This window comes from Erpetoichthys calabaricus, chromosome 1 (genome assembly GCF_900747795.2).
Source record: "Erpetoichthys calabaricus chromosome 1, fErpCal1.3, whole genome shotgun sequence".
Classification (NCBI taxonomy): Eukaryota; Metazoa; Chordata; class Cladistia; order Polypteriformes; family Polypteridae; genus Erpetoichthys; species Erpetoichthys calabaricus.
This window is the reverse complement of record NC_041394.2, coordinates 40,101,526-40,245,704: the sequence shown is the minus strand read 5'-3', so window position 1 is coordinate 40,245,704 and position 144,179 is coordinate 40,101,526. Positions and strand designations below refer to the sequence as shown.

At 40.2% G+C, this 144,179-nt stretch overlaps 2 protein-coding genes and 1 long non-coding RNA gene across 10 annotated transcripts; 2 read left to right on the top strand and 1 right to left on the bottom strand.

Annotated features, from left to right (window-relative positions):
* The first annotated feature begins 68,922 nt into the window (after positions 1-68,922).
* On the top strand, positions 68,923-75,351 carry dusp2 (dual specificity phosphatase 2). The gene is made up of 4 exons (XM_028798283.2): positions 68,923-70,657; positions 72,247-72,377; positions 72,695-72,914; positions 73,807-75,351. The coding sequence occupies exons 1-4, from the start codon at positions 70,282-70,284 to the stop codon at positions 74,019-74,021; spliced, it is 942 nt and encodes a 313-aa protein (XP_028654116.1). The 5' UTR covers positions 68,923-70,281; the 3' UTR covers positions 74,022-75,351.
* Positions 75,352-85,893: 10,542 nt separating this feature from the next.
* LOC114665886 (uncharacterized) lies at positions 85,894-139,310 on the top strand. 4 transcript variants are annotated; one of them, XM_051919839.1, is made up of 19 exons: positions 85,894-85,992; positions 97,002-97,106; positions 97,495-97,547; positions 97,693-97,783; positions 104,931-105,048; positions 107,449-107,630; positions 108,102-108,183; positions 108,358-108,497; positions 120,569-120,595; positions 120,675-121,034; positions 121,629-121,728; positions 122,323-122,513; positions 122,808-123,212; positions 128,687-128,812; positions 128,923-129,059; positions 129,297-129,609; positions 133,074-133,196; positions 133,343-133,479; positions 139,196-139,310. In XM_051919839.1, the coding sequence occupies exons 1-19, from the start codon at positions 85,947-85,949 to the stop codon at positions 139,298-139,300; spliced, it is 2,841 nt and encodes a 946-aa protein (XP_051775799.1). In that variant the 5' UTR covers positions 85,894-85,946; the 3' UTR covers positions 139,301-139,310. The 4 variants fall into 4 exon arrangements, with proteins under 4 accessions (XP_051775799.1, XP_051775791.1, XP_051775797.1 ...); XM_051919831.1 differs by having other exon boundaries at positions 120,675-121,134; positions 121,333-121,728; XM_051919837.1 differs by lacking the exons at positions 121,629-121,728; positions 122,323-122,513 and adding an exon at positions 121,333-121,530 and having other exon boundaries at positions 120,675-121,134; positions 122,815-123,212.
* Positions 120,987-122,976, bottom strand: LOC127526024 (uncharacterized). Of its 5 annotated transcripts, XR_007933646.1 has the most exons (7): positions 122,841-122,976; positions 122,547-122,738; positions 121,953-122,048; positions 121,557-121,652; positions 121,359-121,454; positions 121,161-121,256; positions 120,987-121,058 (listed from the first exon to the last, which is right to left on the bottom strand). It is a non-coding gene; the product is annotated as an uncharacterized LOC127526024 (long non-coding RNA). The 5 variants fall into 5 exon arrangements; XR_007933650.1 differs by lacking the exon at positions 121,359-121,454; XR_007933647.1 differs by lacking the exon at positions 121,953-122,048.
* Positions 139,311-144,179: the final 4,869 nt, after the last annotated feature.

Below are 144,179 nucleotides of genomic sequence, written 5' to 3'. Positions count from 1 at the left end.
AAGGAGGCTCAAGGACTTATGCCTGATCTATATCCCGGAAGCACGTCATGATCATATGATCAGAAGGAACGACGTGTTTCCGGGTTGAAGAAAAGGACTTTTAATCTGACCCGGAAGTGATAAGGACTCATGGACTGCTGGGCTGGAGCCACTTCCAGGTCGGAGAGTATAAAAGGACTCTGGGAAAGCCCAGACACTGAGCTGAGCTGGGAGGTAGGGTGGCGAAGTGTCTGGGAGAGGAGGATTGGCATTGTGATTGTAGAGAAAAGTGTGTATTGATTATATGAGTAGTGTGCACTGGAGGGTGCTTAGTGCACGTTATTGTTATATAATAAATAATAATCGTACTTTTACCTGGTGTTTGGAGTGGTACCTGAGGGTTCAAGGGAGCACTAATACGCTCTACTGCTACAGTGTGTACTTAGTCTGTTATCAGCGAGCAACACTATATCACAGTAAACTGAATTGAAGATTTATGTGGGTTTTCCCAGGTACTCCGATTTCCACCCACATGTGATTGATGACTCTACTGTAGTCCAGTATGAGTCAGTGTGAGTGGGCAGTGACACTATGGTGGAGTAGTATCCCATCTACACATGGTTACTGCCTTGAGTCCAATACATCTGTGACCTTGTATTGGACTAAACAAGTTAAAAAAAACACGTTTGGATACAGAAAATATAATGTAGTTTGTCAGCTGAAAACATGGGGAAGTGCTCTCTGTTACCATATTTCATATATGAAACAGCTTTATTAACCTGTTTAATGTTTATAGTATATATAAAAATAATTGCAGCAGGCTGTTATTCTAACCAGTCCACACAGATGCTGTTCTGCTAAATTCTGGATTTAATGATTTGGTTTACTCTTGCTTCTTTCTCCAGCCCTATCTTATGATCCTAAATGAGTTATTTGAGATTCTGGTATATCCGTTGTAGAAAAATGGAAAATTGTTTAAGTTTCAGTTAATGAAATTGTCAGACAAATATTTCCATGTTTATTTAATTGGTATTTCAACTAAACTTTCAGGACCTAGACTTAAAATTAAATTTTAAAGTGAAAGGCAATTAACTGTTTTACTTGAAAGGCAACAACTTTGGTAGAACAAAATTATAAATAAGAGTTATAATATCCATAATGCTGGTAAAGCATCAAAATATCCATGTGAAAAATATAAAAAGATGTGGAATACAGAAGTTTAATTATTCTGTTCCTTGCTATCTGTTTTATTTTTGATCATTGGCTTGTAAAGATAATCCATCCATCCATCCATTATCCAACCTGCTATATCCTAACTACAGGGTCATGGGGGTCTGCTGGAGCCAATCCCAGCCAACACAGGGCGCAAGGCAGGAAACAAACTCTGGGCAGGGCGCCAACCCACCGCAGAGCATGTAAAGATAATGAATTTCAATTGTTTCTTTCACCTTTTAACTAACAGTCATTAGAACATTAGAAAGATCTATATGAGAAATTGCCATATAGCCCAACAAAGCTTGCCAGTCCTATTCACTTAATTTCTCCAAAATAACATTAAGGCGAGTTTTAAAGGTCTACTAAAGTCCTAAAGTCTACCACACTACTTGATAACTTATTGCATGTGTTTATGGTTCTCTGTGTAAAGAAAACCCTCCTAATGTTTGCCCTTAAAAGGTTTCCAACTGTGTCCTCATGTTCTTCTTGAACTCATTTTAAAGTAACAGTCTTGCTCCACTTTAACAATTCCTTTCTAAATTTTCAAAACTTTAATCGTGTCACCTCTTAAACTCCTTTTGCCTAAACTGAAAAGGCTCAGCTGTTTTAATTTTCCTCACAACTCATTCCCTGCAGTCCTGGAATCAGCCTGGTTGCTCTTCTCTGGATTTTGTCTTGTACTTCAATGTGTTATTTGTAGCCTGGAGGTCAAAACTGCACACAGTACTTCAGATGAGGCCGCACCAGTGTATTATAAAGCTTGAGCAAAACCTCCTTGGATTTGTACTTCACATATCAGGGCGCTATATAACCTGACATTTTGTTAGCCTTCTTAATGGCTTCGGAACACTGTGTGGAAGTTGATAGTGTTGAGTCCACTGTGACTCCTAAATCCTTCTCATAAGGTGTGCTTTCAGTTTTCCGACCTCCCATTGTGCATTAAAACCTAGCATATTTACTTCCTATGTGTAATACTTTACATTTACTTATATTAAATGTTATCTATCACAAATCTACACAAGCCTGTATGCTGTCCAAGTCCCTCTGTAACAATTCAACAGATTCTAGATTACCTGCCAGTCCACCTAGCTTGGTATTACAGTGATCAACTTGTGTTTTGTATTCCTGTTCAAATCATTTATATACCGTATATTAAAAATGTCACCACTCTTAACACCAGATTCTGATAAGGTTCCTCACACCATAACCCTCTGCTTCCTGTCTGAGACAATTCTGCACCCATCTACAAACATCACCCTGAACTCCTACTTCTTTTAGTTTGATGTCCAACCTCATCATTATCAAATGCTTTTTGAAAGTCAAGATAAATAATATCATATGCTCCATTTTGATTGTACCCTTTTGTTGTCACCTCATAGAATTCCAGCATGTTGGTTAAATATGACCTCCCTGTTCTGAACCCATGCTGACTGTTCAATAAAACTCCTGTTCTTGCCATGTGTTGCTCAAACTTATCCTTAATAATCCCTTCCATTAATTTACCTGTGAGGCATGTTAAGCTTACTGGCTTATAGTCACTTGAATCTGTCCGATAACCCTTTTATATAAAGGGATAATATCTCCTGTTCTTTGGCATTTCCCCAGTGTGTGGTGACATCCTAAAATTATGTATAAGTGATTTTATATATACTCACTAGCCTCCTTAAGAACGCAAGGATATATATTATCTGGTCCTGGAGATTTGTTTGATATCATCTTATTTAATCTGAGCATTATTTCTTCCTCTACGTACTTCCTTAGTAGTCCCTGACACCACTGGAAGGTTATTCACTTCCTCATATTTGAAGTCCTCAGAAAAATGTGAGTTTAGAGCATCTGCAATTTCACTGTCTGTATATTTTAATTCCCCTTTACTATTCCTGACACACTTCACCTCCTCCTTGACTGTTCATTTGCTACTAACATACTTAATCTCTTTGGGTCATCTTTTACCTTATCTGCAATATTCCTCCCTAACTGCCTTTTAGTATCTCTAATATCCTTCTTAATGGTTGCTCTCATGCACCCTAAAATTAGCATTAGAGTTATTATTCTTATAGGTCTTATAGAGCTGTTTTTGGCAGCTTCTTTTTTTATCAATTATCTACCCACATTTTTTTTAAATTCCTGCTAATTCCAATTTTTGTGATGTACCATCCTGCATTATCTGTATAACCTTTTTAAACCTGTTCCACTTAAAAGCTTATCCCAGTATATTGTTTTATACTTTGCTACAACTGTTCAAAATTTGCCCTACCAAAGTTACACTTAAGAGTTTCAGTCTTTACATCCAAGCTCCTCCAAAACACAGAGAATTGAGTTACATTACGGTCACTTGACCCTAGTATTTCCATCACCTCTACATTCTCAGTTCTACCCTGATTATTACAAAATACTAAATCTAGACAGGCTTACCCCTGCATTGGTTCTTTAACGTACTGTGTTAAAAACATTCACTGATTACGTCTATAAACTGCTGCTCTTGTATATCACTATTTGCAAAGTTAGCTCAGTTAATATTCATTTAAAGTCCCACTTGAATGTAATGTCCCCCTGTTAACTTGCCTTTTAAATATTATTAAAACAATGCATATTGAAAATACTGTCTGCATTGGTCTATAGCACACTTTTAAAATAAAGTCTCTTCCCAGGTGAATCCAGAGTCCTCACTAAAACGTGGCTCATCATTCATCTGAAGAAGACTTACATTTAAATTCTGCTGTACATAAACAGTACCCTCCTTTCTGTTCTATCTTTCTTAAATAACATGTACACTTCTATATTATACTCACCCCCATCTGTTATTTAGCCAGGTTTCTGTTTTTGCTATAATATCATAATTCTCTGGTTGGTTCTCAGGATCTCTAGATGGTTAACCAGCAGGAGACAAAAAGTACAGATAAGAGGAGAATGCTCCACATGGAGCAAGGTCATCAACAGAGTCCCTCAGGGGTCTGTCCTCGTACTATTACTTTTTTCTGATTTATATTAATGATGTTGATTCTAGTATAGTAAGTAAATTTATCAAATTCAAAGATGACACTAAAATTTGAGGGGTGGTAGTCACTGAGGAGGAAGCAAAAAGAATTCAAAAAGACCTGGAAAATGCAGTTTAATGTAGAAACCTGCAAGGTGCTACATGTGTTCAAAAGGAACATCAATTATAAATTGATGGCAGACATTGTCATACAGGATGCAACCTCTGAAAAGGATTTAGGAGTTTATCCTTCCATCCACCATCCAACCCACTACATCATAACTACAGGGTCACGGGGGTCTGCTGGAGCCAATCCCAGCCAACACAGGGTGCAAGGCATTATGTTAACACAAATTTTCATCAACTAAGCAACGCATAGAAGCAATTGAATGCAAATAAAATGTTAGGTTATATCATAAAAACTATTGAAATTAATTCAAAGGAAGTTATGCTCAAACTATACAATGCACTAGTAAGACCACATCTGGAGTACTGTGTGCAGTTCTGGTCACCATGGCACAAGAAAGACATAGCAGCACTTGAAGTACTGCAGAACAAAGCAACCAAGTGCATCCCAGAACTTACGGACATGTTCTACTCCGAGAGACTCAGAGAATTAAATCTGTTTAGTCTCGAGTAGAGGTGGCCGTGTGGGAACCTCATCCAGGTATTTTAAATCCTCAAAGGCATTGATAAAGTAGATCCAGCAGAATTCTTTTAGCTTAAGGGTAAATCACATACTCAAGGACATCAGTGGAGATTAAAGGGAAGATGCATTTAAAACTGAAGCCAGAAAACACTTCTTTACACAAAGAGTTATAGGATTCTGGAACAAACTACTGTGACATCGAGTTGAAGCAGAAACCTTGACAACCTTTAAGAAAAATCTGGACTATATATCGGGACAGCTTAGCTATGAGCTAAACAAATGGGCTTGATGAACTGTATGGTCTCCTCTTGTTTGTCAGATTTCTTGTGTTCTATTTTCTTATAATTATGCTCAGTTACATACAACTCCAACTCACTTGTTTTATTTTTGATATCTCTATTATTCAGCCAAGCTATTTTTAATGTTTTGCTTATTTTAGTTTTACACTTAAAACTTTGGCTTAGAATCTACATCATTACGCACCTTTGTTGTAACACCATAGTTCATCTTTTCATGTGCAGTTCTAAATCTGACCTGTCCTAAACTCCCCATAACCCCTCCACCCCCCCCCCCCCCCCCAAAGAGTCAATAAGTGATGGCTAGGTCTACGTGCAAAGAAATTCTCTGTTCTAATAATAATCAGCATTTTTACAAATAAATGCAAAATACTGGCAAATATACACTTCATGAAAATCTTAAAAAACAAAAAATGCAGTTCAAACTGAAACCAAGACTCTTGACCAAAGAATAAAGGTGCCTGTCAGATCTAAAATTTTACGTGTTCTGGATAACGTGAACTGTGTGACTCAAGTAACATGAAACTTTTTTCCATGGCCATTTTTCAAGTTGTTTGCTATTATACAGAACTGGCCACAAGTGGCATGTATTATGGTATATCATGGTTTTGTTTTTTTAATCTCTGTTCAGCATGAAAACATAAGATCAAAATGTTTTTCTTGATCATCACTACAAAACACATGGGTTAAGTAATATATAAAAAATACAATTTTTGGGTGAAGTGTTATAACACTTTTCCACTAAAATCAGTAACCAGAAGGGGACAAATGGAAGATTCCAGGTACATATCCTTTGCATGAAAGAGGTCTTAAAGAAATACTATAGGTACACTAAATACATTATTTGTATGCAGTGGATATTTACTATATGTACATACTGTACTTACCTACAAAGCAGACTTGGAGAAGATAATTCTCATGCTAATAACTTTTTGGTTAATTTATAACTTGGGAGTTTTTTTTCTTTTCTCTGATCACTTATCTCAGACAATACCTATAAACTGTAACCCCTCGTTGGTCTGAATTGATGAATTCTACACTTATGAGGGGAAATGTTATATCTTCCTCTCTATTTTCTTTATAATAGAATTCCTTTAAGAACCATCTCCATTTGCGCATGTATGTATGTTACTGGGAGTAAAAGTGGAGAGAATGTTCAGAAGTCATCTGAAAAAAAACAGCATATCCAGTTCTGAATAAGTGGTGCTACACTGATTGATGCCTTTATAATTTTATTTTTTCAAAAAATGTTTTTGAGATTTTAAAAAATACCTCGCTGGTCTACTTTTAAATATTATGTTAGCAAGATTATGATTCAGTAGAGTTAAAGCTGATGATCGGCACGTCTAACAAACAGCCTTATCCTTGAAGATAAAGAACAAGTCCCGTGATGTAAACCGCAATGGTACAAATGTTTAATTCGTCCCTGAGGTATAGTGCAATGGGGAATAAGTCTAAATATAACTCTTCAACATCAAATACGTGCCATCACGGGGCTAATCCATGAAACTGATCCGCGATATTTAAATCTGTTTGACTGGAAGTCATTTGTGGCGAGCACTTCTGGGTTCTTAGTTCAACACACAACCTTCAATAATGTATAACAACAACTGTGACGTGGATCGTCACCAGTCACAAAACAATAACAAACCACCGTCTGCGGACAGTTACTCGAGCCCTCAAGGATGTCGGAAACACTGAGCATTCAGCGACTTCCACCCTCCGTTCACCCGCCTGCTGCTTTCCATTGAACACAGAGAGCAGCCCTCCTCTCTTCACCGCGCAGTGAGTCACTCACCTGCGCTGCGTGCGCTTTCCTGTGACGTCACGACCACGTGGGCTGGACCCGTTGGAAAGAGGAAGTGTGTGAGTTCGTTTACGTGAGTTCGTGTCTTTCCGATCAAAGTCACTGTGACTCCTTTTACGTGATGAAAACTTTAGCAACTGGTGTTGGAAGCAGGCGAGTGTCGCAGCATTAATAGCGTGACATAGCATTCCCCAAATTGTATAATCTAATTCGGGGGTGGGGGGAACCGGAGCCTATCCTAGCAATGCCGAGGAAGTACAGTACTCGTTGATATGGGACCAGTTAACCCAACCCGCACATCATGTAAATATAAGAAGAACGTGCAGACTCCACATGGACCGATACCCTGTAACGGGTCTAATTTTTATATTAGGATGTTACGATTTTGAATGGGAAAGAAGTCTGGACTGAAAATTAGTGCCTGAAGGATTTAAAAATCACTCCCTACAGTTCAGTCAAAGTCTATGAATAGATAATCCATCCATCCATTTTCCAACCCGCTGAATCCGAACACAGGGTCACGGGGGTCTGCTGGAGCCAATCCCAGCCAACACAGGGCACAAGGCAGGAACCAATCCTGGGCAGGGTGCCAACCCACCGCAGGACACACACAAACACACCCACACACTAGGGCCAATTTAGAATCGCCAATCCACCTAACCTGCATGTCATTGGAATGTGGGAGGAAACCCACGCAGACACGGGGAGAACATGCAAACTCCACGTAGGGAGGACCCGGGAATCGAACCCAGGTCCCCCAACTGCGAGGCAGCAGCGCTACCCACTGCGCCACCGTGAATAGATAATAGTAAATTAAAATTTCCTATATTAATTGACATTAGGTAGCATAGCCAGAATGGAAAAGCCAATTATAAATCAGACAACTTAGAAAATATACGCTTTAGGTAACATTCGGTTGCATTCTCCAGGGAACTTAATGATCAGTTTCCACACTTTGCGACATTTTTATTTTAGTTATTGACTTCATCAGAAAGATATACATGCACGCATATTATGAAATAATCAATCTCAAAGTAAATTGTAACCAATAAATTACTAAATAGTCGAGGCTGCACAGAAATGTTTGTTTTAAGATAGACGGTTTCAATAATTCTCCTCTCCTAAATGAGATTCTCTTTAATTTCAAAACTGTGCATAACGATATTTATTCAAATAACTCAACGGAATTTGAACTTTCCAGACGGATTTACTTGAAGAATGACTATAACATGCTTTAATAAAATCATTTTACTGGGTGCCTAAGTGTTTCTTTGCAATTTATGCAAGCGCACAAAAAAAAAAAAAAACAGCTACTGTAGGTTTTTTAACAGAGTGGAGTATTTAGTTACATGTACAGTACTATGGTAGCTGTGTGATCCGGATTCACTGGTCAGATTTCATAAAACAATGGGCCTCATTGTAACAGAAGTACACTTTAGTGAACTAAGTGCTTTTCTGCATACAATATGTGTAATTTTTTTTTTCATTATTGGCAGGCAGTGTGTTGTAGTGGTTAAGATTTTGGGCCTAGGACTATAAACCCTAAACTTGTGGGTTCGAATCCTGCTACTGACACTGTGTGACTGTGATCAAGTTGCTTCACATGTTTGTTCACCAAGTGGTAAAACAAAAGAAATGAATCCAATTTTATCTTAACATGTTGTAAGCTTCCTTGGATAAAGGTGTCAGTCAAATAATAATTAATAATATTGTTAGGTCACTGGAGCTGCTTACTTTTGAATATGCTAAACATAACTGTTCATAAGTAAAATATCCCTGCATTAGATCAATTCCTGCTTTTTCTAGTTTCTTGACATTTGTTGATTGTCATTGCAAAACACAAGTGTATTCTTTTGAATTGAAATGGGTATTCATTAGGAATATTGTGAAACTTGAATATTATTTATTATCATTATTAGATATTTATTGTGTTAATAGTATTGTGTGTTCAGAGAATTAAGGTGATGGTTAAAGGTAATGTTTTTAAGATGGTGGTAAGATCAGTAATGATGTGTGGAGTTGAGACATGGGCGGTAAAGGGGGTGCAGGAGAAGACGTTAGCTGTGACAGAAATTAGAATGTTGAGATAGATGTGTGGGGTTACACAAAAAGACAGAATAAGAAATGTGACAATCGGAGACACAACAAAAGTGGGAGAGATATGTAAGAGAGAGGGGTTGGAAGCATGCACTGATACAGTGCACCTCAGCACCACACTCGTTTGAATGGGTACAGGAAAATAGTTTGAAGTGTTTTGGACATATGATGAGGAGAGAAAATGAATATGTTGGCAAGACAGTGATGGGAATGAATGTACAGGAGAAGAGAAACCGAGGAAGGCCAAAGCAGAGGTGGATGGATAAAGAAGAAAATCTGAAGGAAAAGGGCTTGACTGACAAGGAGGTGCAGGACCAAGCTGTATGGAGAAGGTTGATCAAGCATATCGACTTCACGTTGAAGTTTGAAAGATGAAGAGGAAGAAGAACATTAGATGTTGATGGTTTTCATTTGTTTGTGCTGTTCACCGAAGTGTCAAGTGGCTTCAAGTGTCACAATACAATTTCTATGACTTTCCTAAATTGAAGTGCTACTATCTAAAACCGATGTTTCTCCTTCGGTATTTGCAGAAACACAATCAAAGAGTGTGTTTTTGGGTTCCTTTAATATCTTAAGCACTGCAATCCAAGATCGCAGGGATGGTGGTGGCGGTGGATGGGGGAGGTGGCAACGGGTTTTTTTTTCAGCTCTACAACCAGTGGATGGAGGCATAACCAAGATGAGAGCTGAACAGCATAAACAGCACTTGTTAACTATTGAGCATTGCTTCTTTCTTGAGCCTTGCCAAACTTTCTCTTTACATTTCACAATGTGATCACATCTAGTTTTTCTGTCCATTTTTAGACATCTGTCCACCCTATAGGTTAGCGGTGCTATTTGCATGGCCTGTCAATCACTTCTGCTGTCTTTCTTTTGCATTAAAGCATGTTTTCAGCACAGTGCAGAGAATATATAATTTAGCATAATATTAATAAATATAGACAAATGCAACATATACTGACAAATAAAAAAAATACATGTGTTGGCTGTGACCTCCAGGGGACGCTGAAGCTCGCCAAACACCCGACACACAGGCTAGGACACAAGTTTGCCACAAACAAGAAGATTTTTATTCAAGTGAAACTCTTCCTTCTAAGAGTTTTCCACATTTCAAACACAGTCACAGTTATAATTACAATTCAGCACCCAGACACTGTCATTCCTTAGTTGTCTCTATTCTCCTCTCTTCAGCAGCTCCACTTCTTGCTGCTCCAGACTCTGGCTCCCTGACTGAAATGAGGCTGCTCTTTTTATGTAAGCGCCAGAAACCTTTTTGGTGTTCCAACGCTGTGGCTTGGGAGTGTTTCTGGGTACGCTGGGGACACGAAAATGTAGGGCTCACAAATCTCCTCAATACCCCCTGGCAGCACCCACGGAATCCAACAGGGATAACCCAAAGCACTACAACTCCCATGATGTACTCTGGGTACCCACAGCGGTGCCATAAGCCAGGGGGGATGCTACCTGGTGCCCTGAATGACCATGCAAGACACCATGCAGAATTCTTTCAGCTGTGTGATGTCTGAATGGTGTCTTGCATGCACAGCCTGTTTGAAATCCTCCCTCATCATTTCTGAGGGATTCCAACCTGAGATTTGACTTGGGCCATTCTAGAACCCTCAATTTCTTTCTTTTTGGCCATTCTTCAGTGGATTTACTGGTGTTTTTAGGGGTTTTGTCATATTACAAGGTCCACTTTCAATTGAGCTTGAGTCATCAAGCACCCTCTGACCCTCTAGTACAGGGGTGGGCAAAGTCGTTCCTGGAGGGTCGCAGTGGCTGCAGGTTTTTGTTCCAACCCAACTGCTTAATAAGAAGCACTTATTGCTCAAGTAACTCTTCTTCATTTCAGTTGTCTTGCCTGGATTTTAAACCCTTATTGCATATTTTTGTCTTAGACAGCTGTATTCTAGGTTTTAATTGCTCCTTATTAGTAAAAAGTTGCAAATGGCAAAAGAGAGCAACATTTCTCCATTTAGCTTGTTTCCATTTACACCTGTGTGTATTTATCATGTATTATTTGGCTTAATTAAATACTTGGAAGGAAACTGAAGAGAAAAAAGTGAAGGACTGAGCATTAGAATTCAAATCATTTGGATGATATCCTTAGAAAGAAAAAAAAGTCTAGGATATGAGAATGACCTGACATGGCAGAGTTAAAGCACTAACAAGCCATGAAATTAAATTATTGGCAAGGATTGTTTTGTGCTTAAGCAACTGGGTGGGAACAAAAACCTGCAGCCACTGTGGCCCTCCAGGATTGACTTTTCCCACCCCTGCTCTAGTAAAATGAAAAATTCATAGTGGATTCTGTGACAATGAGCTGGCCAGGCACTGATCAGAAAAGCAGACTCAAACCATTACATTTCCACCACTAAGCTTTACAAATGATATCGAGTTCTACCAGTCAAATGCTATCTTTGATTTTCACCAAACGTGCTTCCTGGTAGTGTGGACAAATAAGTCTATCCTTGCTTTCTTTGTCCAGAGTTATTATTTCAGAAGTCCTGGTCTTTGCTTAGGTGTTCATGGGCAAACTTTAGTCTTGCTCTGTTGCTCATTCTGGACAGCAAAGGTTTTCTTCTGGCACCCCTCTCATGTGTATTTAATTTGTGCAGACTTTTTCTAATGGTAGACTCATGCACTTTAAAATCAACAGGGGAAAGAACTACCTGTAGGTCCTGTGATGAAATTATGAGGTTCTTGTACACTTCTTTCGGCATCTTGCATTCTGCTCTTGGGCTGTACTTGGTGAGTAGGCCTGGCCTGGTGTAGGCAGTTGTTTGATGTATTTTCCACATGTAGATGATCTTGCAGAAGGTGGAATGAATGATTTCCAGTTGTTTGGAGAACTATATAAAAAATTATAACTATATATCTACCACTATAAGGGTGTGAGTAGCAACACTCTATCCTGGCAACCTTAAGTGCTGAGCATAAACCACGCCTTTACAGGTCACTCATCCACATTATGCCACAGTTGGCATTTTTAAGTTCATTGTACAATGAAATTCTTGTTTATCTCCCCAAAGCAAGTCACAGTATTATAATACAAACAATAGATAATTAGTGGAAAATTGGACAGTGAATACAACATCAGATGATACAGTATATGCAAGAAACACTCATGCAGTTGTCAGCATGAATGGCTATGAATTAGTAGCCTTATGACTTGTGGATAACAACTAGCCAGTGTTATTAGTCAGCAGCAAGAATATTGAGTTTGGAATATATCATATATGATATGATATATTTTTTTGAATACTAGCTAATTTGTTGCCCACCTAACATCAGAAGAGCATCTTTTTCTTAGCCTCCTAAACAACAGAATTTCTAATGTTAATATTACAAAACATTAATATTGTAAAACGTAAATTTTAAGAAGCATTGCACAAAAGTGCAATCATCAAAAATAAATGGTAAAAGTATTCCTGCTAGGAGTATTCTTACTTCGGGTAAATTTTCAGATATTTTATGTCAATATTTGGAATTGTTTCTTATTTTGGGGCACTTTTGACCATTATTTAGAGTCACATATATCTGTCATCATTCTGAACACCTGCCATTAGGACACACGTACTTCTCATGGGCGTGTCCTTGAAAGTCATGACCCTGATTTCGCTGAGACAGCATAAAAGGTCTCCTGGGGTGATCCTTCTCTATCTAAGTTGCAGATTTAAACCCTATTTGATTTGTGCTGCAGAAAATTCTTTGCGTATGTTAAATCTCTTGTGTATGGAACTTTGCAATCACTTTTGACTCTGAGATAGTCTTTTATTTTTGCTTGTCACATGGCTTTTTCTGATCTCTCTGGTTTGGATGCCTTTCTATGGTCCTCTCCTGGTCACTCTGAAATACCAGCTACTTTGCAACCATAACTCTTTCATATTTTTAACTCTTGACTATTAATTACACCTAGTATATCTAGTGTGGTATTGACGCTATATAGCGCCCGACCCGGCACAGACTCACACAGAGGCATGTATAACAGGAACACAAAACCTTTATTTTTCTTCTTCAGCTGGAGGGCACGTCTTCCCCGTGAACCCTCCAGCCACAACACAGTCCCAAAGCACCTAAGTTACAGACCACACTCTTTCTCTGGCACCACCACTCCTTCCAAGCAAACTCGTCCTCTTCCTCCCGATTCTGGCCCTGAGTGGTGGTTGCTGGTTCCTTTTATTGCCCTCCCGGAAGTGCTCCCGGTGATTGCTCACCTGTTTCCAATTGCACTTCCGGGTGGGGCCGAAGATTAGGCCAGCTGGGCTCAGTGATCCATGCCGTGCCTCCTGGCGGCCACTCCAGATCCCCACAGGGTTGTGGAGAGCTCCATCTCCCATGAAACCCTGCGGGATACTGAGGCACCATCGTCAACCAGGGAGGCTGCCACCAAGCATCCCGGGGGAGGTACTAAGGAGCCCATGGCTGCTCCCCCAGAACATAAGCAGAAGGGGCGTCCCGGCCGGGCAGGGGACCCAGCGGCCCGCCACACTAGATAGATTTAAAGTAATCTCAAGGAATTACTTGGGTCATCTATATGTGGATTAGTGAACTTCATCAAGTTAAAATAAAATAAATATGTTTAGGCCAACAAAAATGAGTCAGTTTTGATCACAAAAATTGAGTTATGTTTGAATTTAGTTCTGTCAGCAATTGCACTTTATGATGATGTAAAGCCATCTGTATGTGTTAAATCAATGCTGTTTGATTGAATGTAAATGAGTGGCATAACTGAAATAAATTCTTTTTTTTTTTAGTGTATATAGGATGAAATGTTAACGAACAAAACAGAAGAACATGAATAGCCAGCTTCTACATTTCCTCCTTACAATTACACTTAATGAATATTGGGTTGCTTGTTATAACTGTACAGCTTAATAAAAATGTATACATTTTCATCAGAAAGAAAAAGGAAAGAAAGTGGATGAATACAAGAAGCTAAATATACCTGAAATGTTAACAAACAAAACAGAAGAACACACATTGCTGGATTGTGTTCAAACATTTTATACTAACAGAAAAACATTTGGAAAGGCTATTGATTGCTCATATTAACACATAACCAAGTTAATTCCAAATGCGTAAACACTTTAAACCAACAAGTATACATTCTCAAAAAAGATCATATTATAATTACTGTTACATATAAAACATATCTCAAATAATTTAAAGTATCTTAGTTATACCCAGTATATTCAGTATATGGCACAGTGTGCTTATCTCTTCACAGTTACACTCAGTGAGTACCGGGAGGAGCTCACACTGACTTCACATAACCCAGGCAGTGCCAGTCAAAGCTCATATGGAACCCTATGTGGGCAGTGCAACCTTGGTATCCATAATGCAGACAGAGATTAGGGGATTCCAGGGAACACAGCGCTTCAGTTAAACAAAGTCAAAATTACTTGAACATGGCATCCAGTGATGATCTTGGAACATAAGGAAAAATGGAGCACATCCTGACGTTTCATGCAGTGTTGCATTATAAAAAAAAGCTATATCTGAGATCTGCTGGAGCCATGAAAGTTTCTCTCTAAGAGGAAGACTGCAAAATATGTTTCCAAGTGTGTGACTGAACCATTCTGTCCCTCTGTGTTCCCACAGTATGGCACGCACTAGTGTGAGACTTAGTTACTTCAGACAGCTGAAGCAGTTCAGCTATTAAATCACTCTCAAAATACACCATTGACTGGGTACAGTACCTTTTAGGAAAGCCATACACAATACATTATCTCAAACCTTTTTAGCAGTTTGCTTTGATGGTTGATACAGAGACCTCTGCTTGTGATCTTCCGCTGATCAGAAATCAACACACTGCACTGAAAGTCTTGATATTTTCCAGCAGTTCTCATGCAGCTGGCTCAGCAGAATTCAAAATCACATCCCTGACAACATTTGGCATAGGCTTTGATGTCTTTTTTTCATTTCAGGTAAGGAAAAATACTGCCTGGCAAGGTTCAGTGTTCAAGTTTGCCCATGATTGTGAAGGCCAGGTAGCTCTTTGTATAGAAGAGAATCAGGAAGAACATACTGAAATGTCTTCTTCCCTTGTGCAAGGTCTTTAATTACCACGCACAAGATGCCATTTCTAAACAAATCCCATTGTTTTAACAATCTAAGCACCATATCTTTCTCTTCTTGAACCTTGTCTCTTCCAATGACAAAATGCAACATTTTTGCAATAACAAGGTCTTCCTGCTGTGGAGGTTGAAGCTATTGCTCTAAGAATACATGTAAACTCTCTTGACCAATTGTGAGATGTGTTGAGCTAGACCAATAACTCAAAATTTTGCAACTATAAACTCTAAACCTATGCTCTTGGATCTCTTTGCAGCCATAAGAGAGCTGAATTAGAGTGCATTTAGTAGACACACTTTGGCAAAAAATCCAGCCTTGAGTTAATGTGCACCAGACTCTCTTTCTTTATGAGCTTTGAAAATCTCCCATTCATCTTTCCAAATCTGCTCCAGCTCTGTCAGGTTACATGGGGATCTCGAGTGAACTGCCTTTTTCAAGTCCAGCCTAAAATTCTCATTTGAATTATGATCTTGACTCTGACCAGGCCATTCTAGGAAATTAGAATTTTTTTGTTTTAAGCCTTTCCTGGTCAGGTTTGCCTTTATGCTTGGGGTTATTGTCTTGCTGGAAAACAAACCTTCTTCCAAGGCATAGGTTTGTCTGAGACTACATCAGGTTTTCCTTTGGGATTTCTTTGCATTTTGCTATCTTCATTTTCCCCTCACAAACCTTTCATGGGCTACCTCAGAGAAGCATCTCCACATCATAATGCTACCATCACCATGCTTCACAATGAAGTGGTGTCTTTTTGATAATTTGTTCAAACATAGAATTTAGTTTGAAGGCCTAAAAGCAAATTTTTGTTCTCATTAGACCAACGGACCTTCTTACAGCAGACTTCAGAGTCTACAATGTGCCTTCTGCTGAGATGTCATGTACGTGGTTTTAACAGTTGTTGTCTGCACACCTACTCCAATCTTAACTACTATATCCTGTAACATCTTCAGAATTATCATCAATTTCTTGGTGGTCTCCCTCACTGGAGCTTCTTCTTGCACAAACATTCAGTTTCCATGGATGGCCTGCTCTAGCCACATTTACATCTGTGCCATACTCTCCATTTCTTAGTGGTCGATTTAACTGGACCGCAAGGCATATTCAGTGACTTTCTCCATCCCTTAACTTTCAATCTCCTTTTCATAAAGTTGCTTGAAGTGTTCTTTTGTCGTGATTGTGTAGATTATGCCATCATACTGACTCACCACAAGCTAGACCTTCCAGATAAAGCACATGTAGACTGCAATCAATTGAAACCCCATATAGGTGACCTCCATTGAACTACTTCTATGACTTCTAATATCAATTGGCTTCACCAGTGAGGATTTAGGGGTCATATTAAATGAGGTGAATACTTAGGTCATCAATTGTTTTGTGTTTTATTTTTGTAATTAATTTAGATTATTTTGCAGAGGTCTGTTTTCACTTTGATATTAAATACTAATTTTCTGTTAATGAGTGTCAAAAAAGTCAGATTGAATCCATTTAATGCAATATTTTATAAGTATCTAAAGGGAGAATTATTTTTATAGGCACTGTACTATTATGTTTAAATAGGACACAATGAATGTTCTATCGGAAAAGTTTGCTAATGTGGCAGAGAAGAAAAAAAAGGCTTGTCTTCAATGGTAAAGCAAACAAATAGTCACTACTAGCTACATTTTATTAAATCTCCTGTCAAGATTTTTAAGGATAAAACCAATATTAAAGTTAAAATAAAATAAAAATCAGAATAAGAATTCTCTGTATTATTGTTTTTATTGATTGCTTGAGTACTAGCCTCTTATGATGTTTCCCTTTAGCAAGTTAACATATGCTTTGTGCAAGTAACCATCTTATATGTCACGGTTTCTATGATCTCATGGGTTCCATGGTACAGGAACACCACACATTATCATAGCTAGCAGACACACAAAACAGTAGTGCTCATAAGAAAACAAATCCACTTAAAGGTGTGTGTTTAATGATAAAAACATTGACAAAATAAACAAGTGGTAATAAGGAACAAAAAAAAGCAGAATACCAAAAATATGTTCTTCTCTGTGATGTGTAACACTATAGAATTTAAAAACTGTGTACTTTCTTTTTCACATCACTGTGGAAATCAAATGACAGCACTCGCATTATTTTATTAAAAATAAAGACAATTACAGAAAATATAATTATTGGCAACATTCCTAGAGAACATAAACCTCTGTAGCCGTGGTCTTCAAAGTTAGTCCGGGATGTTTCATCCTGATTGCTTAAGTAGAAACCAATCATTACCAGAATATCTTATTACCAGAGATCTTATTTAATTCTGCCATGTCAGGTCATTTCCTTCCTAAGGATATCGTTCAAATACTTTGCAGCCTAAAAGTGATGAGTAATTCTTAGTCTTTCACTTTTTTATCTTCATTTTCCTTTGAAATATTTCATTAAACCATAAATTTCATGATGAATATGCACTGGTGTAAATGGAAACAAGTTAAATGGAGAACTGCCGTTTCTTTGATATTTGCATCTTATTGCTAATAAGGCACAATTAAAATACCAATACCCATTTGGATCTCTACGAATGTCGCCACTCATTGTCTTTAGCAGGTATTTAGCATTATTTGTCTTTGACAACATGTAGGTCTCCCTCAGTGTCTGGAGTATACGTACCTTCAGTAGCACAAACAGCATCAATTTGCGTATATTCCACAGAGTTTAAGGAACATGATCCCCTTGGTGTATGGACAATGTGCACTTTTACTTCCATAAACAGCACCCAGCCGGTAACAACTCTCACTCAGTATCATCAAAGATCAAGACCTTAAATTTAATAAATGGCACCCCTCAGACTGATGGAAACCATACATGGCCACCTAGGTTGCCAAACGGATTGACCAGCTCTGAATGCAGCTGTTTTAAGACTAAAATGAAAAAAGCATTGCTTAAGCAATAAATGCTTTAACAGAAACTTTTGACTTCTCATCAAGAAACTGAGTTGGAACAAAACTCTGCAGCCAATGTGGCCTACCTCTGCTCTTGGAGTTCCATATCCATTAACAGTGGACAAGATCACTTCTATGTTTATCTAAGCTATGAGGCCACTATCTCACTTTTGGATACAACCATCTATCCATCCATCCATTCATCCATTTATCCATCTTCCTAACTTGCTTACCTAGCACAGGTTCACAAGGCTATAATCACTGGTTGCAAGCAGGAACAACACATGGACAGAGCACCAGTCTATCACACGGTGATCACACAGACACACATGCACACACACTAGGGTCAATTTAGCAACACCAGTCTTCCTAATCTGCATGTGTTTTGTCTGTGGCAGGAAACCCACACAGACATGCAAGCTCCATGTACGTTATGCACAGAACACAAAACCTGGTCTCCTTATAGCGGAGAGGCATTGCTGCTATTGTAAAACCGTGCCATCCTCATTTCCACATATCATGTCTGTGTGCATGGGTGTATAAACTAAAGTGTTGTAGTAAAATAAGATGTGCTTGTGCTGTGAATAATTACTGCTGAATGCTAAGATTCCAAATCACCCTGATGTCCTATTCCATTCAACAAAAAGATAGCTTGACAAAGACTCAGGGCACCAACTGCCACAGCAGGATTCCAGGAATAGAATTTGAAAAAAAGGATCAGTAATGTTATCAAGCTTCTATCTATGAGAAAATGTATCACCTACTTATGGGGTTCATCTTATGAGAATTTAAAAGATCACTTGAATTTTAAACAGATTTAAATTTATTTTATATAGTAAACAGTCTCATGGGATTTATTTATTTTTGATGCCATACTATTGTTATATTGATTATATATTTTTTAATATATTTTTAAATACTATTGTTTTACATACAGTATTACATATGTATATAATATCCAAAATAATATATACAGTGCATCCGGAAAGTATTCACAGCGCATCACTTTTTCCACATTTTGCTATGTTACAGCCTTATTCCAAAATGGATTAAATTCATTTTTTTCCTCAGAATTCTACACACAACACCCCATAATGACAATGTGAAAAAAGTTTACTTGAGGTTTTTGCAAATTTATTAAAAATAAAAAAATTGAGAAAGCACATGTACATAAATATTCATAGCCTTTGCCGTGAAGCTCGAAATAGAGCTCAGGTGCATCCTGTTTCCCCTGATCATCCTTGAGATGTTTCTGCAGCTTAATTGGAGTCCACCTGTGGTAAATTCAGTTGATTGGACATGATTTGGAAAGGCACACACCTGTCTATATAAGGTCCCACAGTTGACAGTTCATGTCAGAGCACAAACCAAGCATGAAGTCAAAGGAATTGTCCGTAGACCTCCGAGAAAGGATTGTCTCAAGGCACAAATCTGGGGAAGGTTACAGAAAAATTTCTGCTGCTTTGAAGGTCCCAATGAGCACAGTGGCCTCCATCATCTGTAAGTGGAAGAAGTTCGAAACCACCAGGACTCTTCCTAGAGCTGGCCGGCCATCTAAACTGAGCGATCGGGGAAGAAGGGCCTTAGTCAGGGAGGTGACCAAGAACCCGATGGTCACTCTGTCAGAGCTCCAGAGGTCCTCTGTCGAGAGAGGAGAACCTTCCAGAAGGTCAACCATCTCTGCAGCAATCCACCAATCAGGCCTGTATGATAGAGTGGCCAGACGGAAACCACTCCTTAGTAAAAGGCACATGGCAGCCCGCCTGGACTTTGCCAAAAGGCACCTAAAGGACTCTCAGAGCATGAGAAAGAAAATTCTCTGGTCTGATGAGACAAAGAATGAACTCTTTGGTGTGAATGCCAGGCGTCACATTTGGAGGAAACCTGGCACCATCCCTACAGTGAAGCATGGTGGTGGCAGCATCATGCTGTGGGGATGTCTTTCAGCGGCAGGGACAGAGAGACTAAATCAGGATAAAGGGAAAGATGACTGCAGCAATGTACAGAGACATCCTGGATGAAAACCTGCACCAGAGCGCTCTTGACCTCAGACGGGGGCGACGGTTCATCTTTCAGCAGGACAACGATCCTAAGCACACAGCCAAGATATCAAAGGAGTGGCTTCAGGACAACTCTGTGAATGTCCTTGAGTGGTCCAGCCAGAGCCCAGACTTGAATCCGATTGAACATCTCTGGAGAGATCTTAAAATGGCTGTGCACCGACGCTTCCCATCCAACCTGATGGAGCTTGAGAGGTGCTGCAAAGAGGAATGGGCAAAACTGGCCAAGGATAGGTGTGCCAAGCTTGTGGCATTATATTCATCAAGACTTGAGGCTGTAATTGCTGCCAAAGGTGCATCGACAAAGTATTGAGCAAAGGCTGTGAATACTTATGTACATGTGATTTCTCAGTTTTTTTATTTTTAATAAATTTCCAAAAACCTCAAGTAAACTTTTTTCACGTTGTCATTATGGAGTGTTGTGTGCAGAATTCTGAGGGGAAAAAATGAATTTAATCCATTTTGGAATAAGGCTGTAACATAACAAAAGGTGGAAAAAGTGATGTGCTGTGAATACTTTCTGGATGCACTGTATAACCAGTATGTTTAGTAAATTAAAAATGGCCATGGTGGAATCTTGACCAGAAACCTTCTTCTTTAAAATTCACCTCCCAGATGTAAGCTTACCTGTAGCATTTCCCAGTTCTTGAAGCGGGCAGGTATGTCATTTTTCCTTTCTATAAATGATATGTATAATATAGCATATATAATCTTTTATTATTTATGTAATACTTAAAAAAGGTTATCTTTAGAGTTCTGTGGTCAGATTATAGGAAATGATCATTGCTCCAATATGGCATAATCACAGCATTGGTTTGTTCTTCCTGTCATTGTATTTTTTACTCATTGCTCAATTCCTGTAAGTCTGATTAACAGTTCCATTTTAGAAATTGCTTTGTGTATCTATGAGTAAACATTCTGCTTAACATTAACTGCTTTCAGAAGCAAACTGAGAATTCTGCAAAATCCACATGGGCCAGTTTTCACCAATTTCTTTCTCTTTATATTTAACATGTTATACCATTCTCTCTGCTTAATCCTGTTTGGTGTGGTGGGAGTCAAAGCTTATCCTGGAGGCATCAGGTTCAAGGCAAGAATCATCTTTGGTCAGGATGCTAGCTCATTACAGGGCCCACTCACACACACATACCCACACTCCTAGTCATGCATAGTCATCAATGTAGGATGAAACTGAACCATCATTGGACTCTTCAGGGATGGTGATGAGTCGGAAGGTTGTGATGATGGCCCTTTGGTATGGTCAGGACAATTTCAAGCTAAACACACTCAGAACTGTGGAGATGACTGTGGACTTTAGGAGGGCACCCCCCACAAGATTACCTCCTCTCACCAAACTTAATAATAATGTGTCAACTGTGGAAACATTCATATTTCTGTGATCCATGTTGTCATGAGACTAAAGGAATTGTATATTATCTTATCATATCCTATCTTAAATAGAAGACCAATATCCTTTCCATTAAAAAAGACACAGCAGTAGGTATACTTGGCAATGCAATCTACCACTGGAGCTGCAGATTCAGTTCTGCACAGCAATCATCAGGTCTATTCTCAACTCATCCATTATAGTGTGGTTCAGATCAGCAGCCAGTTATGACAAGAAGAAGCTAAAACAAATAGTCAGTTCTGTGAAACAGATCATTGACATTTGTCTTCCTACTTCATAGGTGTCATGAAACAGGCAGGGAAAATCATCTCTGACTCTTCTCAATCAGGCCACAGTCTCTTTGAAGTGCTCGCATTTGCTTGATACTTTAAATTAAATTATGCCAGAAGAAGCAGATACAAGAAGTTTTTTTTTCCATCAGCCATGAACAGTAATTTGGTTGTCCGTCCCAAGGCTGGATTTCTTCCCCAGCCAAAACATTTTGCAACATTGTTACATATAATTAGTGCTTAGCTCAGTATTCATTCGGTATTTCTTACACCGCTTATGTTTACAAGTTTCTTCATCAACTTATCAATTGTGTGTATTTTTGTCATGCAACTATATATGGAGTGTCAAAACAAAAAATGGAGTCAAATTCCTTGTTTGCCAGTAAATGTGTTTCTGATTTCTGCTTCTGATTTCTCTCAGTTAATTAACAATAAAAAGAATGGAAAGTCCAACAATTTGCACAGCTTCTAACAGATTTTTACTGACTCTTTTGGGTCCGTATTGACCTACCTTTGACTTTAGTGGATTTTCTACTGCCTTTAGGGTAGTATGTTTATTCACAGCCCATAAAAGACATCTTTTTATCTCAGAATTGTAAAGGTTTTTCATAAACCACCCTGTCTTTACAAAAAACAAAAACGGTTTTCAGATGTAATATTTTTATGCAATTGCTACACAGTTGATCCAATTTTGGCCCACCATATACTTTAGTGGATTTTTCTCTTAATTTAGGGTGGCTTATTCATTTATAAACCATATAAATATCCTAAATGGCATATTTTAAGCTCAGAAATGTTATGGATTTTAGTAATGTGATCTAACTTTACAAAAAGCAAAGCATTTTCCACAGGTCATATTTCTTACAGCTGCTACACATTTAGAGCACTGTTGTGTTCTTTGGGTCAGTTTTGACCTGCTATTGATTCTATTGGGATTTCTGCTGGATTTAAGGTGCTTTTCCCTGTTCTCTCCGGCCATCTGACCATAACATCAGACTTATTATTGAAGACTTTAAAATGAATCTAAATGTATGAACTTTGCTTTTTCTATTACTTGTAATATGGACCCATGGTCCTCCTATTGAGTAGGATGTGAGTCTTTTAGTAAAAACAAGTACATTTGCTGTAAATGATCAACAGCCTCAGCTAGAGGCTATGGATAGATAAACAATCTCACTTAAAAAAAGGAGTGTGTGGGTGTTGGGAGCAGATTAAATCAGATAAGTAGAATTTAAATCCTCTCTGCATCACATGCAGTTTCTCTAATCCCCACTGAACTGACCATCATGACTCCTATGTAGCAGGCTGAAATAGAAAGTAAGGTTAGTTAAAACATTTTTAGTTGAACCTATAGAATCTCTGACAAATTCGGGGGTTGCAAAAAATATTCGTGACAGATGCACATAAGAAAACTTTCAGTTTTGTAAACCCTTTCCAACAGGTGGGTGGGCTGATCAGAAGAATCCCACCACAGATGGAGTGATGATTATTACGCAAAATAACACACCCCCTACACATAGTTGGTGTTTTTAGAAGCTGTCAGTCAAGGATATGGAAATGCGTCAAGGCAGAACCCAGCAAATCGCCAACCCTCCTGCCCCTGCACAACCCCCCCCAAACCCCCCCCCACCCGCACCACCTTTGCAAAAACAAAATGTGCAATAAGTCCACTTGGTTTGTGGTTTGAGCGCAAGTCAGCCATGCTAGGCTAATAAAAAGATGCCATTCGTGAAATACTGCATATCAAAAGCATACAGTTAACACCATTTAATACATTTGACCAAAGCATGCTAGAGATGTAATATACATTATGCAGTAAATGTGTGTGGATATTGTAGAGAGTTTTGTGGCTGCTAAGTGGTTGCTGGGAGGAAAAGGGGCATAGAACAAGGATATTTCTTAACAAGGCCAGACTCAACGAGCACAATTCCTCTTACAACATCTCTTCATGTCAGGATGGACAAAGCTGAATCTGACTATGAAACCCCATGGTGCTACAGGACTGCCAGCAAACAAAATCACAAAATCTTTAGCCTATAAATAAGAACATAATGTCCTGGGGGACTGGAAGTTGGCACGCTCAATTTCAACAGGCCAAAAGTTAGAGCTCTTCTCCTTGCTGGAGTACGTCCTTCTCTCTCTCTTTATCCAGTTGTCAGGTACATGGTCTTAGAGCACAGGTGTTGAACTCTGGTCCTGGAGGGCCGCAGTGGCTGCAGGTTTTCATTCTGTCCTTCTTCTTCATTTGTGACATGTTTTTGCTGCTGATTAACTTCTTTTGCCTTAGTTTTAATTAACTTGACTCAGACCCCTTAGTTGTCTCTTTTTCCTTAATTACCAGCCAAACAATAATGAGACACAAAACAAGCCGCCACATGACCAGCTCACCTGTGCCCAGCACATAATATCTGAAAATAACGAAAGGTAAAGTCTCAGTAAGGTTGATCTCTCAGGTAACCAAAACATTTTGACTGTGTTCTTAGAAAAAACAGAAAATCAACAGTTTTAGAAATGACTGCCATGGCAGAATGAGAGCAGCAATAAGCTGTGGAATTAAATAACGAGTTTAATTAACAGCAAGAATCAGCTTTTCATTAAGAGACTGGTTGGAGGGAAAATTGGTTGGAGTTTGAAATCCCAATTTAGCTGGTCATATGTCGGCTTGTTTCACATCTCATTTCTGTTTGGATCTCATTTAATGAAGAAAGGAATAAATTCAGAGGACTGAATCCTTAAAAACAGGGCTATTAAAATGAAGGGAAAATGAGTTAATTAGCAATGAAAACTGGTCAGTGATTAGGAAAAGGGTAAGAATGAAAACATGCAGCCACTGCGGCCCTCCAGGCCTGGAGTTCGACACCCCTGTTAGAGTCTTATTAGACCTGCCTTGGACCCTAAATTCCTATTTGAGGTTTTCAAGTCACTTTGTGACAATGGAGTACTGAGTTTAGATGTGGAAGGTGCAAATGTGAGACACAAGAGTTGGGAGAGATAAGGCTATTATTATTATTACTATTAATCTATCCAAGGTGAGTTACAAAGTAAATTGTAATACATACAAGAATGATTTGAAGGTTTAAGCGTCAAAAGCAAAACAGAAAAGGATGAAAAAACAAGCAGGAGGGAATAGTGCTACTAATGTATAATCAGACCTTCAGCTACACAATGACAGACATCAGCATCCTAAACTTGTTGTCAGTTCAATGGCAGCTGTCCTGTAGGAGAGACACTAAATAGTTCCAAAATATTCATTTAAAATGTGTGCTATCAGAAAACACCTAAATTGGGTGCAGTTCGAATAGACCTAGGGAGATTAATCCACAGCTTTGAAGCAAGAACAGAGAAGCATTCTCCAGCCATGGCACATCTGGCAAGAAGAAGGACAGTCAGCAGACAGTTAAAGGCAGAACTCAAACTTCTTGAAGGGACATATGGAGAGACTAAAGACTGAAGATATTGAGGCACAGAACAAGTCAGTTAACTGCAGGTCAAACAAAGAGTTTTAAACTGTGTCCTTGCAGCAACAGGAGGTCAGTGAAGCAGAAGAGTAGTAGGAGTGAAACAAGGAACAGAGGACACCAGTTGAGCAACTATGTTCTGGAGGAGCAAGGAAGATTAAATAGCAGTTGTGAGAGTTGGAATAGCCTGACCAATAGAGAGCCAGTCCCTGAAAAAGGAGTTGTGAGGCGTAATTAGTGAGGAAAACTTGAATCCTATGAATATAGAAATAACATTAAATAAATATATTCAGTGCATGAAAAACAGAGGAATCAGAGTGACTAGATTTCTGACAGTGACTGATGGAGAAAGGGTGAGATCTTCAAGAGCAATGCTTACAGACAAATCTGAGGAAGGAGAATCAGAAGACAAGTACAGGATATCTGACTTTGAAAGGTTAAGGTTAAAGTGATGAGCATTCATCTATGATGAAATGGCAGAGAGACAGCTGGAGTTCTGGGCTGAAACTTGTGGGTTGTTAGAGGATGATTTGTGCACCATCAACAAAGAGATGATTGGAGAAGCCATGAGAAGAAATAGCACTGCCTAACGAATGAATGTAGAGAGAAAAGTGAAGTGGACCCAACACAGATTCATATGGAGAGCTTTTATGGAAAATACAAGGTGTTAGAGCAGAAGACACAGAAGGATTGGACAAAAAGGTAGGACTTGAACCAGTCCAAAGCAGAGCCATGAATTCTGAGGTTATCAAGGGAAGACTGAAGCAAGGAGTGGTTAAAAGTATTGAAAGCTCATGAAAGGTCAAGTAAGAACTTTTAATGGAATTAAGAGTACGGAATTCAATCTAACTGACAAACAGGAAAATATTTTAAAGGCAGGCCACAGGAAAACATGGGGGTTTTGTCCAGTTGTCTGTTTATTTAAATATTTTGCATTCTTCCATTGTTCATCTATCCTGAATAAAACACTATTTTTGTTTTATTTTTAGTCTCTTTGTGGTTTTTTTTTCCAGGAGTGCCACACGCTCTCACTTACTAGAAATGACGAGAATCATATATGTCCTATACCTTATGTGTAGGGGAAGGACACATCAGGCAACCCCACCAATTCATCAAACATAAATCAGTCAGCAAAGAATGTAAAATGTGCTTTCCTCTCTGTCTCTGTCTATATACTACTGGTCACACATTTTAGAACGCCCCCTTTTTCCAGCTGAAGTCCAGTGAATAACCTGAAATGATACAAATGTAAGTAGTAAACTTACCGCTATGTAAGGATGTATTAAATAAACAAAAAAAAACATCATTATAAGGAAGGGATATATGAAAAAAGAGGAGAACACCACATAAAACATAAGCACAGCAACAAATCCTATTCCATCTCTGGGACCTTCTGGAGTCAGAAAAGTCATCATGTCTAACTCCTCTTCCTCACCTCCTAGACCTCTGTATACACAGTCTGACATACTTGTTGTCCTCAATTCAAACTCACTGGGTTCTGAGCCTGAGGTGCTTTATGTTCCAACCTGGTATCCTGTGTGGAATTACTGTTATACCTGTAATAGTATCACATTCACCAAGTTAGATCTCTGTTGAGCAGCTCATAGCATTCTTAAAGCTCTAGAATGTATGTCCATAAGCCCTCATGAGTCAATAGCTTAAACTGGAGCTCAGTCATAAAAGAGCACAGGTTAGGGAGTAACTTTGCTATTTTTCTCCAGCATCTACTCCTGACAACCAAAAGGGAGTCAGATGGACAACTGAGGTAACTACTACACTTTTCTCCTGGTGTCATGGAGAAATACCATACTACTCCTTCCAGGTTGCTTTTTCTTGTCATTAATGCCAGGATTTGCACCACATATTGTATACCAATGCATCCCTTGTGAGGTCTTATTTATTGTCCTATTTCCTGGGCACTACTCCTTGTCTATGGTGCCTCCTGTCACATGCACACTCTTGGTCTAACCTGTCACCCCCCCCCCCCCCCCCCCCCCCCCCCCCCCCCCCCCCCCCCCCCCCCCCCCCCCCCCCCCCCCCCCCCCCCACATTAGGAATAAAAATGTGAGGTCAATTAATAGAGTGTTGGACTTAAGTCATCTTGTACACACAATCATTAAACCAATGTGAGTTCTACAGAGCAGGGGAAAAATCATTCATCCATGTACTTTCTGAATAGCTGCTTTGCCCACTTCATGGTTTCCAGGAGCTGGAACATGCTGTTTTAGATGTTATCTCAGGATCCCACATAAATGAGTTTAGACCTAATGACTGAGAAGTCTGTAATGTTATATGAATAACTTTGTTGTCATGCTCATGAGATTCCTGGGTGAGTCCACAAAGTGTTTAGCATTTGGCAATGATATTCTACATACGCAGAAAATAAATTAAAATAATCCCTCTGAATCAATAAACAGTGGTTGTCATTGACTTTGCATTCTATGAGCCTAAGTGCAGTGCATGTCAAGAAAATTTGGCCCATAGCATTTGTGAGTGTTGTGGGGGGGTGGATGGATGTCCCAGCTGGAACTGAGGTTGGCTTCCAGCCAGAAAAGGAACCCACGATGGAAGGACAAGTGGCATCTTCTGCCCAAAGTTATATTCTCCCTCTGTACACAAGGTGGTAGCATCCCACTGGTGGGACGCCCGTCGGAATATCTGCAGGGCAGGCTGGGAGTTGTAGCCCTATTGGACAGCTCTGTTGGGGTTCTTGGGTGCCACCAGGGGGAGTCTTAAGGGATTGATATGACCTCTTTAATAGATTTCTGCCTGACCCAAAAGTGCTTCCAGTGTGCAATGCTGTAGCACCTGATGTACGCCCAGGTCTGGCCTTAAAGAAGCTGAATTTCCCCTACGAGTAGTCAGAGTCTGGAGGAGTGTGGACGAGGCTTCAAGGGAGGTGTGGAATACAGTAAAAGTGTTGTTTTTGATAATTGTGTTATTAAGGAAGATGATTGGGGGACTGATAGAAGTAAAGATAATAATAATAATAATAATAATAATTCATTACATTTATATAGCGCTTTTCTCAGTACTCAAAGCGCTATCCACACATAATAAAGAAGATCTTGTATTTGAACCCTGGACTGTGTTGTGTAGTTGTGTCTGGGTGTACTGCTACACCTCCTACTGGTCACTCATTAAAGAACTACCTCAACACCTCACTCCTACAAGGAACCACCAAGACTCTTTTGGTAAACGTCACACAAATGCTAATCTGATGCCAGTTGATTTATGCTGTTGATGTGCCCTTGTCTCCATTCACACATGACCTCAAGCAATGCACGTTATGAAATACAGTGTCTTCTAAAAGTAATTTTTTCACATTTTTTTTATGGTGGAGCCTTATGCTAAAATTGCTTAAATTCATTTTCCCTCATCAAGCAACACTAAATATGCCAGAATGACAAAGTGGCACTCATATCACATTGACACAATTATTCCGATCCTTTACTCTGACCCTTGAAATTTGGCTCAGGTACATCCCATTATATTGATCATCGTTGAGATGCTTCTATACCCTGATCTGAGTCCATCTGTGGTCAATTCATCTGATTGGACATGGATAGGAAAGGCACACACCTGTCTACAGAAGGTCCCACAGATGACAATGTGTATCAGAGCAAAAACCAAACCATGAGGTTGAAGGAATTGCCTGTAAAATGTAGAGACAAGACTGTTGAAGCACAGATCTAGGGAAGGCTACAGTAAAATTCCTGCAACATTGAAGGTTCCCAAGAACACAGTGTACTCCATAATTCTTAAATGAAATAAGTGTGGAACATCTACAACTCTTTCTAGGGCTGTCTGTCCAGCGAGACTGAGCAATAGGGGAGAAGGACTTTGGTAAAGAGAGGAGACCAAACTGAGATGCAGAGAACCTATGTGGAGATGGGAGAAACTTCCAGAAAGACAACCACCACTTCAACACTCCACTAATCTGGGCTTTATGACAGAGTGGCCAGATGACACATAAGGGCCCACTCGGAGTTTATAAAATGGCATCTAAAGGATTCCCTGACCATAAGAAACAAGGCTCTCTAGTCTGATGAAACCAAATTTTTAATTGTTTGGCCTCAGTTTTAAGCATCACATCTTTAAGAAACCTGGCACTGCTCATTGGCTGCGCAATACCAATCCCAGTGGTGAAGCACGGTGGTTGCAGCATCATGCTGTGGGGTTGTTTTTAAGCAATAGATAGGGGCTGCACCCAACTCCAATTCCCATGGAGCCCTGTGGGAAACCGAGGTACCGCTCCAGCCCAGGGGGGCAACGTCAAGGGGGAGGTATTGCACAGTCCATGGCTGCTCCCCCTGAACATATAGCGAAGGTGCATCCCGGGCGAGCATGGACCCCAGCCATCCGCCACATAGTACATCAACACACACATCAGGAAGACAAAGCCCTGACAGGACTAGGCTTGAATCACTAAATCAGGCCAATGTGGTAGCGACCACTGCTGCATTTTCCTAACAAACCACTTTGGCTATAAAGGTGGTCAGTTCACCAAAAGACATTGAGAGCAAGCAGCAAAAAAGGGCAGCTCTGTCCATAGAGGAAAAGGCCACTACAAGGAAAATGGATCAGGTGTGTGTTACTAAATCAGGCCAAATTTACAATGTTTAGTTATATTGGATCTTATAGGATGAGACCCTATTTTCCCTTTTTTTACTCTTTATTATGTAGACTTTACCAAAATGCCTCAGATCCCATACACTTAGCACTCTGTGGTCAGCTTTAGCACTTCTACCCCCCAATCCCTTCTTTATCTATAAACTCAAGCAATTAGAAAGAATAAAAGAACAGGCAGGAGAAGGTGCTACACATTTAATTAATTATGTGTTATAGGTAATATGCCCAAATTATAAACAAAATAAAACAAGTGTGACAAAAAATACAATTACAGCTTAAGTAGCACTGCATCTTGTGTTCTTTGGATGCTTTCAGTCTTATTTTCTGTCTGGTTTGTTCTTTGCTAACACATGGCCTTCATAGGGAGTATTGAAGCAGTCCATATGCCTGTCTTATTATGGCTGCTGAGACAGAGTTGTCTTCATCATCCAGAAATGACAAGAGAGAGAGAGAGGTCTTCTCTTCATGGCCAGCTGATGAGTTGCATGGAGTGATCAATTTACACTATTCCTATCACTAATCCTGAACCAATTGCTGCAGGCATCTTCCTTGGTTCATCAAATCTTGTTCTGGCATGACTAGACTAATGGGGAGTTGTGGAATAGAACGTCCAATGACAAAACAGCCACATTTCAGTCATCCAGACCAGCTAGGAAGTTTATGGCATTCCTACATAGGATGGCTTATTGAATGTCCTTCATAGAGGTATAACGAACAATTAAGCATTAAACCCTGGCCCAGGCAGTGCCCTCCTCATCAATACAACTCACTTTCTGGCTCTTTAACATTGCAAATAAAGATGTACAAAATATTGATAAAGTTAGGATTAGGGTTAGGGTTAGTTACTTTACACTCCATTACAGACAACCCATGTACCAAATAAAACCGTCTACGTTGTGTGATGGATGATGTGCATAGGCGGGCACCCTGAACTGGGATGGGGTGAAGTCCCTTACCTGGATAGGATGCAAGACCATTGCAGACTATTGTGCCTTGGCCAGGATACAGGCAGGAGATGCCCTTGCAGAAGTGCATTTTCTGGCCTCCCACCTGGGATGAACTAAGGATCCTTATCCGGCCAGGAGGCTAGTATAATGGAAAGATTGGCTCAGACTATCTGCTCCCCCATGCATTAGATGATAGTATCCCTGGGTTTCAACACCCATACTGACACCTGCAGGGCATGCTGGGAGCTGAAGTGCTGTGGCGCAGCTCTGTTGGGGTCCATGGGTGCCACCAGCATGTGCTACAGGGATTAATGGTCCCCATTCTCTTTTAGATTTCCACTTGACTCTGAAGTGTTTTGAACAGGCTATGCCCTGGCACTGAAACTACTCCTTGGTCTGATTTAAAGGGGAGTCGCTCTGCCTTACCCGAGAGAGGAGGAACTGTACGTCTGCGTTTGTCCAACCTTGACTGCACTTATCTGTTTGTTAAGGTATCGTGAATAACAAAAATGGATAATATTTAAATCTTTAACTGTCTTGGGGGTGATTGTATCTGGGGTTTGGGGCTTGGTAGTGCCCCTTACTAGTTACAGTTGATTACATAGATTTTAACCCACCTTAGATGGGGAAGCATAGCTAGTTTATACATAAGGTTCTGTTATTTCTGTTTCTGAATATAATGTGATTTTTCTTCGACAGTTGCATTAAGAAATTCTCTAAAACTGAATTTTTTTACATTTAAAAATAACATGATAGAAGACGGCACAGCTTCACCCATTTATTGATTTTAATGGGTCATGGAGACGGGCAGACAGGTGTTGCTGCTTAAGTGCATTTTCATGTTGAACACTTAAAGTATAAAAGCTTGTGAACTTCCTTTAAAAGCGTTTTTTGCAAAAGGTTTTCTTAAACTATTTTTTTTTAAATTGATGTAGTAATTTTTATTAACATTTCATTAACCACAGAATGGGGACTTGGAAAGGTGGTGGGCATTCCATTTTGGTAGAGAAATAACCCATTTCTAATGTGATTAGTATGGTTTTTCCCTAAGGCCCAACTTAAAAATGCAGTTTTTTACTCTTCTCTAGAGAAGTAAAACTAATCATATGTGGACTACTTCTGCTTTTAAACCTGACTCTATAATAAATCATTGTAACACTTTAATACAAGACTTATACTGATTGGAGGTTTTGTGGTCTATATTTTGTGACATTACACGGCTGTCTCTGTTCCTCCTATACAAATGGCATACATTGCTTAGTTTCGGTCACATTTGTATATATCATCAGGTAAAACTGCATTAGAAAATTTAGAAAGGGGAAGACAATGGTACGTAAGTCAGCTCTTCATCAGTTTAATATAACTAGTAGTCCATAGGGAGAAGGCTGAGTTAGACGATAATGCAGTTAATACTATTTAAAATCGTATCGATCAAGATAGATCACACTAAAATTCCACTGCTATATATAAAAGTAAACATTTACATGTACTTGTAACACCAACATGATTACCTATTAGCAGGAGTATCCAGCGCTGCCTGGTGTATAATAAAGGTGCAGTCACTAAATAAATTCCCAGGGGGAAGAATTTTGGCCTCAGACTAAAGTTTTATGTAACTCATCCTGAAAGTCTCAAAAATGCCTTCTACGGCCACTTCCCTAATAAAAGTGACTGTGCAGTCATTAAATTAAGTTTGATATCTTTGACCATCGATCTAGACTCAGTTGGTTATATCAATAAAGTGAAAACATGTTTCACAAAATATTTGCAAATGTATTAATAATAAAAAACTGAAATCTCATTTTTTGCATAAGTATTCAGACCCTTAACTCAGCACTTTTTAGACATACCTTTGGCAGCAGTTAAAACTTCCACTCTTTTTGAGGTATGCTCTACAAGTTTTGCACACCTGGATTTGAGCAGTTTATTCCATTCTGGCTGGCAGGTCCTTTCAAGCTGAGTTAGATTGGAGGGGAAGTGTCTGTGAAATAGTGGAACCTAACATACACAGGTCTGTGTCTTTCTAAACGATGCTACCATCAATTCAGTTTGCCACAGGTGGACTTCAGTCATCTTGTACAAGCATCTCGACGGTAATTAAAGTGACCATAATGCAACTTAACCATAATTTGGAGTGCCACAGCAAAGGATTGTATGGGAATGAAATGTCAAATTTATCCATTTTAAATTAAATATATAACACTATAAAGTGTGCAGAAAGTAAAGTTGTTGGAATACTTTCTGAATCTACCATATGTACTGGATAGGAAACCATTAATGAGACTTACTTACTTAGACTTAATTCCTTGTGCGCGGGGGTAGCGCACTGGGCGCCAGGTGTTTGCCATCGATCTCGGTCAGCAGTAGCAGCCCTGATTTTGTCCCATGCTAAATTGACTGCATGAAAGTCTTTGAAAAAGGTGTACTGCCAGGTTTGCCTCAGTTACACTTGCTTGAATTTCCCATGCATTGGCGTCCACAGCATGGTCACTTTTGGTAGGTGTTCTGAGGGCATGCAGAGTGAAAAATTCTAACAGGGGCTTACAAATCTCACTAAACAGACATTTTAGCAAGAGCATTGTTATAGCATCAAGGTTTGTTGCCCTGGCTCAAGTTTATTTCTTCTTTATTTAGTCTTTCTGTTGTTATTTAAATGTAAACTTTCATATTGAGTTATTCTGATTTTAGCCTAGTTATTACTTTCTGTGTGTTATTTATTTGATTTTGTGGTGTTTATTAATTATTGTGAGATTTTGTTTTATCTTAACATTGACTGCAGTTTGTGAGGCTCAACGTGTGTGTGAGCACCATTGGAGCACCATAAGGAACAGTCCTGTCTCCAATGCACTTCAGTCTGTACAGCTTCGACTACAAATGTGTCACTTGCAGAAATTCTCAAATGATTATGCTCTTGTGGGTGTGGATAGATAGATAGATAGATAGATAGATAGATAGATAGATAGATAGATAGATAGATAGATAGATAGATAGATAGATAGATAGATAGATAGATACTCCATTGATTCCAAGGGAAATTTAAGTGCCAGTAGCCAAGAATTATACCAAGTTAGATACAAACATTTAAGTACACACTATACAAATAACATTAAGTAAGGACAATGGGGTTGTAATCTTACAGTCCAATACAAGTAATGGAGATGGTGCATACAATAATGCCAATACAAAGGGAAATGTGCAAATAATATTACTATCAAAGTGACAGGTGGCACATAATAATAAAGTGACATAATATTATAAAGTAAAAATAACAAATAAAGTGACATGGCATATGCTGATAGGATAACATGTTTAAAGTGACACATTATTTAGAAAAGGTTGTACAGTAGTGATCAACTAGTGAGATGTAGTGCACAGCTAACATAGCTAATAAGTGGAGCATCAGGCCCAGAACTCAGCCATCCCCAATTCAGGAAGAGTTAACGAGTCTAATGGCTATGGGGATAAAAGATCTTTTGTATCTGTCAATATTGCAGTTCTGTGATAGCGTCATACCACTAAACAAAATCCGTGTTCACTGTCCATAATAGACAGCAGCTTGCATAGTGTCCTCCTCTCTGCCACTGTCACTAGAGAGTCCATTTCCATGCCAACCACAGATCCTGCTCACCTGATTAGCTTGTCAATACAATCAACATCTCTCTACTTCAACACACCACAGCATAGAAGAGAGTACTGGCAACCACCAACTGATAGAACATCCACAGGAGTTTCTTACATATGCTAAATGAGCCCAGCCTCCTCAGAAAATAGAGATATATTAATATTGATATTGATAAGGGGGTTGAGACATAGTTGAGACATAGTATTGGAGTCAAGTGGAGAGGTTTGTTTCTTGGTGCAAAGAGACTTGTCTGCATCTTAACCAAGGATTTTGTTATTGACTTTTGCCACACCAAAGAGCCTCTATGTGCAGTCACTATTCAAGGAGTGGATGAGAGGTGGTCCACTACAACAAGTACTTCAGGGTCCACATTAATGACAAGTTGGTCTGGTCTCAGAACACAGAAAGGACAGTGCAGACTGTGTTCCTTTAATGTGAGTAGTGACATCTTTTACGTCTTCTACAGTTGTGTGATCACCAGTGTGATTTTCTGAGCTGTGGTGTATAGGCTGGTAACATCACTTCAAGAGGGGTTTAGCAAATTAACAAGCTAATTAAAAGGACAGGCTCAGTTATGGGACACACCGTTGACTTGCTGGAGGTAGTAGCAGAGAAGAAAATTAAGTCAGAGCAATGAACAATGCTGCACATCCTGTCTCTGACACACAAACACTGAAGACCTTCAGCCGACAAATCATTCAGCAGAAGTGTATCAAGAGACGTTACTGGTGGGGCTCCATCATGGCTGTGGCAACACACATCCCTAATAAAATACACTGTAACTGTAACTTCCAAGTCAGAAGTGTTCCTTGTTTTGGTTTTCTTTCTTTTAACTCATCCTTGTGGAAATCACAGCAAACATGATGTCTAGTGATGAGCGAACCTCGTCTTAATTATGGGAAAATCACGGAAATGTCTGCCAACTTCGCAGAACTCCAAAATATGCATTGAAGTCAAAGAGGAAGAGGAAATGAATTCGTTTTGAGCATATTATAATGGCAAAATTGACATTTAATTATCCTTGAGGGCTATGGAAAAGTTTTTCAAAATTTTGGACTGATTAATGTTGCCAAATATGTGATCTGAGCTGTGAGGTAGCAGTGCTAACCACTGCGCCACATTGCCTCAAAAAACAAAAGATGCACACGGAATGAATAACACAAATAAAATATAATAGTCACAAACTAGCAATAAGCAAATTAAAAATGGATAATTGTGCAGATGGAATGTCAGTTTTGAGGCACATATAAGCCATGATGTGAAGTTGCTGCTTGAGACTGGCTCAGCAGGGCACAGTGCAGGGACCGTCTTTTTCATTTCCCATCTGCACAGATGCTTCTTATTTTCTCCTGAAGAATAAAGAAACAACCTTTAAATAGCAATAGCAAATAGCAATAAATGTTTTGTTTTTATTTCTTCACAGTGTGTCCTATTTTTTCTGATGGGCAGGGGCTTTAAGGCTTGTTTAAAGATTATTGCTAAGGACATGGCTAATTTGCATGTATAATTAGCCACGTGGTGCTATATGTTGCTAGCCCAATGTGATCACTTTTATTTATCCATTGGTAGTACTGGTAAATTTTGGAATTTATTTATTTATTTATTTATATATTATTTATTTATTTATTATTTATTTTTAAGCATGCTAGATGGATATCTGGCAATGTTTCTCAAACTTTGTGGCATCGGGATTCATAAACAGTTGAAAAGCCCAGCTGTGTTGAAACTACCGTGAACTAAAGAAACAATTGTGGATAAAGATGGCTAGTGGAAGGGGAGGAGGAGGTTTCAGCTCATCTCAGTAGCTGAAACAACATTTTTTTTAAATTGTGTACTTGCAATCAGTGTCGGTGTTAGGTTATTTTGTGACCTAGAGGTTTGGAACATGTGCTGATTACACCGTGTTGCTTCACCCACCATACAGCAAACCACCCAGATTAGGGTCCAAGTGCTAGGCCAAGCTTATTAGTGTGGCAATCAACTGTGTGATTTTCCAACAATCCCCCCTCCCCTTAAGATCTACCCCCTAGGCAAATGCCTAATTCACTTTAGTGGTGGCGCAAGCCCTGTTTGTGATACAGTGATTGTCAAGTCACCAACAATCACACAGTAGACTTGTGCAAAATTTCAAGCAGGTTTGTGAATCAAAGATGAAAAAATAAGAATCAAACCATTTTATAAGCATAAGGCTACTACTGTATTCTTTTGTTTTTTTTTCCGTCCTCCCAGCCACCTGATCTTACCATTATACTCATCTGCAGAGATTTACATTATGATATTGTATATAAGGATGCCACTTTTTTAATAATTATGTATCTTTCTTATGCAAGCTCATATGAATTTATTATTTGTTACTTATTAATTACTAACCACAGTATCAATGGAAAACACATAACAGAATAATTAAAAAATATTTGCTATCTGTTGTTCTATGTGTATCTTCAGTCCCTTTCCTTGGTATTCACTTGTATGCGAATGTCCCTTCATCAGCTCTCTCCCTCTCGAGTGTGTTCCCGTAAAGCCTGCTTCTCAGACTCTGTTGTTATTTTTGAGGTGCCCTTCTCTCATCCTATCTGGTTCTATACTTGCCATCTTTTAAGGCAGTGCTCTCGATCAAATCACCAAGGCCAGACTGACCAATCAGATTGCACAGAGGGGCTGGACACACATACCTTAGTGTTTTATTATATAGTAGATTATTCTTACCTAATTTAATTTGCTTTTCATTTCTTGTAAGTATCTCATTGACATCTTGTATAGCAATCTGAGATTCATTGCTTATATGAAAATGTGCTATAGAAGTAAAGTGTTGTGTTAAGTCCATAGCCCAGAGTTCAGAGTCCAAAAAATGGCTTGAAAATTACCCATCAGCAGTTTGCATATTTTTTCTTTGTCTTCAGGGGTTTTTCTCCTAGTAATGTGCATTCCAGAGACATGTATGGTATATTTATTGAAAACCATAAATAGTTCTTTCATGTGTGTGATTGTCTCTTGAGGTGGACTGACACCCTATCCAGAGTTGGCTTCTGCCTGGTGCTGTCAAGATAGGTGAGGGCTCCTCGTGCCCTGAACTGCATATTTTTTTTGGAGAATGAATGGACTGTTTGTTTAGACTCTGGCCATATGCGGTGGCATTGTAAGTGCAGTTTACTGTAACTGTAACTCATATGCCCACTTTTAGATCAGTGAATGCTATTTATTGTATACTTGTCTATTAATAACATTATTTACTGGTGTTGGTGAACATTCATTTTTATTTGACTGTTTTCAGTATCCCAGAATGGAGTGTACCCTTGGTGTTAATGCAGTCCTTCCATGGGTCAATATATTTAACCAATTTTAGTAATTTCTTTCCAGTTAGTGTCTCCATTGAGGATGCTGAAGGCCTGTGTTAGTGTTTTTGATTGCTCTCCATTCCACCCACCTCATAGATGCCATATGTACCTAAGAATGTAACATGTGCTCATATACTACTGTATATGCATTTTGAGTAGGTTGGGTAGGAAAAGTTCCTCTCAGATGGCCTATTCAGAAAGCATATTTTCCAACTCGAGGAAAGTGTTACAAATTATTCCATGTGTGACTTATTAGATTATTAAATTCTGATGAAAAAATCTAAAAATGCATACTGCATATTGAAGAATAGTGCTACAGTGGTGAGGTATCGACTCCTGAGTACAAATCCTGCCTTGGCCAATGTCAGTGTGGAAAGCTGTGTGTTCTTCTTTTAGATGTGCGATTAGCACCTTGCCATTAGCCTGGTGTGATTGAGTGTGCCCTGTGATAGACTGGTACCCTGTCCATTGTTAGTTCCTGCCCTGTCTTCAGTACTGTTATGATAGATAGATAGATAGATAGATAGATAGATAGATAGATAGATAGATAGATAGATAGATAGATAGATAGATAGATAGATAGATAGATAGATAGATAGATAGATAGATAGATAGATAGATAGAACTGTATTTGTCCTCAATACAAATAAATACATAGATAAATAAACAAATATTTATTGTATATACTCACACTCTGGTCTGAACATGCATCATAATGATTAAAAAGGAAGAAAATTTTGAAAAGAAAGAAAACCTTTGACTTGGCAGTCCTAGTCACAATGAGTCATTATGCAGGCGTATTGCTGTTGGTATAAAGAATCCCCATTGCGTTTCTCGACCCACTACTGCTGAATAATTCATTGCCTGAAAGTCCTCAATGCTGGTGTTTCAGAGAGAGGACATGCAGCATTGTTCATAATGGCACTTTGTTTTCTTTTAATTCTCTTTTGCTACGACCTCTAAAGGGGTCCAGAGTGCGTCCCATAACTGAGCCTGCCCTTATAACTAGCCTGTTGATTTGGTAGGCCTCTCTTGAAGTGATGTTGCCAGCCCAGCACAGCACAGCACAGCATAGAAAATCCCACTAGTCATCACAGAGTTAAAGAAGATGTGAAGGATGTCACTTTCCATATTAAATGAAGACACTCTCCTAAGAAAAAAATAGCCTGCTCTGCCCTTTCATATACAGTTCCTCTGTGTTACAAGACCAGCCCAACCTGTCATTGATGTGGACCCCTTGTAGGAGTGCACCACCTCTACATCCACTCTCTGACTAGGGAGAGGTAGTAGAAAGTTTTTGTGTGGCAAAAGTTAATAACCATTTCCTTGGTTTTGCTGAGTTAATAAGAAAATTCTCTTTGCATGAACAAACAAAGTCCTCCACCTGACTCCTATACTCTGTCTCATCCCCCTTATCATTTTACCCCATAAGTGCAGAAACATCTGAGAATTTCTACAAGTGACATGACCTTGCCTTATTTTTATAGCTTGAGGTGTACAGATTAAAGAGAGAAGGTCACAGGACTATTCCTCGTGGTGCTCAATTTTTGCTCACATCTGTATCAAAGTCACAATCCTTGAGCCTCACAAACTGTGATCTAGCAGACAGATAGTTCATTATCCAGGACACCACAGGCTCATCCACCTGCATCTTAACAGGGATGGATGGCAGGTATTGAAATAACTGGAGAGATCAAAAACATAATCTACATAGTGCTGCCAGCTTTGTCCATGTGAGAATAAGTTTGTGGAGCAGGTGGATAATTGTATTCTGTACTCCAACTACTATGGATCCAGGTGGTCTACGACAAGAGGACTCATATAGTCCAGGACCAGTCTGTCAAAGGACTTCATGATGTGAGACATAAGTGTCACTGGTCTGTAGTCTTCTTTGGAGCTGGAACATTTTCCAAAGCAGCTGCACTTTCTGAAGCCTTAGAGACAGATACAGATGGAACATATAGACTCTGGCTTCCAAAATTATATTTAAAGCTTGTTCAGAAAATAAATGAGTATGTAAATACTCAAATGCACTCTACATATATAACATTTATGAACTAATTAAGGGAGAGCAAAAAGAATTCCAAATTTCAAATGGACAATCATTTCAGACCCTGCTCCTGGTCACATTTTAGCACACACTGATGATTGTGTTCTATTAATGTAAAAATAAGCATTTGCAGAACAACACATGGTGATGGATGACGAGGTGACATGTGGTGAATAACTGGCGGAAGTATTGTTTAAGGGAAGTATAAAGCAGATGATCTCATATTAGCAGAAATGTGTCATTGTTGCCAGATAATGCAGAAAAATAGGGGAGACTTTTAATTATAAATCTTGGAACAGTTCTTTCTGTTTCCTATTTTTAGCTGCTACAAGACGATTTTTGAATCTGCATTGTTTAGAAATCCACTATGTCATGAATGTAATAGATAGCCTACTCATGTAGGGACTTACTTTGTGAGGACATAAAAAGTAGCTACCCTATGATGGGACAGTGTCCATCCTGGGTTGATTCTGGCAGGGTAGCCACTGGCTTACCACTACCCAGACCTGGAGTAACAATTTAGAAAATAAATGAATGGACAAAACGGAATGTAAGGAATGCTGGATATTGTTTCCCCAGATCAAGGAAACCTCTGCTTCGTGAGACGTCAATTACTAAAACCCAACTTGGCTAAAGAAAAGGCCTCCCCTTCTTGAGTAGCCTGGCATCAGGAAAGTGGAAGGGACAGGATAACAAGAGAGTCAAAGAGCTAAAGAGTCAAGAATCCAGCAGAGGACTCCCAAGAGCCCACTGAGAATTATTTCCAACAGTACTGACTGGTAACTCTCAGAAATGTGTCAAAGTAACAAAATTAAAGATCTAAATAATTCAACTAACATAAATACATCATCTGTTTATATCTCTCCCTGTTTTCCCACTCCGTCCAGCTCCTTTTCTAAGTTCTCACCAGTCATCTCTGCGTTTGTTAATAACCTGCTTTGTAAGATGAGACTACTTGTGTACTGGACCCCATCCTCAGCACGCTACTTAAATCCTGCTTTCATGCCATAATCCCGACTGTTACAACAATAATAAACTCATCCCTTGATGCAGGCTCTGTGCCAATTTAAAATCGCTTCTGTAACTCCAATGTTAAAAAAGTCTGGTCTTGATGCTGACAATCTTAACAATTTTCGGCCTAGTTCCCACTTACCTTTTCTGTCAAACTGTCAAAAGTTCTTGAGCGTGTTGTAGCCTCCCAACTCACCAACTACTTAATTTCTAATAATTTGATGGAACCCTTTCAGTCTGGTTTCAGGGCACAGCACAGCTCTGATACTGCTTTGCTACGGGTAACCAATGATTTGCTTATGGCAGCAGACTCTGGACAAACCAGCATATTAATTCTATTAGACCTCAGTGCAGCATTTGACACTCAGGTCAGACATGACATTCTACTGTCCAGAATTGAGAACATGCTGGGTATCTCCGGCACTGCCCTCCAGTGGTTCAAGTCCTATCTGACTGATAGGCAAGAGTTTGTTAGTCTTGGCAACAGCAGATTGAGCTCAGCGCCAGTCACACAAGGAGTTCCTTAGGGCTCTGTCCTCGGCCCTCTTCTCTTCTGTATTTATATGCTTCCCCTTGGCCATATTATTCGTGGTTTTGGACTGGGTTATCATTTTTATGCAGATGATACTCAACTTTATTTCAATGTTAAAAGTGGAACTTCATCAGAGCTTTCTTGGCTCACAGCCTGCCTCAGTGAAATTAAAACCTGGATGGAACAGAACTCTTTAAATTTAAATTGCAACAAAACTGAACTCCTGCAAATTGGGACTAAAGTGCAACTTAATAAAATGAGCTCCTTCCCAGTCCATCTTGGCGGTGATCTCATCAGACCTGCCTCTACTGCAAAGAATCGTGGTGTCATTTTTGATTCCTCCCTCTCTTATTCCGCCCACATAAATCACATTAAGAAACTTTCTTACTTTCACCTCCATAACATATCCTGTGTTCACTCCTTCCACTCCTTTTCTAACGCTGAGAAACTTGTCCATGCTTTTATCACATCCCGCATCAATTATTGTAATTCCCTACTGGCAGGTGCCCCTTCTAATCTTATATCACAGCTCCAGCTTATTCAAAACTCGGCTGCAAGAGTCCTTACTCGAACCATCAGCAGCTAGCACATCACACCCATCCTGCTCCGCCTTCACTGGCTCCCTGTGTCTTACAGAATCGAATATAAAATCCTACTAATAACCTACAAAGCCTTAAATAACCTCACGCCAAACTACATCAGTGACCTTTTCCATATGTGCCTGTCCGCCCACTAAGGTCCTCTTATTCTGGCAATCTTGTTGTGTCCCACACTAATCTACACTCCATGGCTGTATAGCGCCCAGACTCTGGAATGACCTACCAAAATTAATTAGATCAGCTGACTCCATGAATTCTTTTAAAAAACAACTCAAAACTCATCTGTTCAGGAAGGCTTTTAGCTCTACCTGACTTTATTACCCTTCTCTCAGTGAACCTCTATGTCAAGTTGCTCATGTAACCTGTGTGTGTGTGCTAGACCATCAATTATGTTGTCTGTTAGGCTTTTTCACTGAATTTACTGTCTTAATCTTCTTTATTTATTTATCTGGTTTGTACAATGCTTTATACTGTATGTCCTGCCGTTCTATCTTAAACTCTGTGAAGTGCCTTGAGCATGGGAAAGGTACTATATAAATAAAATGTATTATTATTATTATTATATTGAGTTTTATTTCAGATTAATATACTGTTATAAAAACAGAAGAAAGCATAAAAAATAAATGTGACTTTTCAGTTCACATTTGTTAGAATGAGGTTTGTTTTGCAACCAGAAAGAAATGGGAGAAAAGTCATAAAAACAAAAGTTAAGGAAAACTTCTGCACACTGCACACATATTTTTCATGTGTCACAAAAAAAACCCAACATGACGCCCACACTGTCGGGTTCTTTTAACACAACAGACTGAATGCTGAAACACACCATAATATTTTCAGCCCACTCAATCCAATCCATGATTGTGGGTTTCTGATACTTATCATAGCGGCACTGCTCAAAAGGCAGGAACCAACCCTGGATTGCTACATAGATGGCAACCGGGTGTGTTAATTTGAACAAAGGATGGCAGATCTGTGAGCTCTGCAGGTGCATCTTCCAGGGCTGAAAGATCCTATTACACTATGATGAATGAAAGGCTCTCATAACGAACTCTGGAAATGAGTCCGAAATGCAAGTAGGTGTCAGACTATCTGGTCTTGTGACTACAGATTCAAAATGGAAGCCGCAGGTCTCACTTCCTATATCTCTCTTGCTGTATAACCCTGATCAAGTCATTTAGCCTTTTCTCCAAAAGTTATAAATCTGAATTTTGCTTTATGTGGAAGACAGTGAATGGCGATGTTCATCTTAAATGGTCCATCCATTAATCCATTAATTAAGAAAATAAAGATTTTGTTTAACAGAACAGAATGGTGAGAAAGTGGTTCATGCTGCTACCTCATAGCTCTTCGTTCCTGGGTTCAAACCCTGGTCAGTGACTATGTGGACTTTGTACGTACTTCTTTTGTTCAAGTGGTCTCTTGCTCACATCCTAAAGACTCAAAGGTTAGTTTAACTACTGACTCCAAATAGGTGTATAGAGTTATTATTGTCATGAGTACGGAGACAATGCAATTCTTACTTGCATGTGCTAATCAACATTGTCACTTTCTAGCACCATGATTAGTGAGTACTAATTACCTCACCTCAAAACTTCTGTCCTTCCTTACCTGGCAAATTGTGGAGAATTAACATTAAAATGCTATGATTTCCTTAAAGCTCTCTCACATTAGAAAATGCAGACGATACTAAGCATACACATGACTAAACTCGACTGCTATGAGTAAGGGCTCCATGTGATAAATTAATGTCACTTCCTAAATTAATTTCTCTCTTGTCAATCTTGTACTGGAATGAAAACATTTGGAAAACAGATATGTTCAGTTTATATGGTATCTGCAAGGACTTAAAATTCGCTAGTTGGAATAATGTGACATTTAAGCCCCAGAAAATCTCACAAGTGAAAGATAAAGAAATACACCTCAGGCCTGGTGAAAGTTAACCCTCTTTTCCTTTCCTAATTGAATTATGGAAACTAAAGGAGGATCAAGCACAAAATCAAAAAGTGGAAAGAGGAAGCCACACTAGTGAACCGACATGTGACACCATGATGCTACTTAACATGACATGCACCACTCTGCTTAATCTGATTCACAGTTACAGGAGAAAGTAGCCTGCTCTGGCAGTGCTGGGTTCAAGGCAGGAACCAATCCAGCGTGGGATGCCAGTCAATCATAAGGGCCACTCTTACACAAAGCAACACACAAGTTTAAGTTTATTGTCATTGTACATACAGTGCCTTTAGAAAATATTCAAACCCCTTCATTTTCTTACACATTTTGTTATATTGCAGCCTTTTTCTAAAATCACTTAATCTGATTAAAAATAAAAACTGAAATATCACACTGTCACAAGTATTCAGCCCCTTTGATATGACACCTGAAATTTGGCTCTGGTACCTCATCGTTGAGATATTTCTACACCCTGCACCTTTGAATTCTGCCTGTGATCAATTCAACTAATTTAACAAGATTAGGAAAGGCACAGACCTGTCTGTTAAGGTCCCATAGTTGAGAATGTGTATCAGACCAAAAACCAGGCCATGAGGTTGAATGGTTTGCCTCATTGTGTCTGTGCACAAACCTGAGAAGGGCTACAAAACAATTTCTGCATCATTGAAGGTTCCCAAGAGCATTGTGGTCTCTATAATTCTTAAATGGACTAGTTAGGAGTAACTCTAAACTGTCCAGTCAAGCAATTGGGGGAAATTAGCCTTAATAGAAGAGGTGACCAATAATGCAATAGTCACTCTGAGCTCCAGAGAACCTGTAGGAGGAACATCCAGAAGGATACAGCAACACTTTACTAATCTCTATCTATCTATCTATCTATCTATCTATCTATCTATCTATCTATCTATCTATCTATCTATCTATCTATCTATCTATCTGTCTGTCTGTCTGTCTGTCTGTCTGTCTGTCTGTCTGTCTGTCTGTCTGTCTGTCTGTCTGTCTACCTACCTACCTACCTACCTACCTACCTACCTACCTACTCAGGAGACCAGTCACCACTCATCACCTGTGCAATGCAATTCCATTGGTAAAACATGGTGATGACAGTCAATATTGTGGGGTTTTTCTTCAGTGGTAAGCACTGTTCGACTAGTTAGGGTTGAGGGAAAGCTAAATGGAGTAAAGTACAGAGATATCCTTGATGAAACCCTGGTCCAGAGTGCTCTGGACCTCAGACTGAGCGAGAGGTTCACCTTCCAACAGGAGAATGACAAGTAAGCACAAAAAAAGACAATACTGGAGTGGATTAGGGTCAACTCTTTGATGCTTCCAGTAGCCCAACAAGAGAATTAAACCCAATCAAACATCTCTAAGGAGACCTAAAAATAGTTGTCCACTGATGATCTCCATCCAACAAGACATATCCTGAGAGGATCTGCAAAGAAGAATGACAGATAATCCCCAAATCCAGATGTGTGAAGCTTGTCACATGAAACCCAAGAAGAAATCCAGGGTATAATCATTGCCAAAAGGGCTTTGGTGAATACTCAGTAAAGGACCTGAATACTTGTGTCAATGTGATATTTCAGATTTTTTTTATCTTTAATAAATTTACAAAAATTGCCAAAATTCTGTCTTCACTAAGTATTGAGTGTTGTTTGATGAGGAAAAACCTGGATTTCAATCATTTTAGCATAAGGCTGGGACATAACAAAATGTGTCAGTAGTGAAGCAGTCTGCTTAATTCTTTCAACTTAATGCTCAATCATGTACTTCAGGACATCAGTGTAAATTCCATTTACCTTGAAAGTTGGATGTCAGAGCTGGGAATGACATCACACCTAGTTGACTGCCTTTCAGTAAAACATTTGGAAAACCAATACAGATGCCTCCAAGAAAATCTTTTTTGTTCTTGGTCCACCGGAATTAATAGCAGTCAATAATAACACATTATGCGGTATTTTGTATATCCAAATACGACAGCAACATGACCATGGATAGATGTTGGACAGTGTTGTGTGTACAACTGATTTAATCAGATGCAAACAGACAGAAGTGCTAATAAACAGTATAATACTACAGCTCTCACTAATGTTTGTGGTGTACATCACCATCTTGGATTGACGTCATGATCTGACATTGGACAAACCCAGACTTGACAGACCAGGCCTGAGTTTCTGAGTTGGAAATCCGACTTAAGGGGGTGTTCCAGTTGAAAACTATGAACTTCAAAATTACGACTTTCCAATTCAAATGAAACACAACATTAGCTATTAGTTAAACAAATGAGCTGGATGGACTGAATGGTCCCCTTTCATTTGTCAAATTTCTTATGTTCTTATGTTCTAATACAACGTTGTACTTTCTGAAGGCAGTGTAGGGCAATGAGATTGTTACTTGCATGTCTCCCAAAGATTAGTCACTATGGTATAACATTAACAATAGACAACAAATATAATACTAGACATTAAATAAAATATCAGATGACAGTTACAGGAAACACTTGTGTGGTTACCAATACGATCAGCAGTTAAGTAACTTTATGACCTAACAGTAAAACTATCCTTGAACCTGGCGGCAAACATTGAAGTGCTCCTGGATGGCGGAGTGAGAAAGTGACTATACTGGATGGCTTGGGTCTTTAATTATACTTCTTGCCTGTCTAAGGCAGCGTGACAGATACAGTATATACTGCATACATGTCCTCACAAAGGGCCAATGTGGATCCAACAGTTCTCCTAACAAACAAAAGGTTTTTTTTGGGATCTCTGAAGCAAAAGCCAGAAAAATCCCCTCACAGATACAGGGAGAGTGTGCACATTTCACCCGCTTAATGACTGAGTACAGGAATTAAACACAGGATGCTGGACGACAGGGTTAACCTCTGTGGCCCCAAACTGCTCACCATAACAAAATGTACAAAGGAAATGATTAAAAATGTTCTTTCTTCATCATTTCACACTGTCTAAAGTTTGTGCCCTGAACAGCAAAGGTCAACCCTTCGCCTGGATATTATTGTTGTCAGCACACAGCATTGTGCAAAAGCTGAGGACTGAGTCGAGGCATTAGAAGGTCAGTGCTGTACTTGAGAAAGCTTACGCAAATGTACAGCCAACTCACTGGTGTCTGAAGAAGGGTCATATGTTTGTCACATCAGTCTTCTGTTTTAAGTTGCTTAGTGGCTATCATTACGTTTGCAAGGTGATGTCAGATCAAGTCAGCCAAACTATAATGGCCGACAGCCAGATGCCGAGGTCAGCACAATGGGTTATGAGCTACAAAGTTCATCCTTTCTTATATTAGATACCAAATGAATTAACAAACAGATTACGTAGCGCCTTCTTAAAAGAGAACACTATCCCAGATAGTTTACAAATAAAATAGATTTTTTGCTTTTACAAATTAGAAAACAGGCAGGTTAAGTGACTTGCTCAGAGTGAGTCATTGTGATGGAAATGGGGACTGAACAGGCTACATTGTACACTGCTCATAAAAATTAGGGGAAGCCTAAACGATTGTGAATCAACTTCACCTGCTTTGGCACAAAAAAAAGTAACAACAGGTGCCCTGGAGAGGCAACAGCAAGACAACCTCTGGAAAGGGAATGGTTTTGCACGTGATGGTCATAGACAATTACTCTCTCCTGATTCTCCCTGAATGATTTTTCTGTAGTTTTGTGTTTTGCTAGTGTTCTACTGGTAACATGAGGCAGTACCTGTAGCCGATTCAGGTTGCACAGGTAGTCCAGCTTCTCCAGGATAGCACAAGAAGGTGTCTCCCAACACACAGTCTCAAGAGCATGGAGGAGATACTCAAGGATAGTTGGATAGGGCCGCAGAAGGGCATCAACCCAGCAGCAGGTCTGGTATCTGCTCCTTTGTGTGAGGAGGAACAGGAGGAGCACAGCTAGAACCCTACAAAAAGACCTCCAGCTGGCTACTGGTGTGTATGTTTCTGACAAAACTGTTAGAATCAGACTACATGAGGATGGCATAAGGGCCTGGCATCCTTTTGTGGGACCTGAGCTCACAGCCCATCACTGTGCAGATCGACACACAAAAAAACACACAATTGGTAGCTCCACCATTAAGCTTCTCTTCACAGATGAGAGCAGGTTCACACTGAGAACATGTGACAGATGTGAAAGAGACACAGTGGTGAACATTATACAGCCTGCAACATCATCCAGCATGACCGGTTTGGCAGTGGGTCAGTGATGGTCTGGGGAGGCATATCCTTGGAGTGTCACACAGACCTCCATGTGCTAGGCAACTATACCTTGACTGCTGTTAGGTACCAGGATGAAATGTTACGCTGGTGCAGTGGGCCCTGTGGTCCTCCTGGTACAGGACAATGCCTGGCTTCAAGTGGCCAGAGTGTACAGGCAGTTCCTGGATGACAAAGGCATTGATGCCATTGATTAGCCTGCATGTTCTCTAGACCTGAATCTAATTGAGAACCTCTGGGACGTTATGTATCAGTGCATCCAATGCCATCAAGTAGCACCACAGATTGTAGAGGAGCCCACTGATTCCTTGATCCAGGTCTGGGAGGTCTCTCAGGACACCTTCCGCGGTCTAATCAGCAGCATGCCTAGCCATTGTCTGGAGTGTATACAGGCTCGTGGGGACTTCATGTACAGTAAGTTGGATCAGCCTGTCATTTCAATTTTTGTCTTTGATTTTCAGTGTGATTTTCAATCCAACCATCAATGGGCTGATGATTTTGGTTTCCATTGACTGTTGTTACATCATTTTGTTCTCAATAAATTACACAGCATTACTCAGCGAAGATTTTCCACTTGAATATTTCATTCATTAAAATCCAATGTGTAATTTAAGTGTTCCCTTAGTTTTTCTGAGCAGTGCAGTTTTAAACCTAAATCCTTCTTAGCTAATAAGCTGCACTAGGCCATACTGCTGCACTATCAATGCAATAACATCCTGCTCAGTGAGACAATGGAAATGGCTGAAAAACAAAGCTTTGTTTACAAAGAATCTGTCACCTGAGGTGGTGCCTGCACAAAGCAAATGACGAGTGGAATGCTTTGGCTGCCTGTGCAGAGCAGGATGTGACAGAAGGCAGCTGCCGGCAGAGGAAATCTCAAACCGCATCCATTCGAAGTGAAGGGAGGATGGGCCTTTGTACATGTCAGCATGCTTCAACCCCCACCCTGCCACCTGCTCACCACCACAATTATTTTGTCATTTCTTTTTATCTCTGTAGATTTTAGATAGTTAATGAGCACCAGTAATGTTTAAACACCTCATTGAGCTTTTCACATTCTGTCATGGTTCTGTAAAAGGAGCTTTCATCCTCACTAGGGAATTGAATCTGAAAAGATGTCAGCATGAAAGAGAATGAGACATAGTGAGAAATACAAGAAGGAGAACAAGAGAAAGAAATAGTGAGAAGAGACTGGCTAATGAGCAATAAAAGCGAAGAAGACTGAGAGAAAGAAAATAAAAGGTTATTCCTCTTTACTCTGATCCTAGAGTGAATAGTAAAGGGGTGCACAGAATGAGTTAAAGAGTAGATCATCTCCATCTGTCCATTTTCTATACCCACTTAATCCAATTCTTAGGTCTTGTGAGTAAAAAGCCTACGCCAGCGGCATTCAAACCAACAAGGTCAGAACTAACCCTGAACAGGACAGGACACAGGTCCACCATCAGGCACATTCACAAATACTGGATCAATTCAGAGCTAACAGTTAACCTGACACTTAAAGTGCTATATTTCAGTAATATGGCAGGTTGATCTGAGAGGTCAATGTCAGTTTATCTCCTTTTGGTGGCACAAGTTGCCCTTTTGTGTTCAGATTACATAAATATAAGAGCAGTTCTTGATGAAAGGAAATCTGTAACCAAATGTCTGTTGTCAGACAAAAACAACTTAATGAAATGGCTCGAACAAATCTCTGGCTCCTTTTTCAGTAATGAGCAAAAGCCTCACAAATGTAGTAAGAATATGAATAGAAAATTCAGTTCACCTCAAACACGTTTCTAATAAGTGTATTTTTTGATGCTCATTGTACATTGTCAGCGCTTTTAATTGTGGCACAGATGTTATACGAGGGACATTCAAAAAGTTACAGCACATTCGTAATTTCGTTGGAAACAGTGAAGGTGGGAGGAGTAGTAATTGGGCATTAAAAAAGTTAGTACGATGCTGGGAAAATTGCATCACAAAGGAAGGTGACTGCATAGAAAAGTGATGTAATTTGTTTTTGAAAATCCTAATAAATGGAGTTAAATAAAGTGCGGTAACTTCTTGAATGTCCCTTGTATCTATCCCTTTAAAAGCAATTGATCTAAAATGTCCCATTGACAAAGAACAATTTCAATATATGAATGACTCACTGGGTATTAAATTGGTTCTTTAGGCTTTGAAAAGGTGTGAACAAAATAGAAATCTTTAATGTACAGAAGGCAACCAAGCAGGGTGCTAAAACATCTGCTACCATCTATTTATGGTTTATGGATCTAAATAAATATAAGGCTCTTCATGTGGAGGGATCTTTTAGAAACCAAATCTGTTCAGCATCATTATGAAGAACCACTTGGCACTTTATTTTTATCTATCTATCTATCTATCTATCTATCTATCTATCTATCTATCTATCTATCTATCTATCTATCTATCTATCTATCTATCTATCTATCTATCTATCTATCTATCTATCTATCTATCTATCTATCTATCTATCTATCTATCTACTGTGATATGTGGCCGGCTTTTCATTCCGGCCAATACCCCCAGGCCGCCAGGTGGAGCTTTCCCTGCAGCATGGACGTGCCCCGAGTTCCAGCAGGGACTCATGGACTATGTAGTTTTTATGCACAGCCCTGCTGGATGCCTTGGGGACCACCAGGAGTCGCTGTAGGGAAGCCCGTGGACTCTTATATGCCCTATAACCCGGAAGTACGTCATAATCCCAGGACAGGAGAAAACGGTGTACTTCCGGGTTGAAGAAAAGGACTGTTTACCCTGACCCGGGAGGAATAAGGACTTGTGGGTTGTGCCAGGAACCACTTCCGGGTCAGGGAGTATAAAGGACTATGGGAAAGCCCAGTACACCGAGCTGAGCTGGGAGGTAGGGTGGCGACGTGTCTGGGAGTGGTCGTTAGTGTATTGATTATTGATTTGTTATATATGAGTGTTGTAGAGTATAGGGTGCTTGGTGCACATATTTGTCTAAATAAAAGTAATATTTGGACTTTTATATGGTGTCTGACGTCTGCTCAGAGGGTTCAAGGGGTCACGGAAACCTCAAACATTCACACTACCTACCTACCTACCTACCTACCTACCTACCTACCTACCTACCTACCTACCTACTTACTCAGGAGACCAGTCACCACTCATCACCTGTGCAATGCAATTCCATTGGTAAAACATGGTGATGACAGTCAATATTGTGGGGTTGTTCTTCAGTGGTAGGCACTGTTCGACTAGTTAGGGTTGAGGGAAAGCTACATGGAGTAAAGTACAGAGGTATCCTTGATGAAACCCTGGTCCAGAGTGCTCTGGACCTCAGACTGAGCGCGAGGTTCACCTTCCAACAGGAGAATGACCCTAAGCACAACAAAAGACAATACTGGAGTGGGTTAGGATCAACTCTTTGATACTTCCAGTAGCCCAACAAGAGAATTAAACCCAATCAAACACTTTACTAATCTATCTATCTATCTATCTATCTATCTATCTATCTATCTATCTATCTATCTATCTATCTATCTATCTATCTATCTATCTATCTATCTATCTATCTATCTATCTATCTATCTATCTATCTATCTATCTATCTATCTATCTATCTATCTATCTATCTATCTACAAGGGACATTAAAAAAGGCATTAAAATGTTAGTTTGACTCTGAGAAAATTGCATCACAAACGAAGGTGACTATGAAGAAATATGATACAATTTGTTTTGAAATTCTTAATAAATAGAGTTAAAAAAAGTGCAGAAGCTTTTTGAATGTTCCTTGTAACTGCCGTCTTCCAGCTCTTGGCACCTGGACTTGATTCTTGGGTTACTCACTGCCTACATGGAGTTGGTATGCTTTACGTGACTCTGTCTACGTGATGTTTCTAGATTTATGTAGTGTCACAGGGGATATACCTGTTGCCTCACACTTGTAATAATCTGGGTTCAACTCGTGATCATTGTCTACATGGAGTATGCACACTCTGTCTATGTCTGTTTGTATTTATATTTACATTTATTTGCTTTCATCCAAAGCAATTTATAAAAGCAGTCAGCAGGCGGACTGTTTGGGAGCAAGTTTTACAAGACAAGGTTACACAATTGATCATCACAAGTGAAACATTTCTAGTTTACAAAAACTATCAGTTAGACAGAAATTCATGAAGCAAGAGAGTCTCCAAACCCTTCTTAAACACATACAGCAGGAGTTCCCAACCTGGGCCACTTGCACCTGACTTGGCATTTCAGGAGGTGTGGCAAAGAGAAAGGCTGCATCATGGTTCGGCAGAATTGAGTGAGGTGCTTTTTCCAACCTTATCGTGGTGCAATCAGTGCCTCGCAGTGCATTGTCATTGGTAGGTCATTTATTACTTAGTGCACCTATTTTATGATGTGAAAAGAATCAGGCATTGCAAGTTCAGTGGTCACCTGTGAATAAGCCACAGAAATGTGCTTCCTCGCAGGCATCTTGCTGCTGGGTGAGCATTCATAAAGGCAAAAAACCTTTTGTAAGGGAATGGAATTTGGACCTGGAAATGATCCATAGAGAAGGGTAAGGTCTAGTATTGATTTCTGTGCAATCCCTGATGCTGAAATGTCACTGATTTCAAGGTTTGATTGACATTTTTGTCAGGGCGAAGACAAAAGGGGCTGAACTGGGTGCAATACCTGCTGCTTACACACTCAGCCCATCTCTCCAGCTGGTGGTCCTGGCAGCAGCGCAGCAATTTTAACTGTGCAGCACATCTCCTTTTGAAGTGCAGTGCAAGTGTTACTGGGGGACAAAGCTCATCGATGGCATTTCATTGCTAAGCAGTGCACCTGGTGCCCGTTACTTCACAGGGGACTCCAATCCCCCGAACCCCTCAATTGTTAATCGCGTGTCACTTCCTTACAGTGCTTGATGCTTCATGGGATACCCCAACCTCTGGATAATCAATCGAGTGTCTGAGCTTCAGGGGATACACATTTAAGGTAAATTGCTCAATTTACGTATATTTAAATTTTATGCACTGACTTAAAATCCTTATTATTATTCAGTTGGTTTTATTTACCCACAGTGCTGTATATAGTTCTGTTTGTGGTTGAAAAATTTAAAATTTGACTTCTTCATTTTTAAATGTGATATTATGTTTGTAGGGAGTGCAAAAATAAACCAAACAGTTTCTAGGGGTGTGGAGCATAGAAGAGGTTGGGAACCACTGACATAGAAGGAGTCAGAATTTCGAATGAAGATGGTTAGATCATTGCACCTTCTGGGAGTGACACATGAAAAGAGTCTAGACTGAGATTTGATGTCACGCAGAGGTGACATTACCAGATGCCTTTCATCAGAAGGTCTGAGTGGTTAAGAAGGAGCATGAGCTCTCATGAGTGTCTCCACATGTTAGAGGTGCTGACCCAGTGACTACTCTCTAGGCATGCAAACTAAGGAACAGCCACGTCATTTATCAAACTTTTTTGTTAGCATTACGTACTACAAGTTCACATATACACAACTTCCACTTCTAAAATATGACTTATTTATTAAAGTACAAATGCTTTAAACATTATTACTCAAGCACAAATGCTTCCAACATTATAACTTGACAAAGAAGACTTCTAAAATAATAAACATTTTTCAAAATATAGCTAGGTTAGACAACAACCTTAATTATATATTGTAAATAACAAAGTCCAGAGGATCAAAATAGCCATAATATCCAGCTTCTAAAATTCTGTCAATTAATATACACACCATTGTCCATCAGGTTGACGTGTTTCAGGACTCTACCCCTTCATCAGGGCCAGACAAGCTGGAAAATAAAAATAAAAAAAATTCCACATCTCGCTAAGACTTACATAATTCATATAAATGGATACTCTAAACAGGGTATTCACATTAAAACCTTACCAAAATGTACAAGGTTTTGGAATACTTCTCGGGCAAAGTGTCTGCAATTTTGATCATTATCGGACCTCTCCTATATTAAGAGAGCACAATATAGGCAATAGGTTCTGGTGTTCCCAATATTAAATAAATTAAATTAAATTATATTAGAAGCTTGTTAAGACCTCTGTAGGCAAGTGTCAAGGTTTTCAATTTAATACATGCTGCTGCACAGAGACAATCTTGTTATCAGAAAAAAAAAGTGAACAGGTGCCCACATTGGCTGATTGCAGAATGCTGCAGTAGTCCAGACATGCCAAGACCAAAGCCTGGACTAGAAGTTGTGCTGTGTACTCTGCCACATAAGGTCTGATCTTGTGGATATTGTATAGAGTGAATCTACAAGACGGAGAGATCACTGCAACATGGTCAGTGAAGGACTACTTTTCATTGATTACCAGCCCACAGTTCCGAACAAACTTGGTGGTTGTTAGCGATAATGATCTGAGCTAGACAGTAATGGGGTGCTGAAAAGACAGACAAACTGGGATAACTAAAATGTCTATTTTTGCCAGGTTTCACTGGAAATGGTGTTTCTTCATCCAAGTTGCAATATCAATAAGACATGCAGAGATTCCAGCTGATACCATGTAGTCGTCTGGAGGGAATGACAGGTACAACTGTGTATAATTGGCACCGCACTGAGAGCAGAAACCATGTAAGAGGAAGATAGGGCCTAGTGAGGAGGTGTAAAGTGAGGGCCTAGTGAAGAGGCCTAGTAAAGAGAGAATGCAGCCCTGAACTTTGGGACACAACTGGGTTTGCCTGGTGCACGCTTGACATCTCTCCTCACCAAGACACATGGTAAGGATCTGTCTAAGAGGTAGGACTCAAACCACTTGAGGTTAGTCCCAGTGATGCCAAGATCAGAGAGGGTGGCAAGAAAAATCTGGTGGTTATCTGTGTCAAAGGCGGAGGAGTTGAAATGTTGGCAGCTCTAGCAAACTGTAATATTTTCTACAACAGTCAGTAGAGTCATCTCAGTGGAATCTAACTGATTAGGATCAAGCAGTCTGTTCTGTAGAAGAAAGGAGAGAGAAGCTTGCTTAGAGGATCCAGTGTTTAGGATAGAAAAGAGAGAAGGAAGTTCTCCAGGGACTCCAATTTTTCTCACACAGTCCAGAGACGTATTTTAAGCCAGCTAGAGACGCTAAACAGGTACCTCTTGAAGATCCATCTCTGCATATGATTCCTCATCTCTATTTTGGATTTCTAAAAGTTTTTCCAGCCCTCTCTCCCCTTTTTAATGCAGTGGATCAAGCTTGTGAATGCTGAAGGTATTTATGTGTGTCCCTTTCGCTCATCTTGCCGTGAGTGATATTTCAGGAGAGTGCTGTCTGTTTTTGTCTATGAATGCTTCTGAGTATTATTTTTGTATAATGTCCTCTTTTTCTCATATAGTTTGAGGCATTTACTTAAGTTGTAATATGCTTCTGCACATTTTCATGATCTTAAACCTTAATGCTCCACCCAGTTACACTATGTTTTACTTAACAGCATATTTTAAAAGTATTACATCAATACAGAAGTAATCTCTGGAAGACAATTACATACAAATTTTAAATTTAAACTAGAAGTTAGTAAATAATCAGTTCTGATAGATACAAATCTGTCAATGATACTGTCAGATAAATTCCAGAAGATGTGCTACATGAAAGTTCAAAATAACAAGTATAATATTGCCTGCAAAAAGAATATTTACATTATAAATCACCTTATTGAATGAAGATTCATCAGGAAATATGTATGTATGCATGAATGTCTGTATGAGTATTACCTGTTTATTTTCAAAAGCATATCCTCTTGGCATAGCTATACAAGATTGTGACAGGTTCAGGCCAATAAAGTTTTTCTTTATTATTACTAGACTGTGCTGTTCCTTGCTCAGAATAGTAGACCTTAGATTTCTAAATCAATTAAGGCCTGAAACTTTAATATACAACATCTATGAAAAGTTTTTATCCCTTTGAAGTTTTCACATTTTATACTATACTAGCTATCCCCCGTGGTTCCACCTGCATAGAAATGAAACAGGACAGCGAGGAGGGCCCTGCCTGGCTCCCTACTCCTGATGTCACATTTCCCCCTCCCCTCGGCCTGCAGCCTCTGTCTCGGATTAGCGTGTTCCTGTAAGTGAACTATGATTCTTAGCACAATGAGAAAAGTCACAAAATCAACCGGAATGTTCAAGCAAATTATGGCAAAAAAATACAATCTAAATCTGTTAAGTAGTTCTCTCATTCTCTAGCTAAGCAGAGGTAAGGTATGCCCCGAGGCTGGCGCATGACTGAGGAGGTCCCTGCCCCCCTCCCCTTGACCCACTGTGTCTCTCGGATTCACACAAATAAATCAGTACTGCAAGCGAACTGTGATACTTAGCACAATGAGAGAAGTCACAAAATCAACCGGAATATTCAAGCAAGTTATAAATCCGTTAAGTAGTTCTCTTGTGAAAGTGGACAGGTATATAGACAGATAGACAGACAGATGTTGGATTTATGTATATAGAGATTCAATCACAGTGTACGTCATTTGGTGTTTTTTGACACTGATCAACATAAAAAGACTCTTTAATGTCAAAGTGAAAACAAATCACTGCAAAGTGGTCTCAATGAGTTACAAATATTAAACACAAAATAACTACTTGCTTAAGTATTCACCCCATTTAATATGGCACCATCAAATCATCATTGGTGCGACCGATTGATTTTAGACATCACAGAATTAGTTCAATGGAGATCACCTGTCTGGAGTTTCAATTGATTATAGTCTGAATGCCTCTTTACTGAAGTTCCAGCTTGTGACGAGTCAGTATGTTGGCCTAACCTACACAATGAAGACAAAAGAACACTCCAAATGACTACATGAAAAGGTGATTGGAAAACACAGGTCAGGGGATGGAAACAAGAAAATATCCAAGTCACGGAACATCCCCTGCAGTCCAGTTAAAACAAAACTTAAGAGATGGAAAGAGTATGGCACAGCTGAAAATCTGTGAGAGCAGGTAATCTAAAAATGTCGAGTGATACAAGAAGAAGATGAGCGAGGGAAGCCACAAAGAGACCTCTGAGAACTCTGAAGGAGTCACAAACTACAGTGACTAAGACTGGAAAGCCTGTGCAGACAATAACTGTTGTTCAGGTGCTTTACAAGTCACATCTTTATGTGAGAGTGGAAAAGAGAAAGCCAATGTTAAAAAACACAGATGACATGTCAGGTAGAGTTTTCCAAAAGGCACATAGGAGTTTCTAAGGTCAGCAGGAAAAAGGGTCTATGGTATGATGAGACCAAAATGAAGATTTCTGGCCATCAGATAAAAAGCGATTATACTTAATGCTACACATTATCAAAAACATACCATGGTAGTTATTGATTCATGCTGTGAAGATGCCTTTCTGCAGCAAGTCATTGAAGGCTAGAAGGGAAAATGACAGCAGGAAAAGACCAGGACATTCTGAAGGAAAACCTAGTACAGACTTGCAAGGAACCTGCAACTTGTGAGAAGATGTATTTTCCAGTAAGATAACAACCTCAAGCCTGAAGCCAAACTGACTTAGGAATGGCTTTCAACACAACAATGTTAATGTCTTTGAGTGGCCAAGGCAGAGTACAGATTTTTTTTAAATTTGATATACTTTATTAATCCCCAAGGGGCAACTGTCTTTCACATGACCTTTGGAGGTCAGATTACATGGTCAGGAATTGTATAACACCCCTGGAGCAATTTTCAGGTTAAGGGCATTGCTTAAGGGCCTAAAGGAGTAGGATCCCTTCTGACAGTAACCAGCAAACCTTACGGAAACCAGTACAGATCCTTCACCTCAGAGCAACCACTCCCAGATCTCAATCCAACTCAAAATTTGTGGCTAGATTTGACAAGGGCTGTTCACTCACAATCCCTATTCAGTCTGACAGAGCTTGAGCAGTTTTGGAAAGAAGGAGAGAGAGACCTGTGCACAAAGACTCAAAGCTGTCATGGCCACCACAGGTGCATCTACTGTATACCGACTTGAAGGGATTGATCACTTAGATGTTCTGTCATTTTGTGCTTTATATTTTAAATTGAATAAAACATTTTGCAGAGATATGTTTTCATTTTAACTTCATTTTCTGTAGATCAGCACCCCGTGATTCAAAGCTGTATAACAATAAAATGTGAAAACTTCCAAGAGGATGAATACTTTTTATAGACAGTGTATCTACATTTTTACAGGAAAAATAAACTCTGGAAGAGGATGAGCAGATGGCACAATTTATACTATTAAGGGTGATATTTACATTGTGATAGAACCGGGGCGCCAGTGAGCCCCAAACCCCTACACAATCACACAATACAGTCCTGGGTTCAAATAAAGGATGGTTTATTAACCACAATACCTCCACCAAGTAACAAAACCACAAGTTTCTCTGCACAATCACCTCTCCTCTCTTCGCAGCACTGCCCCTCTCCAGTCGATTGAAGCTCGTCTTTCTCCCAGCTCCAAAGCTCCTGAACAAGGGAGTGTGGGCCCTTTAATTGAGGTCCAGGTTCCAGTGCCAGGAGTGCTGCCTATTGAAAGTACTTCTGTGCCTTAGGAAGTCCCATGGAACCCAGCTGGGCTGTGCTGCGGGACTACAACTCCTAACATTCCCTGCTGGTTCCTGAATGGCCGCCAATATGGAAAGCGGCTGCTATCTAGCCTGGTGGTAATAAACACCCCTCATGACAGTCCTTCCCTGTCCTCTTTTTTTCTCCTGTCCAGGGAAGGTACTGGAACCATGTTCCTGTCGGGATGTCTGTCCATTTGCTTCCCGTCCAGATAAGGAACATTCTTCTCTGTCCAGGCTCTCCATCCATCCCCTTAGGAAGTCCCATTTGGGTATGGTCCCTTTCCTTTCTTTGGCCGGGATGCCTGATTGACCTCTTGAAGCTTTCCATCTGGGCAAGGAACAATCCCTCTTCCTGGTCGGGATGCCGCTCCAACCCGTGTGGCACTTATAACATGTATCAGCTGACTATATGAGCTCCTCTGACATCTTTGACTGTAAGCTTTATGTTACTTTGTAGTTGGGACCGAATGCACACAAAGTTCCTCTTAAGGCCACCCCAGGTTTAAAGCAGTCCCTGCTCTTACGTTACACTCCTGCTTATGAAATACAAATCACCTTCATTGTTCACTCATTTCTTTTCAAATAGCAGAAAGAATCTTGAACGATGAATTGAATTAACTGTGAGAGCATGTGTTTATTCTTAGGATGAAAGATACATAGATATTCAAACCACTGAAATTGTACTATTTGTCATGTGTACATTGTATATACATAACATAACAAAATTTTCTCTATTCTGCTGAATCAAGATATGAGTCACAGGGGTCTGAGGGCTTCTGTCAGGAAGCAGCCTGGACAGGACACCAGCCCATCACAGTGCCCACTCATTCACACACCCACACACACACACTGGACATGATTTAAAGTCTTAAAGTCTCCAGTTAATCTGACCTGCATGTCTTTGGGATGTGGGAGGAAAACAAAAGCAAACATTACGGGAATGCGCAGTCTCAACACAGTTGTGGCCAAAAGTTTTGAGAATGACACATGTATTGGTTTTCACAAAGTTTGCTGCTTCCGTGTTTTTAGATCTTTTGTCAGATGTTTCTATAGTATACTGAAGTATAATTACAAGCATTTCATAAGTTTCAAAAGCTTTTATTGACAATTACATTAAGTTTAAGCAAAGAGTCAATATTTGCAGTATTGGCACTTCTTTATCAAGACCTCTGCAATTCACCCTGGCATGCTGTCAGTCAACTTCTGGGCCAAATCCTGACTGATGGCAGCCCATTCTAGCATAATAAATGCTTGGAGTTTGTCAGAATTTGTGGGTTTTTGTTTGCCCACCTGCCTCTTGACTACAAGTTCTCAATTAGAATTCAGTACTAGCTGTCCCCCGCGGCTCCACCCGCATAGTAGTGAATCAGGACAAATTTTAAATATTAACTCTTTGAGGGCTGAATATTTTTTCCAAAGAATGATGCTTTCACACAGAAATCAACATAAAACGTCTGTTGCTGCATGCTGTGGCTGACAGTTTGCCAAGAATGAGCGGCAGGCTTGCTGTCTTCACATGGCTGGGACAGCAACGGAGGCAGTCATGGTCGCAGTGCATTACAATCTGGATTCTATCTCTTGTCATTTTTAAGTGGCAGTCCTCCCTGGCGAACATTGTCAGTAACACTACTAGTTGGGAATTGATCAGCTGAAGCTGGAAGCTAACATTCATTTTCGATCACTTGTATCAAGAGTCGAACAAGTCATAGTCCAGTTCAGAAATAATAGGCAAGACGTCATCCATGGAGCATTTTGCTTTTCACATTCGCTTTGATCTCTTGCCAGATCAGTGCTATTTTTGCCATTGTGTGCGCCTTGCTACTCACGTGAGCTTAGGGAATCTCGGTCAAACCAATGAATCTAACTTTCCTTCTAGCAACGAGAGTCCAACATAACGGTTGGTTTAGTCACAGTTTACAGTTGATTACCATGGTCAACTCCTCCTTTTGACAAAAGTCGACATCAGCCCTGAAAGAGTTAAATAAACAAACAGGTATCACTAGCTAAGCAGAACCAAGGTATACTCCAAAACGCAGAGGTAGACCGACTCAAATGGAAGCTGGCACATGACTGGGGAGGGCGTATCGTTCTTGGCATTGGAACCGGGAGTGATGTCATTGATGGTGCATCTGGTAGGTTTTCCCGTATCTGACCTGCAGAGACAACAGAAGTAGGATTAGTGCACCCTGCCACCCCCTGGCCTGCGGGTAATTACCTCCAATTTGGTCCACTCAGCTTCCTCCTACTCGCATATGTGTGACAAGAGATACCTCAGAAACATCTGACAAAAAGATCTAAAAACACTGAAGCAGCAAACTTTGTGAAAACCAATACTTGTTTCATTCTTAAAACTTTTGGCCACAACTGTATACTGTATATCACTCTATTTCTTTTAAAAATGTTAACTTTATTAACCATATTTGAATGCGTAAGTTTTACTCTTTTTAGAAACATTATTTAAAGTGTCTCTTTCTTAGTGAGATCGAAGAAAAGAACAGCCTACTATCAATCCCAATTAAGTAATTCAACTGAGGTGTTCGGAACTTGTGAAACTCTCATTAACAGTTCACGTTCACATATTCACTCCACCAACACCTCGATCAGAACTTCAGCAAGTGTCAGCCTGGCATTGGTGAGGGTGATTTTGATTAGAATGTCCTCATATTTTACATTTCTCCAAAACAGATATTTTTACCAAATTTACAGTTCAGAACCACTACAAAGGGTTGAATGAACTAATGACTTGTGTATTTTCACTGACACTAAAATGGTATGAATAAAATTTACATAAGGTTCTGAAACCCACATTGTTGAGTTCAGGTCAAGGGGACCAGAGCCTATCCTGGCAGCTTTGGACGTTCAGCAGGAAACAGCCTTGAAATGAATGTCTGCCACCAGACCAGTTCAGAATCATTAATTAAAGCTATCTTAGGGGTAAAGGAAAAGAATGTGCATATCTAAAAAAAAACTCAAACAGACAAAGAAGGTGCAAACTCCAAAGACAACCCGGTAAACATCTAAACCCAGGATTCTACATGTGTGAGGCTGCAACGGTACTCACCTAAGAATAAAATTTCTTATACATAAATGCAATAGTTACAATGAAATATCTCATCCAAACTCACCTCCTTAGGGCCCACCATGGCTTTAGGTTTTCATTGTAACCATAGAAGTCAGTTCTTGCCATCCATGATTCATGTTGTTTTAATTATTTGGCTTTGCAGCGAATTCTCTCTAACAATGCAGACATTTCTAAAACAGTTCTTTTTTTGAGGACATTTTCCAAATGTTTTTGGCCCTGAACTGATGAGTACTTACTGTTAACTGGCAGATGGTTAAGGGAAAAAAAGTAACCAGTGTTTCAGAATCTTAATAAGCAAGTCACCTAAAATCAAAGCAACAAAGCGTACTCCATTGGCATCAGCATTAAGTTAATAAATTTAAAAGACACTAGAATAAAAACCTGCAGGCCACCAGGAACTGGACTGTAGGCACCCGTTTTACATCAGCAATTTAACACTGGACTTAGAGTCCAATTTATGAAACAGCATTGTGCACTGAAAATGTACATGACTAATAAAAAAATCTGATTTCAGATTTAAATTAGAAATTTTATAAAAAATATACCAGCGCATTGATTTTTGTAATTTGTTTGGGTTATTTCAGAACTACGGGAGCTGTCGCTTGTCCCCACAGCACTGAGTTCAAGGTTAAACTGAATGGATAGTGGAAGAGGCACCAGTCCATCTTGGGCAACACACTGTGCCGTTTTAGATATGTCAGTTACCTTCATGTGCATGCATTTGAGATATGGGATGAAAAACTGAGTACCCAAATGAAAACCCACACAGACACTGGGAGAACATGCAAATGCCACACAGTCTGGGACTGGTCTATGCACAGCACACAAAATAACCATAAGGCCACAGCATATGTAACCATTGCAACCTTAGTCTACCCACCAGTTATCCGGAATGCTTTCTTTCAGTACAAAATTCCAGGGCATCAGAGCCTGACCCATGTGTAGGGTAATGGAAACAAGCCATGCGGAATATTGCTTTATTAATTGTTCAAACTCACCACACAGAACTGTAAATTAAAAACATAATGAAATTAGAACTTTAACAAAATTAAAACGAGTGATTAACAAGCTGCTACACTGCAAATGTTCAAAACAAGCCATATTTGAACTATGAACTGGTTCACCAATGTACCTGCAATGAAGATAAGCTACACTGATGTTTTCAAACAAGTCAAACTCAAACTGAACTTTTCTTAAAATCTTTGATACTTTGCATCTTTTAGTGCTGTTAGACATTGATTTAAAGTTTGAATCTGTATTGATCTGAATCTTTATCTTTTACTTAATTTCTTTGGAATGTTCCTAAGACAACCTTATTTATTCTTCAGGTATAAATAAATAAGATAAGCATTGATCATAGCTCCACATGGAGAGTGGACTTTAAGTTTGGGATGTACTCTGCAGAGAAAGAGATGAGACCTTCACCATCATCCAGACAAGATGTTCAAAACCGGCAGATAAAAGACCTCTGTGGACCACAGAAACATTTTAAGCAGCTACTGTATGCATCCAGGCTGACAGGGACTCATCCGCATCATCGTCTGCATCCTTCCAGAAAGTATCATTAAAATACGCTTTTAAAATTCATTTTTTACTTTTTGTTGCTCTTGTTTTTACTGTTGTCAAGGATGTGCGTGAGAGCGTCACAATCCGAGTTCCTCCCAGGTATGTAATACCATCGTGAGCTGAGAGGGGGTGCCACCACTAACAGTGTCATCTTCTTTTGCCTCCACAGTACCGAGAGACCTTCCAGTGAGGGCATCTGACTCCACCCCTTCCGGTCCCAGGACCATAAAAGCCCAGCCGCCCGGAAGGAGATGTCACTTGTTGACTGGAGGGCAGAAGAGATGGAGTTCCTTCAAGCCCAGAGCAAAGCCTTGACAGGCAGTGAATTTTTTTTGTCTGAATTCCAGAGGGCAGCATTTCGTTTGTATTTTTGCCACTGAGTGCTGTTTTATTTACAGTTTGCAAGTAAACAAAGAAAGACAGGTTGATGTTCCAACATTTATGTTGTCTTTTGACCCATCATTACCTCGGATGACCATACTGTGCTTTATTAATTTTGCTTTATTATAATATTGAGTTTATATTGTTCAGCCAGCCCAAGGTGTGGTGTTAGCAACACCTCGTCACTAAGGTCAAGCCAGGGTTCCGCCACTGCTTCACGTTTAAAGTCCTTCTTTTTGTTTTCTTTGTGCTCCTTTCCTTTCCTTTTTATTGTTTTGTTTTTTGTTTGTATTCTATTTTTTTATAATATTTGTATGTGTTTTTACTATTTCTGAAATCATATAATTCATGTCAATGCTGTTATATTTTTTGTTTATTTAATAAAAAGTTAGTTACTTCAGTTAAAAGTAACCGGAAATTTCAAACCTTTCAAGGATATGTTCTGTCGTGTTTCTTGTATTTTGTGGCCGGATGCGGCCACCTGTCCAGCTTAGTTAAGGGACCACCCTCGGTCCTATAAAGGCTGGTGGGAAGTGCAATCATTTGAATGTGCTCTTCATTTAGTTTGGTAGTACTTTAAGTGTTGTGCTCTTTGTTTTTCAATTTAGATTTTTGGCTTTTGAACTTTCGCTTTCTGTTTGTTTTAGAATATTGTTTTCTTTGGATTGCATCTGCCAACTCCTTTTTTGCTCCTTGAAGCTTTATTTATATTTGTATTGAGGCAGACAGCCAGGTCCCATGCCCGGCCGGGACGCCCCTTTGATGTATGTTCCGGGGGAGCAACCATGGGCTGCTCAATACCTCCCCCTTGGTGGCAGCCTCCCTGGCTGACGGTGGTGCCTCAGTTTCCTGCAGGGCTCCATGGAAGATGGTGTTCTCCACAGCCCTGTTGGGATCTGGGGTGGCTGCCAGGGGTCCCTGAGCCCAGTTGGACTAATCTTCAGCCCAACCCAGGAGTGCAACCGGAAACAGGTGATCAAGCACCTGGAGCACTTCCAGGTGGACCATAAAAGGAGCCAGCAACCACCACTCAACAGCCAGAGTCGGGTAGAGGAGGACAAGGTTAACTGGGAGGAGTGTTTGGTGCTAGAAAGAGAAATGCTTTGTGTTACTTTGTGTGTTGTTTGGGACTGTGTATGGCCTGTGGGGTTCACGGGGAAGACGTGCCTCACAAGTGAAGAAAAATAAATATTTGTTTTATTTTACCTGTGCCTCCCGTGTAAATCTGTGTCAGGTCGGGCGCAATATAGCGCCTTTCTTACAGTATCTATTTTTTAAACAATCATCTTTTTCATAGAATTTTGAGGATTTGTTTTTGATCTAGCCATAGTTTACATCGTTCTTCCTCTGGAGAGACATGTTTCAAGGTTTATGGGACTTTTTTCCTATTATTTTGAATTTAAAAGCCTGAACTCCCTTCTGAGCCCTAGCCAGGCCAGAAGCCTCCCGTTTTCCTGGTGTCAGGCTTGCCTTGTGGTAAGATTCTTTTTTGTGCGCTATTTTAGAGGCCTTGTGCTTTTGATATTTAGGCTGTCAGAGCAATCATAAATCTAGCCTGGGTCATTTCCATATTCCTGCAGGAGTTAGCAGCTGAGAAAGTTCCCCTTCATCAGGTAGTGGGCACCTGCTTTTGTAAGTGGCATCAAGTAAAATGCCATTAAAGAAGTAGTATTTTTAAAAGTGTAGAATACCAACCAATCCATGGGGGAGCTCAGTTATCATACTTGTACTCAATGCACAAATATAAAATTTCAAATCAACCTAATACCACGACCTTGAAAAATGGACATTATAAATAATCAGTAATGGCGTACTGCATGATAACGTGTAGTGAATACACTTGACTTGACCATACTCCAAGGCCGTATGCATTTGCCGCACGGCCGCCCTGCTACCTGCTGCCGAGAGTTGATTCTACAATAAAATAAAATAAAAATAAAAAGAATAATAATTCCAGAACTCTTCGCTTTTAATAAAAAGCTGTAGTGCAGAGTCTCAGCGTAGTATATGTGTACCAAATTTCAGGCTACAAGTTATTTGATTTTTGAAATTGACCTTCCTGGGTTGATCTTTAACCTTGGAGGTCAATCATCACCCCGAAAGCGGATAGTAGACGACATGTAGTATATATGTACCAAATATCAGGTCAATAGGTCAAACGGTTTACAAGCTACAGGTGATTTAAAATCCTGGACAGACAAACAGACAGCCATAGTAGCGTATTATATAAAAAGACAATGATAATAAATTGTATATAAAGGTGCCTTTTGTGACACCTTAAAAATCATAAAATTAACAGCAATATGAAACAGTAACATTATGAATAAAAACAAAATAAATGAAACATAATAAAGTAACATTGTAGCATCAAAGAGACAGTTCAACGGCCATGATCCAGCTTAAAAAGATGAGTTCTAACAGAATCTTTCAGTTTCACTGTAGAGTCCGGTGATCGGATATGAGGATGAATTTAGCTCCAGAGTTTGGGTGCAGCATAAGAGAAGGCCCTGGAACCAAAAACACTGAAGTTATTGTCTGGAAATGAGTATAAGCCTACTGAGGACGATTGTATGAGGCTAATAGAGGTTTGCTGGGGGGAATATAACTCTGAGTATAATTTTTTTTGAACAAAAACTGGGAGATGCGTGTAAAAATCAAAACAAAAATGAAACCATAGTCCAATACGAGAGATAATAAGTGTGGTCAAGAGAACAAGAGGATCAAAACTGAAAGTACACACAAGAAAAGAACTCAATGATAAACTTTCAATACTTCAGAGATTCATCATCTGCAGACTGGATAAGGATTTGCTATCACAGCTGTCCTTTTATCCCGTTGTGTCAATTACACATGGGGTCCTGTTGCCTCCAGTAACTCTGGAAGCGGACCTAACAACTGGACCCAGAATCATAACAAACCATGACACCAGGAAGCCCATGAAGTCATATTCAGTGAACTAAGAACATGTAGTATTTGTGCTGCAGAGCTCTGGATGAACCAAAGTTAATAAAGAAATTTATTGGGAATGCCAGCCAATCCTGCACTGCAATACTCTATGTGAGAAGAAACCAATACATTGACTAGAGCTTCTGTGCTGTGCTGTATTAAAAGCAGGGTGTAGTCTACAGGTGTTTCTCAAATGGAAAAGGCAATCTGAGAAACATTTTTATGTGAGCACTAAGAAAGAGTGTTACCCAGAATAACACCAAGACTATTGGTCTGAGCAGAAATGGGTATAGTGTATCTATAATGGAAAACTTGGAGTTGAATGTCTATGCAAAAAAAATCATTTAGACCCGATAAGAAGTAGTTCAGTTGAACTGCTATTAAGTTTGAGAGTTGTTTGTCATCCATGTTTTAATGACATTAAGACATGCTGTAAATGTAGTGGGGAAGAGAATTGAAGAAGGTTTACTGGACAAGCAGAGCTGCATATCACCAGTATAACAATGAAATTAAATATTGTAGAAACAAAATATATTACCAAAGGGAAAAAGGTAAATAATACTGAAAACAGAACTGTGTGGTACTCCGCAGCAAACTATTAGTACTAATCCCTGGAAACATGGAGAGGACATCATGAAATCTTTACAAAAGGACACACAATCAAGTAATCAAACCAGTGCTGAAACACAGGGAGAGGGTAATGATGTGTAATTTGTGCTGCCTCCACAGAACAATGAAAATTAAAACTGAACACGTTCTTTATTTATTAAAACATTGTGCTGCATTGTCATCACAACTAACTTATTTTGGAGAATGGAAGATACTGCAGTATTTATTTATTTGTTTGTCTGTTTTGAGTTTGCCTTTTTATTGTACTGTTTCTTCACGTCTTCAGACTTATCCGTGCAAATGAGGCTCCGGTCTCTGGCAGTGCGGAATTTGCACGTTCTCCCCAAAGTGTGAGTGGGTTTTAGTCCTGGTATGCCAGTTTTCCTTCCTATCACACGTCCATGCGTGTTAAACTATTTGGTGGCAATAAACAGCTCGCTGTGAATGAGTGTGCCTTGAAATTTCCAGATGGAGATAAATATCAACTCCCCGCCAACCTGAACTTGACTGAGCAAGTTTCGATTTAAGTGAGTGGATGGGCTGGTGTCTTTCTTTCTTTCTTTCTTTCTTTCTTTCTTTCTTTCTTTCTTTCTAACGGGATTCACACGAATTTCATAATCAAGGGGTATGAAAAAGGTCAGCAGGGATTCCGAGTCTTCGCTCGGTGTGAGCTTCAGTTGCCGCAAAGGTGAGAGCCGTGGACTGTCGCGTTTTAATAAGGTTTGTGTGGTGCATCAGCATTCACTGTCAACTCCTGCCCACATGCTGATAAAACCCATCTCGCGCATCAGACCCCAGAAATATTTCGTTTTCTGCCTTAACGGAAAGGTACACTTTTTGCAAATATTCTTTTAAATCTTATCTTGTTTTGAATTTCTTGTCTGTCAAAACAAAACACAGGGCAAGAGCACTGTTTTGAGAGTTTTACACCGTTACATGAATATTCGTCATTATTAATAAAATTTAACAACTTTTTTTTAAAAAAGGAATAAAAGGTAATCCAAGTATAATTTAAAAAGATATTTCCTTAAAGTTGGATGTGTCCTTTCGCGAAAATATCCTTAGATTATAGAGAATAAACAGTGAGAGACAGACGATCATTTCTCCTTCATGCCAGGCTTCAAGTCAGCTTAGTAAACGAAGAGGGGATACAAAAAGCTTCCGCTCTTTGCTGGAATTAACTCCGTTAAGCCCCTTTCATTCCCCCGAGAGGAAATTACTGTCCAGGCAATGAAGTGCCGTGTATTCTGTGAGCTGCAAACGAGGTTTTTAGATACTAACTGAAATGTGATTGAAGGCGGGATTATTTTTTATGACTCTTTTTCTTTCTTTAATGTCAAGCCCTTCCATGATTATTGACTTGACCGCTATATCATACGCTTTGGCTTCCCTCGATATTATACTTGTTAACTAATTCAGAAAACACGCAAAGAGAATACTAACGCTTAAATGAACTTTCACTGCATAAAATCAGGAGGACTGGGCATGATGTGAGGAAGGAAAAGGAGAGTAAAGAGAGCCATACATCGCCGTGTTTGGCATTAATATATGTGTAGCGGGTGTGTTAATCTATCTATCTATCTATCTATCTATCTATCTATCTATCTATCTATCTATCTATCTATCTATCTATCTATCTATCTATCTATCTATCTATCTAAATGGAATCTTCTGCAGAAATGCTCATTGATTCGGTGATTTAAATTTTGAGTAAACAGGTAAAATTCTTGGACAAAGATCTGTTGTTTGTACAATATCTAACTTTCTTTTACATGTCGAGTACCTATATTGCACAAAAATATGGGTTCACAACGGCGGGTAAGCTTTCTGGGGATGGAGTCGCTTCATCAGCTTGCCGAGCTCAGACCAAGAAAAGGAGGATGGAGATGTGGGGGTTGCACTTCCTGCTTCTTTTGCAGATATGAGTCATACAAGCAAAAAAAATCATCTTGCAGCACTGCAGAAAAAGCATAATACTGTAGTCATGGGTGGTGTTTAATTATTTTCTTCCCTTCATTCTATCTGCCTTAAGCGAAAGTCTCAAACAAGGTGGAGAGCCTGGAATCGCTAAATTAAGTTTTAATTAGCCCTGTGACGCATAGAGCCGTCATGATTTAAGTCTTCAGGGATTTGGGTTCAGGAAAGAAAGGCTTCAGGATTCTATGCATTGCGCCCACACGAACTCTTTTTTAAAAAGCTGATGTTTAAAAATATTTAATTAAAATAATGTACTTGTGAAAAAGTGAACGAGCAAACCGGTGAAGACTAGTCAATTATATGTTACAACGCTACCTTGTGGGGATTAAGTTGAATATTCTTGCTTTTTCATCAGTCATAAATGTAGCTGACCGCTGAATAAAAGTGATTATAAAGGAAGTGGACATACAAGATCGGCGACCTTTAGTTTAATGGTTAATATGTAACCTACTATTGAATTGTACACAGGGCAACTAGACATTTTTCAGCTGGATAATAATGTGTTTTTCAAAATAATATCGAATGTAATCAAATTACGAGTCATCACAATTCTTAAATGGTGAGCCGTTTGTAAGGATAAGTCAAACCTTTCTTTTGTTTTAAAATAGTTGGAGTTTCCACTACGCAGTCACTGGTGAATTTAGATCAAAAACATGTGGGGTATCCCCGAGCTCCGAGCAAAAAACGGTAGAACTCGGGCACTTAGTGACGTCAATACCCTTATGAAGAGAGTCGAGTTACCCTCAATGGACATATATGGAGTTCCGCGGATGCGTGTTCTCTCCTTATTTGGAGAGGGGCGGGCGTATCCGGACAAAAGCTCTTAAAAGGAGAGAATTATACTCTGCTATGCTTTAGATCCTCAAGGAAACAAAAGAACCTATACGAATAGCATGAGATTTTTTAAATAATCAGAGGCGTCATTTGAAGCTCTTCCAATTTAAGATTTTATTTTGAAAAGTGACAATATACTATTTCTAAAAGTAACAGAATTTCAAAGCTTTAAAATAGCAGTATTTATATCGTGTCTTTTTGAAACTAGAAGTATTGATTTTCTTAGCACTTTCGTCTTTTTGAATCACAGTTAAAGATTTACGCAGGGATGGGAGTTTTGGACGTAATAGAAGTTGACAGCTCTGAGCTGGTCCAGCTCATTAAAGGCGAACCGAACTGTTTGGTTCTGGACTGCAGACCCTTCCTTTCTTTCTCTCGGGTCCATATTACGGAATCCCGAAATGTAACCTGGAATTCAGTGATGCGTCGACGCTCCAAAAGCTCAGCGGTCAGTTTGGAGTGGCTAGTGACTGACAAAACGCTTCTCACGCGGCTGCGGGACGGAGAACTGTCCCCTGTGGTGGTGCTGGATGAAGACACCCGCTCCGCCTCAGACCTCAAAGCCGACAGCCTCGTCGGGATGCTGCTAAACGCTTTGGCCAATGAAGTCCAACAAGGGACAACGCAAATCTGCTTTCTGAAAGGTAAGGTTACTTATTTAAAGCTTGACATCTGAGTTAAATTACAGCATGACGCGAACGCCTTCTGTCTGTTTTATCGCAATTTATAGCTGAAGTTCGTGAGAAATCACAAGTTAGCCATAAATAGTAAGAAAAGGTTTTCAGATCCAACATAATTTATGGCAAAGCAATGCATTTATTAACGTATTGGCATCATAATCATGTTCATGAAAAACGAACTGTTCCATTCAGTAGGGCTTCGAGAATATGCACACACCAATTCTGACCACATTTAAAAATCTTCTTTGGTTTTAATAAACATCAGACATCCATTAATCAGTCTCCTCGCATAACGTGCATTTTAAAATGGTCAAATCCTCGAAAAGTTACATTTAACTTATTTCTTTAGATACAAATATTGAACTGTTTCACTCAGATAGTTAATGTTGACATTAAAGCACACTGCTTGGCTATTTATAAATGGTATTAACATTTATATCTCTTGAACATCCTATTAATAAATCATCAATTTATATATGTGCTTTAGATAGATAGATAGATAGATAGATAGATAGATAGATAGATAGATAGATAGATAGATAGATAGATAGATAGATAGATACTTTATTAATCCCAATGGGAAATTCACTTTAATAAGGCAGGATACTGATAAATTAATTTATATATGTAGAACACTTTTACAATATAAAAATATTAACAATGCAGCAACACCCTAATATATATATATATATATATATATATATATATATATATATATATATATATATATATATATATATATATATATATATATATATATATTGCTAAACCTTCCAATGTAATCAAACCATTCCTTTCGACATCTTCTTCATATGGACTATCACAGCATGGACTTAATTTATGTCCATTGTATAATAATAATAATTAATAATAATAATAATTAATAATAATAATAATAGGACCTACAGAAGGATTTATTAAGCACTGTATGTGTGAGGTATTTAATTAATTAATGAGACTGAAATTACAAAATATTTTACTGCAGAAATCATTTCAATAAGTCGGCTACGGCTCTTTAGATGTTTCAGTCACTCACTAAATTTCCATCAGAAGTAAATATGTGTGTGTATGTGTGCGTGCGAATGTATGTATTTGATGTGTATAGGTTTGTGTACACTTAGAAATAAAAGCGACAAAATGGTTGTTCAGAGCGATGAAATAGGGGAACCATTTTTGGTTCTCATAAGTTTCATCTACCTGGAGGTTGAAGAAGAATCTTTATCTATTTAGATCCGTTACAGGTAACGCAAATAGCCGTTAAAAGATGGAAACAAATTTGTGAAATACCAACATCCACACGGAGTAAGTTTAATTTCCATTTCGAATGCAAATAACCCTTCACGGATTTGGTTCTTTGTTAAGCAGTGGTTTTACGAAGAACCAACACAACCCAAATGCCATTAAGGACCCAACATTTTCAGAGTGTAGTTATAAGTTAATTGGCGAAAAGAAAAACTCAAAGCGTTTGCTGCTGGACTTCCATTACATTCAAATAAATTAATGAGCATACTTAAATCTGATTTCACCATGGATGTTTTTATCCTTTTTTTCAGGTGGATTCGAAAGATTCTCAGCTGTCTGCCCTGAGCTCTGTTCGCAGTTCGCAGGTCTCAACTTCCCCGGCGCCGCAGTACGAGACTCGGACTCAGTCCTCACAGGAAGAACGACTCCGCTCTATGATCAGGTGCGCAGCCTCTCTGAATTATGGGCATTCCCGCTTAATGGATGTCAAAGATCGGTAGATGGTTTCTCTCTCCATTACCGGAGTTTCACACGTGACAAACTGACGCGCCTTATTAGAGTAAAACCAATTTTCTTAGACTTAGGTCCATAAATAGATGTTGAGTAAATATTAAATATGCAAATGATAATTATTATTAGGAACATCATTATTCATTTTAGTAAAACTTTTCGTGTAGAGCTTCATTACAGATGATAATTACTTTATTCATGTTTGATTATATATAATTATATTAATTGATTTTAAATCTCTCTTCTCAGGGTGGTCCAGTAGAAATCTTGCCTTTTCTTTTTCTGGGCAGTGCCCACCATTCTTCTCACCGGGAGGCACTGAGGTCCCTTCGGATCACTGCGGTATTGAATGTATCTTCCTCCTGTCCAAATCTGTTTGAGAATGAGCTCCAGTACAAATGTATTCCAGTAGAGGACAGTCAAGCGGCGGACATCAGTTCATGGTTTGCAGAGGCCATTGAATTTATTGGTACGTAACCCTTTGTTTCTTGTGGCCAAGGGATATGAATCCGATTTAACAGAAACTTTAAAATAAAGGTGCTTTCTCTTTAAACCTACAGATGTTTTTCTTAAACTTAGAAATACTTTGAAGATAATCTTCCTTAAAACAATCTTTATCAACCGTGCTATACAATATAAGAAGTAAAAAAAGGCAGTTTTTATTTTTAATTTGGCTGATGCCTTTTCCTAAGGCAACTTACAAGATACAATTGGTTATATTTCTTTTTATTTTTCCTATTGGAGCACAGGCAAGTGAATTGTCTTGCTCAGGGTCACACAGTGTCAGTTGTAAGATTTAAACCCACAGCCTCAGGGTTTGAGGCTCATATTCTTAACCACCAAGCCACATTGCCTAACTGGCAATGAGGAACAAACATTTTTATTACATTCACTTATTTAAGATACACTTTTATCCAACATTTGAGGTTCCTTTGTTTTTCCAATTGGAGGATAGGCAGGTAATTTAATATTATTTATTGTATCAGTATGCTGCTGCTGAAGAATGTGAATTTCCCATTGGGATTAATAAAGTATCTATCTATCTATCTATCTATCTATCTATCTATCTATCTATCTATCTATCTATCTATCTATCTATCTATCTATCTATCTATCTATCTATCTATCTATCTATCTATCTATCTATCTATCTATCTATCTATCTATCTCTAAAGGTGAAGTGACTTGCTCATGATCACACAGTGGCAGGAACAGGATTTGGTCCTATGAACTTATAGTGTGTGATCCAAAATCTTAACCACTATGCCACACAGCCTACCGTTGCTTTTCAAACCTGCTGAAATTGCATTCATTTAGTCAAAAATATTCATAGTAATTGAATATGTTGCTTATCTTTCCAGATTCTGTGAAGAACAATGGTGGTCGTGTGCTGGTCCATTGCCAGGCTGGCATTTCCCGATCCGCCACCATCTGTTTGGCTTATCTGATTCAGTCATGGAGGGTCCGCCTGGATGAGGCCTTTGACTTTGTGAAGCAGCGTCGTGGGGTCATCTCCCCAAATCTTGGTTTCATGGGTCAGCTGTTGCAGTTTGAGACGGACGTGCTTTGTCACTGATATTTTAACTTCGTTAACAAGAAGAAGAACAATTCACTGCCCTCCAAAGCCTTTAGAAAATATCTCTTCAGCCATCATGGAAATGAAGACTTTGCATTTTCAGACTCTTGCAGGTTTCTTGCTGGATCAAGAAATGATAAAGCCGGATCAGTGCACAGACTACTGGAAACTTGACTTAATGGTAAACTGGAAAAACACACCTCTGCCTGCACACGTGCATTGTAACCCACTTCCGGCGGATACGAAGCTTCACTTGTGCTGAGGAGTTTTGTTTTTTTTTGTCACATTACAGCAGCATAATAATGAACAATGCACTATTTAAAAAATATGTTATGAAACTGTTTACTGATAGGAATATTTATTAAAGCAATATACTGAAGAAAAAAAGGATAAAATACCAAGTTATGTTGTATGAGCTCAGGAAAGGAGACGTGAAGATGCATTTCAGGGATGGACTGCACTTTGTTTTGAGTTTACATGTGCGACTTTGCACATATGTTTGTCCCACAAAGATGAATACGTGGCCTGCAGATATCCAAGTGCGGTGTGATTTTCACAGACTTTATATAAAAAGCTGACAAGCATGTCCTACCGCCCTTGATGGGTGCTGCTACGTTTGACTCTCTCCCATTACTTACTGTAACTCTGGAGACCATACTGTCTAAAATTATCCACTTTAAGATAAAGCAATACCCAACTGAACAGTCTGAGAAACATCTCCAAGAACATGCAATAAAGCCGAGCACTTTTAAACTCAGTGATACCCTATAGCCATACGATTATCTTATCGACATTTCAACAAGAAACATGTAATACGTATGTATGAGAGGACAGAAATTGGTTTATTATCTGTTCACATTTTTCATCTAAGATATTTACTGACATTTCTGAAATGTCTAATCAATAATTGGTACAATGATGGCAAGTGGGATTAGTTTTTACTTCATCACAGTTTAATGAATGCTACTAGTTGGCATTTTTTCTCAGTGATGACATTCTCATTAATAAGCATGCTACAGAATTGATGTTAACTGCAACATTCTGCGCTTCTAGATTAATTTTAAATAGAGCAAGCCATGCTGAAACCTACAGAATGTTTTATCAGATGACAGTAATGCAGCCCAATATTGATCCCTCTGCCATCTTGCCTGTCATGTTATATGCATTTGGACATTCATCTTCACTCTTCTCTGTATGTCTACATTGAATTTTTGTTATTGCCTATTCATTTTTTACTATTATTTTTTTGATATTGCACTTTATATTTATAAATAAAACTGTTCATGCTATGTGATTTTTTTAAAAATAAAATTAAAAACTAATTTAAACAGTTCTTTCAGTTGAGTTATTTCTGTTATTTGTCCTGTTGCCTGTTCAACTCCAGTATGATTAAATGTGGTCCTCTGGTTCTGCTCCCAGTCGGGTAATAACAATAATCAATGCAGACCTCAGCGCGTATATCTCTGTTACATGCCACTTGTTATGGGATTTGTAAAAACAGTATTAAGGTTTGTGATGCGCCATCTTTTGGAATGAAAGACACAGTAACCGGATGGACTCACGAATAGATATATAGAAACATATCGTTTTACAAATCCAAGGCACAAATTTCAGTGTGGAGTCTTTATGTGGCTTTCCTTTGGGTGGGTTAGTTTCTGTCTACACACAAAGAGCAGCCAGTCAGGCTACTGTAGAAGTGAACAATGGATTGTCCCAATGTCCTTAATTCAAGGAGTTAACTCAAAATCACTTCTTGTAAAATCAGTTGGACTCTCTTCCTTTTTTATTTTTGGCTTTGATATACTTTATTTATAATCTTTGTGGGGAAATTGTCTTTTCACATAACCTTTGGAGGTCAGAGTGCAGGGTCAGCCATTGTGTAACACCTCTGGAAATTTTTTTCAGGCTGCTCAAGGGCCCCAACGGAGAAGGATCCATTTTGGTAGTAATGGGATTTGAACCAGCAACCTTCTAGATACGAGCATAGATCCTTAGCCTCAGGGCAACCATTCCTTCCAACCCCAATGCCCATAAAATGAGTTTTAGATTTCTAAAAATATACATGAAGTTATTTTGAGATTTCTCAAAATGGGAAACAAGGTTTTTCAAGCTATCTGGAAATGCATTTGAGATACAGTATGCCAGAAACTGTCAAATTAAAATCCCAGTGTGGCAGTGTAGAGTTGATTTCCAGCAACAATAACAACAACAATTTATTTCTGTATAGCCTAAAATCGCAAAGGAAAAGCCTCAGTGTTCTTTAAAGACTATGTTTGTAACAGCCCCCCAGCCTTAACTCCCCAAGAATACAAGAAATAATTTCCAAAAAAACCTTGTAGAGGAGAATAAAATGGAAGAAATCTTGAGAATGACAATTCAGAGATAGCCCCCCTTCTAGGTAGGTTGAGAGTGCAGTGGGTGTCAAAAAATGGGGGTAAATACAACACACAAAACAGAACACAAGTAATCCTCTTCACAGAGCTAGATGGGCGATCTATCATTGTCACTGTAAGAAAGTAGAACACTTTCTTTGTTCATGCACAGCATATCTCACCAAGTGCAGACGCAGCAACTCTCAAGGAAAAATGCAAGAATAGACGATACCGCTCACTAAATACAGAACTATCACATATGAGGTAACAGATTTGCTTAAATATACTGTCTCCCAGCACAGTCTCAAGGGCATGGAGGACATTCCAGGAGACAGGCAGTTTTTCTAGGAGAGCTGGACAGGGCCGTAGAAGGTCCTTAACCCATCAGCAGGACTGGTATCTGCCCCTTTGGTAAAGGAGGAATAGGATGAGAACTGCCAGAACCCTACAAAATGAAATCCAGCAGGCCACTGGTGTAAATGTCTCTGACCAAACAGACTTCATGAGGGTGGCCTGAGGGCCTGACGTCCTCTAGTGGGCCCTGTGCTCACTGCCCTGCACTGTGGAGCTTGACTGGCATTTACCATAGAGTACCAGAATTGGCAGGTCCACCACTGACTCCCTGTGCTTTTTACAGAAGAGAGCAGGTTCACCCTGGACACATGTGACAGTCGTGAAAAGGTCTAGAGAACTCGTGGAGAATATTATGCTGCCTGTAACATCATTCACCATGACCGGTTTGGTGGTGGGTCAGTGATGGTCTGGGATACATATCCATGGAGGGACACACAGACCTCTACAGGCTAGACAACGGCACCTTGACTGCCATTAGGTATCAGGGTGAAGTCCTTGGACCCATTGTTAGATCCTGTGGTGGTGCAGTGGGTCCTGGGTTCCTCCTGGTGCACGACAATGTCTGGCCTCATGTGGCGAGAGCACGCAGGTAGTTCCTGGAGGATAAAGGAATTGATTCCATTGACTGGCCCTCACGCTCTTCTGTCGTAAATCCAATAGACCACCTCTGAGACCTTATGTTTCGGTCAATTTGACACTGCCAGGTTGCACATCAGACTGTCTAGAAGCTCAGTGATGCCCTGGTTCAAATCTGGGAGGAAATCCCCCAGGTCGTCTCATTAGGAGCATGCACCCCCAAAAGTTGTCAGGCATGCATACAAGCACATGGGGGCCATACAAACTACTGAGTACGATTTGGAGTTGTTGCAATGAAATTTCAGCAAAATGGACTAGCCTGCTGCATCATTTTTTCACTTTGATTTTCAGGGTGCCTTTTAATTCAGCCCTCTGTTGGTTGATCATTTTCATTTCCATCAAATGATGTGGCATCCTTTCATTCCTAACACATTACCCAGTCCATATCAGTATAGATATCCAGCAGGATTTTTTTCCCATTGAGATCTGATGTGTCTTCAAAGCGTTCCTTTCATTTTTTGAGCAGTTTACATCAGAGAACAAAGGAGAAACTAATTAACATCAATGAAAAACAACAATATCTATCCATCAGCTAATTGTAGAACCTCTGCTGGATTGTAGAAAAGGTGTCAGAGACAAGTCAGACACAGTTAGAGTCCTGGAGACCTTGACCAAAAAGTCACCTGCCCCCTACTGGCCATTCTAGAGCTGAATCAGTGCTGGGCCCACCAACCCAATGAAAGGACCCTTTGACCCCGTGATTCGAGTGCTTCTTTACCTGAAATGACTTTTCCATAGGCAGGCAAACAACTGATAACTTTATCTTACTTTACGCCACACAGTGTAATTTTTCCAAGTCATGCATCATTTTATGGTTTTAATAGATGGCAATTTCCAAGTGATTCCTACACTTTTAGGAAGTATTGCCATATTTTGCTTGCTAACTGAAATGACAACCTCACATTTGAGGAATGAAGGCGGTGTGATTTTAATGCACAGATTTCTATCAGGATACTGGAATCATTTAAGTAATTTTAAATGATTATATTCAAAATTGTTTTCAGGAGTGACATACTGTATTATTATTATTTTAAATTAGACAATTTTTTTTTATTGGCTATACAGTGTATACATTATCAGACATAACATTCTCAGTATCTAGGTAACTTGCAGAAAAAATTAAAAAATAAAAGGCAAATACATTTATGAGTATATTGTAAAAGCAATACAATACAGGGGAGTCAGAAAGTATTCAAATCTCTTTGTTTTTCACATTTTATTGTGTTACAGATTTAATTTTAATCAGATAAATTTTCCATTTTTGCCCATCAATCTACACTCAATAATCCACAATAACAAAGTGAAACATGTTTTCTAAAAGGTTTGCAAACTTAGTAAAACTCAAAAACAGAAACCTCTCATTCATTTAAGCATTCAGACCCTTAATTCAGTTGTTTTTAGATAGATAGATAGATAGATAGATAGATAGATAGATAGATAGATAGATAGATAGATAGATAGATAGATAGATAGATAGATAGATAGATAGATAGATAGATAGATAGATAGATAGATCTTTATTGTCATTGTCACTTTTACAAAGGAACAACGAAATTGAAGGTGCAATCAACTTTTAGAACCCTCTTTGGCAGAAATTACAGCTTTGAGTCTTCTTGGGTAAGTCTCTAAAAGCTTTGTATACCTCGATTGGAGTCTTTTATCAAATTCTTCCTAGCAGACCCTCTCAGGCTCCATCAGATTGGAAGGAAACCATTCATAAACTACCATCTTCAGGTCTCTCTAAGAGCGGGCTTTGGCTTAAAGACTGTCAGAGACGTGTTCTGAAGGTACTCCAGGGTTGTCTTGGCTGTATGATTTGGATCATTTTCATGCTGAAAAGTGAACCATTTTCTCTGTCTCTGGAGCAGTTTTTTTTTTCAAGGACCTCCTTCCTCAATTCTGACCAGTCTCTTTGTCCCTTTCATTGATTAGCACCCCTATAGCATGATGATGCCACTACCATGCTTCAAGGTTTGAATGCTATTAGACAAGTGGTGAGCAGTACCTGGTCATCACCAGACATAGGATCTGGAGTTCTTCCCAAAGGGTTTAATTTTTGTCTCATCAGACAAGAGAATCTTTCTTCATGCTCTCAGAGTCCTTTAAGTGGTCATATTCCTTTTAATTAAGAACTGTTTCTGTTTAGTCCGCTCTACCATAAACACCTGATTGATGAAGTGCGGCTGAGATGGTCGCCTGACCAGAAAGGTTCTCTCATCTCATTAGAGGACTTGTGAAGCTCTGTCAGAGTGACCAAAAGGCTCTTGGTTGTCCCTCTGACCAGGGCTGTCCACTTAGAATTTGCAAAAAGGCACCTAAAGAACTCTCAGATTATGAGAAACGGATTCTCTGATCTGATGAAACCAAGACTGAACTGTTTAGCCTCAATTAGAAGTGTCACACCTGAGGAAACAAGGCCCCGCTCATTAGCTGCACAATACCAGTCCAACAGTGAAGCATGGTGGTAGCAGCCAATTCTGAGGGGTTGTTTTGTCAGTGGCTGGGACTGGGAAACTAGACTGGTGTAGCTCGTTTGTCCCAAATTACCAAAGTTCTGCAGTTTTTAGTTTGTTCTGACAATAGCGTGACGCATGTTCAAATAATTCCACGGACCAAGTGTCTTTGGTTTAAAAGTTTTACTGAAATTTCAAAGCAAAACAGTTCACAAAAAAATAGAGAAAAAATAATATTAAAGAAAAAAAAAGTTTTTGCTTGAGAAAAGTTCTGTTTAAAGATTATTTATTTTGTTTCATTTCTCTAAGTTTGGTCGTACCTTAGGCACGATAAGCACATTAAGCATGGTCAGAACACTATGTGCCTTCTCCTATTTGCAAACTGCAAACATATCTAACAGTGCATTCTAGCAGTGAGACTATCTCCTAACTGGCTTAATTAACTCTCCATTTACTGATAAAGTAAATTTCTTGTTAACTTACAGGGGTAAAAGACTATACCATATACTAGGTAGTGTGAGATATGGCCGGCCATTCAGCCCGGCCAATACCCCCAGGCCGCTAGATGGTGCCCTCCTTGCAGCATGGAGGTGCCCCGAATGTCAGCAGGGAATTTTATGGACAACGGAGTTTTTATGCACAGCCCTGCTGGCTACCATGGGGACCGCCAGGAGTCGCTGCAGGGAGGCATAAGGACTTGTATGTTCCCTATAACCCGGAAGTGCGTCATAGTCACAGCGACAGAGGGAATGACGTACTTCCGGGATGAAGAAAAGGAGAAGTTTTTACCTGACCCGGAAGTGATAGAAAGTCACGTGGACTGAGGGACAGAAACACTTCCGGGTCATGGACTATAAAAGGATTGTGGGAGATCCTTGCAGTGAGCCGAGTTGGGAAGAAGGGTGACTGAGCTGCTGGGAGTGGAGGATTGTTTAATTGTTAATTGAGTATTGTGGAGTGGAGGGTGCTTTGTGCACTTAGTATAATAATAATAATTAATTCTAGGACCTATCTGGTGTCTGGTATCTGATCCGAGGGTTCAAGGGAGCGATAGTGCCCCCTGTCTGTCACAGTAGCCATAAGAATCTGCTATTTTATTATTGAGGTTAAGCTAATACTTACATGAATTTAACACTAAACATTACTTTCTTATCATGGCTCTTACAACAGGTTAGATGGCAACATGAATGGAGCAAAGAAAAGCTGTTACAGATCACTTTATGATCTCAGACTGGACCGATGGTTTAATTTCCAACAGGACAATTACCCTAAGCGCAAAGCAACAACAGCACAGTACCTGTAGTGCCTTAGGTATAACTCTATGAATGTTCTTGAGCTGGCCCAGCCAGAGCCCCAATTTGAATCCATTCAAACATCTCTACACAGACCTGAAAATAAATGTCCACTGACAATCTCCTTCCATTCTGACAGAGCTTGAGAAGATCTGCAGAGAAGAGTAGTAGAAAATCAGCAGCTCCAGGTGTGCAAAGCTTGTCATGTTAGACCCAAGAAGACTCCAGGTTGTAATTGCTGCCAGAGGATCTTCAGTAAAGTACTGATTAAGGGGAGTGCATACTTGTGTCAATGGGATAGTTCCATTTTTTATCTTCAATTAATTTGCAAAGTGTTATTGCTTTGTCTTTGAAGGGTATTGAGTATTGCTTGATGAGGGAAAAAATGAATGTAAATGCTTTTAAGACAAGATCCAACTTTCTGAAGGTACTGAATAAATTAAATCCATATTTATGCCACATATGAGACTTGCTCAGTACACGGCAAAGCAGCAGAAAAGACTGAACCAACAAGTCACTGATTACAATTAATTGCCTTAAATGGTTTAGCCTATCTGTGTTAATATAGGGGGGAATGGTGGTACTGTGTCTCTTTGAAAAATCCTTGGGTACTGCTGGTTTGACTTTGTGTTGAATGAGCAGTTGCTCATGGACTCCTGAATGAGGCACATTACCGGCATTGTGAAGGAGCCTCAGTTACGGCACTGCAACCATGCGGCATGATTCCCAGAGGATGATCCGGCTCATAAGATCCTCATTGTTGGGGACCTGAGTAGCTGGATCAGGCCAATGGGACATCCTCGTAACACTTGGCTGTGGTAGATAGATGGTCATTTCTGGAGGGTGGGACTGGATTGTGTGTCTGCCTGGGGGGTTGCCAACTAGGATCCTGAGCTGTTTCGTCATGTGGTGGGTGCGGCAACGCACTGTACCAGTGCAATGCTCCCCAACTTTACCTGACCTGACCTGTGGTGCATTGATAAGGGATGCATAGCTCCAGAAGACTGGGTTTGATACCCACTCACCTTGTGGAGTTGGCATGTTTTCTTAAAATCTTCATGAATTTCTCTCCAAGTACTCTGGTCTTTCTCCTAAATCCAGAAAATGTGCATGTTAGGTTAATTAGCAGCTGTAAATAGTCTTTCTGTGTTCATCCAGGAATGGACTGGCACCCAATTCAGAAATGACCACTGGTTTGTCATCAATGCTGTGGGATAGGCTTAACCAGAGCCTACATTATGAATAAGCAGGTTAAATTAATGGATATATAATTCATATCAAATATTTTGTTTTCCTATATAAATTGTAGCTTATGGGTACAATACTAAGTGTTATCACCTCACAACTCCCTGTTTTTGAATCCTGGCTCAGGCTCAGGCAATGACTGTGTGGATTTTGCACATTCTTATTGAGTCCTCGGGGATTTGAGGACAAAATAGTGACACAGCTGTTAGCTCTGCTGTGTCACAGCTAAAGAAATGTGCATTTAAATCCTAGCCTGTGAAGTCTGGACTTAAGCTGTGTTCCATTTGAAGTGGGAAGCTGGAATTTATGGGTTTCTAGTCAGACTTTTTAACTGGAATGCCCCCAAAAGTCAGATTTCCTCCTTGGAAACTCAGGACTGGTCTGTCAAGTCTAAGTTAGTCTGACTTCAGATTATGATGTCAAAATGACAACACCAGAAACTTTAGTGAAAGCTGCGGCATTATACTGTTTATTAGGACTTCTGTCTATTTGTGTCTCATCAAACCATTCATACACACAATACTGTCTAACCTCTACATTAAGACATGTTGCTACAGTGTTTGGATTTGCAAAATGCCATGTAACGTGTTCTTCAGCTGTTCTCTGTATTCTGGAAGACCAAGCACAACAAAGGTTGTCCTGGAGGCAGCCATATTGCTTTTCTAAATGCTTTACTGGAATGTGGTCACCTTGGGAGGAATGTCATTCCCAGCTCTGACATCCGAATTTTGAAGAAAATGGAACACAGCATTACGTCTGTGTTGAATTTTTGTCCTGGTATACTTGCAGTGATGTGCATGCCAGATTAACTGGCCACTCTTAATTGGCTCCATGTTAGTGTGGGTGTGGGCATGAGCAAGCCATGTTACAGACTGGCACCCCAAATCGGGCCCTTGTGTTCACGACTGCCAGAATACACCCTGGCCCTCATGATCCTATTGTGGATTAAACAGGTTCAAAAATAGATAGATAGATAGATAGATAGATAGATAGATAGATAGATAGATAGATAGATAGATAGATAGATAGATAGATAGATAGATAGATAGATAGATAGATAGCTGCGGTGGGTTGGCACCCTGCCCGGGATTGGTTCCTGCCTTGTGCCCTATGTTGACTGGGATTGGCTCCAGCAGACCCCCATGACCCTGTGTTCGGATTCAGCAGGTTGGAAAATGGATGGATGGATAGATAGATAGATAGATAGATAGATAGATAGATAGATAGATAGATAAAAATATGAAATATCACATGAATTCAATGTCATGTAGTTATTAAAATGTTATTATTCTTACACTTTTGTTTTTATACCCTTTTCTTAAACATTACAAAAATTCCAACAATCTGGCATCTGCAATGAAAACATTGTATTCCTTTGAATTTACATTCAGCCTCAAAACAACACAAATGAATTGACTTTTGTTAATGGACACCGAGCAGAAGCTCTCCAGGCATTCAGTTTCTTTTTATCTTTCTTAAAAGACACACATCAGGCTTAAAATAATTAATAATAATTCAGGATTATCATTCCAGGGAATAATCATTTTGAAAGATATTAATGAGTTGCCGACTGGTGTGCCTCTCTTCATCATCATCATCATCTTTTTCCACTTCTGTGTGGGGTCAATGTGCTTGAACAGCCTTCTCCAAACAATTCGGTTCTGCACCTCCTCAACAGTTAAGTCCTCTTGCTTCAGAACTTCTTTTACTTTATCCATCCACCTCTGTTTTGTCCTCCCTTGTTTTTTCTTCCCCTGTACTTTCATTCCCATCTCTATTTTGCCTGACATATTCATCGTCTCTCCTTATCACATGCCCATACCACTTCAACCTACTTTTTTGTACTTTCTTGTTTCTCTCACTTTTGTTGTACCTCTGATTGTCCATCCATCCATCCATTTTCCAACCCGCTGAATCCAAACACAGGGTCACGGGGGTCTGCTGGAGCCAATCCCAGCCAACACAGTGCACAAGGCAGGAACCAATCCTGGGCAGGGTGCCAACCCACCGCAGGACACACACAAACACACCCACACACCAAGCACACACTAGGGCCAATTTAGAATCACCAATCCACCTAACCGGCATGTCTTTGGACTGTGGGAGGAAACCCACGCAGACACGGGGAGAACATGCAAACTCCACGCAGGGAGGACCCGGGAAGCAAACCTGGGTCCCCAGGTCTCCCAACTGCGAGGCAGCAGCGCTACCCACTGCGCCACCACCTCTGATTGTCTCATTTCTTATTCTGTCTTTTTTTTTTTTTTGTAACTCCACACATCCATCTTAACATTTTAATTTCTGGCAAATTAAAGTTTTTCTCCTGCGCTCCCTTTACTGGGAGCATCATTGCTGGTCTTACAACTGTCTTAAAAACATTACCTTAAAAGTTCCCCTTAATTTATTCAAACACACAATACTCCTGATACCTTCTTCCAAATGTTCCATCCACACTGCACTGTATGGGTTATCTCTTGTTTTCCAGCTCAGGCTACCACTGATCTTTCAGTTTAGCTACTCTTTTCAATAGCTCTCCCTGCAGGCTAACTTATCAATCTTGATCATCATTACACCTCATATATTATGTCTTCTTCTTAATATTTATCTTCAATCCTCTATCTTCTGAGGCCCTTCTCCATTCTTCCAACTTCCTCTGAACCCTGAACCAAGTGGATTGGACTTTTATCCCATCAGTTAACGCATCAATAACCAAATCAAAGAGGCAAGGACTTAAAGAAGATCCCTGGTGCAAACTTTCTCTAACTGGGATCTTGTCTGTTACCACAACACTGTTTTTACCCCTAGCCCTCACGCCCTCATACATATCCTGGACAAAATAAGAAGTGTGCAACCCACAAAATAACAGTTGAATACAGCTTGACATGAAATGTAACAACCAGAAAAAAATAATAAATCATTACCATAAACACGTATATTTTAGAATTTCTAACGAGGGTAGGAGCACGCACTGATCCCTAGCCTCAGAGCCACCACTCCAGCTGGTAAAAATCACAAGATGAATATTGTCTGGATTTCATCCTGTCACATCTTGTTTATTTTTTCAGCCATTCATTTTCAATATGCAGGTCTTTAAAATGAGAATGTGTTTTTTTTTTTACCTTTGTGAGCACAAAGGGAACATGCGATCTACACAGGTGACCAGGTCCGGAATTGAACCCTGGTGGCTGGAGCTGTGTCTTAGCAGCACTAATAATTGCACCATTGCTCCATGAAAGGTGACTAAATACAAATAGCTATGTATCGTCTGAAAGCCTGAAAATATTTGATGCTGAGTAGAGTGGCATAACAGGACCATTTTGAGCCCGTAGCACAGAGCTTGAGGGATCAAGACCATATTCCATTGATTAAAGTGAAGGGCGACGCGAAGGCGTGTCTCCTAATAGGAATGAGCACCGCCCACTCGTCCAATTAGCGGGCCGGCGGAAATGAGCGGCGGAGCTCATTAAGTCCGACACTTTATATGTGGCAGATAGGCTGCGCTTTTTGTTCGATTTTTCTTTTGAATGAAATTTGATTCCGCACTTCTATGGGCTATTGTTTGATGTTGGGACCATGTGGAGGTGTCTTTTGATTTTTCAGTTGCTTTTTCTGAAAGAAGGTAATCAATCCTTGAGAATGATGTTACTGGGGTACATTTCCTTTGCAATCTCTGGTATCTGTGACAAAAAAAGTGCTATGAAGGCGACACTCCGTGTTTCTCTTTCAGTTCGATACTTCCAGGTTTGGGTCTAGCTTTTCGCCACCTTGAAAGTGGGTTAAGAAAATGGAGTAAGTGGTAAAACCTCTGGTTAATAGCGATGTTGTATTGATGTAGGAAACTTCGACTGGTTTTATTTGTTTTAGAAACCCATGCATGCATTTACAAAGTGACATTAAAACAAGATGCATGTTAAACTGTTAAGGGCTTCACTTTGCTTCAGGTTTTAGGAATGATTTGCTTTACCTTCGCTTTCAAAGGCAATGTATAATGGAGCCTAAATTGGTCTAAATCGGAGCGAACGTATCCGACAATGACCTGCTGCCTCATAGGGTGTATGCTAACTAAAACCGCGTTAAGTGTCTTCTGATGTAACCGATGTTACCGTGCAGTATTTGTAGCAATGTGAGTTAATAGCCAGTCTCTGCAAGGTTGCTGGATGACTCGCTCCTTGCAGGCACGTGTAAATGTGCGAATATTTACGTTATTTTTCGTAGCGCTTTTATAGGTGTATTTCCTAACGGCGGTGCGGTGACTTGGCCATTCTTTTCTCCATTTATGTAATTTTTTTTACTTTTTTAAAACGCTGTAGCAAAAAAAAAAACAACGTATTTAGCGCCTGTTCTCCCTTTAAGGTTTATGCAGCGATTGATTTGGCTCCTCTTTTTACTGTATAACTGAATAATGTTCAGGAGAATTACTCCGCTAATCGCATCAGATTTAAGCTCGTTTATTGGTGAAATACGTTCCTTTTATATGTTCGGAGCTCGAGACGAGCAAGGACAAGCTTATCTGTCTCAAGAAAAGGAATTTCTAAATCGTTTGAAAAGCAGTCCTACAATGGTCGTAAAAGCAACGGCATTTTTCAGGTTGTCAGAGTAGAATCCTAGAAACCGTTCCTTTGGACCAACCACTGAAGACGCTGCAGTTTACGTGGCTCTCTTGTAACTTCAATGACTTGGCCAGATTACGGAGTGAGCTACACTTTCCTGTCCCTCCCAAAGTCGTTCTGTACAGGTGGGGTCTGTAAACTTGCTCTGGCGGGAGGGTCCTGTGTTCCTAACGGTTTTTGGAGCTCCAGCAGGCTCGGGTTGTTTACGAGCCTTCAAATGACAACCTAAAATTCGAACAAAAAACAAAAGGAGAAAACCCAGGCGAGCAATAGTTAAAGGCTTATTGGAAGTGTGAAAAATTTGAGAACCCCCAAGTAGGTGCGCTAGAATATTGCATGGTTTGTTTTTGTGGATCTAAATATTAGATGTAGAAAAAGAAAATGCAGACTCTCTTGAAAAGATCCAAGAAATCCTAGCAGAATCTGAAGTTAGTTTTGTACTTGGAGCTAACCTTCGATTTAATCGTCTTTTAATGTAAACGTGAATTCGTGCTTCCGTCCGAACCAGCGGGTTGAGCTGTAGAACATCAGCCCAGGATTGGGTACCGCTGCGCTGAAGGCCATTAAAACTTGAAGCATTGAAGACCCCACACCAGAATGCTGCACAGTTCTCTTGAGAGTCTTGAATCCAAGGGAAAATCATATTTAAAAATGTAAATTGGCAGAGATGTTTGCGATGCAATGTGTTGGCAATAAGTATCCTAGATTCTGTTATCCATGTGTTTAAACTTGCCAGTCCAGCTTCGGTTTGACTCCAGTCTATCTACATTCAGTAAACCTATCATCTTGATTTTGGCAGAATAGTGTTCGGATGAAATGAACCCATAAATTTCCCAAGGTCTAATATATAGAAAAATCGTGGTGTAGGCAAATGCTGCTATTCAGATATTCTGCAACAATAAAGTTTTTGTAATATTGGTACGTCTGATTTTTTCATTTTAACTCTTGTCCTTTGGAGTTTCGGAATAGTTTGTGCGTTCACCCATCAAGGTGCTAAAGCGGCTATTCGGGGCGATTCAATAGGGGGGGGGGCATCCATTTAAGTTTCGAAGCTTTAGGCCCGTAACAGGCTCCATATACTAATCGATCAAGAAAACCTCGATTATACTGCTGTAGGCAGCAAGAGTCTTTAAAATTGAAAAATCTAACTTAAAAAGATTTTTTTCAATTTTAAAAGGACTCTTGCTGCCTACAGCAGTATAATCGAGGTTTTCTTGATCGATTAGAATCCTCTTAGCCTACTACACATTCAAGATTCTTATTTGCCAATAAATTAGGGACCGTTTCAAAATGACAACGCTTCCTAAATTTAAGTGACTTTTCTATCGAATCCTTTTTACGAGGAAATGGACAATCCGAAAGAATGCTATTCGAGAATCGTTATTTGTAAGTTTTGGTGGGAGTCCTGGATTGTTCAACCAAGTTCGTTCTGAAATGTTTCTTCGAGGCAATTGACTTTGTCCTGGCAAAAGCGAGTGTATAAATGCGATTCTCTGTGATGCTCCCGCAACATAATCGCACACACTTTACTCCTATGCAGGAGTCCTTGTGTATGGAACGAATAGGAGTGTTTAATTCAAGCCTACAGATGGTCGAGTCCGTAGGAGTAAACGGATATCAACCAGCAAGCAACAAACCGGCCGTCCTTGAGTACAGCTCGCGGAGGTGCAGCCATGAATTAAACGAACATTTGCATTCTGTGCAAGAAAAGTTTTCTAACACTTTGCACACCTTTTTGAAGGTTAATTTTAACACTGGTAACTGAGTATGCATGCTCCCTGTCGCGATTCTGCTTAATCTCCAAGCCTTTCTGATACATTGAAATTACTAATTAAAACGAGTAATTCTTATAAGGGCGTTCAAGGAATTCTACACATCTTTAAAATCGGTTTCATTAAGTTGCTAAAACGTAAAACGAATTTCTCCCCCCTTTTTTTTCCTCGAGGGCTGCCATTTTTAGTATTCGGCACTTTTTCAAGATGACTACATTTTTGTTTTATTGGCATATCTGCCTAATGATACCAGATTTTCATTTTGGACACGCCCCCTTTCGTTAAAGGTGCAGATGGCTTTTTTTTTTTTTATTTCTCCCCTGACCCCTAGTCTTTGGTCTGTGGGAAAGATTTTTGTCCTGGAGAGCTGAAGTTGTGTGGTTATGTACCGTGATTTCTGGTAGGCTGTCCATAAATTAACGTACACGCTACATCGTTCAAAGAATCCTGCTCCCCACTACAACATGCACAAGTTTTCAATTCGTTTCTTTAAATATTTGAAACAATTTTACATTTTTTAGGTCACAATTGTGCACAAGCTTATCTTGCATTACATTTTTATAATATTGGTATTCTGCCTTTATGGATTGATTACTGCTTATGTTGTGTACATGTAGACGTTTGTATACAATACTGTACTTTTATTGTACTTTTTAAAGCTTAACTTGCAAATTTTGTACACTGAGATTGACGAGTGTTTTTCAGTAAATACCCTGTACTGGTGTTTAGTCAGTGAATCATACAGTAGTATACTGTGCAGTGATTACAATAAGTTGTTTTAGTGTAATATTTACAGTACTTAATACCAACTCTGCTCGCAGTTTACAGTAAAATCTACTTTGATTTTTTTTTTTTTAGGCATTCATTTCGTGCAAAAATCACATGAATGGCTGTATGTATACTTGTTTGCCATTTATTTCCCTTAAAGGTTTGTGAAAATAGGAGTGCGCATATGTATGTATAAAGAGTACACCAGCTCATCCTCTTTACAAGAACTGATGCTGGTGTGAAAATCTTAAGTTCACTTGTTTATGGCTTTGCGTTTTGTTTTAACAAGGTTTATATCGCCATCTAGTGTTCATTTTGTTTAAAGGTACTTCCATTGGAGGTAGGAACCCCTATTTATCGTGATGAAATGCTAACTGAAGGTCTTTCGTTGATTGAAATTTCAGTGTTTACACCTAGACAAAGAGAAAACCATAAGTTAAATGTCAGTGTGAGGTTAGTGCCCTCACCTGCAGTCTAACCTGTCACTCTCAAAAGCACAAACTGTTTCCCTGCATACAAGTGGGTTATCCTTCCACATATCCAAGATGGGCATACGAGGTTAATTTGGACCCCTCATTGTTGCTCGTCATATCGGTGTCGCTGTGCCCTGTGATGGGCAGGTGCCTTTGTGAGAGTTGGTTTAGGTGCTGGTCTCGGTGCTGCCACAACAGGCACCAGTTACCCCACACCACTGTAAAAGCTGGATACAAGTTGGAAGGATGGATGCGTGCGTGTGTGTATGCACTGTGTGTGTTACTGTGCAAAAGTCTTGCACACTTTAGATAGCTAACAAACGTTTGTTAAATGGCTCCTATGGCTTCTAGATTAATGTCAATAGTGGAGTCTTTTTAGAGGTCCAAACTTTCCTGGTTAACTGAGCTGTTTATGGACATAGTGTATACAGCCCAGTGCTTAAGGTCCATCCGTCCATCCATTGTCTCCCGCTTATCCGAGGTCGGGTCGCGGGGGCAGCAGCTTGAGCAGAGATGCCCAGACTTCCCTCTCTCCAGCCACTTCTAGCTCTTCCGGGGGAATCCCAAGGCATTCCCAGGCCAGCCGAGAGACAGTCTCTCCAGCATGTCCTGGGTCTTCCCCAGGGCCTCCTCCCGGTTGGACGTGCCCGGAACACCTCACCAGGGAAGCATCCAGTAGGCATCCTGATCAGATGCCCGAGCCACCTCATCTGACTCCTCTCAATGTGGAGGAGCAGCGGCTCTACTCTGAGCCCCTCCCGGATGACTGAGCTTCTCGTCCTGTCTTTAAGGGAAAACCCAGACACCCTACGGAGGAAACTCATTTCGGCCGCTTGTATTCGCGATCTCGTTCTTTCGGTCACTACCCATAGCTCATGACCATAGGTGAGGGTAGGAACGTAGATCGACTGGTAAATTAAGAGCTTTGCCTTACGGCTCAGCTCCTTTTTCACCACAACAGACCGATGCAGAGCCCTCATCACTGCGGACACTGCACCAATCCACCTGTCGATCTCGCGCTCCATTCTTCCCTCACTTGTGAACAAGATCCCGAGATACTTGAACTCCTCCACTTGGGGCAGGATCTCGCTACCAACCCTGAGAGGGCACTCCACCTTTTTCCGGCTGAGGACCATGGTCTCGGATTTGGAGATGCTGATTCCCATCCCAGCCTCTTCACACTCGGATGCGAACCGATCCAGAGAGCTGAAGATCATGGCCTGATGAAGCAAACAGAACGAAATCATCTGCAAAAAGCAGTGACCCAATCCCGAGTCCACCAAACTGGACCCTGTTATGAACAGAATTGGTGACAAAGGGCAGCCCTGGCGGAGTCCAGCTCACTGGAAACTGGTTCGACATACTGCTGGCAATGCGGACCAAGCTCTGACACCGATCGTACAGGGACTGAACAGCCCTTATCAGGGGGTCCGGTACCTCATACTCTGTGTACCCCCCCCCCCACAGGATTCCCCGAGGGACATGGTCGAATGTCTTTTCAGCTGGTCCACTGTTCCTCGACCAGGACGAAAACCACACTGTTCTTCCTGAATCCGAGGCTCAACTATCCGACGGACCCTCTTCTCCAGGACCCCCGAATAGACTTTTCCAGGGAGGCTGAGGAGTGTGATCCCTCCGTAGTTGGAACACACCCTCCGGTCCCCTTTCTTGGAGGGGGACCACCACCCCAGTCTGCCAATCCAGAGGCACTGTCCCTGATGTCCATGCAATGTTGCAGACACATGTCATCCAAGACAGCCCTACAACATCCAGAGCCTTGAGGAACTCCGGGCATATCTCATCCACCCCTGGGGCCCTGCCACCAAGGAGTTTTTTGACCACCTCAGTCCCAGAGATGGGGGAGCCCACCTCAGAGTCCCCAGGCTCTGCTTCCTCATTGGACGGCATGTTAGTGGGATTGAGGAGGTCTTCGAAGTACTCCCCCCCCCCCCCCCACCGACCCACAACATCCTGAGTCAAGGTCAGCAGCGCACCATCCCCACCATAAACAGTGTTGACACTGCACTGCTTCCCCCTCCTGAGACGCCGGATGGTAGACCAGAATCTCCTCAAAGCCATCCGAAAGTCGTTCTCCATGGCCTCCACAAACTCCTCCCATGCCCAAGTTTTTGCCTCGGCAACCACCAAAGCCGCAATCCGCTGCCTCCAGAGTCCCACAGGACAAAAGGGTCACAACAGGCACCGACCACCTTACAGCTCTGGTCAGCTGCCTCAACAATAGAGGCACGGAACATGGCCCTTTCGGACTCAATGTCCCCCACCTCCCTCGGGATGTGGTCGAAGTTCTGCCGGAGGTAGGAGTTGAAGCTACTTCTGGCAGGGGGCTCTGCCAGACGTTCCCAACAGACCCTGAACACGTTTGGGCCTACCAGGCCTGACCGGCATCCTAACTCCCCCCAAAAAAAGCTTACTTACCACCAGGTGGTGATCAGTTGATGGCTCCACTTCTCTCTTCACCCGAGTGTCCAAGACATGTGGCCGCAAGTCTGACATTACCACAAAGTCAATCATTGAACTGAGGCCTAGGGTGTCCTGGTGCCAAGTGCACATTTGAACACCCCTATCTTTGAACATGGTGTTTTGTTATGGACAATCCGTGATGAGCACAGAAGTCCAATAATGAAACACCACTCGGGTTCAGATCGGGGGGGGGCATTCCTCCCAATCGTGCCCTTTCAGGTCTCACTGTCATTGCCCACATGAGCATTGAAGTCTCCCAGCAGAACGAGGGAGTCCCCAGAAGGTATGCCCTCCAGGGACTCCAAAAAGGGTGGATATTCCGAACTGCTGTTCGGTGCAAACAGTTATGACCCACCCCCCCACCTGAAGGCTACCCTCTCGTCCACTGGGGTAAACCCCAATGATCAGGCTCCAAGTCGGGGGGCAATAAGTACCCACACCTGCTCAGCGTCTCACCAGGGTCAACTCCAGAGTGGTAGAGTCCAGCCCCTCCCAAGGAGATTGGTTCCAGAGTCCAAGCTAGGCATCAAGGGGAATCCGACTATATCTAGCCGGAACCTCGCGCCCTAGCTCAGGCTCCTTCCCCTTCAGAGAGGTGACATTCCACGTCCCAAGAGCCAGCTTCTGTAGCAGAGGATCGGACCACCAAGGTCCCCGCCTTCAGCCACCACCCAACTCACACTGCACCTTACCTCCTTGGCCCCTCCCATAGGTGGTGAGCCCATGGGAAGCTTAAGGTGCTGATCATAAATGACCTGTGCAGGTTGAACCAAAGTGATGACCTGAAACTGTTGTATAGAGGGAATACAACTGGACTGGAAAGGGGGTCGTAGTAATGTGATGCTTTAACCTGCAAATATTACACCATAGCAGTGAGACATGGTAGTCCTCCATCCATCACTCTCCCAAGTAGAAATATCAAATGAGACTGGTGTTTCCACTTGTGAAGTCCAAACTTTTGCAGAAGTGCAAAGAAAGGGACAAGGTGGAGGACTGCAAACGGTGGTTAGGCATGGAAACGGAGTGCAGCAGAGAAGTACATTGAGCTTCCTCCCTTCAAAGCTGGCTGATGTCCAGCATTGCTCTCATCTCAAATCTGACAAACTTATACTACTGGGTTAATCTGTCGACAGTCCATAGAAGTCAGGAAGTTCTCCATGGGAGATCTGTAACCAAAAAGCCATTCCTCTGAGGTAAAAGTTGGTTTACTTGTATAACCCCAATTCCAATGAAGTTGTGACATTGTGTAAAACGTAAATAAAAACAGAATACAATGATTTGCAAATCCTTTTCAACATATATTCAATTGAATACACTACAAAGACAAGACCTCGAATGTTTAAACTGAAACGGTTTTGCAAATTTTCACTCATTTTGAATTTGATGCCTGTAACACGTTTCAAAAAAAGCTGGGTCAGGGGCATGTTTACCACTGTTGTATCACCTTTCCTTTTAACAACTCGATAAGCGTTCGGGAACTGAGGACACTAATTGTTGAAGCTGTGTAGGTGGAATTCTTTCCCGTTCTTGCTTGATGTACAACTTCAGTTGCTCAACCGTCTGGGGTCACCATTGTCGTATTTTGCACTTCATAATGCGCCACACATTTTCAATGGGAGACAGGTCTGTACTGCAGGCAGGCCAGTCTAGTACCCGTGCTCTTTTACTACGAAGCCACGCTGTTGCAACACATGCAGAATGTGGCTTCGCATTGTCCTGCTGAAATAAGCAGGGACATCCCTGAAAAAAGTCACTTTGATGGCAGCATATGTTGCTCCAAAACCTGTATGTACCTTTCAGCATTAATGGTGCCTTACAGATGTGTATGTTACCCATGCCATGGGCGCTAACACACCCCCATACCATCACAGAAGCTGGCTTTTGAACTTTGCACTGATAACAATCTGGATGGTCCTTTTCCTCTTTGGCCTGGAGGGCACGACGTCCATGATTTCCAAAAACAATTTGAAATGTGGACTCGTCAGACCACAGCACACTTTTCCACTTTGCGTCAGTCCATCTCTGATGAGCTTGGGCCCAGAGAAGCCGGCGGCATTTCTGGGTGTTGATATATGGCTTTCGCTTTGCATGGTAGTTTTAACTTGCACTTGTAGATGTAGCGACCAAACTGTTAACTGACAATGGTTTTCTGAAGTATTCCTGAGCCCATGTGGTAATATCCTTTACAGAATGATGTCGGTTTTTAATGCAGTGCCGCCTGAGGGATCGAAGGTCACGGGCATCCAGTGTTGGTATTCGGCCTTGCCGCTTGCGTGCAGAGATTTCACCAGATTCTCTGAATCTTTTGATATTATGGACAGTAGATGATGAAATCCCTAGATTCCTTGCAATTGCACGTTGAGAAACATTCTTAAACTGCTGGAGTATTTGCCCACGCAGTTGTTCACAAAGTGGTGCACCTTTCCCCATCCTTGCTTGTGAACGACCAAGCCTTTTGGGGATGCTCCTTTTATACCTAATCATGACAAACACTGGTTTCCAGTTAACCTGTTCACCTGTGGAATGTTCAAAACAGGTGTTTTTTGAACATTCCTCAACTTTCCCAGTCTTGCTGCCCCTGTCCCAGCTTTTTTGGAACGTGTTGCAGGCGTCAAATTCAAAATGAGTGAAGATTTGCAAAACAACAGTTTCAGTTTGAACATTCAATATCTTCATAGTGTATTCAATTGAATATAGCCGGAAAAGGGTGGAGTGCCCTCTCAGGGTTGGTAGCGAGATCCTGCCCCAAGTGGAGGAGTTCAAGTATCTCGGGGTCTTGTTCACGAGTGAGGGAAGAATGGAGCGTGAGATCGACAGGCGGATCGGTGCGGCATCCGCAGTAATGCGGGCGCTGCATCGGTCTGTCGTGGTGAAAAAGGAGCTGAGCCGCAAGGCGAAGCTCTCAATTTACCAGTCGATCTATGTTCCTACCCTCACCTATGGTCATGAGCTATGGGTAGTGACCGAAAGAACGAGATAGCGAATACAAGCGGCTGAAATGAGTTTCCTCCGCAGGGTGTCTGGGCTTTCCCTTAAAGATAGGGTGAGAAGCTCAGTCATCCGGGAGGGGCTCAGAGTAGAGCCGCTGCTCCTCCGCATCGAGAGGAGTCAGATGAGGTGGCTCGGGCATCTGATCAGGATGCCTCCTGGACGCCTCCCTGGTGAGGTGTTCCGGGCACGTCTAACCGGGAGGAGGCCCCGGGGAAGACCCAGGACACGCTGGAGGGACTGTGTCTCTCGGCTGGCCTGGGAACGCCTTGGGATTCTCCCGGAAGAGCTAGAAGAAGTGGCCGGGGAGAGGGAAGTCTGGGCATCTCTGCTCAAGCTGCTGCCCCCGCGACCCGACCTCGGATAAGCGGGAGACAATGGATGGATGGATGGATGGATAGGTTGAAAACGATTTGCAAATCGTATTTTACGTTTTACACAATGTCCCAGCTTCATTGGAATTGGGGTTGTACATAAAAACATGAGGACTAGGGTAGAGAAATACCAGCAGCTGCTCTGAACCGTCTATCTCGAAATATTTTGCTCTAAAGGTGGTTTGTCCATCATAAGGCTGAAAAACTGTATCCAAATAAACAGGCAACCATAAAGCTCATTGAAGATTCTCTGGGTTTGGGCCTGCTTTTCCACAAAGGTGGTGGTTTGATCAAAATGAATGGCCTACTTAACTGCTGAGAAGTACAGGGCAGATTCTTGTGTATCCCACAATACTATCAGGGAGGCATTTAGTTGGTCCCTGCTTCATTCTGCTATTTAACAATGACATGACCTGTCAACCAATATCTGCCTGTCAGAAGACTGTTCATGTTTTTGTTTGTGTGGCCTTATAGAACCTTTATCTTCAAGACTTCAAGTAATATGGGCAAGTTCTCAAAGAGCAAGCATCTTTGGAAACTGGATGATGGTGGACCTAAGATCTACTGATTTAAGACTGGCAATACCAAATGTTTTTTATATGGTTTGTTAATGGCTGTCTAGAATCTTCCCAGCTATGCCTGTCACTAAACTGGCATTATACTTGACCCTTGCTCTTCCTCTCATGTGGTAAACCTACTAGATGACTCCACATCTGCAATTTGAGTCAAGGGTATTGACAGTTGTCTGGCTGCCAGGTGGTCACTAGAAAATGTCACTCCATGGTCTAACTTGGGTGTGGGGCCATGCCATCAGGAGAACTGATAGGGAGAGAGACCTCAGCAGTTTGGGATGATCCTCAGGCCAGTTTCTGCTCCTCCAGGTGAAGAGAAGCCAGTTGAGGTGCTTTGGGTGCTTTGCACATATAAGGATGTGCACCCTCATTAGCTCCCAATGGACCTCCTACTCTTTGCACACTTAACAAATGGATAATGCATTATACCCCTTTGAGGTTATGACACCAACATTGATTACCACTTGTGTATGTACATACACGTCTAGAGTGAGTATATAGGGTCTCTGTATTATCTTGCAGAATAGGGATTTTCATCCAGTCTATACTTGTCCAACTTTTTTTGTGTCCCATCTCCTTTATTCCTCAAGTTGCTGGTCCTCCTATACAGATTTCTGTTGGGGACAGTAGAAAATATGTTGAGGACCTGTTGGACAAAGACCAGGATCCTGATGAAATTCTGCAAATCAATAACCGTAAGTGTTCTATGGTGGTATGAGGATAGGTATGAATGAGCTGTCATGTCCTCAATGGTCTTGGTTTTAGAGTTAAGTGATGGTGTCCATAATTTATGATCACTAACCCCTCTTTAATGTTCTACATTGCGGGAACTGTTTTCTATTATAACTGGGTGAAATCTTGTGTTGGTCATATTTTGCATGTTTGTTCTTTGGGTCTTTACTTCTGTAGCTTCCTGACCACTGTCCCTTGACTTTTTAAAGCGAGTACAGTGCTTTTGACTTCTATCACTCTTGAGTCCTGACTTGTATGCACACTGGTTTATCCTGTGTTAAATCTTCAGTCTGAAGGACAGGCTATTGTGACCATAAGTACAAGGTATAATCTAATTGTCTCTGCTTTCAGACATTTGGAAAAAACGTCCTGGATTTATGTTGGAGGGAGACATTTTAAAAGAGGTGAGGGATTTTTGTCTAAATATCCAGATGGAGAAGTAGACAGCAGAGGCCTATTCACACGTGTGTGTGTGTGTGTGTATATATGTGTATATATATATATATATATATATATATAATTTTTTTTTTTTTTTTTTTTTTAAAACAGGTTTCAAGACATGCACTCTCTGCAGTGTTTAAGAAATGGCCTAAAACAGGAAAATGTGTTTATGTTCCTTATGTTCTGTCAACTCAGTACAGTGAGTACCTCCCATAGGGTTTCTAACATTTTTTGCTTTAAGTGTGTCATAGTTGAGAATGGGTTTGGTCTTTCATGTTAAATAGTTGCTTCTGGAATGATCATGTATTTGTGTTTGTGTGTGTATATAAATGGGAACCCTAGTGACATTTTGAAGTGAAGATGGTACCCTTGATCAATTAATGGGCAGAGGTGCGGGTCATGGGCACGAACATGATTATTTGGATTAAAAACTAGCTCTGCATCTGTGGAGTTGAATTCTAGGTCTTGGCAAAAGCTGAGTCCATACAGAGAATAAATCTTTGAGATTTCAATCTTAATACACAGCAGTAAAAGCCTAAACCGGTTTTAATCCCTATGAAAAATAGAATATAACTGAAACCAAACTGTCAACCTGAAATTTTTAAAAGGAAGGTTGTCTAACTTCACAAAAAACTGGAGAGGACCTACTACCTCAAAAGATTAAACTTAGAAATATAACATGGCTAACCCAGACAGAGCTGGTGAGTAGTACTGATGCTGAATGGACACTGCCCTCCTGCTAGCCTCTGGTCCTGTGTATTGCAGAAAAACCAAGGGGCACTGGGTTCTTCACACCCCTAATAAAAGAAATATAAATAAAATGCATTTTTACTTGGGAGTTTTAATTTAGTCATCAAATATCTAAATGGACTTCTCACTTTCTCCCTTATCAATTAGTGTTAGCAATTTGAACAGTCCGATCCTAGGCACATGTGGTAGTTGTGTGGACAACCTTAAAGTAACTGCTTCTGCCATGGTGAGTTCTGACACCTATATGGCAGACAAGTTAAATTTCTCTGTGCACTTCAGTGTGAATGTTAATGCCAGCCAGTTGTACAACACATCTGCAGTGAGTAAATCACTCAGTGAGGCGCTTTGTCAGAACTTTTCTGTAAGCTCTTAAAGTGAACACCAGGAACACAACTTGCAACACATCCTGAACAGTCTATCGGTACAGACCATAGAGTTCATAATTTAAACTGGATCTCTCCTTAACAGTCTTTGACCTTTTAAAGCATGGTAGTACATCTGTGTAGCTACAAAAGCAAGTTTGACCTCTCTACCACCTGATTGCACTATTGCCAATAGCAGTGAAGTGTTTCAAGAGGCTAGTTAACTTGAATGCTTTTTGCTGGAAAATAAAACTCAATCTTGGTTTGCTCCAGTAAATCCAGCGGATGCCTTTACCTTGATCCTTCATATAATACTGGCTCTCCTGGACAACAGGAGGGAATGTTATTTGTAGACCATAGGAGATGGTGTTTAATACAGAAATTAGCTTGTCCCCAAGCTCTAAAATTTGGAGTTTGAGTGGGTGGCCACACTTAATTGCTTGGCCTAAACGTGGGTCTACACTGGACAATTCAGTCCTCTGCTGTACTCCCATTATACATCGTATCTCCTCCCAAATCGGAGATGCATCCACCATTGGTCCCGCTGGAGTCACCAGGCTGACACTTCAAAAATCTTCATCTGGTCCAGTTCTTTCCTCCACGTAACATAGGCAGGGTCGCTGACCAGTGTGTTAGCCAGCCTAGCCTGGTTGGCTAACACCATTGCTAAATGTGATGACACCTTTGTCAACTTCTGTCTGAACATTGGCTCACTTACGAGCAAGGGACATCTTATCCATGATCTCCTCACTGACCGTAAGATTGACTCTGTCTGAGACATGGCAACAATCTCATGACTTTTCCCAACTTAACGAATGCACTCCCCCGGGGTTTAACATCTGTCAACCCCATGGCTCTGGCCAGGGAGGAGGTCTCATGATGATGTATCGTGAAGTGGAAAGTCCTGCAGTTTGACAATAGATTCAAAAGCGCTGAAGGCAGGAACAATTAACTGGACCTATTCCTATTACAACTGTTTGCCGTTCTTCCCCCCCCCCCCCACCCCCAAATCAAATACAGTACACCCCAAAATTCACGGGGTTTACATTCCTAGAGCACCTGCGAATTGTGAAAAACTGAATGTTGGATTTTTTTTTTTAAACTTTAGTTTAAACCCTGAATATGCCCCCAAAACACTTAATTTCAAACTCCGCTTAATACTTGACCTAAAAATAAAGGTAAACCTGTATACTGTACTGCAGTCTCCTCCTGTGCTAGAACATAAAATGCCAATGTTCCCGCTATATGTACTGTAATTCATGCAAGTGCGTTTTCATTACCAGAAGCCTTAGAAGGTGCAGGGCCTTTCAGCAGCATCTTGGGGCTTCATTTCTTAAACTGCCACATACTTGGGGGATTAATGCATTCCTGGACGCCAAATACTTTTTGCTGCACTTTAAGTAAATTTCACAATTCACAAGAGTATCACAATTACTGCAACACTGATCATTTTACACACTGGTAATGAACTACAAAATCTACTGGAACAATATGTACAAGGTGCAACTGACACCATGGATGAAATTCAGTAAATCGCCGAGCCAACTGCACTTGAACTGGCTGCACTCAAGCAGAGGTAAACGCGGACTCTGGCAGGCTAGTCTAGTGCAGCAGCTCGATCCCAGGGACAGTGAGGCTGCAGGGTGTCGCGCTTGGGTTGCAGAATTGTACAGAAACACCGACTGTAGAGACAAACTTTATTCAAACGCTTAAAACGAACATGTCTCTTTCGGAAGTAAAACAAGCTCAGTATGCAGTTCTCTAAAGATTAGACAAACATCATGGAGCACAACGGGAGTGGGACCCCCAACCCAGAACCCTTCCCAAGAGGTGTGGAGGGTGTCTGGGGGAGGAGAGCAAAACCAAGCAATCGGCCAAAAAGGACAGGTGCTGTTCAGGCTTTTAAGTATGCATAGCGTTGCGCAATAGGCTACATTCACATTGCTTCCTTATTTGCGGCATATCGGTGTTTTTAAGGTGTGTTTTTGAGGAGCATCTGTCTTGTAGGGGTCCGTTCAGCCCCCCATGCTCACAAGGGGCAGGCAGTGGTTATGAGCTGGCTGCTCAACGAATGTATGGCGCTGACTGATCAGCTCCTGTGTGCTCACAAATGGCACTGGGAAATGACTATAGCTGGTTGTGGTGCACTGCAAAAAATGAAATCTTAACAAGCCAGAAAATCTTGAAAAGAAAATAAAAAAAAAAAAAAAGATCTATTATTTAAGAATAACTGACTTGAGTAGATTTCTACTACAAGTTAACAAGTTAAACTTTCTCACTATATTGGCAGATAATTTTGCTTGATTCTAATACCTTTTGCAAAATTATCTGCCAATATAGTGAGAAAGTTTAACTTATTTCATTTTTAGAAAATTTAACATTTACAGTCGAAGACGATTTATTTATTTTTATGGTGGAGATTCCAGGGACACACCCAGCCTTGGCCTGACCCACACGCACTCAGAGACGAAAGCAAAGCAAACCAGTAATCAAACAGCAAATGATGTAATGAAAACAAATGAAATAATACCATCCCTGTTCCCTTTACGGCAATTTACACATTAAATGCAACAAAGCAAACACAAAACACACAGTAAATCCTGGAAAACGCTCATGGAAAAACTGCAACGGATGAAATGTGATGATGATAGTCCAAGAGATCCGTATGTTGAATGGGAATGTAAAGATAGTCCTACTGCTAGTTCCTGAAATGAAGATGGGTGAACGGGTTCAGGAGCACTCTTCTTTGCAGGATGGCTATGAATCCACAGGCAGATGGCATAGTCCAAACACCAACCACAAAACGATCCAGGATGAAACAAATATATACAAGTAATGCAACAGAAGGCAGACAGGAACTGGAAACACAAATTACAAACTTTTTTGTTTAGTCACCAGCCCCCTTTTTAAAAGTTGCGCTGACATCCTTTGACCCCAACAGCCCCAACACTCTCCGCAGAAGACCAATCCGAGCCACTGCAGGGACTGCTAAGAGTTGCACTTTCAAATTCTATTAGCTGCTTTCACCATCCCAAGCTGCATTTTCCTCTAGCTTCCTGTTCTCTCTACAGTACAGTATTTTCATGAAAAATGCAAATATCCTCTGCGATTTTTATGGCTGTTTCTGCTAACAATTGGATATAAGGAAAAATCTGCAAATGACTGAGGCCGTGAATTCTGAACCGTGACTTCGTGTGGGTCTACTGTATTGACTTTCTGAACGACTTTGCTGATTTTCTTCCACACTTCTGTTTCATCAAACATAATACTTCTGAGTGATTTCAATATACATATGGATAATATCAATGTCCCTATTACTAGACTTTACATCCTGCATACTGTTTCCACTCATTCTAAAGGACAGATCTTGGATTTGATCTGCTTCTCTGGAGTTACTCCTCTTGCCTGTACTGCAGATGAACTCCCCATAACTGATCATTTTCTTATTTCAATGTTAAACTTGCTCTTTTCATCACTAAGCTCTCCCATCTCGTGTCCATAATAAGAATCTTTCCTGTAGTTTTGATTCCCTTATGGATATTCATAATTTATCCACTCCCAAATAACTGGTTTCACACTAACACTGGACTTAATGGTAGTCACTCTCTCTCCATTAAAAACTAGATCGGTTTCTTTCTCTCCTTCTGGTTCACACCTGAACTTTGGCTTTTGAAAGCCAAAGGCTGGCAACTTGAATGGTTGTATTTATATAAAAAAAAAAATGGACAGCTCAGAGGTGTGTAAACCATATAATGGTACTGTTCCTTCATCTTTTTAAAACTGCAATAACCCCAATACTGAAAACCTGGTGCTGATCATATTTGTCCTATTTCTAATTTTCTAATCTACCCTTCATTTCTAAAAGTCGGGGGGGGGGGGGGGATAGTGGCTATTCAACTTCTCATTTATCTCAATCTGTATGAACAGTTCCAGTCTGGTTTTCGCCCCCTCAATAGTACAGAAATGGCACTTATCAAAATTACTAACGACCTTATGGCAGCTGATTCTGGTTTAATCCCTAATCTCCTCCTTGATCAAAGTGCAGCATTTGACACTGTCGCACTACTCAATAGATTTTATCTTCGATTGGCATTGCGCGCGCACACACACACCCTAGATTGGATTAGATCATCTCTCAGGCTGCTCTGTTCTTTTAGCTTAAAACTTTCACATCCCAACCCACTGCGGTTACCTCAGGTGTGCCCCCAGAACTCTGTGCTGGGGCCCCTCCTTTTCATTATTTACCTCCTTCCTCTTGGCAATATCTTTTGTAAATATAACATTCGCTTCCACTATTGCGCTGATAACGCCCACCTCTACCTCACTAGCAAACCTTTTTTCTACCCTTATCACTTATTGATTGCATAGCAGAAATCCAAATCCTGGTTCACAATTTTTTCTTAAATTAGTGACACAACTGAGGTTCTCCTCATTGGTAGAAAATCAACATTATCCAAAACTGAATTTTTCATTTAATTCCTGTCTCCTCTTCCTCATAGGTTAAAAGTCAGTGTCATCCTTGACCAGGGTTTTTTATTTATTTATTTTTTTTTTCAGTAACCCCTCCATCTGCATATGTATATTTGCATAACATTTAATCGTGTTCACCCCTCCCTCACTCCCCACACCACTGCTATCCTTGTTACCTCTTGTTTGGATTATTGCAATTCCCTTTAGTCTTTCTTGAAAATCTTTTATAAGCTTCAACTGGTAAATATTCAGCTGCCCACATCATTATTAAAACCCCCTCTACTCACCATATCACTCCCATCTTGCAGCAGCTTCACTGGTTTCCAGTTAAGTTCCCCATTCAATTTAAAATTCTGTTAACTTTTAAGGCTCTCCACAATCTTGCCCATCTGTCCAACCTCCTCCATGTTGCCATTCCCTCCCACACCCTTAGACCCTCTTCCTCCATCCACTTGACTCTTGTCAGTCTTACCATCATAGGGTGCAGAGCATTCAGTTGCTCAGCTCCCCAGCTCTGGAACTACCATCTGAGCTTATAAATATTGATTCATTCTCTTTTCAAATCTAAACTTAAAACAATTTAAGACTGCTTTTTCTCTGACTATTGCTCTGTCTGATTTTAAACTTTATTTTAGTTTTGTTTATAATGTGTCATCTATTCAGTATCTGAGTGTTTTAGAAAGGTGCCTACGAATACAAAATGTATTCTATGCAGGCATAGCTGAAAATGACGGACATTGGTAAGTTTTTAACGTAGTTGTGATGGGCCTAGTATCTAACAATGAGAAGGCTCCACCAGATTAAGGAGTCTGTTACACTGATTCAGGAGACAGCTGTTGTCTTGAAACCAAAGAGAAGCGGATATCCAACTGGGGTTGGGGGGGACTGCAGAGGCTCTACCACCTCCTCTCTGCCCGAGTGTACAGTAGTTAATATTGAGGGTTTGTAGTTTCAGATACCTTGGTGAGGCAGCCACATAAATGTCTCTTCCACCTTGGATGCATCCAGGATTTTGGCTTGGCCTCCTAATTACTAGAACTTTTACACATCCATTGAAAGCACCCTGACAGGAAGTATTACCACCAGGCTTGGGAATTGAGCAGTGCTTTGATGGTGGTGAAGTTAACTACACACAATACCATGTACTCTATGTGCTCTAACTTCCAAGATCTGTGTCCACCTAGAGCAATGTTGGATACTAGCCATCCCAAAAATAGCCTCTTATCTGTACTGTGATCGGTAAAACTCTACTGCTTCCTAAAGACCAATTCAGAGACAAGTGGCACTTTCCCCATAGTTAATCCACCTCTTGAATGAGGGAAGTATCTAGAACCATCCATCCATTTTCCAACCTGCTGAATCTGAACACAGGGTCAAGGGGTCTGCTGGAGCCAATCCCAGCCAACACAGGGCAGGAACCAATCCTGGGCAGGGTGCCAACCCACCGCAGTATCTAGAACTAAATAATGCCTTATTAACTCAAGTTGATTACAATTTAGAATTCTATGAATGCATACTTTTGCCCTCTTAACAAGGAGTCCTGTATTGTTTGTCCCTAATCTTTGCATGCGACAACCTGACTTGTCACTCATGACTGACAGCTTTCTCAGGGTATGTTAATGACAGATGTGGCAGTTTGGCATGAACTGGTACACACATACTGGTACACCTTGTTACCTAGTATGTATGAGTGAGGTCGAGACTGAATTGAGGTTCTTTTGTGTTAGCCAAATATTAAATGTGAAGAAACTCTTCTCTTGACAGATGAAGACCAACGTAAAATTCTTTATGAAGCTTTTGAAAACTTTGCACGTGTGACCTGCATCAGGTTTAAGAAGCAAGAGGATGAGACCGACTTCCTTTTCATCGCCCCAGTCTCTGGGTATGTTTTGAGGTTCCATCAGTTTTCTATGATGGGTGACTTGAACAAATGTGTATTAAAGATGCGCCACTCAGATTTGTTACTTGACCCCACCTAGTTTGTGGTGATGGTTGAGAATTAACGTGTTCATGCTGAACTAGTGTTTGACGTAATGGAGAGCCTAATGGCAACCAGTGATGCACTATGAAAAGCAATGTGTAAAGTCAAAACTTTTTTTACTCCGTTTTATATCCCTTGTCCAGATATAGCCTTATCCAATTGTATGATTAAAATGTGTAAAATGTAGTTTATTGCAAAGTGCTACTTCCTGGAAAAATATGGTGTACACTAAATGGGGGGGAGAGAGAACCCATTCCCATTTTTGTGCTTTAGAAGTGATGGCCCTCCATTGGTCAAGAATCCTGGTTCTGGAATCATTTGCTTTTCCTTTTTTGTTCTATGTGGGAAAACAAAAGCTTTTTGGAAATTTGCTAGAAACTACATAGATTAAGCAACATGAATATTTTGGGGTGGAGTAATCATTTTAAAATGTAAAATTGCCATTTTCAAAATTTGTCTGCCTTGGTTAAGACCTGGTTTATGAGATCTGATTAAAGAGAGCTAGATAGGATATCTCTCTCTGTGAGAAGACTAGCAAGGGATGGTTCACAAGCCAGGATTCTAAAGATCTGGTTCCTTGACTTGAGATTAGCATCTTGAACACCTAGCACTCCAGCTGCTAATGCTGGAGACTGGTTTAGACAGTTGCCATAATTGTCATTTCCAGTGACATCAACAAATCAACACTTGCAGTTGTATGATGCCACACAGTTACATAAACAAGGTTGTAAAGTCGAAACAAAAGGAACAAACCTGTTACACTATGGATTATACAAATACACTTGTAAAAGACCTTATCTCAATGGAGTGAGTGGAGCTCTAAGCCAAAGGCCGTATGGTAAAACAAATTTTAATGGAGATGAAATTCATTTTAAGGTCTATCAAGATGAATATTTTTGTGGCAATGGTTCTCCCATGTTGGACCCTGAATTTGACATTTAGTCATTTTTATTAGAACTGAAAGACTAAAACTTGTCATTTTTAAACATGGTGCATATATTTAATCTAAAGTTAAGTGAGCTCTTTCATCACAGTAACACAATCAAGTTTGCTGCCAGTACTGACAAGGAGATTATCAAAACTAGAGGAAAATCAGTCTGGAAGGATTAGGAGTGTAATGGTCTGTGGTGACCACCTGTAAAACAATTTCCTTTTTCGTGGTTTTCTTGCTGGTGCCTCTCCAGTGCTTCTGTTGTCAGTTTTCATTTGTATCAAAGCAGGAAGTTCATTTACAGTTGCTTATGCTAACTGGATAGATATCCCTGACACTTCGTTAACTTAGTGTTCGATTCAAGTGTTCCCTAAATGTTTAACAGTATATTAAAAGATCTGCTTGTATTGATGGATGCCTTAGTGCCTGAAACACTAAATTGAAATTTAATGCTATATTCATTTGGCTAGCAGATGCTTTTATACAAAGCATGGGTCACATTAATTGAGTAACCTCAATCTGGGAGACTATTGGAAAAAGCGTTACAGGACATGAGAGCAAAATTTGTTTTACTGCTAGTAAGGAGCTCAAAACAGAACATGAGGTTTAGTAAGTCTGGGAATTTAAACTAATGGCTATGATCGCCTAAACACAAATTCATCAAATGAGGATCTTCAAATGCTCTTTCGAAATGTAAATGGGAGCTCGTTCCACTGGTTAGGAGCTACATCTGAAGTCTAGACTGTGACTAGGTAAAATGTTAAAGCAGCAGTTGGTGCTCAACAGACCTGAGTGGTCAAGAAGCAAAGGACCTCCCAGTGTCTCCTCAGAAATGCTCACCCATGGAGTTCTCTTTAGACAGGTCTCATTGAACTTAATAGTGCAGCAGCTTGGTGATGCATGCTGGTGCTCCTGCCAGTGTAACAACCAGGCGATATGCTGTATATTCTGTCAGATATGCTCTGATATTGTACTGAGTGAATCTGCCAAGACCAGAAAACCATAACATACTAAACATTCACAATACTTTTAAGTAAATCAATGGAGAGATTATTGGAAGTGTAAGCAAACCTTTGAATAAAACCATCCCAAGCAACGGTGAAGGTCTGAGTGCCTGGTAAAATGATTTGGTGTGGTAAGAAGTCTTTATCAATTAAGATCATATTTGAAGTTTGTATGGTGTATAATGTAGATGTGAATAATAGTATGAAATATGAATGTTGAATCTTGATGCTCAATTCAGAAATTTTTATTGTAGGACTTAACATTTGTATACTGTCTTGAGTGCCTTCAAGAATAAATAGAATGGAGTTATTTGCTTCAGCTATCCTTCAGCTTCCCCCACTAGTTTAATTTCATTGCTGTTACAGATGCTATTCCTACATTGGCCGTAGTGGTGGCAGTCAGCTGGTGTCTCTGGATTCTACTTGCATTCGTTTGGGTCCTGGAGTTGCTCAGCATGAGCTGATGCATGCACTTGGCTTCTATCATGAACAAACCAGGCCTGATCGTGACTCCTATGTGAAAGTCCTCTTTGACAACATTGATGCTGGTATGCACAACAGGATTTTGCCTTCTCATTTATATTGCCCTGATTTGAGTGACTAATGAAGAAATTTTAGATCTAAAGAATCCATGAGTGCTACAAGAATGTTTGTTATCCTCATAGGTCTTTAAACAAAAGTGGGTTCAGAAAGTATTCAGACCCCTTAACTTTTTATGTTGCAGCCTTATGCTAAATTTTCCACCAACATCAAACTCCATATCCCAGAGAAAGCAACTGTTTTAATTTTTAAAAATTAAACATTACATCTGCAGAAGTAGAATGGGATATACCGGAGGCAAACTGTCATAGAAAAGGGGCTGAATACTTGTGCCAATGGGTTTTTTCAGTTATTTGTAAGAAGTTGCAAAATTCTTTAATCCTGGTTATGCTTGTGGTACTGTGTAGCATAAGACACTGCCTATGGTTGCTTTTAAATTTGTCTTAACGCTTGGTTTTTGTCCCCCATAAACTGTCTAGTGTTTGCTGACAACTTCCAGATACGTGAAGGAAACATGCAAGGCATTCCCTATGATTATGCGTCTATCATGCATTACAGCAGGTATGTATTCCCCGAAATGGCGTTCTGGTTTAGTGGGGGTGTTGGTCAGTTATTAAATGGAGCAATTCTGGCTTAAAGGGTGGGGTGGGGGGTTCGGGGATTTTAATTAAAGAGAATACAGTGGTAATCATGACTGGATAATTTGTGCCCATTTTTTGCTTTCTATTTGTTTAGCAAAGCCTTTACAAAGAACGGGGAACCAACAATGGTGCCTTTTCCCAATTCAAATATAGCAATTGGGCAAAGGAAAGCATTCAGTGACAATGACATCCTTCGGATTAATCTGTTTTACAACTGTGACATTAGCCAACTGGGTAAGCCTGACATTTCTCAAAACACCGTTTATATGAAACTTGCCATTTTTTTGATTTCTTTGGAATGTAAAGTTGTCCTTTCAAAATTGAGTTGGTCTACCTGGTTTAGTAATACACTAAGTATAGGTTAAACCAAAGTGACAAATGTGCAACAGTTGCAAAAGCACATTGGGGTGCTAAAGTTTAACGGTTTATAAATAGACACATTAACTTAATGTGGGTCGAAAGTATGCTTGTGTACACACTTTCAATAGTCTTCATGAAAGGACCATGAAGGGTGTAACAGAATAGGTGCAAGGGAAGCCATTAACTTTTTGTGTGCAATGAAATCTCTAATACAAAACTAAATTTCACTTGAGTGTCAGTAGCTAGTAACAAAGCTAGGTACTCCGGTTTGAAGTGAGCTGCTAGTGTACCAGCTGTATTAACATTTTTGTTGTCCGCATTAAATGAGAACACAAGCACCTCCCCCTCTGGCCTTTTAAGATAGACCCTAATTCCTTGCTGTCTGATCTTGTGTGAGCATACTTCCACTTTAAACTAAGGGAAACTCCTATTAAACCAGATAAATTTTGCAACTTCTCAGTAGGAGGCCCAAGAATCCAAAGTACCAGCACTTCCAGTAGATCTAAGGTTATCTGTACTCCAGTTACTGTCTCACCTCGGATAAACACTGGTTAATACTTTCTTCACTGCAATACTTGAGTTCTGCACTGTGTAAACACATTTTTAACCTAGACTGTCCAGAGTGAGTGGTTGAGGATCTGGTGACTGGGAATGTAGGTTTGATTCTCTCACCCCTCCTGCTCTCGGTGTGCTACCAGTGTTGAGTGTGGACTTGCTCTGTTTACCTTCTATTTAACTTTCATGTTAAGCCAGTCATACTGAAATGTAATGACAATACACTTAAAACTATTGTACATATTAGCTGTGTAATGTACAGTGAGTGGTGGTACTTGTTTGTGACACTTCATAGCTTGAATTCTTCCCCAAACCTTTTTTCAATCCAAAATGGCTGACTACCAGATCATTTATCCATGGTAGCAGCTGATCCACATTACCTTGGATAATTACTTTTTTACTGTATTTCCACCACTGACACTAACGATATCAAAGCCTGGTTTCACACTATTTAATTCGGTGACTACTTGAAGAGACGGGCTAAATTATGGCTTGGATCAAATAGAGAAATGTAGGGGGATTTCTTATAAAGTGGACTGGCTAGTTTGCCTTAATGATCCATAAATGCATCCCCTATTTACACACACTTTGGGGTTAAACTACTCATTTTTGAAATGAAGCTAGGATAACCTGTGTAATTTTTTAATTCATAATTTTGGATAATCGTAGTGAATGGTGCTGACCTAATCACAGGTTACATTCCAATGATCTCTTGTTGAAAACCACACTAACTGCAGTATTCACAGAACCTACAAAATAGCCGCACACACTATTTACAACTCTTTTGAAAAGTTCAAAACTGAGCACCAGGAATGGATTTAGAAACATGAAGAATCTTCAATTGTATGGTTGAATCCAATAACCCGGGGGGGGGGGGGGGGGGGGGGGGGTGTTTAAAAACAATCGAACTGGAACAATCTACGTGAGAACTGGCCATTCAGCCTAATATCAGTCCTATACACTGGATTCTCACTAAATTACTGTATCACACTACTTGGAAACTTCTCCCATGTGTCTATGGTTCTCGAACACTTCCTAATGTTAGATGGAAACTTTTATTTTATTTTTTATTTTGTGATGCAAGCATGGAAACTGGTGTACATAATGTACTGTCGTGAGAGAGTGCTTGGCTTTACACCAAGTTTAGATTTTATACAACAGAGTATGCACGTTTTGTACTGTTGCAAACTGGCAGCACCCTGTGTCAAAGCAGTGCTACTGTTCCTGTGTGGGTTTTCTATTAAAGCCACAACAGGGATGTGAATCCAGTTTGATCAAATATTGAAATTAACCATAGTTTATAAATTAAGGCATCTGATTGGACATTCCATGGACCATTATATGGTTACAGGTTGATTACAAAGTATTCAAGTGGCGCACAGTGTAACAAAGCTAAAGAAGCTATGGTATTTTGGAGTATTTTAACCCACTATTGGTATGGAATCACAGCTCTGCAGCAGCTGATCGGTAAGCTCTGTGGTGGATTGTCAAGAGCACAGAGGATTATCGGGCTACGGCATCTGCCCTGGAGAATATAACGCATGCTGCCCCAGCCATGCACAGTCTTTGAACTTCTACCATTTGGCAAACTCTTCAGCATTTCCTGTAGGGACCTAGTGGTTCAAAAACAGTTTCATCCCAAGAACTCTAAACGCACTCAATCAGTCCAAGTGCTCATGGTAGAACTGTTAAGTACAATTAACTCACTGTTAACTTAAACTACAGTTGTAGCATTGCACAGACCTGAGCAACTATGAACAATTTGCACTGTCTACACTAGATGTGTACAGTATTGTACGTACATGCTTTCATATTGTGTATTTTTTCCCAGCTGTAAAAAGCTTGGGGTCCTACAAACTATTGAAATAGTCGGGGGGAGGGAGGAACTGGATCTCTCTCCTAGGATTAGTTTTGCAAAAATGCTAGCATCGCTTCCGCATTAGTGGTGGGAGAAAAAACAATGTTGTTTAGCCAATATTGGCTGCTAAGCAACTATCTTTGGAGGTTTCATTTTGTTGACATGCTGGCCCTGCTTGTTGGCGTTTTTGTTTTCTGTTTCCTTGGAGGCAGAGCCCATACCCTGACTCCACCTTTCACTTTCGGGCCACACAGATGCACACACTTCTACAAGCTGTACAATAAATATATATTAGGAGGATTTGCATATTTGTTGTTGTACCAAAGAACAAAGGAATTAAATTCAAAAAACAGCTTTTTTACAGATGCCTTCTAAGTCTAAGATTTCCAACAGCTATCTTCTTGGAGCTCCAAGATGAAATGCATTAAAGTATATTTCATAAATTTTTAACTTCATTTAAATGTGGGCATACTGGCACAGCAGTAGCAGTGAGCTGGTACCCCATCCAGTGATTGATCCTGTCTTGCACTATATACTTCCTGGGACTGGTGTGACCCTGGATGGGTGGAGTAATTAAACATGTACTATAAAGAGATTTCAATTCTCAAGTTTTGAAGAATTTGTGTTCTAAGCTTACAGATGGTTTGACATTTTAATGGAACTTGTGTGGCGATTGGTTACATGGAGAGAGACGAGGACAAGGAATTGGGTGGGGGTTGGTACCTTTTTGAGACCGTACTGCTGCAATTTCATCGAGGTTTACGCATGGCACAGCAAACATCCTGTGGAAGGCAGGAACAATCTCGCTGGATGGGGCACCAGCTCACTACTACTGTGTCAGTCTCCCCATGTTTTATAAGACTTTAATTTCATGATGAAGATAAGTATTCATCTTATTTGTTCAGAATGCTGTAACATGAATGTATTGTCCTGTTGGCATAAGTGAACCTGTTTAAGAAGCATCTAGTGATTTACACGGAGCACATAGAAGAACACAATACAAAGCATTTAAAGTGCTACTTTAAGGTGGGAATCAAACTCTAAAGTTTACAGAAATGAAATTTTAATTTACTAAACTTTAAGATTTTTAAGTGGACATTTCAGCCTTTTTACCACTTTTTTGGGTACCCCAATACTCTTCCGTATGACACTCCGATGGGCTATGGCTCCTTTTCATGGCAATTTGGATCTCTGACCACTTATTTTGGGCACTGTATGACTTTCTGAAATTGAGTTTCTCTGCCACTCGCTATCCACTTCCTTTTGTTTATACTACTGCTTGAGCCAACAAATGTGTTTTCCTTGTCTCCCCTTTTTTTCTTAAACCTCATAATTGGATTTGGAACATTGCACTCCAGTGTTTCTGGTTGTGACTATTTGGTTATTTTCATGTTGGTAAATGAAAGCATATTCCATCCGCAATAAATGCAGACTTGTACATTAATTTAGGGTTCATAGCAGATTAGTGCTGGTGCAGTGTGGTGTTTTCTCCGTTATCTCGTTGTAGATGTGACTGGGATATTCTGATTAGGCAATCATGTCACCTGTCATTTGGCTGTGGATTGTGCAGCACACCTGCACCCAGAGTACAAAAATGTCTGGGTAGAACTAAAAAGGAAGAATAAACGTAATTGAGAGATGGGAAGGTGGAAGAGAGAATGGGCTTGGCTGAGAGCTGCAGAGGGTCTGAAGGGGCTGCAGTCTCCTCACTGAGATGGAGCAGGTGGTAAGGGGAGTCCAGTGAAGTCAACTGGAGTAGGGAGTTGAAAAATGTAGTGGCATGTTCTGGAGACTGAACTGTAGAACCATGATGGCTGCCGATTTTTTTTGTTGAATTGGGATGCTGTATCATGAAAAGAATATGATGTAGTAGCATCTGACGGGCAAGGTGCCCTGGGAACTGTAGGCCATCATGGTTTGGGAGTCCTCAACCATGCAGCCAGTTACAACATTTGGTCCTCCACCCATACCTAAAGGCTTTTCTTGAGGAAAGGAAGAGCTAGCTCTCCACCATTGAGTTCATAATCCATTGAATCAAGTTTGTGGGAGATGGTGTGGGTGGCGGGAATCCAAAATAACTTTACTACACTTTGAACATTGTACCAAGTGTTTATTAAACAGCGGCAAGCCTTTTCACCAACATTTGTCCTCATTCACCATAAATTTTTTTTTTTTTTTTTTTTTTTAATCCCTCCCTCAGGTTCTAGGAAGTATGGCAACCCAGGCCTCAAAAGGGTTGGTCAAAAATAAGATCAGTGTCTATATTAAGCATCTCATATTTACTCCTAGGAATGTCATGAAATCTGGTCTACCTCATGTAAGACCAGAAAAGTAGCTATGAAGAATCCTACACACTCCTAGCAATGGGTTCAATTTTTAAGATTTATGCCACCCCAAGCCACAAAATATCACTTGGAGAGCTTTGTCTCCTTGCAAATTCTTGGCTTTGATACAAACGTTTAAGACTTCACCACAAATGTCAGAGAATAAAATTTGCATTTGTGATCAGTGGGATACTGTTTGATTCTCGTGTATGCTTTCCACATGTGGGGCAATGATCTTGTGTGTGCAGTCAACCACACCAATGGCTCCAGGAAAATCTGGTAATTTGTACAAATGCAGCTTTAACATTACCTTACGTTGACTGAAGTGTCTAAATCTGCCTATTAAAGGTTTGGTGTAAAATTTTGAAACTGGTTTTCACATACAATGAGGATTTGGGTATCGCTTCCTTTCCCTGTGTCAAACTAGATGTTAAGACTGGTTTTGGCTGGTACCATGTGGCTTCTTTCCATAGATGGAGCAAGGTGTTTGTTTTTTTTTTTTTTGTTTTTTTTTGGTGAATGTTCGAACTCTAATTTCCAAAACCAAGTCTCCTAAATCAGGTCTTGGAGTTAGACCTTGTGAGCTTTCCTAAATCCTGGAGAAGTTTGCTAAGCTTTTCACTTCTGAATAGGATCAATTTTTGTTCCAGTTTAAGCCATTAAAACCTTGTTTCTTCCCCTACTCTGAAATTCTTGATTTGATTTTGGGCACAGCTCTCAAATTGAAAGCATCATTGATCTTAGTAATGAAAATTTGGATTGGTTGATGGCCCTATGAAGGGAATGGGGGGGGGATAAGAGGTTGAGCTTTGTGCCTCTAGTGATTGTGCCTTTTTTTGCTGTAATAACCTACATTGTGGATGATTGTGTGATGCAATGGTATTTTTTTTTTCTGCAAAACCTAATCTTTTGCAACTTTTTTTATCTATACTAATAAAAGGCAAAGCCCTCATTGACTGACTGACTGACTGACTCACTCATCACTAATTCTCCAACTTCCCGTGTAGGTGGAAGGCTGAAATTTGGCAGGCTCATTCCTTACAGCTTACTTACAAAAGTTAGGCAGGTTTCATTTCAAAATTCAAAGCGTAACGGTCCTAACTGGAACCTCTTTTGTCCATATACAGTAATGGACAGCAGCTCGCTGGCCATGGGAGGCGGGGGTTGCGTATCGCGTCCTTGCGCGTAATCCTGTGAACTGACTGAAGGAGAAAGGACGGCCTTATATGGCGTTCGTTTATAAAACAGCGGACAGGCTGTGTAAAGGCAGCTTCACAAAAAACGAATCCTTAAATGGTTGTTGGTATATTTTCCCTCAGTTTAAAAAGGTTTTCTTTTCTTAATAAAAATTTTAAAAGCAGAACTTTGCCGCTGCAAAGCGTGCCTGACTTTATTGAAAAGAAACTAAACTTGCAGTGCCGCTATTCAATTACACTTGCCTTACGCCTGATGAGCCAAGAATTAGGGCGAAACACGTGTCGTGTACTCTGCATTATTTGACAGTAAACTATTTTCAACCAGTCTATGATCTGCTTCTCACAACTGAAGGCACCGTGGCTGATGTTAGCTGACTTGCTGGCCAACCATAAGCGTTACCTGGTAGGTAACCACCCATACAATCGGATTGTGATTCAGACTGCGAATGCCGTGAATGTAATTACCCCGATCTACATGCTAGAGAACCTCAATGAAGAAGAAACAGTGTGTAAGCATACATATTAACACATCTGCAATTAAACGTATGCATTTACGGGGTGATTTCTCAGGCTTAAAAGCTCGCCTTTTATTAAAAAGGTAAATGCAAACTGTTTTCATTCTGAAGGGCACAAACCACGTTGGATTTCAGCCGTTAAACGCGCAAAAATGTTGGTACACCAGATAAATAAGCGCAACATATTATCAGTTGTATGCTTACAATACATATAGAAATGTGTTAATCGTTAACTAATAGTATGGGATGGTGTTTTTCGACTCGCGCCTTGATTTAAACGATTCCATGTCTTGGTGGGTTTGTGTAGCTTATTGTCAATATCTTTACACCTGTTTTTAAGGCTTATTGACTGAAACGGGCTTTCATGAAAAAAGTTAGGGCTTTGCTACAGGATACACCCTCCAAGTTAAAGAAGTAAAAATAAAGGTAAATATTTGTTTTATTTAAACCTTAAGTTCGTATGCATAGCCCCATTTGGCTTTTTTTTTTCTTTTCCTTTAGTAATATTTAATCTCCTTAAAGAAAAACAACATATGCATTTTACTTTTTTGTATCTCTTTAATAATATTTGTGTAAAAGGATAACCAGTATTTAAACCTTTTATGTTGCTTTATAAAGTTATTTTACACAATGTTGAAAAATCTACATATTTTGGCAGCTGCTGCTTTAATTTTCAATGAAATGAAAAAAGCTCTCCAAGAGAACCTCAATGAAGGAAAAAACAGATTGCACTATCTAAAAAGGAGAAACCCTCATTTATAAAGGTTTGCTGCAGATGACTTAACTGAAAAGAAATGAATAGTTCCTATGTGTATAATATTTATCTATTTGACTTATGCCTTTATTCCAGCAACTTGCAACATCTGAGGTACAATTTGTTACATTTGTTTTTTGCAGCACAGGCAGGTGAAGTGACTTCCTCAGGGTCACACAGTGGTGTCAGTACCAGGATTTGAACTGACAAGCTCCGGATTTGCTGAAATATTACTGAAAGAAAAAAAAAAACGAAAATGGGCAAATAGGGCTATGCATACAAATGTCCATCCATCCATCCATTATCCAACCCGCTATATCCTAAATACAGGAGCCAACACAGGGCACAAGGCAGGAAACAAACCCCGAGCAAGGTGCCAGCCCACAGCAGGGCGCGCACACCCACACACCAGGGACAATTTAGAATCGCCAATGCACCTAACCTGCATGTCTTTGGACTGTGGGAGGAAACGGGAGTACCCGGAGGAAACCCAGACAGACACGGGGAGAACATTCAAACTCCACGCAGGGAAGCGAACCCGGGTCTCCTAACTGGCACCTTTCATTGCGCCACCATACCACCCACATACAAACTTAAAAGGTTTAAATAAAACAAATATATATACCTTTTATTTTTACTTGTGGAGGGTGTATCCTGTAGCAAAGCCCTAACGTTTTTCATGAAAGCCCCTTTCAGTCAATAAGCCTTAAACAGGTGTAAAGCTAAACTTGCAGCACCGCTATTCAATTACACTTGCCTAACGCCTCTCCTAAGGGGAGATACTGTGGGATCTGGGCATCAGTCAAAGCACCAATCACAGGCCCGATTAGAAAGCGGGAAGCTGTGATTTGTCGTCTCCCTCCCATGTAACAATCACAGCCCGTGTTACGATATGTGTATGTGTATGTGATACTTGTATATTATATATAAATAACCTCTTTAACACACTACTTCTCCGCTGCAAAGCGTGGGTATTTTGCTAGTTCCTTAATATAATCTTTAGGTCCTATCATCCTATGTCAATTTCTCTTTAATTGTACAAAGAGGCCTGCAAAAACATTTTGTCAAATGCAGTGCTTCTGTGATGCTACTCGCCAGACTGTTTTTAGATGCACAGATTTTTGGTGGTGTCACAGTAGTTTCAAGGATTCCTTTGCCTTACCTCTGCCCAGCCTGTCAACCTCAAACTAGACCTTTTTACAGTAAGTGAACACATTAGCTTCAACACTGGAGATTAACACCAGTTTAATCTTGTGGATTAGTGTGCAGACAGGCACACTGGAAAATATCCAGGAATAACCTTTTTTTTTCTCCCCTCCTAATTCAACAAATTATAGCTGTTCTGCCTCACAGAATAGCTATTTGTTGTTCAAAGGAATATTAATATAACCTTATGAATATTCATGTAAATAGTTGTAAGGAAGCGGAAATAGAATTTACAGGAAGTCAGTAGCTAGAAAGCATGTTTCACAATTACTGTGTTGGTCCCTTTTGAAGCAAAGCCTTTTCACTAGACTCTTTCAAAGACGAGAACAGTCTAGTGAAAAGGCTTTGCTTCAAAAGGGACCAACATGGAGTAATTATGAAACATGCTTTCTAGCTACTGACTTCATGTAAGGAAATGGAATTACAACTATTTCCATAAATATTCATAATTTCCTTTACACCATAGCTATCAGTTTTAAAACTGCTTTTTCAAATTTTAATGACACTGTCAAACCTGTTAACAACTTAAGATGAACTAGCTCAGAATTGATATACACTTAATAGTCCTGTTGTCCCTGTCAGTGTAACCAGGGCCGGATTAAGAAGAAATTGGGCCTGATGCTGCCGCGCAAAAACTTTTTTCCTCTTGCCATCATTTTGGTGCATGTGCATTTGACACTAACACGTCTGTTCATCTGGGCCTACTTCAGGAATGGGCCGAATGCTGCAGCATCAATAACACTCCAGGCCGGCTTAAGGTGGATGCAACAGATGTGAATTTCATTTCAACTTCTCAGGCAGCATTTTACGTCAGAATTAAACGCACACCACTGAGTAGAATAGAATTCAGTTCCCCAGGTGCTACTGGGTTTAATTGATCTGTGCCTTGTCTGTGAAGTAAGACTAATTTCTGTAATTTTAAGTTAAACCTGGCTAGCTGATTTGAATTTACTGAAGTCCAGGATTTTCCCCTCTTTGCCCTAATTGTGTTGCTTTTATACTTTTTTACAGAAATCTGGTTGTCAGAACTGCTTGTGCTCAAAGCAATTGTGTGGTGATTTGTTTTGCTACTGAGAATTGTGCAAAGCGCTTCTATTAAATGTACTTTTTTTTTTTTTTTTTAACCTAAATACACAATTTAGAAATTGTGTTGTATTTAAATGGACATGCAATCAAAAGGGTAAATTAGCTTACTGTATTGACTCATGAACCTGTTCATTAAAGTGGTGACAGTCTTTAGCAGCATGACACCAACCAAGTGTTAGATGCTTTTAATTTGAATTATATTTAAAAATTGCTTCATTTGCTGTACATTGTACATTAACATTGTGGCATGTGGTGCTTGGCGTAGGTCTCTGAAAGTCTGGACTCTGCATTCCCTAAAGTAGGAAGAATTGTTCCAGAAAGTTCTGCTAATCAGTCTGAAATTTTATATTGTTTCTGAAAGCAAACTGTTTAGGAAAAACTTCTCCAGCTGGATATGGATTGGTGTTCCACTATATTTGCATTCCTGTCTTTGTTTGTGGGATGAGAGGTTAATGCAAGTTTTTGACCGAGAACATTGGCAGATAAGTGTATCAAAGTTCAGACTACATTTTCATTTAAAAACTCATTTTTGCCTTTCATCTACACTACCCTGGCATTTTTAAAACTCCTAAAACTGACTTTTGAAAACCTGTGAGCTGTAATCTTCTGAAAATGCCACCTCAGTGTTCCAGTGTGGATGAAAACTTTTTTAAAATGGACTCCAACTGCACTCTGGTTTTGTTTGCTTATTACATAGACCACCTCAGATTGGATCCTACTCTTCAGGTCCCATTCACAGCATAGCAGACATACAGTAAAATTGCTTTTCGGTGTGCATTACTGGTCTGTATGCACCTAAATTGCTTTGTACAGATTGAATGCTGCATCCACATGCAAAAGGTAAATTTTACCAGCTGGTAAAGGTTTGTGAAATCCTGTGGCTGGATTTATTCTCCCTTTTCTTAAAAGGATTTTTTTCGGCAATGTGCATACCCAGTGTAGGTGGATATCTGCATCTTTCATTTAGTGGACAAAGCTAAACATTAGCATGGATGGCAGCTGTAGTCAAAGGTTTGATCCAGAAATTTCCGATGGCAAGCTTTGTCCATAAGACCTTTTAAATGACAGATCTATTGTCTTGTGGCTGTAGGACATACAATTGCAAATTTCAATAGATCTAGATTGTGTAAGAAATCGGCATGTCTCTGGGACAAGTTGTGAAACCAATCCAGCTAAACTTTTGGTTAGCCATTTGTCAGATTTGTGAAACACTTGCATTCTGTTATTCACTTGACTAAGTCCACAGGCAGCACCTACTGGATTTACAATTGATGTGAATCTCTTGGAGGTTCCATGATTTTACTTTTGTTTTAAAGCAATCCACATTACATTCGGGGGCGTGGGGTGATTTCATAGATGCACAATGCTGTCGCATTAAGACCTACTTCTGTACACATCAAATCCTTTGCTACAGAAAATGAGAATTTTCTGGTTCAAGTGGGGTGTACTTATTTTTTGTACATTTTCCAACTTCAGTGTTCTTGTGTTGAACAATTTTTGGTTTAGGGAAGGTGTGATTTGAAATAGATGAATTTTATATTTCAGTACACTTTATTATAAAGAGGATTTTTTTATTTTATAGAAAAGTACTAACTTTTAAAAATACTCGTCAAAAATTGATTACCTTTCCTGTATACATTGTCCTGTCCTTTCTTCACAAAAGCATTAATTATCTGCTGCCATCATAGATTGTAAAACAGGACTCGTATTATTCAGCACTAGACTGTTTCACACAATGTGGAAAAACCTTGAAGGGGCAAAATGTTGTGTAAATAGTGTTGCATTATCTACATATCAGTTATTTTGTAGGTTAAAAACCTGCAATATCAAGGGAAAAGTGAATTCCACTAATACCATCTGCAGATGATGATACATGTTATATGATGGATAACAGACATGTGAATTGTGAGAGTTCAGCAATTTTACCCAACCCGGATGTTTCATTGCTGTTGTGACTTCTGGGTCCTGTTCTTGTATGCTTGTGTACTTTCTACATGAAAATTGAACACTTATTTGTTGGGTCCCCCCACTACAAACTAAATGGGGAGGGGTGGCAGGGGGGTGAAGAATATTTCTTTAGTGAAATTTATATGCATTTTGATGCAATAGTTCTCAAATACTTAATCCATTGTGAATGTTTATGGTATTGAGCTGTAGTGTTCCTGTAAAATGCCTGAAACAATGCAGTTTTTTATTTATATATATATATATAAGCCCCCTTCCAAATATGCATATATCCTAAAGTTTTTAATGAAAAGCAGCTCAGCTGTTTGCATGCCTGAACAGCTATCTATACATGTGTGTATTGCCTTAAGGTCTTTAAAGATTAAAATGTGTCAGTGCTACTAAAGTCACACCCCTGCAGGTTTTTTCCTAAACGGAAGCATTACTGGGATCTTCTTTGACTTGCTAATGTTTCTGAGTTTAAAGTATTTTTATTTTATTTACTAGGTGCTGCCTGTGAATCTTACTCTTTTGGTAAGTAAACATCCTATTTGTGAGGATTTTAAAATATTGAGCAGTATCCACATTGTTTAAAGTGCTGTAATTTTAACAGATAATCCCAGCCAAGAGTTGGATAGCTTAGATGAGACCATCCTGCTGCCACCTTTCTCAAAAGCTGCTGTTCGTGCTCTTAGGAATGTTAATGTAGATGGCAACCATTCCATCTTTTCACTTTTATCTAATATGGAATTTTCTGATATCTTGTCTCCTGCATTCCATGGGAGAGGTTCAAGATCGCTTTCTTTAAACGCTGGAGAAGCAGATTTGACGACTAGTCGTAAAACCAGTATGTATTGGACAACAGAAGCAAAATCATCCAAAGGCATCTTACCCACTAGTACAGGAGACCCTGCAGATGTTTCTACTATAATCTCAAAATCTTCAAATATATTGGCCTTACTCAATGGGTCAGGTACAGAAGAGCCTACGGTTAGTCCTGATGTCAGCAATTTGATAGCCTCAGTCTCAAATTCTCCTGTGGATATTTTATCTCCTCCACCTAGAGGTTCAAGGTCAATCTCTAATAGTACAGAAGAACCCGATATCAGCAATTTGATAGCTTCTCTCTCAAATTCTTCTGCCAATATATTGGCATCTCTCACTGGATTAGGTACAGAAGAGCCTACTGTTAATCCTGAACTCGGCAATTTGATAGCCACGGTCTCAAATTCTCCTGTGGATATTTTATCCCCGCCTCCTAGAGGTTCAAGGTCAATCTCTAATAGTACAGAAGAACCCGATATCAGCAATTTGATAGCCTCTCTCTCCAATTCTTCTGACAATATATTGGCATCTCTCACTGGATTAGGTACAGAAGAGCCTACTGTTAATCCTGAACTCGGCAATTTGATAGCCTCAGTCTCAAATTCTCCTGTGGATATTTCATCTCCTCCACCTAGAGGTTCAAGGTCAATCTCTAATAGTACAGAAGAACCCGATATCAGCAATTTGATAGCTTCTCTCTCCAATTCTTCTGACAATATATTGGCCTTGCTGAATGGATTAGGTACAGAAGAGCCTACTGTTAGTCCTGATGTCGGCAATTTGATAGCCACGGTCTCAAATTCTCCTGTGGATATTTTATCCCCGCCTCCTAGAGGTTCAAGGTCAATCTCTAATAGTACAGAAGAACCCAATATCAGCAATTTGATAGCCTCTCTCTCAAATTCTTCTGCCAATATATTGGCATCTCTCACTGGATTAGGTACAGAAGAGCCTACTGTTAATCCTGAACTCGGCAATTTGATAGCCACGGTCTCAAATTCTCCTGTGGATATTTTATCCCTGCCTCCTAGAGGTTCAAGGTCAATCTCTAATAGTACAGAAGAACCCGATATCAGCAATTTGATAGCCTCTCTCTCCAATTCTTCTGACAATATATTGGCATCTCTCACTGGATTAGGTACAGAAGAGCCTACTGTTAATCCTGAACTCGGCAATTTGATAGCCTCAGTCTCAAATTCTCCTGTGGATATTTTATCTCCTCCACCTAGAAGTTCAAGGTCAATCTCTAATAGTACAGAAGAACCCGGTATCGGCAATTTGATAGCCTCTCTCTCCAATTCTTCTGACAATATATTGGCCTTGTTGAATGGATTAGGTATAGAAGAGCCTACTGTTAATCCTGAACTTGGCAATTTGATAGCCTCGGTCTCCAATTCTCCTGGGGATATTTTATCCCCGCCTCCTAGAGGTTCAAGGTCAATCTCTAATAGTACAGAAGAACCCGATATCAGCAATTTGATAGCTTCTCTCTCCAATTCTTCTGACAATATATTGGCCTTGTTGAATGGATTAGGTACAGAAGAGCCTACTGTTAGTCCTGAACTCGGCAATTTGATAGCCACGGTCTCAAATTCTCCTGGGGATATTTTATCCCCGCCTCCTAGAGGTTCACGGTCAATCTCTAATAGTACAGAAGAACCCGATATCAGCAATTTGATAGCTTCTCTCTCAAATTCTTCTGACAATATATTGGCGTCTCTCACTGGATTAGGTACAGAAGAGCCTACTGTTAGTCCTGATGTCAGTAATCTAAAAGCTTCTCTCTCCAATTCTTCTGACAATATATTGGCCTTGCTGAATGGATTAGGTACAGAAGAGCCTACTGTTAGTCCTGAACTCGGCAATTTGATAGCCACGGTCTCAAATTCTCCTGTGGATATTTTATCCCCGCCTCCTAGAGGTTCAAGGTCAATCTCTAATAGTACAGAAGAACCCAATATCAACAATTTGATAGCCTCTCTCTCAAATTCTTCTGACAATATATTGGCCTTGTTGAATGGATTAGGTACAGAATGGCCTACAGATGTGTCTGCTGTTAGTCCTGGTGTCAGTTCTATGGCTGCTGCTTCAAATTCATCTGTGAATATCCTGGCATCACTTGATGGATTAGGGTTGCTCTCCCCTTTGAGTACAGAGGGGTTGTCAGAGGCCCAGCTCCTGCATTCTTGTAATTTTGAGCTGAATCTCTGTGGATGGAAGCATTGGCCAAATGGGGACTTTGAGTGGACTCTTTCCCGGGAAAGGCCAGAAGAATTTGAGAAAAACAGCCTGCCAAATGGTGAAACCAGCTGTCGCAACTTTGCAGGTATGTTTCTTTTTTGTGGCAATGTGGTGTCCAAGTCCTAAATTTTAACATGCAAATATTTAGAGATTTGAACTCAATCTGACAGTTTGGCCCTGGTTGGAGACCCCTGCTCTACACCCATTGAAGTTTGACATTAGTAACAATTATCTGAGCTCTCATGCATCCATGACTTTCCTCCTTCTTCCTTGCTCTGATTTTTGTCTTTGTTAAACCTCCTGTTTATGTATGTACAGTGCATCCAGAAAGTATTCACAGTGCATCACTTTTTCCACCGTTTGTTGCAGCCTTGTTCCAAAATGGATTAAATTCACTTTTTTCCTTAGAATTCTACACACAACACCCCATAATGACAACGTGTAAAAAGTTTACTTGGGGTTTTTGCAATTTTATTAAAAATAAAAAAACTGAGATCACATGTACATAAGTATTCACAGCCTTTGCTCAATACTTTGTCGATGCACCTTTGGCAGCAATTACAGCCTCAAGTCTTTTTGAATATGATGCCACAAGCTTGGCACACCTATCCTTGGCCAGTTTCGCCCATTCCTCTTTGCAGCACCTCAAGCTCCATCAGGTTGGATGGGAAGCGTCGGTGCACAGCCATTTTAAGATCTCTCCAGAGATGTTCAGATTCATGTCTGGGCTCTGGCTGGGCCACTCAAGGACATTCACAGTTGTCCTGAAGCCACTCCTTTGATATCTTGGCTGTGTGCTTCGGGTCGTTGTCCTGCTGAAAGATGAACCGTCACCCCAGTCTGAAGTAGAGTGCTCTGGAGCAGGATGTCTCTGTACATTGCTGCAGTCATCTTTCCCTTTATCCTAAATAGTCTCCCAGTTCCTGCCACTGAAAAACATCCCCACAGCATGATGCTGCCACTACCATGCTTCACTGTAGGGATGGTGCCAGGTTTCCTCCAAACGTGACGCCTAGCATTCACACCAGAGTTCATCAGACCAGAGAATTTTTTTTCTCATGGTCTGTGTCCTTCAGGTGCCTTTTGGCAAGCTCCAGGCGGGCTGCCATGTACCTTTTACTAGGGAGTGGCTTCCGTCTGGTCCCTCTATCATACAGGCCTGATTGGTGGATTGCTGCAGAGATTGTTGTCCTTCTGGAAGGTTCTCCTCTCTCCAGAGGACCTCTGGAGCTCAGACAGTGACAATCAGGTTCTTGGTCACCTCCCTGACTAAGGCCCTTCTCCCTCGATCGCTCAGTTTTAGATGGCCGGCCAGCTCTAGGAAGAGTCCTGGTGGTTTAGAACTTCTCCCATTTATGGAAGATGGAGCCCACTATGCTCATTGGGATCTTTTAAAGCAGCAGAAATTTTTCTGTAACCTTCCCCAGATTTGTGCCTCGAGACAATCCTGTCTTGGAGGTCTACAGACAATTCCTTTGACTTCATGCTTGGTTTGTGCTCTAACATGAATTGTCAACTGTGGGGCCTTTATATAGACAGGTGTGTGCCTTTCCAAATCATGTCCAGTCAACTGAATTTACCGCAGGTGGACTCCAATTAAGCTGCAGAAACATCTCCAGGATGATCCGGGGAAACCGGATGCACTTGAGCTCAATTTCAAGCTTCATGGCAAAGGCTGTGAACACTTATGTACATGTGCTTTCTCAATTTTTTTTTATTTATAAATTTGCAAAAACCTCAAACTTTTTATGTTGTCATTATGGGGTGTTGTGTGTAGAATTCTGAGGGGGGAAAAATGAATTTAATCCATTTTGGAATAAGGCTGTAACATAACAAAATGTAGAAAAAGTGATGCGCTGTGAATACTTTCCAGATGCACTGTATGGGCCCAAATTTTGTACCATTTAAGTAAAATGACAAATGTAAACTCCATGGGGTAAATTAGGATCACTGTATTACTAGTTACCAGACAGTTGGGCAACTACAGCAGATGTAGTAAGGGAGATGGCAAGAAAGGTGCTTTGTGACCTCTGGACAGAGGAAGGAGGAAAAGGAAATCTGGTGGTGGAATGGGGAAGTACAGGAGAGTTTAGAGGAAGAGGATGATGAAGGGGGATAGTCGGAGATGCAGAAAGTAGATGAGTACAAGAAGATGAGTAAGGTGACACGAGAGGTGGCAAAGGCTAAAGAAAAGGCGTATGAGAGGCTGGACACTAAGGAGGGAGAAATGTACCTGTACAGATTCTCTAGACAGGGACCGAGCTGGGAAAGATGTGCAGCAGGTTAAGGTGATGAAGGATAAAGATGGAACATACTCTGAAGCAGGGAGAGTGTTGAGCAGATGGAAAGCACTTTGAGAGGATGAAGAGAAAGTTGGAGGATAGTGAATCATGTAGTTCAACATATTAGCAAGGATGAAGTACTGTAAGGACGGCTATACTGTATATAAAAAAAGGCTGTTGGTCCAGACATACTTGTGGAAGCGTGGAGATGTTGGCAGTGGAGCTTTTAACCAGATTGTTTAATGGAATCTTGGAAAATGAGAGGATGTTGGAGGAGTGAAGTGTACTGGTGCAGATTATTTTAAGGGGATGTTCAAAACTGTAGTAACTACAGGGGGTTAAAATTGATGAACCTCAGCATGAACTTATGGGGTAAGTAGTGGAAACTAGGTTAAGAAGTTAGGTGATTAGTGAACAGCAGTATGATTTCATGCCAAGAAATAGCACCACAGAAGAGCTGTTTGCGGAGGGTTTTGATAGAGAAGGCCAAAAGGAGTTGCTTTGAGTCTTTGTGGACCTGGAGAAAGCATGATAGGGTGCCTCAAGAGGAGCTGTGGTATTGTATGAGGAAGTCGGGAGTGGCAGAGACATTTGTAGAGTGGTACAGGATATGTACGAGGAAAGTGCGACAGTGGTGAGGTCTGCGGTGGGAGTGACAGATGCATTCAAGGTGGAGGTGGGATTACATCGGGGATCGGCTCTGAGCCCTTATTTGCTATGGTGGACAGGTTGACAGATGAGATTAGACAGGAGTCCCCATGGACTGATGGTTGCCAATGACATTGTGATCTGTAGTGATTTAGTAGGGAGCGGGTTGAGACCCTAGAGGTGAAGAGATGCTCTGAAGCGAGGCATGAAGGTCAGTTGGAACAAAACAGAATACATGTGTAAATGAGAGGGAGGTCGGTGGAATGGTGAGGATGCAAGGAGTAGAGTTGTTAAAGGTGGAGGAGTTTAAATACTTGGATCAACAGTACAGAGTAATGGGGATTTATGGAAGAGGTAAGTGCTGGCAGGGTGGAATGGGTGAAGTGTCGGGAGTAACTTGTGACCGACTGGTATCCTAGAGTGAAAGGGAAGGTCTACAGGACGGTAGTAAGATCAGCTGTTATATGGGTTGGAGATGGTGGCACTGACCAAAAAGCAGGAGACTACATCTTTAACTCTGCTACTTCCAGCTGTAAGATTTGCACTAGGTGTGATGGACCGGATTAGAAATGAGTGCCTCCCAACCATCCAACTTGAGCTGACCCTCTAGTGCAAAGTCCAAGATTGTGTTGGTTTGGACTTGCAGAGGAGAGATGCCGAGTATATTGGGGGAAGGCTGTTAAGAGCTGCCAGGAAAAGAGGAAGGCCTAGGAGGAGGTTTATGGATGTGGGGAGAGGACATCCTTGATGAAATTCTGGTAATTTTTAACAAGCAAGCCCTAAAGAGATGACACCTTAAGCTTATCATTTTGTTACTTGTACTCTGCTCTCCTTTGTGTTTCTCTAAGGGCCTTGGTGACATTTTAATCCTGGCTCAAATTTTCAGTTGTTGCTCTACTGAAGGCTAGGCATTCAGTCTAAAATAGTGAAGTGGAATTAAACAATGGTCTTCTGCACTTAAGTGAGAGGCCTGTCATTTTTCATAATTGTTTGAAATGACACTTGTGTTGCATCATGGCTACTCCTGCATAATACACCATTAGAAGGACAAATTGTGGCCATGAATGGATGCACCTTGTTAAAATGCTGATTAGGCCGTGGCATTCAAATGGTGATTGATATTAAAGGGGCCCAAAGTGTGCTAACAAACCCCTCCCCCAATGATTACTCTTTGCCACTATCTGTCTGGACCATTGTCATAGGGTGGATTGGATGGCTGGATTCTTACTGTTGGTGCCAAATTCTGATCCTAATAGCTGTCTCCCCAGAAATTGAAATTAATCAGACCAGAATGTTTTGCCTTCAACTGTGCAGTTTTGATGAGCCTATATCCACTGCAGTGTCAGATTTCAACTTTGTGGACAGGAGTTGAACATGATTGTGTTCTGCTGTTGTAGCCCATCCACCTAAAGATTAAACTTGCTGTACATTTTGATGTCTTTTTCTGCACACCAGTTGTCTAGGCTGGTTGGAGGTTTTATGATTAAGGATTATTTTAATCCTTAGATTTTCAGTCTAGGGTATATATTTTCAAATGAAAATCCATAGAGATCAGCAGTTGTGTAAATCATACCAGTCTTATTTGTTTTCAACATTCTAGTGTTTGACAGATAACTGAAGCTCCTAAACTGTGTCTGCAGGATTTTCTGTTGTGGTGCTGCCATGTGATTAGCTGGTTGGATAATTGCTTGGATAAGCAGATGTTCCTAATTTGCTCAGTAAATGTTAGTATGGTGGTGATGTTTCAAGGCTTGGCACAAGTTCTCTGATGCAGAGGTCTGCCCCCACTATAAAGATTTGATCACAATGGTCAAATTCCCAACAAAACTGAAGTCCATGCCTGGTAACATGACAATCGTGCATTGCCATTTTTGAAAAATTTGGTTCCCCATTGTTATGAAGCCCAGATTTATACACTTAGTCTTCCGGTACTGCTGGTTCAACTTTGTGTTGGATGAGTGGTTGCTCAAGGAGTCCTGAATGAGGCACATTACCTGCATTGAGGGAGCATCCATTACAGCACTGCAGCCATGTAGAGTGATTTCCCTGATGGTGATCTGGTTCACAGGATCCTCATTGTGGATGGGTCAGGCCAAGGGAACACCCATGTAACACCTGGCTGTGGCACAGTTATTTCTAGAGAGTGGCACCGAACCACTTGTCTGCCTCAAGGGATGGCCACCTTTGGATACTGAGCTGTTTTGTAGTGAGGTGGGCATGGCAATGCACTGTACCAGTGTATGCTCCCCAACATGTAGTTCTCCCAAAACTAGATATATTAGTGATCATTTTCAGGTGGGTGTAAAGCCAATATGAACTGTTTAAGACCTAGTCCACAGTTTTTAAAATGCACAAGTCCTACATTTATCAAGGTCTAAAGAATTAGAAATGTATATCTCATTATGGTTCTTTCCATTCAGTATTTCATCCCTTTTCTAAATCCTCTGCTTTTGACTACAAAACTGACTTGACCAGGTAGGTTCTGCAGTGTTTGGTGTGGTGTTGGGTTTTTTTTTTGTTTTTTTTCCCCCTCCTCTCTCCATAAGTTTAGTACTTGTGCATATCTTAAGTTAGCAAGCACTTGGCACAATCATGTAATACTTGGAGACCAACTGTTGTCTGCTCTTAGGTCAGTACCTCTACCTTCGACCACCATTCCTTTTAGAGAGGGTCCAAACTGCTGTCCTGGTCAGTCCAGTTTTCCAAGGCTCCAAATGCTTTTCCTTCTGGTACAGTGTGTTTGGACAAGGAGTGAGTGAGTATAGATTTCTTTTCTTCAGCATCCGCTGCTGCTGTTGTTTTTTGCTAGAAACCTGGGCTAGATACAGGACTTAAATTTTTTTTTTTTTCCTTTTTTTGATTTAGAAATACTTGCCATCCATCTACAGTATCTGCATTCCCCAGACAGCTGGCACAAGCTATGGTCTGTTGAGAGAGCTATGACCCGAACATGGTACTTTGAAAAACTAGACATCTTGATGGATGCAGATATAAAATTCCAGGTGAGGAAGTGAAATGTGTGAAAATAGGATTAAGTGTTGAGCGCATCAATATTTCATCTGCTCAGATTATACATTAAAAGTTGAATTGTCCTCCATTGTGCTAAACTCCCATCCGCAATGTTTGCTTGGTAAACCTTTCTGGTGTTCAGTCATCTCCATTGCTTTATTTTATTCAAAGTTGAGCAGAGCACTCCTTCAGCCAAATGTTTTAACTATGTACTTATTGTATTCTTGCAGATTATTCTTGAGGGGACCCTTTCAAATGTTAATGGGGATGCTGCTATAGATGACATAGTAGTGTCTGGCTATGGATGCGAGGAGTTTTCTGCCCATCCCAGTCCTAGTGCAGTCTCTGGCTTGTTGAGCACTAGTTACCCTGCATTGCCACTTTCTAATGATTCAGATACACTGTTTTGTGACTTTGAAAACAATTTGTGTGGATGGCAACTGTGTTCCCAAGGTGACCTTAACTGGGTATTGCATCATGAAAGATCACTAGATACAGCTACCCTGCTGAACACTTCTCTCAGTGGATGTTCAATGTTCCAAGGTACATTAGATTTAGTTGTTCAGAATTGCTAAACTTGCCTAGGTGGTTGGCGTTGTATTTAAAACTGCCATGAATGATCAATTTGAAGTGTGCCCATACTGAATGTTCAAAACCTCATAATCAAGGTTTTAAAATTGGGCTACCTGAATTAGCTTCCTGATGACCAATGAAAGCATCCAGAAGTCAAATGGTGGATTCAGGCTTGCAGAGTAACTAAAGCACTGACTTGATAACTAACTCTGCATGCTGCCATGCCACTTTAAGTCAATCATCTCCCCATTGATTTCTGTTCTAAACTTTACAAAATCAGACCTAAAAAAAATCACAAACCTTTGGGGAAAGGATGTAAGCTGTCAGATGTCGGCTTCGAGTTCTTCCTACAATTTAATGTAAAGAGCTAACAAATTTTAATTTACTTGTAATATGCTTTTTCCAGTTTACAACTAGTTCAAGATATACCTTCTAATTGTACTTGATTGCATCTTCAATGTCATTCCAGGGTCCTTTTGTTTTCAGGTCTTTCAATATCATACCTTTGCCCAGCAGACCCCATTGGGGTGGTTGTCCTGCCTCCCATCTCAACACCAGCCTCCTACAGGTTGGATCTCTTGATCCATAACCACCTAGTGACTTTCTGTGGTTTGTCACTCCTAGCCCTATTCTTTGCCTCTACCATTATTCCCTAATCTAAACACCCTGCAAAGCAAAACCCTGGCAACTCGCACCAAATACTAATCTGATGCTACTCCATGTGCACCTAGTATTTTGGCTTTCTTTTGCCTCTGTTCTTCCCAAGGCATTTTTGTAGTTTTAAATGTTAACTCCACAGTGACATCTGAAAAAATGATCAAATGTGTCCAGTGTGCGGTTGTTTAAAAATCTTTTTAGCTGCTTGACCAGATCTATTCTCCTGCCAATTGGAGGCTGTACAGAGGAGACCAGTCCTAGATTTTGCTTAGGCATGGTGGTTTTTCCAGCCTTGAGTCTTCAGTGGATGTCTTGTGGTGATTGCTGTGATTTAAATCGTCCGTGACAGCTATGGTGTCTAGTCGTAGCTTTCTCCAAGTGCTTTTGGACAGCTACTAAGGAGGTGTTCCAATGAATTATACCCAGAGCAGATGGGTCAAGCAGCTCTTGCAATTTCTCCAGGTAAAGGTTCAAAGGAGGGCTTTGACAAACATAAATACAATGACTGTATACATGCCGGATGTTATCCTGTGTTGCACATCACCCTCCCACCTGTCTGATCCCTGCTGCCTATGCCCCAACTATACTATTTACTTGCCCAACCTGCTCTGACTTCCTAATAGTTATCTTTGCTTTGGGTCTTTCTGACCAGGTGTTAGGCTTTCCCTCTTGCCACAGATTCTACTAGCTTTTTGCCTTGAGCAAAATTCTGCCATTTCCTGCCCATTCATACTTCCCCTGAAGATGCTTTCCAGTTCCTGGAATGACAGATCTAGTAACCAGAAAGATGGGCATTTGCCATTTTTTTAAGGTGGATTACAAAAGATGTGTAGAGAGAGTTGGAAAGCACACATGGTGTGAGAGCCAGTTTAATTTAAACAAAGGTGTTGGTCTTGGCATGCCCAAGCAAGCAGACTAAAGGGCTACTGAATGTGGCCAAGCTTGCTTAACTGACTCTGGTATAAGGGTTTATTTCTTTTACATCTCTAATTGAGAGCCTAGAAATTTTTCAAAAGCAGTAGGCTTGTTCTAGGAGCCCCTGTTCTGCTGGTCTTACTCTTGATTTAAAGGTTTAGGTAGGGTTGAGCTCCCTTTAAAATTTTGTGGTATCTGCCATAAATGTACCTTATTGGGAGGTTGCATAGAACATAAATGTACTTGGCCATAATTCACTTTCAGAGAGAAAATGCACTCGTACAGTGTACATGTAAGGCTGATTTTAAGAAGCACTATACATTAGTATCCATTTTGACAATTTCTAACTCTTTTTATACAGTCTGCTGGCTGCACACTGAGCCCCAGTGCTCCACGTAACACACCTTGGAGGATAAACTGGTGGCTGATGGTACTCTAGTATGGGTCAGCATTAGTTATTTAGGCCTCTAAACTGATAGCCTTTTGTTACTGTGGCCAGTCAATTTTGGGTCAGTCCTGTAATGAATACTGGAATAAACTGATGATGATTTCTCTGGCAGGTGATTTATTGTAGAACCATACTTGGGCCACTATGAACTAGCAGGACATCCCCAACACTTGCTCGCACAAACCTGCTATGACACTTTTTATAATTTGGTTCACTGTGTACTTCTGTTCTTGGAGGCTAACTTAGTCAGATTATGCCCTTACTTAGTTTTGAGATGCTAATATAATTTTTGCCTTCTCTCATTGCCAAACTACATTAAACTTGGTTTAATTTGCAGCCCTTGCCCTAATTATGCCCAGAACATTTCTGACAAGTTCTTGGTTGAGAGCCTATTCACAGTTCTGTCAAATCACCCAGTTCCAGTTATACAAGGGGGAGCTGCCTCAGAGATTCCTTGGCTGGAGTATTGATAGTTGCTCTCTTGGTCTCAAACATTCTACCCCTGTGAAATTGGTCTTGGCAAGATTGTTGAAGACTTAACTAAATTGTTTGACTAAGAACAGTTGGAAGTTGAAACGTTAGTGGCTTACACACATCCTTTGTGTTAAGTCCGTTTCAGGTAAGAGACTGACCTTTTAAAGGTAAGATACTTGCATCGCCCTACTTAAGCACAGGATTATTAGCAAGTAGGATGCTGCTTTATCCATTTTGACAATGTCTGTGTCACTTAATGTTTGTCCATGTGTTGGGGACCCTGACTTGTGATATGGGCAATCAGCCCAGCTTCGGAGTCACCGTGGGGAAATTTTATTAAAGGATGATTGCTTTAGAACTAAATGTTTCAAATTGTGAGGACTGAGGAAATTCTGTTTCTTGGAGAGCAGAACAGTCTGATAGGAGTCTATGGTGGTAAACACTGGACCATTCAAAAATGCATTTTGTACAGAAGTGCATGTATTTGCTGAAGACTGGATTCTTGACCAATGAATATAACGTGGTTATTCTGTTCAAAAGCTCGGTCTGTTGTGAATTTGTAGATCAATTGAATTTTTTAAGAGGTATTAACTGTGTGTATTAGCATATTGCAGGATTACTTGGTGTGGATTGTCATGTGAGCAACTCTCTCTCCTCCCTAAATCTCGGGCACTTTTTGATATGGGTGCCATAAGCTCCTTTCCCTATAAAAATGTTTTTTGGTTCTCCATCAAAACATGGATTCCCCAACCCCGCTGCCAATACTAGAATACCTGGGTAGAAAAAACCTTGGAACCAGTTACAATTTGTGCAAGTTGTCCTTAAAACCTTGCAACTATAAGGTGGTTTAGGAATGAGTTGTAATGGCTCTTCTCTTATGGGGCATTTTTTCCCCCCCTTTGTACTCCAAATGGCTTAAGTAGGTTCTTGTTCTTCTCAGGCCAGTACCTTTATGCTGAAGTAACATCTTCCCATTTGGGCAATCGAGCCCTCCTAGCCAGCCCTCACTTCCAGGGATCCAGGTGCATGTCCTTCTGGTACAGTATGTTTGGCAATGACTTCGGTAAGTATAGTTTTATTACCTTAAGGTTTTATTCCATCTGTTTAAGCCTCTAAATATTTGTTGGCAATTTTTTTGGTTGGTGTCGATGGTAATGGCACATTCATGAGGCAATTAATTCCCTTTGACTGATTATCCATTGTATTTAGGGTCACTTAATGTGTATGTCCAGTATGCAAAATCCCCAGACACCTGGAACAAAGTGTGGTCGTCAAAGGGCAGCAACAGCCGGAAGTGGTATTTAGCAGAATTGGATTTGTTCATTCAGCCCCATGAAGTTTTCCAGGTGAGTAGGTAGCTTGTGGGAATAAGGTTTAATATCCTACTGTAGATCAATGTAGCATCTCTGCAAGATCAAAGTTTGCCTTTTTTTTTTTATAACACCTTGGTAGCAAAAGATCAAGATTTAATTTTTTGAAATAGCCTAATTAAAGGTGTAGTTGAGAACAAAGATGATTGCTCTTATGAAGAACCGTCCAAAACTTAAGGAATCTGGCAGTCAGTTTGCAAAACTGCAAATCCTTAACCTTGAAGTAAGGGGTTTCCTGGTTCAGAATTTAGCTCTGGGTATGATGTGGCACCAACACTCACGGAGACTGCCAGAGACCGCAGATTTCACGACAGGCTCTTTTGTTACTAACAAAGACGGCTGCTTTTTTTAGGTTTCCTGAAACTAAGTGTGGGCTTGGCATAATTTTTTTTGCATCCTATTATGATTGGTGGCTGTTTTTTCGTCCAATTATACTAAAACTTTTTGTTACAACATGTTAAAGGTATTTGTTTTATGAAATCCTGGCCTCAAGTATTTGTTCTGAATTTCATTACTTTTGATACTTTTGGTATAACAGGATTTGACCTGTAAAATATCTCCATACTTTTGTAATTTTAAGTTTTAAATGTTAATGTGAGCCTTGCTTGTTTAAATTCTTTAGCATATGTCCATCAAATCTATGATATATGGTGGTTCTTCGGGGTGCCCTGCCTCAGTCCATGAAAATGACTTGTATGCTTTCAACTGAATGCTAAAAAAGCAAACTTTATTTACTAATCAATTATCTTAATCCTGAGAACCTTGCCATTTGGATTTTTGTATGATCTAGTAATTCTAATTTTCATTTTGAATGATTTTAATACACTAGCCTGTCCTGGAGAGTGGCAAATCTGCACTTCAGACAAAATGTAAACCTATTCAGACACCACTAAATTCATTCAGTCCTAGCATTAGGTAAATCTAACCTTGGGTTACTTGGATGATGAACAAAACTGGTCCTTTTCTGTTCAAACATTGCATGTGGTTTTCTACCTTCCCTGCTTAGTTATATCAAGTGCATTCATGAAGTACCTCTGCCATATACTGCATGTCGGCAGAACCTTTAACACAGTCCTTGAAGCATCAAAATTTATGAGAGCATGCTGAAATCAAATTGCATTACAACTGCTGAAGTTTGTTTTTCAAAATCATTATGGTAGTTGCAAGAATGAACGTTTGTCAGATTGAGCTTTTAGACACCTAAAATATGGACTCGTTTCCTAATGGCTTTCTTGAAGAATATATTTTTAATCCGAATGGACACTTGCAGTTTTAAACCACCCTTGCTCAGCGTCGGTCTTGAACACACACGCAGGGAACATTTGAAGTGCATGCAAAGGATAAGTAGAATCTGGGCTCTAAATGTGATCACGCCTCAGTTTTGGCCAATTACAGTAAATTTCATATTTGGGTTTTATTGATCTTGCCGGTTTTCACATTTTAAAATGCTAAGCCACTTTAATTCAACTTAAATTTTCTTGCTGGGCAGGGGTTGAGCATGGCATGTAACTTTTGCATACTGAAATGACTCTCCTCATAATGGGCCTCGGCAATGCTTAAGGAGTGTCCCAATCCTGTCCCTGGGGGTTTAGCCTTTGAAGAATAACTGTCTTGTAGCTTTACATATTCTTGCTGGGATTTTAAATCCTTTCCAATTATTATAGTTAAATCTTTCAAATAGCTTCCCATTACAAAAAGATTCAAATTCTACTAGCAGCAGAATTAATAAAATGTCAACACGGAGATCATCTTGTATAATACGGTACCGTGACTGTCAGTTTGTCCAGGATTTTAAATCGCCTGTAGCTCGCAAACCGGCTACAGTAATAGTTTGACCTATTGACCTGAAATTTGGTGTTCACATACTACATGACCTCTATCAGCTTTCGGGTAATTGACCTCTAAGGTGATCCCTCTTTATTTTTATTGTAGAATCCACTATCCACGGCAGCCGGCAAGGTGGCTGTGCAGCGCATGTATGGGCGCCATTGCCCTTCCCTACCACCTTCACTGTCACTTCCCCTACCTATTCATATCTTAAATCATTCTTGAGACAGATTGCAGAATTGAGTGACAGTGTATTTTCCTTAATTTTCCACTTAAGCGAAGTAATTGCAACACAAATACTGACTTTAATTAGAGAAGCAGGCTGCTAGGGTGGAGAAAAGAGCTGCTCAGGAAGCAGCAAGCCCATCAACCCCTGAGCAAACGAATGCTAAATGTACAAAGTATGAAAACGAGGAATTGTGTGTATTCACTGCACATTATCATGCAGTATGCTGTTACTGGTATATAATATTGTACAATGTGGAGAGCTAATCAAAGGAATGATTTGCAGTCATTACTAAGCGGTTAATAGCAAAATCCTGAAAAGTACAAATCAAGAAGCTAAATTAGAGCTGAAAAGTAAAGGTAGTTTTACTCCTGGATATTTGAAATGAGATGCCGATTTGTACATTTTCTTAAGGCAAATGTGTGAATTTGGTTTTATTTCTGAAAATATCCAGTTTAAGAGGTGTGTGTGGTCCCCCCCCCCCCCCAAAAAAAAAAGTGCACGAAATTTTCCATGCAAAAAGGCAACTATTCAATTTGCTGTTGCAATATCTCATCTAGACACTTAAGACAATGGAAACAACCATTACTCGTTAACAAGCTACCAAAGCAAACTGTTAGTGCTTCTTGGCTGCAGTCCTTGGTTTAAAACTGAATCGTGTACTTTAGGAAATCGGAAGTTCTGCAGATCTTTTATTTCCTTTAAGGATTTTGAGGACCTAATCCAGGTTGTCCATCTGCTTTGCTCAAGACTAAACTGGTTTAATTCAGAGTCTGGAGTACAACATCCTTGGGTGGTCTTAGCGCAGCTTCAGATGCTACAATGAGTTGTGGGGTGGTTTTGTGCAGTGCCCAGGATTCTGCACACTGCTCCACATGTGGTCTCACTAGTGCATTATATAGTCTGGTTGTATCAAACTGATTACAAAAAAGATTATGCTCAAAGATTTAATTTGGCTTTTTATAGATTCTGCACTTTAAGATGAGCATGGTCATGGAAAAACCCCAAATCCTTCAGCGGTTGCTATGTGTAGAATAGTCTTCCATATTTTATAAATTACTTTCCTTTTACCCATATGTTGCACCTTTCTTCATTAATCTGCATTTTCCAAATGTTCACCCAGTTCTACAGCTTGTCCCACTTAATCTGTTTTTCACACTAACCTGCTTTATTCTCAAGATAAGAAAATGCAAAGTTTTCCCAGGCTGCCATCCACCAACTGGGTGCTCCCCTGCCATAATATTGGGGTGCATAAAGTGTGCTTGGTTGGGCGAGTTCGACAGCAGGGTAATCCTATCGAACACCAGCAGCCTGCGGTATGTTGGACTTTTTATTTCGGATTCCTTTAAGAAAATTAGCTTGGAAAGTTTGTATCCCTTAAATACTGCAAAGCATGCCTTGGCATTAAATGAAGTGGAACCATTTTGACTATCTTCAAAAATATCCCCCATATGTTGCATTAGGGTAAACCTTGACTTTAAACAAACTGTGTGTTACCATGTGAAGATTGACCTGTGCTTTGTCCCCAGTGCTCCCCAGTTAGACTCTGGCTTCAGAGCTCTAAATTGCATTAACTGGCTTGAGAATTTGTGGATAAATGGATGGGGCAGTAGAGTATAAGCACTTGGGTCACTCATTGAGAAACTTGAATGAGATGTGCTTCATTAAGTTGTTGAAGCTGCAATTAAGAGCTTGCCATCTTTATTTATTTGCTTGATTTAAAGGGTTGTCTTCATCTAGCTCTTCAATTTTAAATATCTCCTTCAAACTGACATTACACAAACCTGTATAATTAGGAAGTCTATTGTAGTGCTCTTAAGCATTTAAACTCTTTAGTTGTCAGTTACCATTTCAGTCAATTACCAATGTTTGTTCGTCCGCCCACCCACCCCTTCTCCTCCATCTTAAACAGGACTTTCATCCTCGGCATAAAATTCCTGGCCAGGCAGGCTGAAGGCTTCTTCCCCATTAATAGCAGCTTCATGAAGTACCTAAAGCTGCTGTCACAGATGCAGCTCTTATGCAAAGCTGTCTTCTCTTTTAGAACCAGTATAAAGTTTACTGGACTGTGTGCTTCTTTATAGAGCCATTGCTTGGCAAAGCCATTCGGCACTCTGGTTTATGCAGCAAGAGTCCTTTTCAAATTTAGAACCCAGTGGTATTTAACACATTTTATTCATTCACAACTTATGGATCTTAATACTGTAAAGGGTCTTCTGGAACCTTCCTGTTTCACTTGTTTTCCAAATGGTTTCCCTATGGCATTGCTCCGAACTTTTATCATGACTGTAGGTAGCATGTAACTGCTTGCCATGTCCATATGGGATTTTTGCAGGTTTGAGTTCAATGTGGCCCCTCAAACTTTCCTACTCCAGTCTCGTATCCAGTACTTGTGGGGAAGGCTCTGCTATACATTGTTGAATTAGATTGAGTTTTGGAATGTCTCCGCTTCCAGTTTGACACTGGACTAAGCTGCGATTTGGCTGTGGATGGCCATTTCTCTTCTCCCACCCACCCCCCAGATGCTGTAATTCCTTCCACATACCTGACAATTGTAATGTCAGATTCAACTTATGACATGCAAGTGGGTATGTACACTACAGTAGGCCCATCAATGCACTGGTGTCCAAGGTATGGTTTTAGCACCACATCCTCTGCTATTTGAAGTGGTTCTGGTATTCTTCCATCCTGGCCTGGATGGACATGTTAATGTGTAATTCATAGTGCTGATGCCCCCAGCCAGTGTAGGCCTTTATAGGCTAAACAAAATGGATGAGTGTATAACGGTTAGATGACTTATTGTGGTGATTATCTGCAAAACTGTTTTGCTCCATTTAGAACTTTGATTCTTGGTCCCTGAATGTCACTGTGTTCATTTTTAAGATCTGCTGTGAAATGGGCTTGTTCCAATTGATTGACTTTACAATCTGATTTATAGAAATGTTTTCTAATTTCTTTCCCAACTTTTATAGCACAGCTTTCCATTTTTTTCATCTTAGCTGAAATTAAACGAAGTACAAGAATTTTCGACTATTTGAATTACATTAACTAGCAAGCTAATTCTGAAGATTCTCTTCTAAACATTTTGTCAAACCAAGAGTGGGGATTTTATGGGTAGGGCAGTAAGTCTGCTTAGGGTCACAGAACACTCTCTTTAGACACTCGCTCTCAAAACCGTTGGGGATTTGTCATGGCAAAAATGAATTCAGAATTGTTCCTACTGTTTTAAATTGCATATTTCATTTAAAGTATTGGCATCTAAACAGGTTAATGTGCCAGCTTGAAGCTACTGTGGTACTCCTGGACAAGTTGGCAGTAGTCAGTCACCTTGTCACTCTACATGTCATCTTAGACTTAAGAGCTTCAACAGGTTTCTTTAAAATGTGATCAAGGGTATGGGTAAGCCGTCAAATGGGGGTGCCGAAGTCCTAGTTTGTTCAATTTTATTATGCAGTCCTTTGTCACTTAGACATACTCTTAATTTTCAGTGCTTCCATTCAGCCAATGGGTTTAAAATATCACTTCACTCTTGACTGCCTCATGGTTTGGTTTAGCCAAACCAGTGAAATCTGAAGCTGCATTTTTCTGTAAAACTGGACAAGTTTTGAAATCTAAGCAGTCTCCTCCTGTTCTCTGCAGATCATTCTGGAATGGACTACTGAAAGGTGTTGTGGCAATGTTGCAGTTGATGATCTGTTTGTCACTAGCCATCATTGTAATGTGAAGACGACACATGAGCCATGAAAAGAAAAATGAGATTGTAAGATAATAAATTTCATAATTTTAATTCCTTTTGGGTATTTGGTGTTTTGAAACAATATTGTACAAACTTTCATAATTTAAAGAGTGAAGTATTAATAGTAGCTTGGAGTTATCCAAAAAGCTCAATTGCTATGGTAGCCCAAATCACAAAGGGAACCGCTAACAAAAAAACCCCTCTTGACTCGTCTACAGAATTCTGGACTTCAACAACTTTGCAACTTAAATTACTGTTTAAAAACCACAGATCAATTTAGCCCAAATGCCTAATAAAACTGAGGAGAAGCACATTGCATTCCTGACCTCTCCACATTAAACTTGGAACCTAAAGTGCTAACAAAAGTAAAACTGCCATTTTCCAGTCTGCTTATCCACAGTATTATATGTGCATGTCCACACTTGGTAGGCTAAATAGAACTATCCATGATAAGAGTGTCTAATAAAAAATGTGAGTAACCAGGAGAGAATCTGCACAGATGTAGGTAAAATGTGAAATCTCAACACCATTGTGGAGGTGTGGGATTTGAACCAGAGGTTCTGGGGTTTACCAACTCTCTCCACTGAGCCTGTATGCTGCTTCTTGGTTCACTTCACCTTCTGCATTTCAGACTTGGACCACATTCACAAATAGTATGATGTTAAAAAAAAAAAAAAAGTAGATTTGAGAAATTGGGTTTCCCTTCTATTGTGTATACTGTAATGTGGTATGCAAAGAATACAATTTGCAAACTGCATATTTGTTGACATGGGGCATCAGGCATTGACTATGTACATATGATTGTGAAGGCTGGTTGTCTTTAATATTCTCTAGTTACTTACCTGGACTCCTTTGGCGCACACATTCTGGCCCAATCACTCCTTACAGCTCCAAACTGAAACCTTGTTTGCCTTTATCAAATGTTAAAGCAGCACCTCCCAGATTTTTTAGATTGTTTAAAGGTAATGTAGATCTAGATATGGCCTTATTAGACTGTTGGACTAAATTTCATAGCCCAAGCTTTCAGTGCAGGGCCTTCCAACTCCTTTTTATTTTCTACCTATCCAGGTAGAGGCTGGGGATGGAAGTCCATACACATGACAGGTTTTAATTGCAGGGAACCTGAATATTTGTAATTGTGGAAGTGATGATGGCCATTTCTACCTCTAATGCCTGCAGCCACCTCCTCCTCCTCCTCCTGTTCTCTGCAGATCATTCTGGAATGGATAACTGAAAGGTTTGTGTGTGTGTGTATATTCTGCTTATGAAAGACTGTGGTCCTGATGAACATGAAGTGATGGATTCTGTAAAATGTTGCTCCCATAGACTACCAAATAAACCATAATATTTTCAGAATTCTAATTTCAAATTGGCCAATTACCCAGGCCAAATGCACAAAATCAAAAGCAGACACACAATATTAACAAGTTGGTTAGAAGATCCATTAGCAGAGCTGAATCTTCTAGCAATTTTTTTTTTTTTTAAGCCCGCTGCTCCATTTTAGAAAGGTGGGATGCTACAGTCTTGCATAAATATCCCGTGCAAAGCAAGAACCAGCTGTGGTTGGTATTTGAGGAGAGTCTCAAACCAATTTCTCAAGCTGGAAAGAAACTAACCATGCTGCGCAAAGTTCAGGAATGAATATTGTTGGTAAAGTTATAACCATGCTGACAGGTTGCATCAGCCTGGGGATGAGTCGCCAACAAGATGCACTGCCATTCCATCTTGCAAATAAGCAGCTTTAGAGCCAGTTGCAAGGGAGTTTAAAACTGACAAGCCTGATTTAGTCACTAAACCTAATTTGCATTTCTTTAAGAGGTTCAAAACTGGAATACTGCATAAAAACTACCCATGAACCTGAATTTTTAAGCATGTAATGACATTTGAACCAACAACTCTGTGCTGTTTCCACTTATTAGCTTTTACAATGTAATTCTACAATTAAGTGAATAAACTTTTAAACAAAATGGATAAAACAAAATGTAAACTAAAACTTTAGCCCAAGAATCGGACGGTCATCTTTGACAAACTTGTGGCCAAAACTATAACACTGTCTGGGGAACATCAGTTTTGTCAGGCATTACTTTGCAGTAAGAAAAAATTGAAGTAATGAAGCAACAGCAATGATGTATATAAATGTTAACTTATACAGGTGATTTAAAAAAAAAAAAAAAAAAAAAAAAACCACATGAAGTGCAGTTCACTACCTGTATAGTGGCACACCACATGTTGAAGCTTTCTAAGAGGAATAAAATATCCAAAGAGCAAACTAATGAAGTCTCCTTTGTCATATAGGTCCCTATGGTGACACTGTTTCTCACTTTCTACATAACAGTGCTATGGGGCTTTGCCCCCCTGCTTGCTTCGCCTGCCAACTCCCACGCCTGCAGTATGCGCTGGCCTCTTTGTGGTTCTGCTGCTTGCGTATGGGGATGCAGATGTACAATTTTTAAACATTATTTTTATGGGAATTGTTACATATGCACAAGAACTATTTTTGCATTGCAGCAAGTAACTATATTAAATAGTAAAATGTAATTTGAAAGTTCATGTTGGGTTAGTTATTCGTTGATTTTTGTTCTGTTTTGCTTTGAAATTAACACTTTTTAACCTTGCAGTTTTACTGCACAACTTCAGTAAAAACCATTTTTTGAATTTTCAGCTATCGCATTGAATTTTGAAATCTGTTTGGATTTTCATCGTGACAACCCAACCTATAACTGCCTGTGACTTTTGAATTTAGTTTTTCTCTCAGCTAATTTTTCCAAATGTTTGTGTCTGAGATTTCTTTGCCAAAGCTATTCTAACGGGAAACCTTTTAATGTTGTAATACGAATGGCATATCAAGATCACCTTTGTGTAATGTAGTGCATCTTCCGTGGATAACATTACCTTTCTTGGATACATCCTCCTTTCTGTAGTAATTTATGTGGTGGAAGACCAGGTGCTATTAAGTTTTTCATCTTCTGCACAATCACCAACTGTCTCAGTATAGTCTATCAATACGCATTTAACCAATTTGCTGTGTAACCAACTGATCAATTTTAGCGTTTTAGTTTGACTTCATTTCTCGGTGCTAGGATTGCCTGTGTACTCCTTTCTTCTGCTGATATCCCTTTGTGATGAAATTCTTCAATAAGATTTGGACATAAAGCTTTTCTCACTTTAAGTTCAGATGTATTTAATTTTTATAAGCGCTGAGAGCGCAGGAACTGTCTGTGTAAACTGCAGTGAGCAACATTAATGGTCCAACCATTGGTTATAATAGACAAGTCACAGTTCTGATGGGCTAGGCCAACTCCATGCCTACCCAGTCTTGGGCATTGCTGGACAGTGTAAAGAGAAGTGTGAATCTTTGTCATTTATATATCCTAATGGCTGCTATTATCTCGGGTGTAAATTCCTATAGTCTGGAGTACCAGCTTCACAATGTAGTAGTGGCACCAAGTACCAGAGTAGAATAATCGAAGTGAAAGAATGGTGGAGAGTTAGTAACAGGTCATGGTGATTGCCATACTTTTATTTTTAGGAAATGACTGAGCAATGGAGCTGTACTATGAATTATTAAGTGGCAGCTCTATTAAGGTTATGCTAGACAAAGATGATGATTCTGTAATTCACAAAATTATTGGTAATGGGAGTGAAATGGTATTGATAGGTTTTATATAAATGTCATCATTAACAAATACAAAAGAGAACTTCGAGGTGAATATGTGCACGTCTGAAATGAAACCGCACTTTAGTAGAGACAGTAGCCAATACCTGGGCCACGATTCTCAAATGAAATCCCATTTAACAGAATTCAAAGTTCCATGAACTTATATGGTTGACGCCTTTGCCCAAGGTGACTTACAACAATCGAAATATAATTGGTTACATTTGTTTTTCCACTTGAAGCACAGGCAGGTGAAGTAACTTGCTTGTGGTGTCAGTGGGATCTGAACCCATAACCGTAGTGTCTGTAGTCCAAAGCCTTTACCACTGTCACAATAATACATTTTATTTCAAGGTGCCTTTCCAAACCCCCAGGGACACTGTACAGATATCTTAAAACCAACAAGAACACGCATGTACACGTACATCTCGGGGACTGAAAGTCTAGCAATAAGAATACAGCCGAAGGTCATGTTGTGTTAGCTAGTCTACATCAATGACACTTAAGACAGGATTTGAAGATAGGTAAGGAATCTGTGTCCCAAATGTCTTGTTGTAGTGAGTTCCAGAATGGGGAGGAGCACTATGCCTAAATTCTGTGGAAGCGATGGTGACCAGCACTGTCAATTTATACAGCACATTTAAAACCTCGGACTGCTTTGGCCAAAGTGCTTTACAATAAAAAGAAAAAAAATACAATTAACATAAATAGAAATAAATGAACATAAAATTAGATTACATAAATCACAATGAGGTAACAATCAGTATTACTGAAGGTCATGGAAAGTAAGTGAACAGAAATGAGTCTTTTAATGTTTTGAATAGTTAAATTGTAAACAACTCCTTTTTATGTGATGAGGTAAAGAGTTCCACAGGTGAGGAGCAGCAGCTGCAAAAGCCCTGTCTGCCCCCCTTAGTTTTACACTTGGTATGAGGGACAACAAGAGACAACTGCCCAGAAGATCTAAGCACTCTAGATGGCTGGTGTAAAGCATACAATTCAGATAAATGGGCAGGAGCAAGTCCATGTAAAGATTTAAAAACTAGCAACAAGATTTTAAAATCAAGTCAAAAACTGACAAACAGCCAGTGAAAAGAAGTTAATATTGGAGAAACCATCAGGATTTTCTTGCCCCAACCAAAAAGCGAGCGGCAGCATGCTGGACCAACTGTTACTAATCCCAGAATACAGCAAATTGCAGTAATCAAGGCGAGAAAAGTTAAAAGCACGAG

Excerpts from the sequence above, each read along its gene's own strand:
- dusp2 (XM_028798283.2), top strand. The coding sequence starts at position 70,282 with ATGGGAGTTTTGGACGTAATAGAAGTTGACAGCTCTGAGCTGGTCCAG. Across the intron at positions 70,658-72,246 it reads GCAAATCTGCTTTCTGAAAG|GTGGATTCGAAAGATTCTCA; the intron begins GTAAGGTTACTT and ends CCTTTTTTTCAG. Across the intron at positions 72,915-73,806 it reads AGAGGCCATTGAATTTATTG|ATTCTGTGAAGAACAATGGT; the intron begins GTACGTAACCCT and ends TTATCTTTCCAG.
- LOC114665886 (XM_051919831.1), top strand. The coding sequence starts at position 85,947 with ATGTGGAGGTGTCTTTTGATTTTTCAGTTGCTTTTTCTGAAAGAAG. Across the intron at positions 108,184-108,357 it reads TCTATCATGCATTACAGCAG|CAAAGCCTTTACAAAGAACG; the intron begins GTATGTATTCCC and ends CTATTTGTTTAG. Across the intron at positions 129,610-133,073 it reads TGGATGTTCAATGTTCCAAG|GCCAGTACCTTTATGCTGAA; the intron begins GTACATTAGATT and ends TGTTCTTCTCAG.